The sequence below is a fragment of the Saccopteryx leptura genome, chromosome 6 (assembly GCF_036850995.1).
Source record: "Saccopteryx leptura isolate mSacLep1 chromosome 6, mSacLep1_pri_phased_curated, whole genome shotgun sequence".
NCBI lineage: Eukaryota > Metazoa > Chordata > Mammalia > Chiroptera > Emballonuridae > Saccopteryx > Saccopteryx leptura.
The window spans coordinates 17,659,894-17,804,072 of NC_089508.1; the positions used below are offsets into that span (position 1 = coordinate 17,659,894).

The 144,179-nt window shown below is 37.2% G+C and overlaps 1 pseudogene; it reads right to left on the reverse strand.

The window, feature by feature from the left end:
• Positions 1-141,778: 141,778 nt before the first annotated feature.
• On the reverse strand, positions 141,779-142,092 carry LOC136376381 (peptidyl-prolyl cis-trans isomerase A pseudogene; annotated as a pseudogene).
• Positions 142,093-144,179: the final 2,087 nt, after the last annotated feature.

Here is a 144,179-nt window from a genome sequence, read left to right on the forward strand (position 1 = left end):
GTGCCACATCATGGAAAAAGTGCTTGTAACTCATCTTCTCATTTCAACTTATTTTATCGACACCCATGTCAGAAGAAAATTTCACTCTTTTTATCTTTCAGATGCAAAATTACAGTTTCAAAGAGGTAAGTGACTTGCCCTAGATCAGATCAGATCATGAATAATACCTATACCAGAGTTTCACTCCAAACCCATGGGACTGTAAAATTATGTATTTCCCCTGCAGAGTGGTTCATACTGATGACAAAATGTTTTCTCCTTTCAGGTGTCCTGTAACATCTGCTTTTCAATCTCCTACTGATTATACTGATTTAGTCCTTCAGTATAGATTGTAAGCCCTTTTGACAATAGCCTACATGTCAGTATCATAGCTTTTCCCCACAGTTTTTACTGCAATACATGAATAATATAGTCTAGCTGCTGTTCATCTAGAGAATCTTCTCTCTTTGCCAATTTAAGAATATCCAGATACAATTTTTCTAAGGGAGACAAGTGAATATTTATTTGTTAAAAACAACTTTAGACAGAGAAATTGTACAAGAACAATTATGCATTAAGATGTCAACTAGTTTTTTAATTTAAATAGTTGGAATTAGTCATGTTAGTGCTGAAGGGAGGGCTTCATAAAATAAATACATCACATGCTAAGCTTTTAATCAGTAGATGAAAATGAATTGCTGGGGGATGTGGGAATTAAATCTGGGGATGCCAAATTCAGAACTGATATTATAGAAGGACTGATTTATGTTTCTTTTTAAGCAGAGATAATTTACAAAGCTCATTTTGGCAATAGGGGGATATCAGACCACTGGTAATGATGACAATAGTTTCAATTGACTGAATACCCCTTGTAGCTCAGAGGGTGGGGGATAGTCTTCGCCAACCAATTTTTGCTTATCCCTTAAAACAAGCCAGCAGGTTGATTTTTGAAGTTTTCATTTTACAAATGAAAATGTTTAAGATTTGAGTCTACATTTTTCTTTTCAAAATTAAGTAATTAGTAAATGATAAAGGCAGAATTTAAAACTAAGTTGGTTTGACTTAAAAATCCAAGCTCTTGCCTTGAAAATCAGTGTCGTGCTATGAATGTGAATGCTGCCTCTCTCGGTAGCACCATCTGGGTTGGAACCTCAGCTCCACTCTTCCAACCTATGTGACTTTCCAATTAATTAACAGGGCTCCAGGTTTCTTAGTTCACAAATCGGAACTGTTGGGAAGATTAAAATGAGTTAAGATATGAAAGGTACAGGCTAGCCCATAGTAACCAATAAATGCTGATGATGATCTTGATTATGAGATTGATGATTAACATAAACTATATTGTAATATTTGTATTCATTGTATTTTTGTACAAAGTTTGGACTAATTTTTATTTTTGCATTGAACAGGGCTAAGCTAAATAAGTATATGATTAATAGATGTTTGCTAAGTGAGCAATGAAATAATGTAAGAAATTTGAGAATTTTATATGTAGTTTATTCTCATTTTTCTAGACAGCCATACCCATAGCTTGGGAAGCTGCCCACAAAGTCATTTTAGGTAAAAGTCCCATGAATGCCATTATCTAATTTGTGAAGGAAACACCTCACTTTTTTTTAGGAGCATAGATACCTATTAAATTTCTACAAGAAAAAAATGCCTATGTGGTTTATTGGGTTTTATGGAGAAACTTTACCTTCAGATATTTAGAAGGAAAGTGGAGAGTAGTTTGAGGAGCTGAGATACAGAGAAGAAATAATTACTTATTAAATTTTTTTAGAAAGTTGTTTGAAAGATCTATTTGAAAAAATTTTGTTTTTATTCCTTCTTGAGCTTTGTTAATAATGTTTCTTATCATTATTTAACTTCATTAAAACAGCCAACTTCATAATTCCTCTCAAAATAAGACCTTACATTTAGTTTTGAGCATCAAAGTCATAAAAAGTATTAAGGTAAAAAACAGAACTTTTTTTTTTTTTTGCCACTTGTTTAACATTAAACACTCCCTTTTGCAGATGCTGAAGGGATTTTGTAAGAACCTCATGGACTGACCCTTGACTAATTGTAGTACTAACAGGGGAGCTCTTATAAAGTAGATAACAAATGGCCATTTGCTGGCAACGAGGACAGTTTTTCAGTATGTGTGTAGTTCTCAGTGTCATTCTCTTTTCCCTGAAGAATTCTCCATATGTCTAAATGCTGGGTAACTGGCTTACTGACAATTTTAGTGGACAAACCTAGTTTTTCTTCTCTCCCTCTATTTCTTATCTCTTTACTCCTCACCACAACCACCATCTCTCCCCCTTCCCTGCCCTTTCCAGTAATAAATACCACGAGGCCTTACTTTATCCACAGCATCATAATAGGTTTCGGGAAAACAAAGATGAGTGTCATGTAGTTCTGTCCTCAGTAGCCTTATTACCTGGACAGGAAGACAAACAACTAAACCAATAGGTAGAAGGGAAAGATTAGGATACGGTCCCTAAAAGAAGTTATCCTAGAGGCAAATGGCATTCCAGGGAGAGGCAAGAGACAGGACAAGTCAGCTTTCCTGTTGACCAAAGAGCCAGTTTATACATACTAAGAATGTGCATTCTCCTGCAAAACTGAGCAAAGTTGCTATTGCTTCATATTCCGTTTTATATTTTCATTTCTTGCTGGGCTCATGGAGTGACTAAAGTGGTATTAAATGTCATTGCAGCATGTTCTCGTCTTTCTGACCTCTGTGCTCATTGTGTTTGAACTCCACATGACTCTTGACACAGTTGATCACTACCTCCACCTCCACATACATTTATTGTTGACTTCTAGAAAGCCACACTCTCCTGTCTCCATCCTGTTTTACTTTATACCAATCATTTTTGTGGGAACCTCCTTATCCCTCTTTTATCTTTTATTTAAAAAACCCCAGAGCTCATTCTTCAGGCTTCTTTTTTCTTTTTTTCTTTTTTATTTTCGATAGTCTCTACACCCTCTTGGGCTAAAGCTTCAAGGCTAAAATTACTCTGTTATAGCTAGTCCAGACTTCTTATCTAAAATCTTTTGTTCCTTTTTTAATTTTCCTCCTCCTACTTAACACTTTGTAACATACTGAAGAGAATTTATTTTGCTTTTTTTCCTATCTCTTACTTGAATGTAACTGTTTCAGAAATAGCACTTTTTGTTAAGTATGTCCTACTTCTTCTAGGGCTTAGAATAATGCATATTTAGAGTGGGCGCTCAGTAAGGATTTTATTTCATTTTGAGACCATTGGAGAAGAGTCAGGATTCTTCAAGATGCAGAGATTTCATTCCATCCTAGTTTTATAAGTCCCGGAGCTGGAAAGATCAGCCACCTTACAAGGGCAATCAATCTAATTCATATTCACAGCTGACTCCGATTCCACAAAAAAACTTAAAAACAGAAACTTTCATTCTTTGATTTTTTTTAAGTGACTTTATTGTCTAACTAAAAGCTGCTTTGGGAAAGAGCTCCCTGTACTTGTACCAGCATTAGCTAGATTTGAGAAACTAGTCTTCTGTTTCCTTTTTGCATGTTCATTGATTTCACTTTCAGGAGTTACCATATGTCTAACCCACAATAACATTCTGAAATATGAACTAAGACAGCAGATAAGCATGCATCTCACAGTGGCAAAACTTTATTTTTTTATCCTTTATGTTGCTTGGTTACTGTGGTTGTATAATATATGAAAGATGACAATTTATAGGCAAACTTGGGATGGAATGTGTGAACATAAGTAACGCCCTCCAGTATCCTTCTAGCTCACTATTCCTCTAAGGAGTGCTGTTAACCAGGATGTAGCCCATTTGTGTACGCAATAAATAGAGCAGCCCTGACATTGGCAGTTCATAATTTAACCAGTGGGAATCCAGATTGACTCACAACTGGCAGCCAAACAGAACAGAATAGCTCTATAGGGCCAGATGTGAAAGTTGTGCTGATTTTCCTGCCTGTTTTCCTTTTTTATTTCCTTTTCTTTTTATTAGTATTATTATCATGAGTCATCAACCTGAACTCTAGAGAGAACTAGCAACTGGTTCTCGTAATCAAACATGAAAAATGTACAAAACTGATAAGATAGTCCGAAACAATCATACTCAGAATCCAGGGGCTTAAATTGCTACCTGAGAATCTCTCCCACCCACCACTAAAAGAAAAGTCAAAAGTAACAAACATTTGAATGAATAAAGAGGCACTATACTGTTGTGGTGCTATACTTTTTTGCTTTTGAATAGCAAGTCTACAAGTCTTCATAATATTATCTATACCCCTTTCTTGAAGGAAAATTATTTTTAATGCTGCATATTAAAAATGATCATAACTATATCCCACTGTTAAGTTTTATTATTATTATTTTTATTTATTTATTCATTTTAGAGGGGAGAGAGAGAGAGAGAAGGGGAGGAGGAGCAGGAAGCTTCAACTCCCATATGTGCCTTGACCGGGCAAGCCCAGGGTTTTGAACTGGCAAGCTCAGCATTCCAGGTTGATGCTTTATCCACTGCGCCACCACAAGTCGGGCTGTTGTTAAGTTTTAGAATCAGATTTTACACTAATTAACAGAGAGTTATCTTTTTTTTTTTTGTAAATAGTTAAAAAAGCAAAGCCTTAAATAATCATCATTGAAAAACTGGAAATTAATTGCTACACTATAAATAGGTATATGGAAATGGATTAAATAAAGATAGAGAAATAATTGTAATTTGTGGTTCTGTTATTTTATGTTTGCAACTCACATTAAGACTGAAACATCCCCAAATGTCTTTTTAACATTTTATCATTTTATCGTATTGTGAAGTGCATCTTTGAAACTGTTAATAATGTAACAATATGCAAAACCCTTTATTGTAGACTTTTGTTGTCTACACATGTCAATGGATCTTTAGCTTTTGTTCCATCAAGAGTAAATACTCATCAAATTGTGCTGTCTTTATTATCACTATTTTTCACTATTTCAGACATTTGAATTTTTGAGACTAGTACTTCATTCTTAAAACAGAAATCCTGAAAGCCTTTGGTTTACGATTCAATTACACTTTGGGGCTGATCCATCTAATACTTGCTTAACGTCTTGTGAGTTACTTTGATGGTCTGACATCAATTTTCTTATTTAAAAAAAAAATCTAACATCAACTGGGATGACAATTAAAACTATCCCTGTCAAGTACAACCTTGAGATAAGGAAACAAAGAACTTTCCAGAATAAAATATTTCCCATCTAGCCTCCTATTCAGGGGGAAGTTTTCATAGCAGAGTCATCCATCTTTTGGTGTTGGTTTCAACCAGAGATCTTTCCCTCACCTTCACCTCCCAGGGTAGAGTTTATCACATTTACTACCTTGTTAAACATTTCCTTCCTAGATTATATGGTTCCTAGTTCAATGTCATGGACCATTATAAATATTGAACTTGGCTTTCCAGGCTCACAAAACATGCATTAATATCGTCTATTTCAGTTAGTGGCCAAGTCTAGGGGAAAAGTAGAACTTGAATACATGGTTTCCACTATAAAAAGACATTGTCTTCTAGATACCTTCCTTTCTATGAGTTTTTCACGGAAAAATATGAAACACTATGACATTGGAAGTACACAGCGATATAAAGTATATTCTGATTTCAGAAAATTTAAAGTAAATATATATATATATTTTAAATAAAGGAATAGAGTAATCACTATTGATAAACCTTGATTAGTTATCTAATATTGGAGAGCTGTTGAAGTATTTTTGTTTTTTGGTCTTTCTTCTTTCTTTATTCCCTCACTCTGCAAATCATTTATTCTTTTACTGTAATTAAAGTCCTAATGATATTTAGGAAACAGAGCTTGACTCAAGCTCATTCCCACAATGTTTAGATATTGCAGGAAAATTAAACATGTCAAGATTTGTTGCTCTCCCTTAAACATCGTGCTCAGACATAAAGAAATCATATATGGTGAAAAATAAAAAAGGAAGATAAAATCAACTTTTAAAACCTGGAATGAATGATATCTACCTTGCAATTTGCAAACTGGTGCACACCTTGAAAAGAACATTTATGTGACCGTTGAGATTTATGATCCACTGGTACATTGAAAATAACTGGCCATGAGAATTCACAGGAAGTTACTTGCATAGCACCCACTAGGTGAGCTCATGTTATTTAAGCCATAAATCTTATTGAAAAAATTACTGAAAGCTGATGGAAAGCATTGCATTTTGAAAGAGGAGTAAAACCAAGTAGCATGAAGTTCTTCTGGAAAATCTGATGATTCCAGAGGACAGAAATGTGATTCTTTAGACTCATGTAGACAAATACATTTAAGCAAGTATTAAGAAACAGACATCGAAGACACATTTTTGTTCTCAAAGCTGATGTACAAGCCCAGGAAATTTCATCAGAAAAACATAAAGAAGTCTCAAGAGAAACAGGTTACTATGCAGTTTCTTCAAGTGAATTTTAAAGTTCCTTGACCGGCATAACTTGGAGGAAAACATCTACCTGTGCAGATAATACTTGCTATAACTCACTTCCACACTCATAAAGTGAAAGTCTTCTTTATGACAAGATTGATTGTTACTTGATTTTATTTCATGACAGGTGCAAGTGTAAATTTAGATATAGACAAAGCTACATAAATTGGTCTGTGAAAATCTTTTTTTGCTTGTTTGTTTGTTTGTTTGTTCATTGGCCCCACTGAATATCCAATTTTCCCACAGTGTATGCGTGAATAGTGCCCTGGGGATATATTTTGACCATGAATTAAATATCAATCTTTTAACATCTTGTGACGAATGACAATGGGTTGTGTTGAGCACAATAAATGTTTCTAGCCATAGCTTTAAAAATAGGTTGACTCATTCTTACAGGTGTAAAAAAAAAAAAAAAGAAAAAAGAAAAAATGAATAGATTTCCCTTACTCTGGTTAAAGTTCAAACATGCTATCTATAAAGATTCAGTCTGTAAAGGATGCTGACTCCCGAGCACAGATATTCTGTTTTAGCTAAATTTATTGTTTTTAGCTTGCTCAGGCCCACAAAAGAAATTTCCAGGAGGATGCCCCTTTCTTCATTTCAGCCCGAACTCTGGAAAGCTTATTCTTTGTACTCTTTCAGGAAGAGAGGAGAATTAGACCCATTATTCAACTCACCTCCTCCTGGTCTCAAGAACTGCGTTTTAGATGCCGCATTCCCTGTGGCAGAGCAGGTGTTAATGCTACTGCATTTTATCTTTGCAAGTTCAGTCATCACCAGGATAGAAGTAAGTTGAATATTTAAAGAACGCCTGTCCTGGCCTGTTGGCTCAGTGATAGAGCTTCGGCCTGGTATGTGGATATCCTGAGTTCGATTTCCAGTCAGGGCGCACAGAAGAAGTGACCATCTGCTTCTTGCACCCTTCCCCTCTCCCTTCTCTCTCTATCTTTCTCTTCTCCTCCCACAGCCATGGCTCAGGTTTGTTCAAGCGCATTGGTCCCAGACACTGAGGATGGCTCTCTTGGGGCTTCCATTACAGGTGCTAAAAATAGCTCAGTTGTGAGCATGGCCTCAGATGGGCAGAGTGTCGGCCTGGATGGGGTTGCCGGGTGGATCCTGGTCGGGGCACATGCGGGAGTCTGTCTCTTTATCTCCTCTCCTCTCACTTAGAAAAGAAAAAAAAGGAAAAAAAAAACCCTGACATTAGTTGTTTTCTTTTCTTTTCTTTTTTAACCATGATTAGATAGCCTTTATATTAGAAATCTAGATTTTTCCTACAGAGAATAGATTAGTAGTTACCTGAGGGAATGGGGGTTGGGAGGCTGGGTAAGAAAGGTAAAGGCATTAATTGAGAAGGACAGATTGAGTTACAAAATGGTCATGGAGAGATAAAGTACCGCATAATAATATGGTCAATGATACTGTAGTAACTATGCATGGTGCCAGGTGGGTCCTGGGACTCTCAGAGTGACCACTTTGTAAAGTGTAAGATTGTCTAATCACGATGCCGTACACCTGAAACAAATACAATAAAGTTGAATGTAAGCTATAATTGTAAAAAAAAAAAATTCAGAAAAAAAAAATCTAGATTGTCTTCTCATAAGAAAAAGTTTTAATAACTTTGAGAGCAAAGGGAAGAAGAAGTCGTGGTATGAGCTTTTAATTATGTTGCCTGAAAAGCCATCCCTCAGCCACCAGAAGGCACGCCCTTGTAAGAGGAAGTGAGCACAGCACCAGGAATGTGGCTAGAGAGCAAGGGAAGTAGTGAGCTCCCATCAAAGGGAAACCAGGAGCAACGACGCAACCTTCAGGCAGGAACACTGCGGAACCTGGGCTGTTCATGCAGAGGTGATTTTCTTCATAAAGCCTTGTATGCTTCAGATGTGAATCCTTTGCTTTAGAAATAGCCGTTGGAGTTCAAGGATCATAGGGCACAGAACTGAAATTCCCCAAAGACATTTCTTTTCATTTTTCTGTATAGAACTGCTGACTTTGACATTTCTGCTGATGAGTCAAATAAAGTGTCTATTGAGGTGATATCACAAACACTAACATTTTTTGAATAGTAAAATAACCAGAATGTATGTGTTCAAATGAGAGTTCTGCTTCCAAGGAGAAAGCTAACAAAATTTTAGTTTACTCTAGCTCTCAAGATATCTATGCCACTTCTCATATGTTATGGTTACTGCTGAATATCATCCTCAATAATGAAATTATGTTAAAATTAAAAGGACGGAGGTGTAATATATTTCCTGAAGTTGTTAGATATTGAAGATGTTTAAATAATCACACCTTTGTAGAAAATCTGGTCCTGCCCAAAATGTTCACAAAGACAGTTGGTCCACGCCAAAGTGACTTGCTATTTGGTTCCTGTCCAAAGCATTCACAGTCGATGTTTCATATAAAACATGCACTCCTATAATATTTGAATACTGGCCCAAATACAGAGCGAAACTACTGAGGGAAGAAGTTTGTTACTATTGGCAATTACAACCACAACACAACTATTATCAATAACATGATAGCATGATAGCTTTTTTTTTTTTTTTTAATAAATTCATCCTGTAAGCCCAAAGTAGTAGTAATCATTATGGGTTGTTTGAACCCATGTACATTTTCTTAAGTGTTGAGATTTTAGATAGGACTAAATTTCAAGGACCTTTCAGTGGTCCTTGAAACACACATTTTAATAGATCTGTGTTTGTGTGTGTGTTTTCAATAGACTTTATGTTTTAATAGGAAAATGCTCAGGAGCTAAAGCTAAAAGATCTAGGGGGAATTATTTGGTAGCAGCAGGGCCAAAGGCACAGAGATTTCCTGGATAAATTGTCCTGGACTATTGTTGACAAGATTCTTGTATTAGGATCTGAAGTTGAAGACATGTGTTGCCACCACATTGTGAAAGGACTGTTTATGTAATATTTCCTGACCTATAAACTGAAAATATTGCTTTTCCATCTGTACTTTGATGGAATATCTGGAGAACTTAAATGGGGAGTTGTATGGATAAATTGCTTTATAAAATAAGAGTTATATAAATATTATATATAATACATCAAAAATGTAAAAACAGTACCAACAGATTGTGGGACAAATGGTCCATAGAGATCCAACGTAGGTGTGCTAACGGCTTTATGAATGTGGGGACATTGAATTGGGAGCTGAAAGAATAACCAGGCAGGGTTGTGGAAGGGGAATAGGGAGATGGTTTAGCTGCTCTGATAATATGTGAGAAGCCTCCGAGGACCAAACGCGCTTGTTTATTTCATTGAACGTCAATCAGCAACTTGTGCAGCATGGTGCAGATCTGTCCCAGAGATTTCCCTCGCAGACACACATAAGCTTTGAAATGTTAATGTATTCCCTAGTTTATACTGTAGAATGTAATTTCCTGTAACCTTCTAACCATTTGACTCTCAGTAGGGAAGTGTGAACCTTATATACTCACTAATGGGTCAACTTTTTTCATAAAAGACCACTGAAGCACCATTTCTCCTTTACTGACAGTGTATTCAGGTTATTGTTATGGTCATTTACATATATGTATGTTGCCTAAATTAACTTGCTTTCTCCTTTAGGGAATATGTATTTGATTCCATTTTGCTATGTATCAGCTATTGAACTGTGGACAAATTGAACATTCTATGCCTCATTTTGTGTGTGTGTGTGTTTGTGAAAAATAAAAATAATGATACTTCCTTTCTTTTAAACTGTTATAAGGATTAATTGAACTAATCCTGTCTAGATCATAACCTTCACGAGGAAAAAGTTATTTCTTATTATACAGGATGGTAATTCTAATAACACTTGCTCAGAATCTACTACAGGTGATAATATGTTATACAAATGCTTTTATATGGAACTGGTTCATATGACTGTGATAATAATAAACCCAATCTCCCTAATGTAATGGAAACATATTTTGCAGACTAAGACTTTACAATGTGAGTCCTTTTTTTGTGAGTTCCTTGTGACTGGCAAGTATTTAGACTTACTGGTATTCAAATCTCAGCTGGCTCCTGTCCCCTCCCTGCCGATATAATGAAGCAGTAGATTCTGAAGGAAAGGAAGCCAGCAAGACTGAGGGATTTTGCATAGATTGTCATAACTTTTTTTACCTTTCTAACTGTGCCTTTCAAATAAAGAAACACAGGAAGATAATATAAGAGAATACTACTTAGAACATTGGGGAAAGGACGGTGTTTTCCAAGCAACACAGGAGAAGCAGAAACTCCAAAAAAAAAAAACCTCACAGGTTCATATACCTGAAAATGAAAACTTCAAATGATGAAGAGTCAGAAAGACTAAATCCAAATGACAGCCTTTATAAAATCATATACATATAGATCCCATATATGGCAAGGATATTAAACAGTGCTTCTAAATATTCCTCTGTATCAGTTTTAAAAAGGAAAAATGAACTATAGGTAATTAACAGAAGAAATTTAAAATGATTAATCAGCATATGAAAAGATGTTTAATGTCACTGTTGGACAAAAATTCAAGCTGGAGTATTGTGAAATATACCACTTATTGAATTGGTGAGAATTAAAAAGAATAATAGAAGCCAATGTTACCAGAAATGGGTTTTGACAATCTTGTCCACTTATTCTCTTTCACTGCAAGGCTAAAGATATTATATTTGCTATGATACCCAATAAAAATAGGAATGGGGTAACATAGAATATATCATTTGTGTTATTTTATTTTGAAAATAATGTTGCACTGTGATTTTTTTTTAAAGCCTCACAAAAATGTTACTTCATAATACTCTGCAGACGTAAACTGAGCAGAGAAAACATGTTACTGGGAAGAACATTTCTAACATAACTGTTTCTTTTTTTCTTTTGATTTTTCTTATTAAAAAAGACTTTACTAATATTCTAAAAATAAATACTAATGGGGCATGATAGCAAATTTTGAAGAAAAAAAAAGTATGGTCACCTCTATTTTCAGCAACCAAATAAAATTTTAACATTTTTATTTTTATCCTTTAAAATATGCATGTGTAGGTATCTTAAATAATTGAAATTGACTTGCTTCATAGCCTGCCTTTCATTCAACAATTCATTGTGAAAGTTGGATAGGTCAATATAGGTCTTCATACTTTTAATGGTTTCACAGTATCCTACTGTAGAAACATAGCATAAATTATTTATGTAACATTTTATGAATGGATATTTGATTTTGTTTCTAAGAGTAACTTGTTAAGAATAGGACCTGACAGCCTTCCCAGGAATTAAGCACTCAATTAATGACTGATATTTAAGGAAGAACAATGGAATTGATGTTAAGATATTACTTGATCAACTCTGAGATTTCTTTGACCCAAAGAGTCTATGATTCTAAGGGTACTGGGTTAAAATAGTGCCCTTAACCTTCGAACACCAAAATTCATATCCTTCTCTGAACCTAAGAATGTGATCTCATTTGAGAAATTGGGTCTTTGGTGATGTGATTATTAAAGAGGAGGCCAGAATGGGGTAAGAAGCGCCCTTAATGCATATGACTGGTAGAGGAGGAAAAACACGGAGATACAGACACAGGATGTAAGGATGGAGGCAAAGGTTAGAATGATGCAACTGTAAGCCCAGAAACACCAGGGGTTGAGGGAATGGAATGGATTCTCCCCTAGAGCCTTCAGAGAAAGCATGGCTTTGTGACACTTTGTTCTCTAGCCTAGAAATGTGAGAAAATAAATTTCTGTTGTTTTAAGCTCCCCAAGGTGTGCGAGTTTGTTATGGCAACTTTAGGAGAGTAATACACAGGGAAATTTGGTTGACTGACTGTACAACAGGTGTGGACAGATCACCATCAGAGTGTAGAAGGAGGGAATCCAGGCCCAGCTGAGGTAAGCTGCTGGAATAGAACTCCGGGCAGATTGAGACAACATGCGGTTTGAACTGTAAAATCCTGTTTGTTTGTGGGCATTAGTAATCTGTAAAACAGTGGATAACTTAAAGAGAGAGAGAGGGAAAGGAAAGAAAGAAAAAATATCAAAATCTGAGATAGGAGCTGGAGTATAGTCTCTTCATGGGCAACATTGAGTTGAAGCATCTGGGGAGTATTGTATAAGCCTTTCCTTTAGACAAGGCACTGAGATATACACTGGTGAACCAGGTGAAAAGGATAAAGAACTAGGCTCTGTTCTAAACTTTGGATAAATTCTCACATTTTCCTCCTCTTTAAATCAATTGATCATGAAGTAGGGTAGCGTTCCAGTCACTAGTGTTTTGGAACTGCATTCCATTTCCAGAACTGCATTCTGGAAATTTGTGAGCCACAGAGAGACAGAGAGGTGGGAGCTGGAACAGGTGGTACCACCCTAGAGAAGCTCCATGGACTTTACTGCTCCCATTCACAATGTGGCCTTGATACATCACTAGGCCCAATGTTATCACTCTTCCTCAGATTCCACGAGCTACCTTCCTGTCCTCCCAGGGAACATCCTTTTGCACGGAAGCTACCTTGACTTGGACTATCAGTCAGCTACTATTATATGATAAACAGCTACAGTGTCCCAGAAACAAATAACCATAAACATATTTTTACCTCAGTTATACAGGTTAGCCAGGGGTGAGCTCACCTAGACAGGGCTTGGTAGAGAGTACCTGGTGCTTCCTCATGTTTCTTTTTTTAAAAATTAAATTTATTGGGGTGATATTTGTTAATACAATTATATAGATTTCCAGTGCACAATGCACTGCACTGTGTGTTCACCAGCCCAAGTCAGGTCTCCTCCTTTACCTCCCCCCCCCTTTTCCCTCTAGTAATCACCATACTGTTGTCTATGAGGTTGTTTTCTGGTTTTGGGGTTTCTTTTTGCTAATCCCTTCACCTTTTTCACCCAGCCCCCTATTATCCTCCCCTCTGACAGCTGTCAGTCTCTCCTCTGTATTTGTGAGTCTGTTTCTATTTTGCTTGTTAGTTCATTTTGTTCATTAGATTCCACATATAAGTAAAATCATATGGTACTTGTCTTCCTCTGCCTGGCTTATTTCACTTAGCATAATTGAATCTATATTAATTAGGGATTCGTTTAGTTACGATAACAGGGAATCAACCCAACCCTTCATTCCTCTCTGTGTCTGTATCCTTTGCCATGTAACACTGTAAGGTCCTCTCACTGTGACTGGGACATGCTTTCTTCATTGGCTTAAGAAACATGAGCACCGTAAGGCAGTCCCATTTTAAATTTTTTGATCCAATTAAGGCAGTCCCACTTTTAATTTTTTAATCCAATTTAGGCAGTTCCATTTTTAATTTTTTGAGCCTTATGTTTCATGGCCCCTGCCTGAAATAAGCCAGCTAGTCTAAGCATGTTCTTCCCATGGAAAGAGAAGTCCATGAGATCAATAGAACAAGCAGGACCCCTCCCCCAAGGGGTAGGTTGGGAGCTGGCATGCACTTCCTCATGTTGTTGGCCAAAGTAAGCCCATGGGCTAATGAAAGAAGGACGTCTCATTTACCATGAGAGGACACTATGGTATTACATGGCAAAGGACACAGACACAGAAAGGAATACAACTGGGTTGGCCCCTGTTATTGCAACTAAATGGGTCCCTAATTAATATATACCCTTTCCCTTATAAATTAGGAATCATTGATGGTTTTATTTATCCAATGTCTAAAGACATCTTGAAAAAATTAAAAAAAAACACATAATGGTACAAAGAACACACCTATGTGTTTTCTGTTCCCATTATGTCTGAGACGGGTGAAGACTTGCCTTCTTCTCCACCCTACTGAAGTGAGAGGATGAATCTTGCTTTTCTTCACACTGCTTATTTTTCATAAGAGAAAAAAAAAATTGTACTGCTGGTTACTCTTAGTTCTTCCCACAATTTAGCATTTCAAACATTTGGAATTGGTTTAACTAAAAGGAAAAAAAAAAGTTTAAAAATGTTAGCTGGCAATGTTCTAACATATTGGAAAACAAACAAAACCAAGCCACCGGCCACCCATGCTGGGAGTTGCTGCCTGGGCCGATGTGATTCGTCTAAGCTCTCTTGCAGGGACTGTACGCTTTTCTTTGGAGAAATCTGAGCAGGGAACAGAAAAGATACTGTACGCTGATATCTGGTCTTTAGACACAATCTGTTCCATCTCTCCCTATATCTAGCTTTAACTTTAGGATGCTTACGATTGTTATTTTTTAAAATCATCATCAAATGTGAATAGAAAACACTAAGAGTTTGTGTTTAAGAATCAGATTGATTTTTCTTTACATTTTGGCTCTACAATTTTCTGGCTGTGTAGTTCTTTTTTTTTTTTTTTTTTTTTCATTTTTCTGAAGCTGGAAACAGGGAGAGACAGTCAGACAGACTCCCACATGCGCCCGACCGGGATCCACCCAGCACGCCCACCATGGGGCGACGCTCTGCCCACCAGGGGGCGATGCTCTGCCCATCCTGGGCGTCACCGTGTTGCGACCAGAGCCACTCTAGCGCCTGAGGCAGAGGCCACAGAGCCATCCCCAGCGCCCGGGCCATCTTTGCTCCAATGGAGCCTTGGCTGCAGGAGAGGAAGAGAGAGACAGAGAGGAAAGCGAGGCGGAGGGGTGGAGAAGCAAATGGGCGCTTCTCCTGTGTGCCCTGGCCGGGAATCGAACCCCGGTCCTCCGCACGCTAGGCCGACGCTCTACCCCTGAGCCAACCGGCCAGGGCTTGTGTAGTTCTTGATCACTTAAACTCCCTGTACTTCAGTTTGTTGAGAAGAAAAGATTATCATACGTGCTTCATCAAGTTGTTGAGAAAGTCAAGAAAACAATAGTTGCTCGGCTCCTGACACATAAGGTAAGCATTCATGAAATGGACCTGGGGGTAGTGTACACTACAGAGTCTATTAGTCAGCTTGGCTGAGCGCAATGAAGGTTCGCTTCTCATTCACATTCTGTGGTGATCAAACCCTAACTTGGGCTTTTCTAATCTTCTTTACCCTAGCACCCATCTAAAAGGAGCACAACTTCCCTTGCATGGTGACATACCTGTGGCAGAGAAAAATGAGAGATGGGGACACCAGACATACCTCTTAAAATTGTGCTCACTTTAGAATGCCCAAAGCTTGTCATGTCACTTAGTTGGCCTCCAATTAAATGAGAAGTACCCGAAATGTCCCAAAGGGACAGATCCATATTCTAGCAGACATGCCTGTTTGTGAGATGGATGATAAAGGTACGTGAGCAAGAGAGGCACAAGGAATGGGGATGGTACACGTGACATCTCTTAACTGTGCCACCAATTGTCATTACGATCACTGAACTCAGCTTTTTCATCTTGAAATGAAGTTGTTTATCGCTCTACAATTTAAATGCTTAAGTAAGTGTATTTATTATTTTTAGAAAAAGGATAGAAGTAATTTGACATATGAATGTAAGGGAAAATTTATATTTAAAAAAATTAAAGTATGTGCTGTCACAAGGGACTTTCACTGAGCCGTTTGTGCACAAGGAGTGAGCGTGAAGCACCAAACATGTCCTGGATGCCACTTTAGGTTCCTGTGATGTGTCAAATTATTAAAGAAAGAAAAACCCCTACCCTCCTGAGCTTACATCCTAGCGGTAGACATAGGAAAAAACCCCCGTAATAAATCAGTAAATAAGATAAGAAGTATAAGCAAGGCAACGGAGTTGGGGAATGGAAGAGTGGAGAGGAGCTGAAGCTGGAGATAGGAAGCAGGGCCTCTAGGGAGGTAATTAAAGCTAAATGTGGTCATAAGGTTAGAGCACTAATCTCATAGGACTGACGTCTTTCCAAGTATATGAGAGGCGGAAGAGCATCAGAGCGCACGAGGCTCATGTTCTCTCTCTCTCCCTCTCTCTCTCTCTCTCTCTCTCTCTCTCTCTCTTTCTCTCTCTCTCTGTTAGTTCTTAGTGTGTGTGTCTGTGTGTTTGTGTGTGTATTGTGTGTACAGAGAAAGGGTCATGTGAAGACCCAGGGAGGAGGTAGCCATTTACAGGAAGAAAGCCCCACCAGAACTTTGATCTCAGACTTCCTGTCTCTGGAAGTACGAGAGAATGAATTCTGGTTGTTTAAGCCACCCAGACTCTGATATGACAGCCTGAGTAGGCTAATAAACCAACCCTTAGTTTCTTTATTCTTTGACTGTACCAAAACTTCCACTGTGCCAGATATGCTATTTTACACATAGTAGGCACTCAATACATATTTGTCATTTGATCCCTGACACTTGTTTCATGTTCCATAGGACTAGGACTCAGACTCCTTAATTAGACCTCCGAAAAAGAAGGGAAAGACAAGAAAATCCAACCTTAAAAAAGAGCTACGTTTGAAGAGCTGTTACCATGTGATTAGAAAACCACTTGAACTCCCTAATAAGCCTTTAATACTAAACAGATAAAGAAACGTCATTCTAACAATGGATGAGCACTTTAAGGACAGCAGAAATGCCCCCTGTGCTTCTGCAAGATAAAAGGGGTTGTTTGAGTGGCCTCAGATTACATTTCTGCCTTCATAAGGACTATCCATCCTCTTGTCCCAGTGTGGAGGGACAGGGTCCCCGGTTGGTGAGGACCCAGGTCTGGGTGCCCCCTGCAGAGGACACACACAGACTTGGCCTGGGCTACTTCTTGATTGGGAGACCCACACGTGGCCCCTCTGATATTTACATGCCTCTTCTACTCCCTGCTGTCGCTTTACTGTGCCAGGATAAAGGAAACAGGGCACTATCATCACCTGTTTTAAGTGGAGTAAGGAAAAATTCCTAGAATGTAATATTTCTAGGTAAAGGTAAATTTTCACAGGTTTTATCAGTGATCAGAATGTTTTTTTTTATTTTATTTTTTCCCACTTCTGCCCGACTTGCCATATTATTCTTGGTAAGAAAGGGAAATAGCTGTGCTGTGAGCTGTGGTGTTTGTTGGGACTATTCTAGATGTGGAGCAATGTCTAAAACACTAGCCATGAACTTGTTTCTTTCTCTCTGGATTGGGGTTTATTGCAGTTCGTTTCTCATTCTTCCACGGTGTGTGTGTGTGTGTGTGTGTGTGTGTGTGTGTGTGTGTGTGTGTGTGTGTCTGTGTGTGTGCCTGCGCGCGCGTGCGCGTGCGTGCGTGAATGGTCACGGTTTTAATGAGGTTATGTCACCTAGGGAAGCATGTGATGTTTCCATTCTGCCGCGCGGCCACCTTTTATATCTGGGGCCTCTCATTTAGAAGGCTTAATGAGTTATTTCAATTACCTTGTCAGGCTTAAGTCGGCGACAAATAGGGGGATATATATATATATATATATATATATATATATATATATATTTTTTTTTTTAACTTCTAGGGTAAGATTCCATTTAAATGATAATAAGAAGTGCCAAAAATAATGTGTAGGGATCCACCAGAAGGGGTGATGCCCTTCCTGGCTGAATGAGTTTCCACTGGGCCGTTGTCATAACTTATCAGCCATAATCCTTGTGTAGAACAGAGCAAGGGACGCTCAGGCTGATAAGAGAACTCTGAGAAGCAGCCCCTGGGTCATGAGGTTGCCCGACATGTGCAGTTTGGGGGCTTCTTTCTGTTAGTGATTGCTGTGATCTAGCTCAGATCCATCGGTGTTTTGGCAAATGACATTGACCCCTGTCTGTTTCCACCCTTCACTCTCTCCCTAACCTCCCTTGTTTCACTGTTTAAAGATCACCTCTGCAAGGCAGCTCCAAAGACACTGTGGTTCTTTACCCTAAAAATAGGATGTCTGTTTTATATAAAATCTCTTTCCACGTAGCCTCACCCACATTTGCTTGTTTTCTTTAGCAAAAGCCAGATCTTAAAATAATTAGTCTAGGATGAGGGGAAAAGGAGGGGCAGGAATGTCAGGGTTACTTTATAGGGGAAATAAAAGAACTTGATGCTAATATTTCAGCTTTAAAATTATAAAATGAGCTAAGAAACAAAATTGTTGTATACATGATTTACCCGATCCTATCTGTCTGCTGTTTATACATGCAGTCACTTAGAAAAAAAACTTGATGCTATTTTACATATGTACACATACTGAGTGAGATATACATCTAGATGCTTAAAATGGTTGAGGTGTAACGTCACTTGTGAATGTATTTTCTCCGTTCTTTTTTTTTTTAAATGTTTATTTTGTTGATTTTAGAGAGAGGAAGGGAGAGAGCAGGAAAGAGACAGGAATATCTGTTCCTGTATGTGCCCTGACTGAGGATCGAACTGGAAACCTCTGTGCTTCCAGATGATACTCTAACCAACCGAGCTATCTGGCCAAGGCATTTTTCTCCATTTTTGAATGTTTTCAAAGAATGGCTTCAGATCCTCTGCTGCCTTTCTTTTTCTTTTTTCTTTTTTTGTATTTTTCTGAAGCTGGAAACGGGGAGAGACAGTCAGACAGACTCCCGCATGCGCCCGACCGGGATCCACCCGGCAGGCCCACCAGGGGGCGATGCTCTGCCCACCAGGGGGCGATGCTCTGTCGCGACCAGAGCCACTCTAGTGCCTGGGGCAGAGGCCATGGAGCCATCCCCAGCGCCGGGGCCATCTTTGCTCCAATGGAGCCTCGCTGCGGGAGGGGAAGAGAGAGACAGAGAGGAAGGAGAGGGGGAGGTATGTAGAAGCAGATGGGCGCTTCTCCTGTGTGCTCTGGCCGGGAATCGAACCCGGGACTTCTGCACGCCAGGCCGACGCTCTACCACTGAGCCAACCGGCCAGGGCCGATCCTCTGCTGGCTTTCTAAGAATGTCTGTTTCTTATTTTATGTGATCAATGCCTTTCGCATAACTTTTTACATAAACAAATTTTACTTATATCTTTGTAAACTTCGAAATTTTAGTTTCTAATCGATTATCCTTCCCAATGAGCTCTAAAGATTTTTTATACGTTTGTTTGTATTAGATTTTATTTATTTTTAGTAGAGAGAGAGGAGAGAGAGAGAAAGAGAGAAGGAGGGAGGAGTTAGAAGCATCAACTCCCACATGTGCCTTGACCAGGCAAGCCCGGGGTTTCAAACCAGCGACCTTAGCATTCCAGGTTGATGCTTTGTCCACTGCACCATCACAGGTCAGGCTCTAAAGATTTTCACACTGAGTCTTTTTACCTTGAGGAGAGATCGTAGGAAGCCCATTTAGAATTAGATATCAAGAAATGCTAGAGCTAGCAAGGCAGAGTTCCTTCAAACAAGGAGATTTTGTAGCACTAGGTGAGGCTGATAAAAGGTACTTTGTTTTTTTCCTTTTTGAATACAAAAGTCTTGTACCTTTGTACCAGTCATATGCCTGTGTAATTCCAAAAAAATTAAAGGAATCAAATTTCTATTGGTCTAATTTGCAGAAGAAACTGCTAGGATTAATAATTTGCAGTCATTTTTTAAATACAGCTGACACATACTGACTGTGTCTGTCACTCACCGTGGCTCAATGGCTGCAAACTTCTTTACAGTGGATGCATTTATATGTTGTACTTTCAAACATTCAAGGAAACAATATTTTTCAAAATTAATTGAAACCTCCTGGTGAAAATCATAAAAGTTTAGAGTATTGTGGGGTATAATTTGAGGCTATACTATTTGAATTCAGCAAACAAGATGAATCAGTCCCATCTAGGAGTATTTGTTCCCACCTTACTCACTCATAAATTCATTCTTATAGCTAATATATTCAATACCAGTTTTATGGAATATTGGATTAGTGACGGGCAGGCATTAAACTTGTTTGTGTTTCAAACTTGCTTCAGATGATCTGGCAAATTTCAAGACCTCATTTGGAACAAGTAAGTACACTCATCTTATAAAATCACATAACCTCAGGAATCATTGCTTTTCAAAGGCTAGTGGTACTTCTCAGCCAGACCACTGCTTTTTTTCCAGTGGCATTTGAATCTCTGTGGTTTCACTCTCAGTACCAAATGAAAACCAGAAACGTCAGAGGCCATTCCAAATCCTCCAAGTTTGCTGGTCAGGTTAGCCAAGAAATACACTGGAAGCCAAAAATTTGCATGTGGAAGGTTTACTGGAGACTGATCTCAGTTAGCAACAGCACCTGCGAAAGGAGGAGAGGGGAGCAGGTCTGGACAGAAAGAGCTCTGAGGTCAGCATTCAAAGCTGTCTGGAATCGGAACAAGGGATCTTGGTGCCTGTGCCTTTACAAAGAGGATAACCAGTCATTGGAAGCAGGCTGGCTCCAGGGAGGAGCTCCTTTGGTTTGAGATAATTCCCAGAAAAGAAGGAAGGATTCATCCAGTGTCGGTGTCATCAGTAGCTTGGGGGGAAGTAAATGAGTCAGTCCTAAGTGTGATTTGATGACACAGGTCATTATCCATTTCAGTTCCCTTTTCCCAAAACAGCAAAGTTCCCTGAGATGCCAAGCCTTTAATTTAGAAAAGCCTAATCTTAGAAATTGAGGTGAGAGAAAAATCAAGAAACAGGGAAGTATTAGGAGATACTACATTCTATTTTCATATTTTGGAAATAATCTTTTTATGAAAAAGTAAGAATCTTTCTTTCATAGAAGTATGATTCATGTGTAAAACAAGACCCAGTCTACTGATTATAGTGCAAAAAAATTCTTAAAATAAGGCAAACACAGATTTAAATCCAAACACTTTCCCAAATATGTACCCATCCAGTTGGCATGAGTATGGGTAAAAAAACCATAGGGTTAAAAGAAAGAAGAGGAAAACAGAAGACAATGAGATAGAAAAATGGGCAATATAAATAAGAAAATTTATTTGGGGAAATCTCAAAAGGCAAGAGGGATAATAGTAATAACAATAACAATGCTAAGGAAAATAATAATGGTGCCACCATCATGGGAGTGATCATTGCTCACCAGATGCAGGGCACTATGAGCTAGTCATAATAAGTTTTATGTGGATGGATGGTTTAATTCTGGCCCAATCTCTCAAGCTCTTCACCTGGGATATGCCAAAGCTGCTGAGGTCGTTCAGATGTTAAATTCCTCTGTGTGGCACTCCTCTCTTTTTCTTTTCCCTTCTCCTTTATCTCTTCTTCTTTCCCCTCCCCTCTCCTCCCCTCCCCTCCCCTCCCCTCCCTTCCCCTCCCCTCACCCCCTGTTCTCTTCCCTTCCCTTCCCTTCCCTTCTCTTCTCTCTTCACTTCTTTTAGTTCCTTTACCTAAGGTTTTTGTTTGTTTGCTGTCTTTAACTTTCTCCCTACTCTATACAGATCCAGCAACAAGGGAATCCAGAGAGTTCTAGGGTGATTAATGTTACAATGGGATTGTTTGTTCTGCATGAACTGGATTACATGAAGAGTCACAGGAAAGTACCTTAAACAATCACAGCTTATCACCTATGCCTTTGAACCAGTTAATGAACGATAGAACATTTGAATTGAGTAAGAGGTCAGAGCTGATATAATTTAATTATATCATTTTTAGATGAAAAAAAGAAAGACTCAGAGGGTTCATGTAAACAGAGAAAGGTTGAGAAGCTGAATAGTGATGGGAATGATCAAGCAGTTATTGATATAGTGATTGTTGCTATAAGGGAGTTCCTACCCCAGGGTTGATACTAGTGACCAGCTGGGAGACCTTGGGCAGCTTTCAGAAAGTATGTGTCGTCTACGGCCATACCACCCTGAACGCGCCTGATCTCATCAGAAAGTATGTGTCCATCTTTTTAGAACTGAACAAACTGAAGATTATAATAATATCTAACTAACAGAGTCGTTGGGAAGATTGAGTGAGTTAATGGTACCAAAGCACAGTTGAAAACAAATAATGAGAACACAATAACTTTTACTCTTACCATACCCTGTGTCTACCTTTCAATTCTGGTAACAGGGTTTTCCTTCCAAGAATAAAAAAGCCTGCTCTGTCCCTTTTTCTGATCAGTTTTGTAAGTTAAAAACAACTATTGATTATCTCTTTCTCCCAAAACTTTTAAAGTAATGTTGTTCTCCATCATATTAAAATATGTATGTTGATGGCTGCCTCCTTTTCTTTCTCAGATCTTTGTATCTTACACATTGTTCTCAGGTGAACCTTCCTAACATAAAGTGCTTATTGTGTATTGTGACATTTCTCTGCTAATAAAAGTTTCAGAGACACCTCTACTGCCTACAGATAATATCCACATTCTCTAGGTTAGCATTCAGGGCTGACAATCTAACCCAATCTGTCTTTCCAATCTTATTACTCATTTACCTATCTTTTTTCATTTAAAAAAATGATTGATAACATGCCATATGGCTAAGCACCAAAGATGTGCTAATAAACGGTGTCTGCTCTCCTAGAACTTTCAAACTAGTAGATGATCTAACCTTTCCCGGAAACATACAACCATTGCCTACCACCTACCTGATTTAAATTATGTGACCTCCTCTAACTGGAATGCTTTACCTTCAAATATACACATGACTAAATCTTGTAATCATGTCCACAGTACCTCTTTCAATTAAGATTTTGTAATTCTTCTTAGCTAGTAAACTCCCATTTTTAGTCTGTATGTAGCAATTAAAATATAATTACTTGTATTATAATTAATTACATGCATTTATTAGTCCTTGCTAGACTAAGATTATTAAAAACAAGGTGTGTTTTGATTGAAACATATACTCCTTACTGTCTGCCATGTTGTTCTGCAAATAGAAAAGAAAGCAACAAAGAGAAAAAGAGATTGTTGAATATTTATGTGTATGAATTGCCTCTAATAGTGAAATTGCTATTCAAAAATATCTTTTCAGGTGATGTAGTTAATGATGTAGAGAAAAGATGGTCTGGGAAATACTGATTAGTGGGCAACAAATGGAAATTTTGAGTATTTGGTGAAGAAGAACTTTGGATATACTACTTTGTTTTTGATCTCTAATAAATTTCTGTCCTAAGAATAAATATAATTTGATATTGTTATTCATATACTAAATTTACTACTTATATATTTGTAAAATGTTAATATATCAGTTTCAAAATTCACTAACATCACCAAAAGGGGCACTTTTGTTTATGAATTAAGGATAATGTCTGGGAAGACATGATCACTAGGTTGAAACAAAAAAGTGTACTATGTACACACAGTGTAGTCACCATGACTTAGAAATTAAAATGATTGTAGAATAGAAATTTGAAAACAAGCCCTGGCCAGTTAGCTCAACTGGATAGACATGACAATGTTGCAGGTTCCATCCCTGGTCAGGGCACATTTGGGAAGCAACCAAAGAGTCCACAGCTAAGTGGAACAACAAGTGAATGCTTCCTCCCTCCTCCTCTGCCTCTCTCTGTCTCTCTAAAATCTATCAATGGCTAATAATTAATAATAATAATAATAAATTTGACATTAAAAAAAAGAAATCTGAAGCCACTACTGATTAGAATTTAAAGGCAGCCAAGAATTCAATGCTACCAACTTCCTTATGAAACCATTAGTGCCACCATATGCAGTCCATAAGCCCCTTAAGTTGGCAAACAGTTAGGAAAACCTTTTAAGTTCAATACAAATCATGAAACTAGACTTATAGAGAAGAAAAATCGAGACCACATTTATATGCCTTAATTATAAACTCAACACAGGAAAATGAAATTTAGAGAAAAATGTGTAAGCAAACGTGTGATCACAACTGCAGGTAATGTATCGTAGTTCGGTTTAAGCTTGGTAGTGTTATTTTGTCCTTACATAGATCTTAGTTATTTTGAAGTTATTTTCATTTTGTCATTTCTTTCAACCAATATTCTTTTATTATCATTCTCTTACAACTCTCTCTGTACCTGTCTACCTTGTATAGTTCCTATAACCATGTAAGATACTCTTAGAAACCAAACAGGAAAAATGTCTGAGCTGCTTGAGTCTTTATTGTTTTTCTTTTCTTATCACCACTCAAGAATCGAGTAAGTACTCTTGCTTATCTTTAAAGCCAGAGCCTCGTTGGTACTACTCCACAGTTGTAAATGCAAACACTATCAGGCACTTGTCAAAGTATTTCAATCTTAGAGCAAGGAAATTGTAACGGGAAACCATTCAAAACACTGAAAAATCAAACCTTTCCTTTAAGGAGTTTCTTAAGAGGGGAAAAACACAACTTTATAGAGTTTATAATTAGATTGTATGATTACGTAACAAGCTTAAAACGCCCCCCAAATGTCCAACTTTACTAAAGGAAATAAGAAAAAAACAAAATGAATTGGCCTAAATTCCAAGAACTGTCTGAGTTTGTGCAGGGAGAAGACTTGGCTGTATTTTTAAAGCCATGTGGTAATAACATTAAAGCCTGCAATGGTGGAGGTTGGGAGGTTGGGGGAAAAGAAAACATTTGCTGTATTATGAGAGGAAACCATGCAGACTGCTGCGGACAGGAATGGGGCTAAAGGTCAGAAGGCTTCTCCAGGATTGTTTGACCTTTGAAGAGTCAATAAACTCTCAGAATAAAGGAGAGATGCAAATATGAGCCTTTGCTATCATAGCTTCCAATTCCTATCTTTCTATAGCTCAAAGGATTATTTTCAAGATTAAGAAAAATCTAGCAGGCAGAGCATTCTCCAAATTTTTGAGGCGGAATATTTATTGCCAGAGCTTTCATCATAGTGTGAAAAGTGTGTCTGGCAAGATTGAAAGAACTCCATTAAAAAAAGAAAAAAGTATGGTGAACACAGAAGTATTTCTTTTCATACAGATTTGGAGAAGTATGTTTTAATATCGCAACTGTGTAAGCTGATTTTTTTTTTAATGCAAGAATGCAGAAATTGAACAATCAAATGATGTTGTTGGGATAGCACTTATTTTTCCAGTTCATGAGAGAGCTTAATCCATTTTTAGAGATGATAAAACTGAGGATCCCTTGGGAAAGCAGCGACTAAGTGGAGGTAGCAAAACTTAAGCCTCGTTCGCTTAAGTCCAAAGAACATACTTTTTAAATATAGCATGCTGAAGAGTGGGCCAATGAAGCTATGCCTGGCTATAGAAAAACAGCCATCTGGTAGTTGGGATACTTTAGGCTGACGTGTCAGAAATTCAACTCAAACAGTGGAAAAATAGAACCGTGCAGGAATTTGGCGAGGTGGGGTGGGGTGGGGTGTGACTTGAACGTATTAGGTAAGGCTGGATCCAGGATCCTTACGGTACCATTAGGCATCACCTCTGTGTCTTTTTCACAAAGTCTGTCTGTGATTGCACTGTTATTTTTGCAGGTAAACTTTCTCTATGGCAGGTACTATGGCTTTTAACAGCCCTGGACTCCTATCTTTTATTTTTAGCACCACAAAGAAGGGAAGAAATTTATTTTTCCCCGTGTCTGCACACCACTGTGGTCCATGCTTCTCCAAATTCCAAGTATTGGCTCGAGTGGCTCAAGGGGATGTGTAAAAACCATGAGTGACAGCTGGGCCCGTTATCAAGGTATCTCAATCCATTCCATGCCATTACCCACCCTTGGAAAATAGAGTTGGGCTCTATTAAGAGATGTCCTTTGCCAGTTGGCAGAGTGGTAAAGTTTGTCAGTAGAGAGCATGGAAGAAACACGGCGGAAGAAGGAGCTATCTTTTCATTTCTGCTGTACTCGCTCAGCGGCCTCCTGCAGTGAGCAGTTTTTCCAGCACCCTGATCTTGCAACACGAGCAGCTCCTCCAGTGCCCTACTCCGTATGACTTCATCTTCTCCAGCACCTGGCTCCTCAAGGCACAGTGGGCCGCAGCACTCAGCGGCTGGCAATTTTCCTCGGCATTCCTCTTGGAAAGTTTTATAATGAAATGCTTCTGGTAAGTTGCTGTCTACGAACAGCCTTCCCTTTCTCCGGTATCCAGGAATGCAGATTTTCAGCAAATTCTACCAGTGAGCCATCACAGAGACTTCTCTGTCATCCAGTGATTAATAGTGTGACCTCCTCAACAGGGTCCTGGGTCTCAGCCCCGGAGTGGGGGTGGGGTGGGGTGAGGAAATGAATGAAACAGCATTCTTCTTTGGTCACTCTATCTCAGTATTAAGTGTGTTGGTTTTTTAGTGCTGTCATAACAGATTAACACAAACTTGTCTGAAAACAAAATAATTTTTTTCAAAGTTCTGGAGTTCAGAAGTATTGGCATAATTGACCCCTTCTGAAGGCTCTAAGAGAGAAACCATGTCAGACCTCTTTCTTAGCTTCTAGTGGTTATAGCAATCCTGGGTGTTCCTTGGCTTGTTGCTGTATCGCTCCAATCCCACCTCCATCTTCCTATTGAGTTCTCTCTGTGTATGTCTTCCCAAGGTTTTTTACAAAAGACACCAGTCAGTGAATATAGGACCCTACCAACTTCATCCATGACTTCATTTAAACTTAGCTAATAACATTTGCAAAGACCCTATTTCCAGGCAAGGTCATGTTCCGAGTTTCTTGAGCAGACGTGACTTTTTGTGGAACACTATTCAACCTAGTACACTGGGGATAGTTCTTATATAAATATATGTTATTCTCTTCTTATATATGTTATTCTTAATTTGCTGGAGTTCTGTTTACTTCCTACTAACTGATCTCTTGTGGTTCTCATACCCTGCTACAGTTAATAATTTGTTTATATTCAACTTTTCTTGTTCAAACAACTGTAGTGATTCCTGTCTTTTGATTGGACCGAGAGTACAGTCAACTTTTTCAAAGTAAATGGAATGGAGAGAGTATATTACTTAGAGGAAATAAGGATTGCTGAACAGACAAATATAGTATATGTCTACCACTGTAACATCAAGAGTCAGAGATTAGCCTTTAATTGCAAAATTTATAAACAATGACTTTGCACATAAAGGGCACTTCAATATCATCCAATAATAAATGATCTACAGTAGAATGTTCATGTCTTCTATTATTATATCTCTTTGGGGGCAGGAATCTAATTATGTTCTTTACTAATTTTTTAAATACTGAATGTCTGAAGGAGAAACATTGTTCCATTCTATTACCATTGATTTTCTAAGAAAACATCTACTAAATCTTCTAGAACCTTATTATTCCTTCCCTTTTGTATCTTTAGGTTTGGTTCATTAATTTTTATTTAAATTCACTGTTTTCAAAAACAATCAGTCTATATCTTAATTCTACATATATTCTCAGAACTTTAATTAGGACATTGTCTTGTCATAAAATCTTTGAATTAGGCTTTAGATTACTTTTGATTAATACCTTTGAAGCCTAGGATGCCTTTTTAAACATCTTTAGTAGAATGTCCATCAAGCCTCAATGTGGGTGGGCCTCATTTAATCAGTTGAAGGGCTAACTAGAATATAAGCTTAAGTAGAATAAAATTCTCTCTCTTTGCTATATTTGCACTTATTGTCCTGGAAGCCTCATTCCTACTTTTTGTTTACTTCTTCTATCAAATCTGGTACTGTCAGTACAAGTGGAGGTCGCAGATGTCCTAAGCCAGAATCCTGACCATCCCTCTGATCTTTAAAGAAAACTTTTTACTAATTTAAGGCTTAGCCATTATATCTGAAAAGTGACAAGATAATAGTTGTTTATACTTTACTCAAAACAATGACTTTCTTCAAAATAAAGTTATCAATTTTACCTCTTCTCTCTGACTTTGTTTATTTTTTATAGAATTATAACATGTGCAATAATAGGGAGTATGTCTTCTGGTGTCAGAATGCTTGATATGAATCCTATCTCTTCTATTCACTAGTTTAGTAATCTAAAGCAAATTCCTTAATTTCCCTAATCCAAGTTTCTTCATCAACAAAAGAGATTAATATTTGGAAAACCAACTGTTTCGCTTTGTTCAGGACTTAAGGGTTTTCAGAGTACATGAGACTTTCAGTGCTAAGGGCAAACCAGGGTGGTTGGTCACCAGACATAGCAACCCCCTCAATGAGCTGTTCTGAGGATTAAATGTGAATCTGTGTGTGGCCCTTAGAACAATATCAAGCACAAAATAAATACCCAGGAGATGTTATCTATTATTACCACTATCTATTATTCATCTTTCTGAAACTATTATACAGATACTCATTTTTGATAAAAGAATTGTCTTTAGAGTGCCAATGTGTAAGAAAATTATGCTTTAGGGAACTTATTTTATATTTGAACCAAGTCTCTGTTCTCAAAAACTCTTTATTAAAGTGAAAACAACTTCATAAAGAAATATCTATAATATCAAGAATGATGAAACTGCAGGAAGAGAATATAACAAAGAATGTTAGAAAGGAATTGGAAATGTGAGTGAAAATTTTCGTCAGGAGCGTGATGGCCTGAGAGGGCCTGGTGCTGCTGCTTCCGGGGGTGGCCTCGCTAGCAGCGTGCAGGGTGGGGCTGAGGGAGCAGAGAGCAGGAGGTTCTCTAAAAGCTGGTCTCTGTGCAGCGTTTCGGAAAACACAGGAGGAGGGGAAGTGGAACTCTGCGTTAGCTGACATTGTAGGGAGCTGTTAGGGGCCTGGCTAGAGGAAGGGAGAAACAGAAATAAGGCAAGATACCTTTATGGAAAGAAAAGATATTTAAGATGGAACATATCACCCATCTGTGATGTGATGAATAATTATTATTAACATTAAGGTATAGGGTATACACTTTGTCTTTACATATAGATACATACATATATATATGGTATATATATATATAGAGAGAGAGAGAGAGAGATAAATAGATATATATTTTAAATTTTTGAATTTATTCTTTAGGACATTTATTTTTAGTCATCAGATAACATGTAATCAAATATTCATAAATTATTAAATCAAATCTTTATATGTCAGAACTTTATTGATATATTTATGACACAAAAATACTAGATCCATACATTATAATAGCTTTTATTTTTTTCTTAAAATATTTGAATACCATCTTTTAAAGTAATCTCCCAAACATTTAAAAATTGTGGGAAGTCAGTTGTGTAGCTTTCATTTTACAGTAAGTGCAGTAAACACAGGTTTAGGTTACTATCTTCAAGGCTATTATCATATTTACGGGCAATTTGTCATAGTAGAAAGAGTATAGTTATCATGAGAGATGAATAGTTGATAAAATTCTGGCTCTTTGTCATTCCCACATACTATCTGTGAAACTCTGGGTCAATTAGCCTAAGCCCCAATTTACCATTTGTAAAATGGCATAATATTATAGTATGATCTACCTTACAGCTTTGTGAAGGTTAATTTAATTTATACTGACAAAAGGCTTAGTACATACAGAAACCTTATTTGTGTTTTCAACATTTTAAAAGAATTCCTGGTGGGAAAAAAACAAAACAAAACACTGAGGTGAGAATCAAAGTCACATACATTGTATTATGAGAAAAAATGACATTTTTTATTGTTGATCCTTAAACTCCTGAGGTGAAATATATAACCTCACGTGTGTCAAAGGACATAGCCATGTCCCCAACCTACAGTAGTCATCTCCATTTCACTAAGCAGACCTTAGAGTTCAGAACGCAAGGTAGAAGTTCGGTTGTGCCAAATGAGGAAAGACTGGAGAAGAGTTTCAATCAGTTCCTCTCCCTTCTGTCTGCTGTTTAAGATGATATTTGCTTGTTTTCCCTTTTGTGTAAAGGAATATGTTCCAATATTTATAATGAGCAGTCAATCAATATTTTATTATGTGTTTTGTAAATCTTATAAAATATTAGTGTATATCATTGTAAAAGCATGTCTTGAATGTTGTCAATGTCTGTTTTTTTGTTCAATTTCCAAGTAAATTTATCATTCAGTTGTCTCATCTTAAGAAGATGTAACTCATTTATTTTCTATAACTTAATTAAGATTTTTTTTTTAAATTTTGAGATTATTGTTGCCTACAGATAAAAATGACAGACTAAAGTGATACAAATGGAACATTATGGAAAAAAAAATGACTCCCATTTTCTGAAGATAAAGTAAGTTTCTTTCCACAGCTTTGGCTAGACAAATTATAACAAAATTTCATCACCTTTTATGGACACAAAGAAACCTAGCAAGATACCTAGCTGTTCAGTAACGTAGCTTTATACCTCATAAATCGTAATCTAAAACATCCACTGTTTTTAATTGCCCCATTAGATAATTAAGTTTGACTTAAGGGGAAAGTCACACCTCATGCTGGAGGAGCTCCAGCGTAGACAGGCTAAATGTCTGCATAATGAACACCTATCTTTACAGAGCTAACTGCTTTCAACACTTAAGACCGGGTTAATGGGTATTTTTATTCACTTAAAATAGGCCACACAATGACTTAAATTAGATTAATAAGGGGCTATAATTTCCTCTCATTAATTACAAATTAAGGGGAAAAAAAGCTTTTTTTTTCATATAATCATGAATTCAGTGAAAGATTGGTCAGAGAGTCTACTTCTTTTTCCATCATTAGAAAGGCAGATTTTTCCTTTTAGGATGTGTAAACAGTAAAAAATCATGGAGGCTTGCAGATTTCAATGATTTAAAGCGACAGAAATGCGGGTTTTTGCAAATGAAGTTGTACTTCATGGCGCAAACTGTAAAGAGGATATTTGTGTTTGACACAGGACTGAGGCTTGGCTGCAGAACTTCTGTGAAATCCATTGTGAAACTCTCGGCCTCGCACAACCTCTGTGATGTTAGGTGGCCTGAGTATCAAGCTCCCCAAAGGCTGACAAAAACCACATGAAAAGATGCTCTTTGTTTTGCTGTTGGGTGTTGATATTCATTTACAACACACATAAGAGTTAATCTGAGTCCTGAGGTGTGGAAAGCCTCTTGCCCCTTTCTTGGTCAACTCCTTTATTATTTTTGATGGGAGGGCCTAGGTTTACCTTGGACGCACTTCTGTGAGAATCACTGCATCAACATTGACGTCACTGCCTCAAGTAACCACTTCAAAGGGTAGGGAAGAGTTTTTTGTGTTTTTTTTGTATTTTTCTGAAGCTGGAAATGGGGAGAGACAGTCAGACAGACTCCCGCATGCGCCCGACCGGGATCCACCCGGCACGCCCACCAGGGGCGATGCTCCGCCCACCAGGGGGCAATGCTCTGCCCCTCCGGGGCGTCGCTCTGTCGCGACCAGAGCCACTCTAGCGCCTGAGGCAGAGGCCAAGGAGCCATCCCCAGCGCCCAGGCCATCCTTGCTCCAATGGAGCCTTGGCTGCGGGAGGGGAAGAGAGAGACAGAGAGGATGGAGGGGGTGGGGGTGGAGAAGCAAATGGGCGCTTCCCCTATGTGCCCTGGCCCGGAATCGAACCCGGGTTCCCCGCACAACAAGCCGACGCTCTACCGCTGAGCCAACCGGCCAGGGCCGGTGGGGAAGAGTTTAATGCCTTCCTCTCCATCCTAATGTGGAAGACGTTCCAAAGAGAGCGGTTGAAATGATAGACCTTTACATTCCTTCTACATATTAATTTGAATTTTTTTCACCACTTTTCCCCCTCATTGATTCAACAAACATATATAATATTATGTCTTTTTGATAGAAAATATTGAATCAGGAGTTCTATGAATAAACATGTGTGTGGACATGTTTGAAACAACACTATTTTCTCTGTTAGTGACACAGAACCAGTATGTGGAAAGAACTCTGTAACCATTTGTTCAATGACAGAATGCGTGGTTTAAGGGGGTAGGACATGGCAGAGCAATGGCCAACATACAAAAACTTGTGTGTTCACTTTCCTGAAGGAAATCTTGTACAACTTTACTTAATGCCCCCAGCAACCCTCCAAATTAGAAATTATTAATACTTCAGTCATGAAGGAATTAAAGTTCATTACATTGGTATGACTTATCCCAGTTCAAAAACTGAAACTGGAACCCAAGTGGTTCTGAGTAGAGAGACTCAGCCCATCTTGCCTGGTCACATTTATTCCTCAAATATTTTGGGGAAAACACATTATTTGTATACTTTAACTAGTGTATACAATAAGACTAAAATTAACTCAATATTTTTGAAACACAACAGGAAGCTTTAAGTGCATTTGGCATGAATTAGTATCCTCTAAGCTATATTCATAGATTTCTGCCATTAAATTTTAATTTCTTCTGTGATATAATTTGAGAAGCACTGATATACCTCATTGTCTCTAGTTAAAATAAAAAGTGGAAATGTATCCTCTGAGGGTTAAAACCAAGATACTTAGATCATGGGACCCAAGTGTTACATACATACACAGTTTACACTTTAAATATTAGATAGTCCTTTACTGTTTGTTTAAAGAAAGACAAGTCAGAAATCCTGGGATGTACTTCCTATTCCTCAGGACCTCAAATAGGTCCTGGCATAGGAGAGATACTGAAATTATATTATCTTGGTTTCTTCCTTCTGAACTTACTTTGGAGCCAGTAATTCCTGCGTTGTTCGGTATTTCTCCAATATTTTCCTGAACAGCATTTCCAAGTACTAGATGGCCGTGTAAGCATCAACAGAGTTCATTTATATAAATAAGACATAATACTATTCAAGTTATAATACTTAGGTGTTTTGTAACTACAGTGATGGATTATAACAATTTCTAACAGTGTTCTATAATGAGTCATTGTTCAGTGAGGAAGTCAACAGTGGAAAAAGCCATGACCACCCTTTTTTCTTGGTTTGGGAACCTCCATAAGCTCAGCAGCCCACACAAACTCATTTACTTGAATGCCAAACAATTTATATATCTTACTGCATGGTAGTCATGCTCACAAGGAACAAAACTACATTAGGAACTAGTTTGTGCAGTAGGCTGGAAAACCTCAAAATAGAAACACATTGAAATCTTTTAGCCACACAAAACCTTCTGGAATAAATTGTCTATCTGTTGAAGGAAAAAGATAAGGAACTATTTATGTTTCTACTCATGGGCACAGGTACTTTTGTGTGGGAAACGGCTCATATTCAAGTTGAGTCATGCCTAGAAAGCAAAGACTTAGATCTGTGCTGTCCAGTGTGACAGCACTAGCCACATACATCTACTGAGCAAATGTTTAAACAATAATACTTTGATATATTGGGTTAGATAAGACATGGTTTTTACTTTACCATCCTCTTTTTACTCTTTTCAAAGACACAGCTACTGAAAAATTTAAAATTGCACTTGTGGTTTACATTATCTCCAGTGGACAAGTCTAGCCTAGATTATAAAGTATGTGTGTGTCACTTGCTAAGTTAGTTGCTGAAACCATTAATGAAAGGTAGAGTTGACACTGGTTGGTTGGCTCAGTGGTAGAGCATTGACTCTGTGTCTAGATGTCCTGGGTTTGATTCCTGGTCGGGGCACACAGGAGAACTTCCCATCTGATTCTCCACCCCTCTTCCTCTCAATTCTCTTTTCTCCCTTCCTCTTGAAGACATGACTCTATTGGAACGAGTTGGCCCCAGGCACGGAAGATGGCTCCATGACCTCTGCCTCAGGCACTAACAAGAGCTCATTTGCTGAGCAATGGAGCAAGGCCTCAGATGGGCCAAGCATTATCCCCCAGTGGGCTTGCCTCGTGGATCTCAGTTGAGGTTCATGTGAGAGTGTCTCTCTGCCTCCCCTCCTCTCACTGAGTTAAAAAATAATAAATATATAAATAAATAAATAGTAGAGTCACATAATTTACTGTTCAAATTTGGAGTGTAAAAGCAGGACTACTGATAACTATGCTAGAATAATAGGCATAAATTAGGACATGGAACTTCACTCTGTTCAATGTGAGATATATATGTTTGACATTCTAGTTGTTCAGGCTGTCCCCTGCAATCAGAGGCATAGGTACATTTTATTCATAAACCAAATTTATGATAACTGCTAACTTTCCAAACCAACAGATCTAAGTGGCATCAAGATCTGATCCGTTCTCTTTGTTCACCACTGTACTCCTAACACACTGCTGAGTGAATATTTGTTAATAAATGAGTGAATAAATTGACATAAGTACTTCATATTCCAGGTATTTAATATAAGCTTTTTTTTTGTTTGTTTGTTTGTTTGTTTGTTTGTTTTGAAGCTGGAAACAGGGAGAGACAGACAGACTCCCGCATGCGCCCGACCCGGGATCCACCCGGCACGCCCACCAGGGGCTACGCTCTTCCCACCAGGGGGCGATGCTTTGCCCATCCTGGGCGTCACCATGTTGCGACCAGAGCCACTCTAGCGCCTGAGGCAGAGGCCACAGAGCCATCCCCAGCTCCCGGGCCATCTTTGCTCCAATGGAGCCTTGGCTGCGGGAGGGGAAGAGAGAGACAGAGAGGAAAGCGCGGCAGAGGGGTGGAGAAGCAAATGGGCGCTTCTCCTGTGTGCCCTGGCCGGGAATCGAACCCGGGTCCTCCACACGCTAGGCCGATGCTCTACCGCTGAGCCAACCGGCCAGGGCTAATATAAGCTTTTATTATTATATCTCTAAATTGCTTTTTTATTTAGAAAAGTTTTTTAAAGGCTTATTTTGTTTTTCAAATTAAAATGTATGATTTTAATACTGCCAAATTTCTTTCAACAACTTATTTCTTTTGAAAATTGTCCAGTTTAATTTTTTTTTTGTATTTTGGTGTTTTATTTCAAATCCCACCAAATATTAACTTTCACTTTGAAAGAATCTACACCCTATTAATTTGTGAATATAGAAACATTTGGGTTCTTTTAAATGTTTCAATATTATATATAAAATTAGCATATGACTGAAGCCTCAATTAAATTTTCAATTAAAACTTTCAAATTGTAATCACAAGTCTGCCTTGTAATTCTCACACACTAAATTCTCTTGAATGGCATATATATTTAAACGATCAAACATGAGAATTTCTTAAACTATTTTATCAACTTAATACTTTTCTTAATTAAAAAATATATTTATTTATTTATTTACTATTTATTTATTTTTGGATTTTTTTGAAGTTAGAAGCGAGGAGGCAGTCAGACAGACTTGCATATGCACCCGACCAGGATCCACCTGGCATGCCTACCATGGGGAGATACTCTGCTCATCTGTAGCGTTGCTCCATTGTGACAGGAGCCATTCTAGCATCTGAGGCAGAGGCCGTGGAGCCATCCTCAGCGCCCGGGCCAGCTTTGCTCCAGTGGAGTCTTGGCTGTATGAGGGGAAGAGAGAGATAAAGAGGAAGGAGAGGGAGGAGGGTGGGGAAGCAGATGGGCGCCTCTCCTGTGTGCCTTGGCCAGGAATCGAACCTGCGACTTCCACACGCTGGGCCGATGCTCTTCCACTGAGCCAACCCAGCCAGGGCCAAAAAAACAAATTATTGATTTCGGTGAGAGAGGAAGGAAGAGAGAGAGAGAGAGAGACAGGAACATTTGTTCCTGTATGTACCCTAACTGAGGATTGAACCAGCAACTTCTGTGTTTCGAGACAATGCTCTAACCAACCGAGCTATCCGGCCAGGGCTCAATTCAAGTTGTGTGTGTGTGTGTGTGTGTGTGTGTGTGTATGTGTGTGTGTGTGTGTGTGGCTAAGACAGAAAGAAACAGAGAGAAGGACAGATAGGAACAGACAGACAAGAAGGGAGAGAGATGAGAAGTATCAATTTTTTGTTGCAGCAGCTTAGTTGTTCATTGATTGCTTTCTCATATGTGCCTTGACTGAGGGGCCACAGCAGAGCGAGTGACCCCATGCTCAAGCCAGTGACCTTGGGCTCAAGCCTTGCTCAAACCAGATGAGCCTGCGTTCAAACTGGCGACCTAGAGGTTTCTAACCTGTGCCCTCTGCATCCATCTGAAGCACTATTTACTTACCACTGCCTGGTAAGGCTCAACTTAATTTTTATACTTGATTCTAAATCTCCCACGTTAAAGATACTACTAAGAAAATGACTGTGTTTGTGAAATATTTGGGGGAATAGTTGTGCGCACAAACTTCATGGTAACAGAGACATCAGCTGGGATGCTGCCTGCTTCTTGCGGGTTTCTTGTGAGTCAACAAGGTGACTCCTTCTACCTCACTTATTTGGTGTTGGGACCACTACCCTCATAGTTGTGCAGTTCATCCCCACCTTCATAAAATTTGTGGGGCCCAATGCGAAGTGAAAATTCATGATCCTTTTCCAAAACGTTTAAAAATTTTCAAGGCAAAGATAGCAAGAGCAGAACTTTCTACTAAGCACAGATCCCTATGAAGCAGGTGCCCTTGAATGACCGGAAAGGTTGAATGCCTTGTTCATGTCTTTGACCAGCTTTAGATGCTGAGACTTCTACCTCTGATGTTCAATTGAATTTTATATTTTATTGCCTTTTGAATCATGTGTCTTTTCAGTGAGCCAAAAAAACCCTTCATTCATGAGAGAATATTTAGTAGACCATACAATGTATCCAGAAATAAAAATGCCTTAATTTTTGCATATTTTTATTGTTTATCTTTCTCACTGTGATAACAGTTTTAATGCTCTTCTTTTCAGAAGACATCCATCCTTATTTTAGACTGTCATTGTGCTAAAACTAAAGGAAGTTATAGAAATGGTTGACCTAGTCTGGTTTTACCAGCCTCTTCATTTTTCTTCCCTCCCTGTCTCGATTCCTTCTTTGTTTTCCTTCTTGCCTTTCTGCAAATGTGTACTGCACTGATACTACCTTACAAACTTCATGGAAACCACTAAAGGAAAATTCTTACTTTCAACAGTTGACTCAAATATTCAGTTTACATAATTTTTGTTTATTTATTTTAATTATTGCTATACCGTTTCCATAAAGTACTCAATAAGCAATTTTTTTTCAAATTCCCAAAATGAATGTAGAGCATGTTTTATTCTTTCTAGATGTATAAAAGTTTATGTAAAGACTTAGACCTACAAAATATTTCAAAGATATAAGTAAATGTTTTAATGCTGTCTTCGTACATTTGCAGGACTTATTTGGGGAAGACATGGACCATCCTTTTGCATAGAGGAGAGGTGAGCATCGTGGTGTCTCTTAGTTCCAGGCAGGGAATATCCTGTGCTTTTTGGAAAGTAAGGTAGGATTTGAGAGAATCTTCACTGTTTTTTGACAATCTGCAGCAACTTGTGGAATTCTGCATAAGCCTCAGAAGTATAGGAATGGATAGTCATTTTACCAACTCCAAGGCATAAATTCATCTCAACAAATTTAGAAATTTAGAGCAGTAAACTTTAGGTGCCACCTCACAAGGTTAGTTGGGTGTTAAGACCTATTTGAAGGTTGTCTGCTTAAACACTTCAAGGTGTTCCATCAAGAAAAAGACTGGTTGTTTTATAGACAAAAACAATAAATAGCTGGAAGTCGATCACATATTTTCATTTCAAACATAATAGTCAGACTTACATTCAAATTCCAGTACTATCACCAATTAGATTCACCAGCTTTCTCTATAAGGTTTCTGTTTCTATTGACTAAAATTTAATTCCTATTTTACTATGATATTTATGAAGTGATCCCTAAGCCTTATGCAAAGTGGATTTCTCCAGGATCTTTATTAAGAACTTTTCAATCCAATCACATTCTTTCCTAGTAGATGATATGATTTGGATAGTTGACTGAACCAAATAATGGAATTAGATCTCTGTTTACCTATAATTTTTATGTTTATTATTATATTGGATGAACTTTGGCCATTAGTTTGATTTTCAAATCCTCCCACAATAAAATAATATTATGGTAGTTTTTGTAGCCTATCTAGGTTAATTCCTAATTTCTGTTAGTAATTATTATTGTCACATGTATAATTATTAGGGAAAAAAAAGGCTCACCATACCAGACAAAGTCGTGCATTAAGCTCACAATCTCTGTTCTTTATTTTCCATCTTAATCCTTATTTGATTCATTTTTGTTATTGAGCTGAGACTACATATTGTTATAAAACAAGTAAATAAAACTAGGAAAATACAATCGCTACTTAAAAGTTAATTGAACTTAAGTCTAATGCTTTACAATGCCCATATTTAACATTGAAGCTAGTACCTAAGGATCTATAGAATTAGGCATTTTCTTTATTATAATTTCATTCGAGAAATGGTGTTAAAAGATTGTCCTGAGGTGACTCAATGGATAGAATGAGACATGATCTACACATTCATTTTCTTAACCTCAATTATTTGAAAGGGTGTGTAAATTCACATGGGTAGGTTTGGTGAGAAATGGTGATCAGCGGTTTTTGCAGCTCGATGTGTTGGCCAATACTTTTCCACCAAGCTGATCTCATGTTGTTTATAAAACGTGGAGGAATTTAGATTATTTAGGTAGTATTCTGTCTCATCCTGAAACATTGGCAGGGTAACTTACATAGGTATTTCTCAATACTTTTGGACGAATGTTTTTTTTTTACCTAAATTTATATTTATATTAAAATCAATTTTGGGAAGACGTTATGCTTTCAAATATGTCATCAGGCTTAACACAGTAAGTTGAGCTCACCTGTCACAGCTTGTCGGGAATATAATTAAGTGAGATCTTGTAGCAAGAATGAAATTCATCATGTCGCCACTGGAGAAATCTATCAAAGTTTCCATTTGTTTCACTATATCCTTGTCTGATCAAATCCATTTGAATCTAAAAATTTTTAATTCCAAGGACTGACATGATGACAGGAAACAGCTGGTAAAAGGCCCCAAGATGCCTTATACTCTTTCATGTAATTACATGCAGTTTTCTAAGAACATTCAAAAGGATTACTTATAATTACAGTTTCATTATGGTATCATTGATTTTCCCCTCAGATTGGAGAGTCAAAATTTATAACATTCTTTGTACAGTTATTAATACCAAATATCTTTGTGAGAACAAATTATAAAAACATTGAAGGAAGTATAAGCCTAACTATATTATATTTATTCTTTTCTTGTATTCAGGAAGGAATTATTATGAAGCTAAGGTTACATGCATGTAAATTGAAAACTCAGGACCTGCCAACATAACACACACCCAATCAATCAAACGTATTTTTCTTTGTGCAAATGACCTCCCATGCTCTGTATTACCTCATATGATTTTTACCTCAACTATATGAGGTGACAATAGCAGGCATTTTATTTGATAAAATTGATTCTCAGTCTTTTTAAGTTATCTGTCCATTGTATTGCAAGTAAAGCCAGATTTCTAACTGTAAATTCAATTTCTTCTGCCTTTAATAAAGAATAGAAAAATGACATTTAAAAAGTCTTTATTTTATTTTTTTTAGCTAAATATTTTTTTAATTTTTAAACTAAATTTATTTAGTGGTTTTTATTAATAAAAATTATATAGATTTCAAGTGAACAAGTCTATAGTAAGCCATCTATATATTGCATTGTGTGTTTATCAGCCAAAGTCTTTACCTTTCATTACTATTTATTTGACCTTTTTACCCTTTGGTATCTCTCCTCCATCCCCCTTTTCTTCTTGTAACCACCATACTGTTGTTTGTGTCTGTGAGTTTCTTTCTGTTTGTCTTTTTAAAATTTTTACTAATTGTAATTTATTGTGTTTACATGGATTCAAGTGTCCCACTCAATGTAACACCCTCACACCCCAACCACATGCCCCCCATCCACCCTTAGCCCACCTCCCCCTAACTCTCTCCTCTCCTTCTCTCTGGGTGTTTGTCTTTCTTGTAGCAACATGTCCTTTAGTTCTCTGTATGTAGTAGATTACTGCATGTTCCTAAGAACTGGATTATATTTTTTAAAAATTGAGGTCCTGGCTGGTTGGCTCAGTGGTAGAGCATTGGCCTGGCATGTGGAAGTCCTGGGTTTGATTGCCTGACAGGGCACACAGAAGAAGCACCCACCTGCTTCTCCACTCCTTCTCTTCTCCTTTCTCTCTATCTCTTCCCCTCCTGCAGTCAAGGCTCCATTGGAGCAAAGTTGGCCAGGGTGTTGAGGATGGTTCCATAACCTCTGCCTGAGGTGCTAGAATGGCTCTGGTTGCAGCAGAGCAATGCCTCAGATGGGCAGAGCAACGCCCCCTAGTGAGCTTGCCTGGTTGATCCTGGTTAGACACATGTGGGAGTTTGTCTTTCTACCTTCCCACTTCTCACTTCAGAAAAATTTAAATAAAATAAAAATTTAAAAAAAAATTATAAAAATTGAGTGTCTCCTTGTAGCCTTCATTAAACCATAAAAAATTTATTTACAATTTATTAAGGAGGGGAATATGGGGGAAGGAGGGATACATTCGGGGTGACACTGGAATCTAGTGTAAACACAATAACTTAAATAAAAAAATAAAAATTATTAAGGAAGAAAAGACATATTATCTTATTTTAATTCAAGTTTATGTAAACTAGATATGTATGGACTAAGTAGAATAGACCTTTACTTCATTGTTATTAAATATTTTCTATTCTAATAAAGAATCAATGTTTTCTCTTTGAGCATCATTCCCTATGTTATTGGCATGGCCTTCAACAGCACATTGAACTGTATTTGTTATTAAATACATGTGGTAACTTTGGAAAAGATAAAGTTATACATATGACACCCACCTGAGTTAATAAACAAACTTTCATGTAAAAAATAAATGACAGAATTTTATAACATTTCAATTAATTTAATCTTATTAGAATAGAACCTTTTGGAAACATTAGCAATATTGTTCAAAAGCATTTGGTTGAAAGTAACACACTGACTCACGGTACCTTATGCTAAACAGACAGAAAACATTAGAATGTATGAATTTGTCTCATACAATCTTAGAGCAGAAAATATAGCTGTCAAATTTGAGGAAAAAATTGTATCTCTGGTCTTCTTTTCAGGACTGCTTTCCTTGTGCAAATTGATGACCACTTTTTCTTTGCTTTTCTGTGGACATGACTCCAGAAATTAAGATATTAATTCATTTCATGTACAGATAAGATATTAAGCAACCAGGAAAGATTGTCATTCCTGCCTCTCTTATATAATTCATGCTTTTCTGTCCATTAGTGCCACATAAATAAAGTACGTCTAATCTTTTTTTAAGCTCGAGCACTTAAACTTGTGAAGACAATTATATTTATATGTATAGATCAACTCCAACCTCTATATTTTCTGTGGCAAATGTGCCAATTTATTTTCCACTTTTTTGACATAAAATAATCTTTTGCCTTTTAAAATTTCTATTATTATTCTCAGATAATTTGGTATTATTTTAAAAATATACTATTAAGTCTAGATAGCAAATTGCATTGGATATGTAAAGCATGAGGTGACCAACAGAGAGAATATTGGTGTCATCAGCCATCTAGTCATATAAGTAAGCTACTATATCAGTTACTCTATACTTATGTTAACTTTTACCACTCATGATACCAGAGGTTTAAATTGAGTTCTCTGTTGAATAAAAACTTCACACCTTTAAATATGAGATCATCCTGAACATGGTGTTACTCTGGAGGTCCCATGCAGGACTTTATAAATTTGTTCTTCTTATATTAGAATCTGATTAATAGTCTGCAATCTTTATGAACACACACACACACACACACGTACATACATATTGACACAGTTTTATGCATCCTCATCCCAATAAATGGTAAAAATATAAGTAGGGCTGAAAATAGTCTGATAAAAAGGACATGGAATAATAAATTGTCCATGCAAGTTGATATTGACCACTTAATCAGCATTATTTGGAATATCTGTTTAAACATATTTCTCTAGCTGTTCTCACTTCTCTTGAACATCTATGAAATTATTGTGTAAAAAGTAGTAAATGAGTTTATAAAAAAGTGATAATTTATGATTATGGCATTCCCTTGCTTTAATTCTAACACTTAAAAATATGAATATATTGCCTGACCAGGCGGTGGCACAGTGGATAGAGCATCGGACTGGGATGCGGAGGACTTAGGTTCGAGACCTCAAGGTCGCCAGCTTGAGCACGGGCTCATCTGGTTTGAGCAAAGCTCACCAGCTTGGACCCAACGTCACTGGCTTCAGCAAGGGGTCACTTGGTCTGCTGTAGCCCCACGGTCAAGGCACATACGAGAAAGCAATCAATGAACAACTAAGGTGTCACAACGAAAAACTACTAATTGATGCTTCTCAACTCTCTCCATTCCTGTCTGTCTGTCCCTATCTGACTCTGTCTCTGTAATATATAATTTATTATATTATATATATATATATATGAATTTATTTGGGGATGTTTTATTCCTAGTTAAATCCTGGTTCCCAAAATTTATCTATTTTTACTAAGCTTTTTAAAATGCAGGGCTAAGCAGAGGTAGGTTTACAATAATTAATAAAATAGATTTAAAATATTGATAAATAATACTGTAAGACTAACCTGTGTTTTGTGTACTCACAACTGTAAAGTTACATTTGCCCAACCCTGTATGTCTTCTAACATTTCTGAAAAAATTAATATCATGGTCAATGCAAAGTAGTGTAGCGTCTATCTAGTTTCTGTCTTGCCAATATGATTAATATACTTGCATCTTTTTTAGCTTTCTAATACCTCCCCCATTTCCACTATCACTGAAATGTCAATATATACCCAAGACCATCTCTGCAAAATCTCCTCTCACTCTAGATTGCCATGTGAATTCACTCAGATTTGAATTAATTTAGAACATCTGGATACCTTTTACTTATTTCTCCATACATATTTTAATATATTCGCCTTAACAGTTATTTTAGCATAATGCTATACACTCCAAATATACTTATGATTGAATGCAATAAAATCATTATATTAAGTATTTAAATTTCCTTATAAGAATCTCTCAAAAGTGAATGTATCAATAAAATTTATTGATAAATTAATGGAAAAAATATGAAGTATAAGTGGAAATGTCAGTGGCATTACTTGAAGCACCTCTGTAACTATAGTATAATGTAATGTCATTACTAACATTTTAACTGTGTTAATAAGGTAAGAAGAAAATATAAGAGACAAAGAAAGACAGACATATAATAAGGTCTTACCTACTAGAACTTCTGAAATATGTTTAACCAAATAATGACTCTTTTCTCTGAAATCTACCCCATCACCGAAATAAATCTAGAGAACATTGGTAAAATATGTGACATATATTATCCTGGTTTGGTTACTTGACACCCCATTTGTATTGTGAGGCTTTTTTATTTTAGCCATAAGTGGTTCACACAGTTCTTAGCTTTTTCTGACTGACTTATTTTGCTTAGCATAATATTGTCAAGGTCTATCTATGTTGTTAGAAATGGCAGTATTCCATCTTTTCTTGTGGCTGAGTAGGGTTCCATAGTATATACGTACTATATCTTCTTTATCCAATCCTCTCTCCAAGGACACTTTGATTGTCTCTGTGTTTTGGCCACTGTGAATAATGCTAAAAGCAACTGACTGAATGAGAGATAATATTTGCAAATGACAGCTCTGACAAGGGGTTTAAATTCAAAATATGTAAAGAACTCATACAGCTCAACACCAAACAAACAAACAATACAATTTTTAAAAATGGGCAGGCTTGAACAAAAACCTCTCCCAAGAAACAGATCGTCTCTTGTTTATAAGAACTTGTGTACAATACAAATGAAACTGCATGATGGGGCAAGGTCCCAGAGAAAATTTCTATAAAATTTTTGCTCTGCATGCACTCTGAGCTTCATCAGTTCCCATCTTTCCTGAAACCTAGCTGTTCATGTTTTCCTTGAGACACTCAAATTTGTATGTGTGTTGTGTGTGTGTGTGTGTGTGTGTATGAATGTCTATCTTCGCCACTATGAGTTTTGTGTTTCCTGCAAGATAAAAAATCCTTGTCTTTGACCACCATTAACAGAAGTTTCTTCAAACCTTCTTTTTTATTTGTCTTGATTGAGCTGTTTGATGCTAAATTAAATCAATTAATAATATTTAAAAAATTTAGTGTTATTCCTTTTTTTCATTTACTTTTAGTAGTTTAATGTTAAAAGCATCAACTTTACTATATTGATAAAGAGTATCACTTAATTTTTAATTTTATTGAAAAGGGTTGGTTTTACCTGTAAGTTTGTAGAATCATGTTTATTCTGCCAGTGATGTAGACTTGTCTTTGACATGTACAGTAATAACTCATCAGTGGTAGGTTAAAATATATGCTCAATTTCTGTGCATAGAATTTTATACAATCTATTATTGACTTTATTCAGAATAAAGTTCATCAATCATTTTTTTTAAAGTTAAGAGTAGTAGAACATGAGGTAGGAAATAGAGTGGTTTTTAAAATATTTCCAGTCTGTCACTTATAGTTTAAAGTTTTATGCCTTGATTTTAATTTCTATTAATTTATGAAGTTATAATTTTAAGTGTCAAATATTGAGTTGCAAATCACAAGTATTTCCTTAACAAATAATACCTCTGCTTTAAGAATATTGGAATGTAGACCTAAAAGTACTGTGTGTTGGTTTTCTGTTTGTTTGTTTTTTGGTCCTCTAAACAGAAATTTTTATAGAGAACATTCACATGAGTATGGGTAGATAAGAAGAAAGTGTTTTGGAAAACCTGGTTAATTGCAAATTATGTATCTCTATACATAGGCTATTTTAAAAATATATTTATATTTTCCTTCTGTGTTTATGAGATTGATTAAGAATGATCTATGCTAAATGATAAATATATTCAGAGTTTGTCTGCAGGATGAAGAAAAAGACTCATTAATACACATGATATTATGCTTCTTTTGCCATGTAATGGCAGCAGATAATTAAATCAGACCAATTATATTTGTTGATTTAACATTCACAGTTTCTACTAATAAAGTATGACCCCAGAGTTCCAGGACTTGTATTAAGTTATAATTGAGCTATGGTGTGAATCGGAATCACACATTTTGAAAGGCTGGTGAGTAATGTAACTAATGAAAGAGCCAGGCTGACTACATTGCAACCATCTCAGGGAAATATTGCCATATATATATATTTTTTTTTGGCTATTGTAGTTTATATGGTAGTTTGTGTGAAGTAAGAAAACAAAGCATTATTTTTGTTAAATTACCTCTAAAATCAAAGGCTTTGTTAGTGTTCTTTAAAGACATGATGAAAAGTAAAGAGGTCAAAGAAAAAGACGATTGTTAGTAAAAGTGAAATTTTTTGCATCAACAATATTATTATGCCCTTGATATTTTCTGTAAATTGATTGTTGGATCTAGAGGCATAATTATGTTAAAGTTTGATTTTGGGGGGCAAAGCTATTTTTTCATAAACGTTGGTGTATTTTCCATTAAGTGGTATGTAGTATCTGTCGGTCTTTCTTGTAGGATGTTAAAGCCATGGATGTTCAAAACAAGGGATTTCTAATGGGGTTATCCCTTTTTCCTATTTGTGAAATACCTTCAAAATTAAGGACTTTCTCAGGTTTACTGATTGGTTATCAATTCTGCAATTTATATAGAAATGGTGGGATAAATTCTTGATTTTTTCACTTCATTTATCTGTTTAAAAATAGTTGGATTCAAAGCATTTCCCAAAGGGATTTATTACATTTGGTGTGTGGGATGTGTATCACTAAGAACTGATAGCATTTAAAGAGTTGATGGGTTTAATTCTATTGAAATTATTACATTAGGCAATCCTTAGTCAATGAGAACTGAAAGGATAAACACCCCAGTTTTGTTGCCCATAAGTGGGTACTTATGCATTAATTTACCTTTTATTGGTTTCCCTCCCTTCCTTTAGGGAACCAGAACACTCATGCCCATTGATTATGCAAGGTTGAGAATTTAAAAATCCTCCTTACCAGTTACATAGTTTGACCACAGAACGTCTTGTGGCTTGCATACATGTACTTTTTTTGCCTAGATCTTTGCCTGGCTTGAACCAGACTGCTGTCTTATGAAATCACTGACTATGAAGAATTGTCTCCTCCTTATGTGCCACCCTAAGGACCTGTGAGTTAACCCATGAGCAATAATATTGTACATTCATTTCCCATATGATACACAATTCAAAATTGTCTTTGTAGTGTCCTCCCTTGATGCTGTAAGTAATTAAAACTACATTTGCTTGTGTTATAACTGCTTCTTTTTAATTTGAAGAAAATATGTTTTTTATGCTAATCTCAATTCCTTCCCCAAATCCTTGCTTCAAAATTCTTTCCTTCATATTTGCTTTTGGGGGAATTGAAACTAAAGCAACTATATTAAAAATATATATATATTAATTAAAGATTATGTGTTAATTATTATTATACATCATCTGAACCTAAAAGAGAAGAACAAGAATTAGGTGACCACCTACCACTGGCTTAACTCATTTTCTTTTTTCAGGCGAATAAACTGAAGCCCATAGAGTTTAAACATTATGCAGGAGATCACAGAGCCAAATGCTAACAGAGAGGTCTAATTCTCCTCCTCAAGGTTGTACCACTGATCTACTTATTGGTGGGAGGATATTCTCTTATTTGACCTTACCTGTGATAAAATAAGTTTTTGCAAGAGCTTAATAGAGTTAGCTATAAAATCCATGACTTCCTAATAGAGAGAATTTTTCTGTAACATAAGGAATCTTGATGTTTGCCACTGGCTATGAACTGGGTTATAGGCTCCCAAAATTATGTTAAGAGCTTAATACCCAATGTGATTATTTGTAGAGACAGAGTTTCTAGGAGGTAACTAAGGTTAAATGAAGTCATGATGCGGGACTCGAACACGATAGGATATGGTATAAGAAGAAAATTTAAAAAAAGTGCTCTCTCTTTCTCTCTTAGTCTTTCTCTTTCTCTTTCCAAGTGAACATACAGTGGGAAGATGGCCATTTGCAAGCCAGGAAGAGAGCTCTCACCACAGCCTGACCATGCTGGCATCTCCTGAGCTTGAACTTCTAGTCTCTAGAAGAGTAATAAAATAAGTGTACGTTACTTACGCCACCAGGCTATGGTATTTTGTTGTGGCAGCCTGAGTTGACTAAAACACCGTTTCTAAACCTAGTTCATAAAACATGCCCTGCACAATTCTCCCTGTTCTGTTCTTAGAAATGATGAGTGGGAAGGAGTAGAATCCTGGAAATAGCAATTAAAGAAGAACCACATATTGACTCTAACCACCAGTTTTGGAATTGATATGATCAATTAAGTTTTGTTTACTAGTCTACTTAGAATTTGGTGGTGTATCTATGATAGCAGTCAGAGTTAGAAACCGAAATTAGCACCTTGAAGTATTAATAGTTGAGTACTACAGCAGCAAACAGCTGACACAGTGCCCGTCACAGTAATGAGGACACCCGTTTCAGAAGCTGGAGAGTTCGACAGCCATGTCATGCAGTAGCAAAGTCCTCAGGACACTGACATCTACAAAGAGATTATTCATCTACTAGTCCGTGTACTTCGGTACAGAGTCAAAAAACATCTGAGTGAGTGTGTCTTTTATTTTACTTCTGTTGTATGTCAAAGTATTAAAAGAAAATGCTGAACTGGGAATTACTGAGTGGTCATTTTGCAAACAAAGGTAAAGGGAATAGAAACAGCCTAAAATGTTAAGGCCTCAAAAGATTAAAAAAACGAATTGCTTCAAGATCCCAAACAATAGGACATAAAATTGAAAAAAAGGGAAGTTTTAACAAAAGCCCTCAAAAACTTTTCAGATTCTTCTATGTAGAAAAACTCAAATTAAATGTGTTATCTCCTGCTGTTATTTTAGGTAGTCTCCATCTACTTATATTAACCTGGGAGAGAGATTCAGAGAAACAGGAGAGTAAAGAAATTGATTAGTTTTCAGAATAATGCATACGAAAGAATCTGGGTGTAGTCATTCCCATAAGGTGCCTAGTTGAAGTCAATACTTGAAAAATATAATTTTGAGTGCTATTTCCAAAATAGCTCCATGAACCTGAATTAAAAAAACCAGTCAGTACTGTTTTCTCATTGAAACATTTTCTGGTTGCCCAGATTCCCAGTGTCAGAAAGTGAGCCATGACAGCTGCAATCGCCCACAAGGAGCATCCTCATAAATACCCACCTCAGGTGTGAGCATGTAGAAGGAAGGATGAACAAAGATGCTTTTAGAAAGTGAAGCCATCAACCACATAAAGTAAAGGATAGAAGAGCTCCTTCCAGAGAGTGAGACCTAATCTGAACTACGTCCCACCTCCAGGTCATGGGACCCTTCTGATACCTGCCTGGCACATACTCATCTTGGTACAGACTAATGGCTACTGCATATCTCTCATAATTGTGTTTTCCAAATGGGAGCATTGAACATAGTTGCCCTGCAGTCACTCTACCATTTTGTATTGTAGAGTGGGGAGGTACAGGTAATTTTCTTTTTATTCTGTTAAGTCTGGACCATGGAGAGTCACTTCTGGACTCAGTGAAGAGATGTGTGGTCACCCAGATGTCCTGGACTTTGAGCTGCTGGCAGTGACTAGGTAGAACTTTGATTTAGCTCCCTTGGGGAAAGGAGTGAGTACAGTCTAGTGTGGAAGAAGGATATATGTATTTGGTACCCAAGAGGTTCCAAAACTCGATGTCAGAGATTGAGTAAATACTCACCAAACCCATTTCCTCTTTCACCTTGACATTGAGAAAAACTACATTTTTCAGCTTTTCTTGCATGTGGTTTTAGCCACTGGAATGGATTTTAGTAAAATCTATGACTAAGCCTAGGACTTAGCCTGCCTCTTAAAAAAACTGCATGCTATTTTATAATCAATAGCTAACTTTTTTTTTTTTTTGTATTTTTCTGAAGTTGGAAACAGGGAGGCAGTCAGACAGACTCCCACATGTGCCCGACCGGGATCCACCCAGCACGCCCACCAGGGGGCGATGCTCTGCCCATCTGGGGCGTTGCTCTGTTGCAACGAGAGTCATTCTAGCGCCTGAGGCAGAGGCCATGGAGCCATCCTCAGTGCCCGGGCCAACTTTGCTCCAATGGAGCCTTGGCTGCAGGAGGGGAAGAGAGAGATAGAAAGGAAGAAGAGGAGGAGTGGTGAAGAAGCAGATGGGCACTTTTCCTGTGTGCCCTGGCCGGGAATCAAACCCAGGACTCCTGCACACCAGGCCGACACTCTACCAATGAGCCAATCGGCCAGGGCCCTTCAATCAATAGCTAACTTTAACCCCTATCTACACACCTGCTGGTACAAGAATAAAAACTCAAGATTAAGCTAAAATAAGTGCTCAAAATAAAGGATGTTCTATTTGTGTACATTTTAATTATGGTATATGAATTCAACCTAAAACATTTAGAAGTTATGAGAAACTCTGTACTAAAGAGAATAGTTTAATCCAGCAATACATTTTTTTTTTAATTTTTTAATTTATTCATTTTTAGAGAGGAGAGAGAGAGGGAGAAAGAGACAGAGAAGGAGAGAGAGGAGAGAGAGACAGAGAGAGAGAAGGGGGAGGAGCTGGAAGCATCAACTCCCATATGTGCCTTGACCAGGCAAGCCCAAGGTTTTGAACCGGTGACCGCAGCATTTCCAGGTTGACACTTTATCCACTGCGCCACCACAGGTCAGGCCAGCAATACATTTCTTAACTATCGAATTCTCTTTTCAGTATGTTTATGAACGTCTCATAGAACTGATGAGCAGTAGGAATACAATTCAGAAACTTGTTCATGGGTTAAGGGTACTCATAATTCAATTTAGGGATGGTAGTATCTCCATTGTTAGGAGAAGACTCTACATTAGTGAGCACAAGTGTCCCAAGTCCCCCATGAGCAGTACTTGTTGGTTTCCCTCCAGTCACAGTTCCTGATGCTCCACCAAACTCTAAACTCCTATACCCTAGAACTACCTGATTTGGTCACTTGCTTCCCAGAAATCTTTCCGATCAGTTTTCAACTCTACTGCTTTATCCCTTGCTTTGACTCTGATTAAACCCTGTGTTTGTCACTAGCAGACAACTAACCAATGTTGCATGATGTCTTCTCTTTGGGTAATATAGAAAAGCTGTAAGGTGAAGGTGAAGGAAGATGAGAAAGTATTTAGCCCACTCCTCAAGGCATTACGAGGCCTTTAGGTACAGGATTACACCAGAGAGATTCATAATATGTACCCAGGGTAGGATTAAACATGTATACATGCATGTATGTATGTATTTTTGTGTATGTATGTATGTGTGCATTTATATGAAAGGACACCATCATAGGCAGAACACTATCCTACCTTTTTGGGGGGTTATCTCTACTAGTTGTAGACCTGATTGTTTTGTTTATCACACAGCCTGGTCATACAAACAATATCTAATCAAACCAGTCCCTTTTGTTATTCGTTGCTCTGTGTCACATTCAGAGTTACAGATTGACAACAGGCCTACTCTAAGGCCCAGACATCTGAACTCCAACTTACCTACTCAAGTGTCTTTTTCATCTATTTCTATTATTCCTTCTTTACTACTTCATTTAAAAAAAATAACATTTTCTTTCCTCATACTTGTTAATCACTGGAAGCTCATAAAGAGATTTAAGCCCAGAAAGAAAATCTCACACTTGTACATAAATGCTTATGTTGCCTCTGAGTAATGATATTTTGCTTCTAAAGGCTAATGATGATTGATGTTCTCCCTTATTTGGAAAGGAGCAAAAGAAAGTAAAAGAAACACATTCACTCCCACCTGATGGCTCATTATCTGTTATGGGTCGGATTATGTCCCCACCCAAATTTACATGTTGAAGTCTTACCCCACAAGACCTCCGAATGTAACTGTCTTTTGAGATAAAATCTTTACAAAGGTAATTAAGTTAAAAGGAGATTAAAAGGGTGGGCCTTAATCCAAACTGACTGGTATTTTTATAAAAAGAGGAAAATTGGTGACTGATATATACACAGGGAGATCGGGGTGATGTTTCACAAGCCATGCAATGCCAGTGCTTGTCAGCAAACAAACAGAAGCTATAGGAGAGGCATGAAACCCATCTGCCTTACCGCTCATGGGAAGAACCAACCATGCCAACACTGTGATCTCAGGTTTCTAGCCTCCAGAAGTATGAGACAACAGATGTCTGTTGTGTGAGCCACACACTTTGTGGTTATGATGGAAGTCCTAGGAACTAATATACCCTCCTTCAAAGACAGACAGGAAAACATCTAATTAATGCTACATTATCAACAATACTGACTGAACAGAAACTAGGTCCCACATCCAGCTACCCAAGAATTTTGTCCAGAAGCCCTTGATCCTACATCTTACCAACACTCTGTGTTGGTTCATTCTCCCTGAGCTTTGCTTTTGTCCAGTATGACTTACTCCTCCCTGGTGGCTAAAGGTGGGGGCAAGGGTAGGGGTTAGGAGAAAATGGGGACAGGTGAGGAAATGGAGAGAGTCCTCACTGCTCCTTGTCTACAGGGAGATTACTCTCCTTGTCTATGGCTTAACTTATAGTCAACTCTTGCCAAGGCCAGAGTAGTAATTTAGAGGAAAAAAAAAAAGGTAATGAGTTTCATTTAGAGGTGTCAGTATGTAGCTCGTAGTAGAGTCTAGAAGTAAAAGGAGAGATATATGATAGAGGCATAGTCCTAGAAATGTAAAATCCTAAGATTACTTGAAAATTTATAGGAATTCTCTGTACTCATTGCGAAAGAGGGTTGAAGGCAGAACCAAATAAACTAACATTTAAGGACAAGAAGGATAATAAAATACAAATACAATCTGTCATTTCTTATCCTCTTACTAAGTACTAGATTCTATAAAGATAGCAAGAGCTAACACATTAAACACTTATTAAATTACAGTACAACTTGAAGTCCTTTTCAAATAAACATCTTTTCTAAACTAAAATTAAGCAAGTTCTATTATTGTTTCTATTTCTCTTGTAAAGAAACTGAGGGTCTGAGAGGTCACCAAGTTGGAGGTGGAGAACAGGTCTGCAAAACTACAAAATGGCTCTCTGGCTTTGAAGCCTATGTTTTAAGTGACCTCAGAGCAATGCCAATGAGTCATAGCTTTAAGTTATAACCAAAAATAGGCTGAGCACATGTAAGTTTATATATGGGACCTTCTATAGAACTCAGAAACACTTCAGGGAGATGCTCATTGATCATTCCTATTTTTCAGACTAAAACTCGAACAGGTTAAGTAAAACCTGTTTTTCATAGGTACAAACACAGAAAGTAGTAGTGTTTCAAGTACATTAAAACTGGCAGAATCCACCTACCAAGTGGTAGTGCAGTGGATAGAGTGTTGGACTGGGATGCAGAGGACCCAGGTTTGAAACTCCGAGGTCACCGGCTTGAACATGGGCTCATCTGGTTTGAGCACAGCTCACCAGCTTGAACCCAGGGTCACTGGCTTGAGCAAGGGGTCAGTCGGTCTGCTGTAGCCTCCCTAGTCAAGGCACATATGAGAAAACAATCATTGAACAATTAACGTGCCACAATGAAGAATTGATGCTTCTCATCTCTCTCCCTTCTAGTCTATCTGTCCTCTCTGTCTCTCTCTTTGTCTCTGTCACCAAAAAACAAACAAACAAACAAAAAACCTGGCAGAATCCAAATGAGTACATCTTGGGTCAATAAGAGTATTCTCTCAATGTCAATTTCTTGGTTAAGAGTAATGTATTATGATTGTGCAAAATATTATCATTTCAGAAAGCTAGGTAAAAGGCACACTACACTTCTTTGTATTATTTTTGCCATTTTTTGAGATTCTTAAATTATTTTAAAATAAAAATGATTAAGTATAATTTTTAAAAAACAATGCTCGATGCATGAGCAGACAGTGGCACAATAGATAAAGCATTGGCCTGGGATGTTGAGGACTCAGTTTCAAAACCCTGAGGTCACCGGCTTGAACGTAGGCTCACCAGCTTGAATGTGGGTTGCCAGCTAGAGTATGGGATCATTCTCATGACATCATGGTCACTGTCTTGAGCCCAAAGGTAACTGGCTTGAAGCTTAAGGTCACTGGATTGAGCATAGGGTCACTGGCTCAACTGCAGGTCTTCGGTCAAGGCATGGATGAGAAAGAATCAATGAACAACTAAGGTGCTGCAAATGTGAGTTGATGCTTATCTTTTTCTCTTCCTGTTTGCTCCTCTCTCTCCCTGTCTCTTGCAAAATTAAATAAATAAATAAATAAATAAATAAATAATAAAACAATACTTGATTGTAACTCAGATTTTTGTGGCTTTGAAAAACACACATTTACCATTCACAACACATTTCTTTTTCAAGAGGATAAGGGGCAGAAAATGGAGCAGGAGAAAGCTGAGAGAGAGAGAGAGAGAGAGAGAATAAAAAAATACAAGAAAATACATATATATCATATAGAATATTCACTGTGCTATTAGGCATTTTGAAGCATCCTTACTGTACTCACAGTGATCTTCCAAAGAGAATGGAATAAATGTTTTCATACTAAGGAAAAATTTAGGCTTAGGGAAGTTAAACCACCCAGGTCAAAACTGTCAGAGCAAGAATAATCCGTAGATGTTCCTGACTCCACACTTTTTGCCATGTCTGTCACAGAGAGCTGCCTGGCAGAACCTGCAGGAAGAACTCTGCCAGGAGCCACAAATGAAGGGACTGCAGAGTTAGTGTGCACACAGAACAGAGCCCCAGGAGTGAAGCTGCTGCCCAGGAAAGTTACACGGCTCCTGCAGGAAAAGCACCTTCATCGCATGACACAGGCGACCAGCAATTCTGCAATCGGAAAGATCAAATGGTCAAGGTGTGGGCATGGTCTTAGCACCTTTGGGCTGCTATAAAAATTATCATAACCTGGGTTACCTAAAAACAATGGGCATTTATTTCTAACAGTCCTGAGGTTTTGGAATTCCAAGAACAAGATGCCAGCATGTCGAGATGCTGATTTAAGAGCCCAATTTTTCCCTCCTAGATAGCGTTTTCTCACCAGGTTCTCACCTGATGGAAGACGTGGAGGTTTTTTCAGCCCTCTTTTATTAGGTCACTAATTCCATTCAGGAGGGAGGTACCCTTATGACCTGATCACCTCCCAAAGGCTTCATCTCCTAATAAAATTTTGAGGGATAGGGTTTCAACATATAAGTTGCCAGGTAAAGGAGGAACACAAACATACAATCTATAGCAGGAATATCAGTGTGATTCCTTTTTCAATAAGTTGGAAGGGGAAAACCAGAAAGCGGGAAGAGTTGTAGAAATGGTCGAGAGAAGACTGCAGACTGGGAAAGAAGGTGGAGAAGACTTGGATCTGTGTCTGTTCTGTCGGGAAGGAGCTTATGTAACAAAGATTTGGAACTCCCTGGAATCCAAACTGCCTAATAAGTGCGATTGCTGTCTTATATCTTTTTGCGTTCCCTCAGAGAATGCAAGCAGATATCCCCCTGCCAGGCACAGAGAGATACCAAAAATGAATACAAGAATCCGGTCTGACAGTTTTAACAGTCTTCAATGTCATCACTCAGGTCTCAATTATTACAGTCTCACTATAATCTGAAACCCTGGCTTCCTGCACAATAAGAACCTTACTCTTAAGCAGCCTGAGTGTAGACATTCAGCAATGAGGCTTTATTTCAGCGCTGATGAGACTAGACTCGGGGAGCTCTGGCAGGAGCTGTGAGATAGCTGCGTACAATCATTGACGGTTTTTGATTGCCTGCTCTTTCTTCTAGGTGGCTGTCACGGCAGATAAAATCTGTCATGCTTTTCCGGGATGTGCATCCATTTAACAGCAAAAAGACATCACCATAGGAAGCATAGTCAAGAGGCAGAACAGTTTTGAATATAGAAGAACGAAGGTTCTTGTTGTGTGTCTCCACACAGCACCCTAAATGTTGAACCATTTCCTAGGGGAGTCCTCATCTATCCTAACCCCCAGCAGTGGCTTAGAAACTTACTCCTTGAGACAAATTCAGTGTGTTTGATGGGCATGGTAACAATTTGCAGATAGAGAGATAAAAGGACCTGGAAGTCAAGTGTGGAAATGTAAGGCAGTGTATTTAGGTAAGATTTAACAGAGGGCAGTTCAGAATATCCAAACATACTTGAGTCTCTAGACCTGTAACAAAAAGCATTTTATTTGCTTTCCAATGTCTCAAATGATAACACCTTTAAAAACACCTTGGACGACAGAGACAATAGCTGGTTCAATTCAGGTGTTAAAACAAGATGGAGAAAAATTAGATAATGCTGTGTTGACAACCAGTTTATTCTGTGTTGGAATGAGAAAAATCTTGTTTACCAAAGGAGTTTGGCAGTGTTCAGTTTTTTCAAGTTTTTATCAGTCAAGGAGGATTCGGTGCAAAAAATAAATTAAATTAATGAGTCCTCACTGAAAACATGTAATATGAAAGAAGAGTATGTTTGATAAATGGGATAAGCTCAAATAAAATTAACATTTAAGTCACAAAATAGATACATGGAGAAATAGTTACGCAATCAAATATATGTCAGCAAACCTCTCTTACAATACTCTGGCTCTCTCTTTGCCCCTTCCCCCATTCTCTCTTTCTTTGATTCTTTCTGTATGTGTGAACACTTTTATGCCTATTCAAATCTCAACCAGTTCTTCAATTTCACTATTATGTAAATAAATATAGATTACATTTTATTTATATAGTTATGGATTTATTGTGTTTCCTAAAATCTAAACATTCATGGATTTTGTCAATTTTGAAAAATTATCAGCCATTATCTAAATTTTCCATTTTTTTATATTTCCTGTGTCTCTCAGTTAGAACTCTAATTAGATATATGTTATATATATATACATATATATATATATATATATTTAAATCTCTTACATGCTTATCTTTTTTAATCTCTTTGATCCTCTCTAATGTGGAACATCATAATTCCCAGTTGGATTTTCAGTTAACTAATTTTCTTTTGAGCTTTGTCACATCTCTATTCAGCAGAACCAGTTTTCTTATCAGTTTTATAATTTTCAGTGTGGACTCATTTTTGGCTGGATTTAATATGGGAATCCTGTGAAACATAGATTACAGCTTTTGGGGGGTAGGGTGATTTGCTTTTTCCAATGTTCAACTTGAGATTATAACTATTTAGGAAGATTTACCATTCTTTCACCCAGATCACAAGCTGACATAGAAATACAATTTTTCAGTGATTTCAGAGAAATAGTGCCGTAAGGAGTGATACCGATAAATCTCTCCCAAAATTTAACAAGATCTTCAACCAGAGACAGAAAAATCTATCCTTGGAGCCTCCAGAAGTTCCACACTAAACACAAAGGTATGATCGAGCGAAAAATTGACTAAATATATAATCAACCCCAAAGGAAATATCTTTCCTTTCTTCTTCCTTTCTTTCTATGAGGGTTGCACTTCAAAACCCTTAACTCTCTCTCTCTCCTTTTATTCTTTATTCTTTTTTCTTTTTTCTTCTTTTTGTCTTTTCCTCTTTCTTTTTTTCTCCCTCTATATTAGTTTCTTCTTTTCTCCTTTACTTTTCCTCTCATTCAATCCTCAATCATGAACAAATTATTTTATTTGGGACTCAAATTTTTCTTTGTGGAGCTTTAGTTGTTTTTGTTGTTGTTGTTGGTTTTTTTTTTTTTTTTTTTTTTTTTTTTGTATTTTTCCGAAGCTGGAAACGGGGAGAGACAGTCAGACAGACTCCCGCATGCGCCTGACCGGGATCCACCCAGCACGCCCACTAGGGGCCGATGCTCTGCCCCTCCGGGGCATCGCTGTATTGTGACCAGAGCCACTCTAGCGCCTGGGGCAGCGGCCAAGGAGCCATCCCCAGTGCCTGGGCCATCTTTGCTCCAATGGAGCCTTGGCTGCGTGAGTGGAAGAGAGAGACAGAGAGGAAGGAGGGGGGGGTGGAAAAGCAAATGGGCGCTTCTCCTGTGTGCCCTGGCCGAGAATCAAACCCGGGTCCCCCGCACGCCAGGCCGACGCTCTACCGCTGAGCCAACTGGCCAGGGCCAGCTTTAGGGTTTTTTTACTTGCTTTTTTAACTCACTAGCAGTGCTCCCAACCCTGGCTCTCCATTTTATCTAGTTTTTGCTACACTAAATACAATAGTAACTTTTTAATTTTTTCCCCTTTTTCCTGTTTCCCTCTAATCCCTCTCATTATATCTCTTAGTCAACCATCACCTAAAAGCAAATATTTTTATTCTTGACCCCAAATTTTTCCTTTTTTGCATTTTGTGGGTCCATACCACCATTTTTTGCCGCTTTATCACTTCTCCCCAACTCAGGGTCACCATTATAGGTAGTTTTTGTTCTATTTAGCACAATATAATTCACAGTTCACCACAAGATTTTCTCAAGAAGGAGGGGAGAGGAGAGGAGAAGGAAAAAACGGGGGGAAAATAATTTTTTTTATATTTTTTTAACTTGTTATTCTTTATTAATTCTCATTAGTACTACCAACAAAACCACCCTCAGATGCCATTAAGGAAAAGGAAATCAAATATCATGGATACAAAAGACAGAGAGGTAGCACAGATAGATGAGGAAAAGTCTATGGAGAAAAAATTTAATATATTGGAAACCTTGGAGCTAAATGACAGAGAATTTAAAAGAGCAATCCTAAAAATACTCAGAGATATACAAAAAAACACAAAAAGGCAATTTAGGGAGCTCAGAAAACAACTCAATGAACACAAAGAATATATTACCAAGAAAATTGAAACTAAAAAAACAAATCAAACAGAGATGAAAAACTCAATTCACGAGCTGAAAAACGAGGTAATAAGCTTAGCTAATAGAACAGGCCAGATAGCAGGTAGGATTAGTGAAATAGAAGACAAGTAACTTGAGACACAACAGAAAGAAGAAAGAGACTCAAAAATTTAAAAAAAAATGAGAAAGCCCTACAGGAATTGTCTAACTCCATCAAAAAGAATAACATAAGAATAATAGGTATATCAGAGGGAGAAGGAGAGAAAATGGAATGAAGAACATATTCAAACAAATAATAGATGAGAACTTCCCAAGCCTGTGGAAAGAACTAAAGCCTCAAATTCAAGAAGCAAACAGAACTCCGAGTTTTTTTAACCCCAACAAACCTACTCCAAGGCAAATCATAATGAAATTAGCACAAACCAATTTCAAAGAAAAAATTCTCAAGGCAGCCAGGGAAAATAAGAATACAATATATAGCCTGACCTATGGTGGATAAAGCATTGACCTGGAAATGCTGAGGTCACTGGTGTGAAACCCTGGGCTTGCCTGGTGAAGGCACATATGGGAGTTGATGCTTCCAGCTCCTCCCCCCTTCTCTCTCTCTCTATCTCATCTCTCTCTCTCTCTCTCTCTCTCTGTCTCTCCCTCTCCTCTCTAAAATGAATAAATAAAAAAAATTAAAAAAATAATAAATAAAAAATAAAAAAATAAAAAAATACAACATATAAAGGAAGGCCCATTAGATTATCATCAGATTTCTCAACAGAAACTCTACAAGCTAGAATTGAGTGGACCCCAATATTTAAAGTCTTAAAAGAGAGGAACTTTCAGCCAAGAATACTATACCCATCAAAGCTATACTTCAAATATGAAGGAGAAATAAAAACATTCACAGATACAGAAAAGACGAGGGAATTTATCATCAGAAAACCCCCACTCCTGGAATTACTAAAGGGGGTTTTCCAACCAGATACAAAGAACAAAACAAAACAAAACCACAAATAAAAGCTCCACCAAGGACAGAATAAAACCAAATTTAAACTGTGACAACAACAACAAAAAAGGGGGAAGGAAGAGGACGAAGATTAACAGTAGCAAAGGACGATGGAGTGCAAAAGTACTCACAAGATAGTGCACTACAATGAACAGGGTAGGAACCCTTTTCATTACTTAATGGTAACCACCCTTAAAAAAACCACCACAGAAGCACATGATTTAAAAAAAGATAGCAACAGAGGAAAGATGTATGGAATACAAACAAGGAAAAACAAAGGATAGAAAAACAAAAGAGAAGAATCAAACAAGACACAAAACTAACAGAAAGCAATCTATAAAATAGCAATAGGAAACCCACAAGTGTCAATAATTACACTAAATGTAAATGAATTAAACTCACCAATAAAAAGGCACAGAGTAGCAGAATGGATTAAAAAGAAAATCCAACTGTATGCTGCCTACAAGAAACTCATCTAAGCATCAAGGATAAAAACAAACTCAAAGTCAAAGGCTGGAAAACAATACCCCAAGCAAATAACATCCAAAAAAAAAAGCAGGCGTAGCAATACTCATATCTGGTAATGCTGACTACAAGACAGCAAAAGTACTCAGAGACAAAAATGGTCATTTCATAATGATTAAGGGGATTTTGAATCAAGAAGACATAACAATTCTTAATATATATGCACCAAAACCAGGAGAACCAAAATATATAAGACAGCTACTTATTGACCTTAAAACAAAAACTGACAAAAACACAATCATACTTGGAGACCTCAATACACTGCTGATGGCTCTAGATCAGTTATCCAAACAGAGAATCAGTAAAGATATATTGGCCTTAAACAAAACACTAGAGCACCTGGATATGATAAACATCTACAGGACATTTCATCCCAACGTGACAGAGTATACATTTTTCTCCAGTGTACATGAATCATTCTTAAGAATTGACCATATGTTGGGCTACAAAAACAGCATCAGCAAATTCAGAAAAATCGAAGTTGTACCAAGCATATTTTCTGATCATAAAGCCTTGAAACTAGAATTCAACTGCAAAAAAGAGGAAAAAAATCCCACAAATATGTGGAAACTTAACAACATACTTTTAAAAAATGAATGGGTCAAAGAAATAAGCATAGAGATCAAAAGATATATACAGACAAATGAAAATGACAATACGATATATCAGAATCTCTGGGATGCAGCAAAAGCAGTGATAAGAGGGAAGTGCATATCACTTCAGGCCTATATGAACAAACAAGAGAGAGCCCAAGTGAACCACTTAACTTCACACCTTAAGGAACTGGAAAAAGAAGAACAAAGACAACTCAAAACCAGCCGAAGAAAGGAGATAATAGAAATCAGAGCAGAAATAAATGAAATAGAGAACAGGAAAACTATAGAAAAAATTAATAGAACAAGAAGCTGTTTCTTTGAAAAGATCAACAAAATTGACAAACCTTTGCAAGACTCACCAAGGAAAATGAGAAAGGACTCATATAAACAAAATCCAAAATGAAAGAGGAGAAATCACCACAGACATCATAGATATACAAAGAATTATTGTAGAATACTACGAGAAACTATACCACCAAATTCAACAATCTAGAAGAAATGGATAAATTCCTAGAACAATACAACCTTCCTAGACTGAGTCAAGAAGAAGCAGAAAGCCTAAACAGACCAATTAGTAGGGAAGAAATAGAAAAAACTATTAAAAACCTCCCCCAAAATAAAAGTCCAGGCCCAGACCGTGATACCAGTGAATTCTATTAAGCATTCAAAGAAGACTTGGTTCCTATTCTACTCAATGTCTTACAAAAAATTGAAGAAGAAGCAATACTTCCAAACACATTTTATGAGGCCAACATAACCCTCATACCAAAACGGGCAAAGACAGCACAAAAAAAGAACACTACAACCAATATCTCTAATAAATATAGATGCTAAAATACTAAACAAAATACTAGCAAATCGAATACAACAGCATATTAAAAAAACAATACATCATGATCAAGTGGGATTCATCCCAGAATCGCAAGGATGTTTCAACATACGTAAAATGGTTAACATAATACATCATATCAACAAAACAAAGAACAAAACCACATGATCTTATTAATAGATGCAGAAAAGGCATTCGATAAAATACAAAACAATTTTATGTTTAAGACTCTCAAAAAAATGGGTATAGAAGGAAAATATCTCACCATGATAAAGGCCATATATGATAAACCATCAGCTAACATCATATTAAATGGCACAAAACTGAAGGCTTTCCCCCTTAAATCAGAAAAAAGACAGGTTTGTCCACTCTCTCCACTCTTATTTAATATGGTGCTAGAGGTTCTAGCCAGAGCAATCAGACAAGACAAAGAATAAAAGGTATCCATATTGGACAAGCAGAAGTAAAGGTATCACTTTTTGCAGATGATATAATCCTGTACATCAAAAACCCCAAAGAATCTACAAAAAGACTACTAGAAACAATTAGCCAATACAGTAAGGTCACAGGATACAAAATTAACATACAAAAGTCCATAGCCTTTCTATATGCCAACAATGAAACATTTGAGAACAAACTAAAAAAATAATCCCCTTCATGATTGCAACCAAAAAAATAAAATACCTAGGAATAAACATAACAAAGAATGTAAAGGACCTATATAATGAAAACTACAAAGCATTGTTAAGGGAAATCGAAAAAGATACAATGACTTGGAAGAATATTCCTTGTTCTTGGATAGGAAGAATAAATATAATCAAGATGGCCAAAGCAATATACAAATTTAATGCAATTCCCATCAAAATTCCAATGACATTTTTTAAAGAAATAGAACAGGGCCCTGGCCAGTTGGCTCGGCGGTAGAGCATCGGCCTAGCGTGTGGAGGACCCGGGTTCGATTCCCGGCCAGGGCACACAGGAGAAGCGCCCATTTGCTTCTCCACCCCTCCGCCGCGCTTTCCTCTCTGTCTCTCTCTTCCCCTCCCGCAGCCAAGGCTCCATTGGAGCAAAGATGGCCCGGGCGCTGGGGATGGCTCTGTGGCTTCTGCCTCAGGCGCTAGAGTGGCTCTGGTCGCAACATGGCGACGCCCAGGATGGGCAGAGCGTCGCCCCCTGGTGGGTGTGCCGGGTGGATCCCGGTCGGGCGCATGCGGGAGTCTGTCTGACTGTCTCTCCCTGTTTCCAGCTTCAGAAAAAAGAAAAAAAAAAGTAATGGAACAAAAAATCATCATATTTATATGGAACTACAAAAAACCCCAAATAGCCAAAGCAATCTTAAAGAAAAAAGAATGAAGCTGGGGGCATTACAATACCTGACTTCAAACTATATTGTAGAGCCACAAGAATCAAAACAGCATGGTATTGGCAGAAAAATAGACACTCAGACCAATGGAACAGAATAGAAAGTCCAGAAATAAAACCACATATATATGGTCAAATAATTTTTGATAAAGGGGCCAAGAACACACAATGGAGGAAAGAAAGCCTCTTCAACAAATGGTGCTGGGAAAACTGGAAAGCCACATGCAAAAGAATGAAACTCAACTACAGTTTGTCCCCTTGTACTTAAATTAATTCAAAATGAATCAAAGACCTAAATATAAGACCTGAAACAATAAAGTACATAGAAGAAGACATAGGTTCTAAACTCATGGACCTTGGTTTTAAAGAGCATTTTATGAATTTGACTCCAAAGGCAAGGGAAGTGAAGGCAAAAATAAATGAATGGGACTAAATCAGACTGAGAAATTTTTGCTCAGCAAGAGAAACTGACAACAAAATAAACAGACAGCCAACTAAATGGGAAATGATATTTTCAAACAACAGCTCAGATAAGGGCCTAATATCCAATTATACAAAGAACTCATAAAACTCAACAACAAACAAACAATCCAATAAAAACATGGGGAGAGAACATGAACAGACACTTCTCCCAGGAAGAAATACAAATGACCAACAGATATATGAAAAGATGCTCATCTTCATTAGTTATTAGAGAAATGCAAATCAAAACTGCAATGAGATACCACCTCACACCTGTTAGATTAGCTATTATTAACAAGACAGGTAATAGCAAATGCTGGAGAGGCTGTGGAGAAAAAGGAGCCCTCATTCACTGTTGGTGAGAATGTAAAGTAGTACAACCATTATGGAAGAAAGTATGGTGGTTCCTCAAAAAACTGAAAATAGAACAACCTTATGACCCAGCAATCCCTCTACTGGGTATATACCCCCAAAACTCAGAAACATTGATACGTAAAGACATGTGCAGCCCATGTTCATTGCAGTATTGTTCACAGTGGCCAGGGCATGGAAACAACCAAAAAGCCCTTCAACAGAAGACTGGATAAAGAAGATGTGGCACATATACACTATAGAATACTACTCAGTCATAAGAAATGATGACATTGGATTATTTAGAACAAAATGATGGGATCTTGATAACATTATACAGAGTGAAATAAGTAAATCAGAAAAAAACAAGAACTGCATTATTCCATACATAGGTGAGACACAAAGACAAGACTAAGAGACATTGACAAGAGTGTGGTGGTTATGGTGGGGGGGAGGGAGAGGGAAAGGGGAGCGGGAGGGGCTCAAAGAAAACTAGATAGAAGGTGATGGAGGACAATCTGACTGTGGGTGATGGATATGCAACATAATTGATCGACAAGATAACCTGGACGTGTTTTCTTTGAACATATGTACCCTAATTTATTGATGTCACCCTAGTAAAATTAATAAAAAAAATTTTTAAAAAAGAAATACAATTTTTATTCAATGTATCATTTTTTTCACATATAAGAGACAGTTTTGTAAATTACTCTTTTCCTGATTGTGTAGTCCTACAAGGGCCCCAGTTTTCTGTGTGTGGTTGGTGGAGAGCTGCAGAATATGAGAGCCGACTTTATATATTTGTATGATCTAAGGCTCTTATATTCTACCCTGTACATGAACCTTGAAACCCAAGACCCAGCTATTGATATCAATGAACACCATCAGAAAAATCCATAACTTCAAACCCTGGACATAAGATATATTTTTCTGGTCTTTATTTTTTGCCAAAGTGAGCATTTAAAAAATTTTAAAGATTTCATGTATGGTTTGAAAAAAATTTTTTACTTGCTGTGAACCTTTTAAAACAGCTCTAAAATGTGTTTATTAAAAAAAAAAGATGTATATGTATTATCCAGAATATCTGTATGTGTGTATATATTATGAAATTTGCTATGGAATGTTATTTCTCAGAAGTATTAGTTGGAGATATTACCAGTAATGGAAGTTTTTCAAATGTTTTGGAGAATAAAACAAATGGAATGTTCAGATAAGATAAAAAGGAGGTACTTTAAAGAAACTAGAATGAATAAGTCTATTAACTTTTCTTCAACAAAAAATAACAAATATTTGTTTGAGTTTTAAACTAAAAATTCATATATATTTTAAATATTGGATGATTTGTTTATATCAGAATTGCATTAAATAATTATTGAAATTTTTTCTAATGATCAAAATATTTATCTACATTAGCCCTGGCCAGTGGAGCAGCACGTAGAGCATCAGCCCGGTGTATGGACATCCTGGGTTCGATTCTTGGCCAGGGCACACAAGAGAAACAATCATCTGCTTATCTCCCTTTTCTCTCCTTTTTCCCTCCCATAGCCAGTGGCTTGATTGGTTTGAACTTGGCTCCAGGTGCTGAGATTAACTCAGTTGGTCAGAACGTTTCAGCTTCAGGCACTAAAAATAGCTCAATAATTCCAGCATCAGTGCCAAACGAGTTGCCAGGTACATGTGCTCAATTGGGGCTCATGAAGGAATCTATCTCACTATCTCCCTTCCTCTTACTTAACAAAACATATATATTTATCTACATTAAATAATTTTCAACATTCATATGTTTCTATTGATGAAGTATTTTTAAAAGTTTTTGTGTCTATAGTAGGTTCCTACACTAATTTTTATCATTACTTTGTGTAAATCATACCAGTTTAGGTTCAAAAAAGCATCACCTTTTAACCTCACAACACCCAGCCTGACTCAAGAAGATTTCAGAAGAAACAAATCAAATATAAAGCTTTTTTTAAGGTTCTTTCCAAAGTCTTTTGTAAATTATTCTCCTCCAAATCTCAGAGTATGTGATATTCCTTATATGTTCTCCTTTAACTTATTTATTTATCTATTTATTAATTTACAAAATTTTACTATTTGCTATGGATCAGGAAATGCTCAAACTCCCAGAAGAGACAGTTGGAAGATTTCACTCACGGAAGCAAATGGATTTTGAACTCACAGTGGAATGTTTTATACTACATATGGAAGCATTTATAGATGGTTAACCACTGTGTTGGTACTTTACCAATTACCTTACATGACTGAGTTCAGAGTAGGGTTTTCTTTCTCGTAAGACGATGTTATATTCTGTGTATTTGTCATATTGGGATAAGTTTAAAAGTTATTTGCAGAGCCACCTAACTCCTACAGATGTTGCCTGTTCATTACTACAACTATTGTGTTAAATCAGTTAGTTTCCAGTCATGTGTTTGCTCTTCAGTAGCCCTTTCTCCCTTCCTTCTTGGTCGCCCTCATAGCATCATTTACTCCAACGCTGAAGATATAAATTCTGTAGCAAGCTGTTTGGACTCAAATTCTGCCTCCTCCACCCCACCATGTTACTTAATTCTTTGTGTATCAGTTTATATTCTGAGTAGGATAAAAGTATTCTCTAGCACACCGGGTTGGTGCAAGGCGTTAATAGATCCCAAGTCTGGAATGTAGTAAAAATTAAACAAAAGGTAACTGTTATTAACACAATCTTGCTCTATTTAATTTTTGTGACTGTCTGTCCCATTTGGAATTTGAATTTGGGGTCCCTAATTTTAGGACTATAAAATTTTTTAAGAGACATGACACTTGGGAAAAGAGAAGATGGTTAAATTACATCGATGACAATAAAAGCTGTAAATTGCATAGTCTGAATGCACAAAAGAGGGTCTTTTACTTCCTTCTTGAGAAATCATGTCATGATCAGTTCACATGGCAGGAGCACACACTTAAAGTATGTGAGAGAATATTCTAGGCCCAGGAAACATATAAAATTAGAAGAAAATGGCTTAATAACCCAAGAATTTTTTTTTTCCTTCAGAAATCAGGTCTTGGATACCTTCTAAATGCTGGACTTTGGCATCTAGAAGCTGAATCAGAAAAAGTAAATGGGAATTAGAAAGGACCTCTACCATTTAAGAATTACAGTACAGGGCAGAGATGGATCAATTTATGAATGAGGAATCACAGATGGAAAGGTCAAGCAGAGCAGTAAGGGAGTACTCGGGAGTAATGAGGAGAAGACTGATCTTAGAAACTTCTTGATGGGAGGCGATAGAAGATCTAGGTCTTCAGCATTAGGTAAGAATTCTACATAGGTAGAAAATGTGGTGAAGGGTTGACTGAAGGTAATCTGAACAGAGAAAACAGCTTTTGAAAAAGTTTCAGAATTATAAAAACTGTGGTTCTAAAATGGCAGTACATATGCAAACTTTGTGAATCCAAGATAACTTCTTAAATTTGTATAAGGCTGATTTAGACATTATTAGTCATTTTCATACCTTAATCTTTTTATAGAAAAAGTCTTCATAATAGCCTGTCATGGTGAGAGATAGTATTGTCCCGTGGTACAGATAAGAATAGTAAGGTTCAAGCAGTTGCTCAAAATGTTTTGTATTATTAATAAATGGTAAAAAAAGAAATGATTTATATTTGTTATGAGAAATACAGGAAATGGATAATATGTGAACAGGTTTATTTGACCTAAATTAAGTGTCATGTAAATAAAGTTAGGGAAGAACATGAAAGTTTATCTCCTGTGAAATCAATGTCAAGATCATTTGCTTAATGTGTAAGAGATGATCTGAACAGCCAATCAATTTCTCTATTTCTAGTGTCTTCTGGACCTACCATCTCAATCTTCCCCCAAAATCTCTGGACCTTGATAGAATACTCACTCTGTTTGAAACCCAGTATTTAAGTGAAGGAGATGCCATCCACACCAAATGCATATAGTTTTATAAGTTCCTTTTAAGTCAAACTAATGGAAGTTCATATTATCTTAAGAAGGCTGAATAAACTTTCTTTTCCATCCTCTATTCCTTATATATCTAAATGCAATATGTATTTTAATTTTTTCTTGAAGCAAAAAAATGTTTAAAAATAAAGGTTAGAAATGTTTTCATTATGTTAAAATTATCCACTGTACTTAACATATGTGAAGACAATGAAAAAAATAGATTAAATCCACTTTAATTCAAGTACAATATATTAAAAACATTTTTAAAACATTTGGAAAAGTGGTTGGCTTTGGATAAGCTTTCCCCCCCCTGGTATCTACTAAAACAGAACTCTGTCTTAATTCTTTTTCTCACGTATTATTTTATGTACTTACAGGAAATCTCTGTTAACTTAAATGAATTTGACAAATGGATTTAGCAGATGAACAGATGTATTTAAAATATAACAGATGGGCCTTCATTTTCTTAGGTGAGATGATCTGTATCCATTTTATCAAGTTACAATGAGGCTGGAATATGAGGCTTAAATGTTACACAAAGAATTAGAAAATATTGATAGTATCATGCCATAGATTAAATGGACCCTTACCTATTATTAAAGTTGAAATATATATTTGGAGTATTTGAAAACTTTTCTTTTCTTGGTAAGAATCATATTTAATGGAAAAGCATAAGCATGTTTCCAAAGCACTTGATATTGTCAAAATAGCTTATAAATTATCAGCATATAAGATTCTTTTGTGTAACCTTCTTTAAAGATGTGTGACCTCTGTGGTGGCTGGGATGAAAATATTTAGAGGCATAAAATTAAGGAGATGTAGTCATTAGAAACTGCAGGTCAATATGGCTAAGTGGCTTGATCAGTTCTATAATCCAGGTTTGGTTCCATGACTTCTTTAGAGTGTTGGCCCCTTTCTTAATAGCAGTAAGATTAGTTCTAGTTAAGATGATTGTAAGTAATTCAGAAATTAATGGTACCTATTGAACTTTGCTTATCATACTTATAATGCTAGAATACTAGTTTCCTTTTATTCCCTCTCATCTCCAAACATTGTTGGTCAAAATGTGAGATTAATAGATTCCCTGATCATTAAACCTTAATGAGCTTGTTTTCTATTTTCTTTTTTTTTGTATTTTTCTGAAGCTGGAAATGGGGAGAGACAGTCAGACAGACTCCCGCATGCGCCCGACCGGGATCCACCCGGCACGCCCACCAGGGGCGACGCTCTGCCCACCAGGGGGCGATGCTCTGCCCCTCCGGGGCGTCGCTCTGCCGTGACCAGAGCCACTCTAGCGCCTGGGGCAGAGGCCAAGGAGCCATCCCCAGCGCCCAGGCCATCCTTGCTCCAATGGAGCCTTGGCTGCGGGAGGGGAAGAGAGAGACAGAGAGGAAGGAGGGGGTGGGGATAGAGAAGCAAATGGGCGCTTCTCCTATGTGCCCTGGCTGGGAATCGAACCTGGGTCCCCCGCACGCCAGGCCGACGCTCTACCGCTGAACCAACCGGCCAGGGCCTATTTTCTTTTTATTTTAAGAAATTTTGTTTTCTCTTTAAAGAATAATTTCACTACCTAAAATATAATATTAATTTAAACACTTAAATCTTAATTGCCAAAGTGTGTCAAGTACTAGTAAAATATGCAAGATTTGAAGATTTGCCACTGTACCATTTTTCACCATTTATGTTTAATTTACAATTAAAATACTTAAAGTATTTAAAGATTATGAATAGGATAGTTTTCACCAACATTATAAATAAAATATACTGCTCACAAAAACTAGGGGATATTTTTAAATGAATATGAAGCGATAAAAAAAAAATTTTGATTTTTTTTTTTTATTAAACAAGAATATCAAAAAAGCAAATGACAAATCAAAGAAAGATGTTCATTATGAAAATGAGATGTTCATTATCAAAACCAACTCTTGCTTCATCGGTGCAAATGCAGTGTACAAAAGGCTGAAAGTCCTGGAGTATCTTCACATTCCCTGATCCCCTAATTTTTGGGAGCAGAATATTTAAAATCCATTAAATATTTGCCTATCACTGCTTATATAACTTTACTGTCTATATCAAAACCTCACTTTGGAGGATTTGTTGGCTGACCTTTGCAGGAGGTAAAATATTACTAGATATTGCAACAAACAAACAAGAGATCTTGATACCGTCACAAAAATATTTTTTATTATTTGTTACTGTGAAGTAGAATCAGATTTCAACCTTTGTTGGTGAAAGTGTCAAAGTCACATTATGGAAAGAAATGTTCGGACATTAGTAATAAAGATCTCAATTCAATAATATATATTCCTACAACACAAAAAAAGGAGAATTAGAAAAAATAAGATCACAATAAACAGAATAAAGAAATGATAAAGACTATATCTCTCAGCAGTTGCACTTCTATGTATTTATATCAGAGAAATGAATACTTATATTCATATAAGAATCTATAAAGAACAGCCCTCTTGGGGTTTATTCCTCAGTCTTCTGAAAGCACCGAAATGTCCTTCAATAGGTGGATGGTTACATTGTGGTATATTGATACTGTGAGATACCTGTCATCTATAAAAGGGAATGGCCTATTGATACATACAACTTGGATTCATCTCCAGGAAATTATGTCAAGTGAAAAACACCACTGCTAAAAATGTTACATACTGTATGAATCTATTTATAAAATACTCTTAAAAATAACATGATTTATAAATGGAAAACAGATTAGTGGGTACTATTGTTTAAAAAAAAAATTGGGAGAGGACAGGTAGGTGTGTTATAACAGGGCAACACAAAGAATTCCTGATATTATAGAACTATATGGTAGTCACTTGAATCTACACTCGTGATAAACTGCATACACCTAATTGCACACACAAACACATACACACATAGATATTACAATAGATGGAAAACTGTTGAAATCTGAAAAATATTGGTAGATTATATTATCAGTATTTCTCTTGTCATATGACAAGGTAGTCTTTCAATATATTACCATTGGGAGAAACAGTCAAATGCTTAAGGAATCTCCTTGCATTGTCTCTTACAACTGGTGTGTGCCTACCCGTGGAAGATGGTAGATGGGAGGGATTATTGGGGCCACCTTTGGAAACAATCTATGCCCCAAGGTGTAAAGTTTATGAAAAGTTCAAAGTTGCCATAGTCATTCATGTTTAGCGGAGACTGTTGTACAATGGTGATTTAGGCATCTCCCCTCTTGAGACTCCATGGGATACTTTCATGGGTCAAGTGGAGCAATGTCCTCATATTCTTTCTATTTTTCTATTGTTTTGAGAAATTTTAAATTTATGTTTAAGATGACAATAATGCTTTCTGGATAAATAATAATTTAAACAACTAAAATCCAAGTCTTAAAGTGTGCCAAGATTTGTCAACACAGGAAGCTCAGATATCTGACACAAAACCATTTCTGACCATCTGTGCTTAATCTGGGATTAAGACATTTAATTTTAAAATATGGATAGAGTTCTCACTAATCCATTGAATGGGAATTGTGTCCTATTGAAGAGAATGCCATCATTTGCCAGTATTTAATTTTAAGAAAGACAGGAGAAAGCAATCTTACTATGCCAGAGTAGCTGCAGACTTCAACCATTTCAGTGAAGAGCAAATAGTCTCCCATACAACATACATCATGGACAAGTTTAGATCTAGTATCATTCTGTATCTTCTGCCTTTGTAAGATAATTTGTAAAAAAAATGTATTTACTGTACTTATAATTGGACAGTAGTAGCCTGATTTTCCCTAGAAATATCTCTAATGTGACAGGCACAATTTGAATCCCAGAAAATAGGAATGACCAGGCAAAGGTCCCGAGTTATTACTACTATGTTCTACAGCAGTGATTTTCAACATTTTTTATCTCATGGCACACAGAGACTAATTACTAAAACTAAATTATATTAAGTACTAAACTAAATATAAAAATATATTTTTTGGCCTGACCTGTGGTGGTGCAGTGGATAAAGCACTGACCTGGAACACTGAGGTCGCAGGTTTGAAACCCTGCACTTGTCTGGTCAAGGCACATATGGGAGTTTAGTTTTGAGTCATTTAAACGGGCCAGCTATTGTTGTGTTGGCTGTTGTCATTTCTTATTTGACGATCTAGGGAAAAATAGATGAGTGCTCTTGACTAAGTAGTCAGGTATTGCATGTTTCAAAAATTTTCACTGCACACTGATTGAAAATTGCTGCTCTAGAGCTATATAGCATATAAGGAAGTTCACTAGAAAATCATCTCCATTATACTTTAAACAAACTATAAACCTAGAAATAAGAATTATTAAATTTTAATATATTAAGTCACTAAAAAAGCTGTTAACTTGCTAATAAGATAAATAAACTTGATTTTATCAAATAAAGAGAGCAGCTAACTGGACTTTTACATGCTCGTAAATGTCTCTGAACTTTTGCCAGGATTTTATGCAAGAGAAATATTCTATTTATAAGGCCCATAGTCAAATTTGTGTTCCCATTTTGAGCCTTAGAAATCTAATATTTGTATTTCCAGTGTTCAAATATAATTACATGAGTGAGTGTTTTAATAATCTTTTTTCATTAAAAACAAATATGGGGTGTTTACATAATCTAAAACTAAAACAAATCATAACCAAAATTAATAGATGAAAATGGTGATAATTGTATAAAGTTCTAATAAATACTAATCATAGAAATGTCTTAGCACCTATAAAAATTACATTTATTGAAAATCAAGGAGACAGGAAACATTTCACCAGTCCAAGAAGAGACTCTCAAACATTTAAGTCAACAGAAAAATTAATATATATCTAGTTTAAATGTCTGACAACTTGCATTAAATCATAAGATTTGGATTTAAAAATAAAATTCCACCTGGTAAAACAAACTGGTAGCACTAGAATTTAACTTTTCCTCCAAAGACAATTCTGTCTCTAATTTATGATGCTACAGTGAAATGTACACAAATGTAAATACCTACCCATGTGAAAAACAAAACAGCCAACATTCTGTTCATGCCCATATTTTCAATATGCACTTCACGGAATTCAATTTCAGTTCTATCCAGTAAATGAATTTCTCTTCCCAAAGCTATCTCATTTCACATATGTCTCCAGATTTTATTATCAGGACTATCCCAAGAGATAAGCTAAGTGGTCACATATTTAATATAACTTGAGATCTGATATTGAAAGATACTTTTCTTTTTTTCAAAATGAATCCTCCATCTGCCTTCCAGAATCTGTACAATTGCATTATTTCAGGTGTATCCTTTACTTACTGTCTTTGTGTTTCAAAAATCACTATTCAAATGCAATTAACACCAATGGGGATTTGGAATAATAATATTACTATATCTCTTTAGGTTAGTGTCTACATTGCAGAATTTGGAATGCCCAAAATCTTTGAAACATTTTTAAAAGTTTATATTTGGGCATTAAATGCATAAAACTGTTAGATATATGAGGTGTACTTAAAAGAGTCTTAACTTTATTTAAGACTTTTGTGTAGCTTTCTTAGTCCTTACAGATAAATAAATGAGTATAATTAGATTACTTGAATATTATATTAGTATACTTAATTGGATATATGCATAAAATTTTGTACCACATAAATAGGGCATTGAAGCAGTGTATCAGTCAGCTACTGATAACTAACAATCAGTCAAAAATCTTTGTGTCATATAAAAATAAACATGCCTTTCTTATGTGTCTTCAGATCACTTGGTACCATTGTGTTAGTCTCAGCTCTATTCATTTCATGCATCTGGAGGTTGGTTGAGACTCGGTAAATTTAGGATGAGCTTGATTGAACTTAGAATCTTGAGTCACATCTGTCTGACATGTATCTCACTCTCTTTGGACCCACAGAGTAGCCAGCATGCCTTCTTGGGGCAATGGTAGCAGAACCAGAGTCAAGTGGAAAACATAATGTTTGTTAAGACTTAATGTGGGAAGTGGCTCTCTCTGATTTCTACTTACATTCTGTGGACCCAATCATACAATGCTAAGTCCATATTCAAGAGGAAGGGTATGCATATTCTAAACAGTTTACGCCAAAGCCAGTCACAGGAGCCAATCTAACATCAATAGAAAAATAAACTACAATGGGAATAAGAATTAGAGATAGGAGGAGTGAATATTTTTGAACATCTCTATACTGCAAGTGCCATTTTAAAGAATCCATAGAGTAGTCAAAATAAAATAATTATGAACTTTGCAACAAAGTCAACCTTAACAAATAACCCCCAAAAGAAACTTAACAGGTCACCTTTTTCTGACCACAAAATGCGATGACAAGATAGGATTCATTAAAATGATAACCAAAAAGTTCAGATCTACAAAGACTCCATAACTGATTACCTTTGGAAAGAGGGGGAAAGAGACTATTTCAGAGAATCACTAGATTTCCGGCAAGATTTTGGGTGGCCAAAGCATTTGATTTGTTCAGATTGGAGAAAAAACAAACAAACAAACAAACAAAAAAACAAAAAAAACCCCACACCTTCTTCAATTAGAGTTAAACTCCAACCATTAACTATGTAGAAACTCTAACTGAGCTGCCTAAAAACACAATGAGTTGTTGGGAACATTGAGTTTTATCTGCACAGGAGGGGCCTTGCAATGTTGTTTCAAATGGTAAATTGCAGGGCTGTGATCAAGTGTCATTGGTTTACAACAAACTAAAACAGACACAGTGGTATTTCCTTGAAGTTAAATTTATTCAATTCCAAGGACTGACGTTTATGAGATTTGATTCTTTCTATATTAAATTGTTAAAATACCACTTCTATTTTAATAAAATATTTGTGAGTCTGGGTGCAATACTTTTTTGAACTTTTATCAATTGCTATAAAAATTTACTTGTTCTTGAAATCCAAAAGTCTGAAAGCATTCATAGAGAATTTTTAGTACTTTGGTGTTGAGCTCGTGGGAAAGAAAAGAACAGATTGATTTTGCTTGATTTTGGATCCTTGGTGTCTTTTGTTATACTGCTCGCAAAAATTAGGGGATATTTCAAAATGAATATGAAGTGATAAAATATCCCTTAATTTTTTTGAGATGTTTATTTGGAATGAAAGAAATGAGAGCACACCATGCTGTAGACAGAGCCTGCTTAGAAGCTTAGCACATCTGTTTGTCCCTCCCCTTGGGAACAGCTGTTTTACCTATTGCAGTCTCCTGGCAGTTAGGTGTGGTCAGAGACGGTGCTAGCACCAGAGTGTGGTGGGACTGATGTTTGACACGTCCTGAACTGGCACTTGAAGTTCTCTCCTGCAAGAGCACTTAGAGCTCCATTTCTTCCTGCCTTTGTTGACCAGATGTGGACAATTTACTTTCACACTTTACTTCTTGGTTACAAATGGGGCAGAGTCACATGAGTCAGTCACAATATACCTATATTCTGGAAAGCACTAGGATGAAGATATTGGCTCTTCTACTGATTAAGGAACCCTCTGGTTACAAGACAAAGGATATTAAATCTTAGTGTAGGTTGATGGAGACTTGCTAATGATATATTCAGCGTCTCAGAACTGTAGCCATAGTGGGAGGAATGACAAGACAGGGTGACAATTTCTCTTTCTCTGGTCTCTGCTCTTAACAGCAGATTAACATGAAATTCTTCTTAAAGAAAAGAGTCAAATGTAATGTAAAAATATGACGCTAGTTATTTCTTTGTCTCATAATTTTGAAGAAATGTATTGAGGATTGTAATAAATTTTTAAAAAACTAAATTTAATTAATTACTACAGGTAATATGTCTACATAACTGAAAACTCTAAGTAGAAAAGATAGCTTAATGATTTATTTTCAGCAAAAGGTTTTAGACTCAATTAAAAAATATCTATACCCTTGAGATGCTATGCTGAACAAATGTATAGAGTCCTCAGAGTAACTTCCCTGAGTTTATGTACTAATTGCATTCCATAGTTGTGTGGATTTTTACTTTTGTAAAAATTGTGCTAGATTTTTACTTTTCTCTCTCTCTCTTTATCCCTCTTTCTTTTTCTTTCTTTTACTTTCAGATATAGAAGGTCATTCCCCTGTTTCATAGCTTATCAAAGTTGGCTCAGTGGAAGCATTTGTGAAAAATCACACCTGCTAAAACACTGAATATCATTTATCAAAGAATATCTGTTCTTCTTCTTACAAGCTTTTTTTTTGTATGTGATTGGATCGTTATAATAGTTGAGGCATTTGATCAAATTGTTATATTCACCCTTTCTCAACTGATTTACCAACTTGATGTCCCTTATTTTCAGGCTGAAAGATTTTCTTTTCATTTTCATCAGATTCTAAATACTCTCATCACTTACCTATCAAGAGAATCTCGTTTTGAATGCAGTACATAAGCTGTTTAGAGAAAATTTCTGAAAGATTTTATATCCCAGTATTCAGGAGTAAAAGATTCACAAATTTCTTGTCTGGCAGATGATCAGTTAATGGTGCTGAAAAGAATAGCCTGATAAACTGGGCACTTTTGAATGATGTCTTAGTGGCTCCAAAGAATAAATCTATGGCATGGGCCATGGCTGAAATGCACACGCTGTGCGTGACATTTTCCTATCCACATCAGAAGCTTATAGTAACTATAATAGCTATCATTTATTAAGGGTCTGTCATTTATTTCTAAGTCATCTCTAACTATCTGTAAATATTTTCTCTTTCACATGGTATGAATTGTCATTCTTGGTTTATAGATGATAATATGAATGATAAAGGAATGTCCTCAAGGTTATAGAGACAGTAATATGTTTGGCCAGAATTCAAACTTAATTTCTTCCCCTTTTTTCATACAATCATGGAGACTATCTGACAAAATCAAGCAATGATAAGATGTCCAAAGTCCATAGTTGAAGCAGCACTGTTGTTTATTTGACTATACATAGACTTCTTTCATAGAACCATGTGCAAAGTATATTTTTCTTTTAAAAAGCTTCAATTACCACATATTGTGGGTTTAAGTCAAACTGGCATATAAAGTGACCTGCATTTTACTGTATAAACATTTAGGTTTGCATTTAATGTATAGGTTTACTCCTTCGGCTGCTTCTCTAAGCAGCGGCAGCCCTGGGGCAGACAGAGATCCGGAGCCTCCAGCTGACTCCCAGTAAGGTCTTCCTTAGCTGTTAACAGGAGCCCCAAAAGGTGGGTGTAAGGACGGGACTGAAGGCTTAACCCTCTTTAAGTAAAATTCTTTGTACCATAAAACTCTAAACATGAAAAACCTTTGAAGATAACCTTATCCAATTCCCTCACTTTGGAAAGAAAATTCAAGACTACATACAGGGCTCAAGATGACATTTTAAATTCGTAGCAAATCTTGGGTCACTCAATTCCTACGGCAATGTTGTTTCCATTCTCCATTGAAATGTGGGCTAGCTGGCTACTGAGAAAAAGGCTTATTATTTTTATCAAAATTATTTTAGTTTGCCACTTGTGTATTATAACTGGTAAGAGTCCTATGAGCTAGGAAAGACAGAGACTGCAACTCTTTGCACAATGAACAGCTTGATCTGAGTATGTGTGTTTTATTTCTTATTTTTATCACAATTTTTGGCATATTTCATTCAATGAATCATGTTCATCCTTGCTGATGGCATTTGAGTGTACGGTTCTTAAGAAATCTTGAGATAGCATCACTCAGAAACTTGTGCAGGAGTTGAATTCTTACAGGATGTTCCTCTTCGTGGTGTGCCAATGATAAAGGTGATTTTAAGGCAGGAATTGTTGGCCGGTTGAACATTACAGAGCCAGTGCAAACTTCAGTAACGCTACATCCTGTGGGGTCTGAGTGGGCACATTTGTTAAGCTGAACAAATGATCCAAAAATTTAATTTCACAATGTTTGTTTTTTTTCCAGATAAAGACAGACAACACCCCCCACCAACACCACCACCACCACACCCACACAACCTCACATAGAGCTTGTGAGGATTAATAATAAAATATGTCAGGTCAAATAATTGTAAAGGTATTCTCTACAGTGATGAACTCTATCTTGCAAGTTACTTCCAGTGCTTTTCTTCACACTGAGATCTCCCCTGGATCAAACCTTATATCCCTAAAAATGGATAAAAGTTGATTTTACCTTTGCTTTTTATCATGAACAGAACAATTCTCATAATGATTTTTTTAAGCTGCCCTTTTGCATCGACAAGTAGTATAAAACCTAAACAAAAAACAAACAAAAAACCCAAAAACCTCAGAAAGAAAGGACAAAAAGAAGGCTACATCTTAAAGGAGCTTTAGGAGAACTCACTGACATTGTGGATCATTTTTCCCTTCTAGTGAGACGCAAAGGGAGAAATATTGAATGGAAGAACGGCAGCCAGCGCAGCCTCTCCCGGAACTGTTAGTGTCAGCAAAGGAAACTGACAAAGGCGTCCAGATGAAAGATTGAGCAATAATTTCTCTGTGTTAATGGACCTTTATTTGTGGTTTTTACGCCCATGTTTGTTAACAGTAATTGCCTCTCCTTTACTGTTTATTTTTAATGAGCTCCTTAAAAACGGAGCACTAACTACTGGAGGATTTATTCTCATTTTGTTTACCATAGAGAGAACAGTGGACCAAATAGAACTTCAGATCCTTAAAGGGAAAGCTAAAAGTGTGTATCAGAAAAAGAAAGAAAAATAAAACAAATGGATAACTTTGAAAGTATGTGCATTTTTTTTTTTTTAATGGAAAAGTAATCAATGCACTGCACTATTTGTGAGCTGGGTTTAGCTGATCTGTGGAGATTCAGCCCAATATAACTATTTTCTTTTTCTGTGTAGTAATTAGAGTCTTGGTTTTAGGGTGTCCATGGAAGAATACAAAATAGATTGTTTTTAGTGCAAAATGATTTGCACTTTCTCCTGTATTATATAATATTCAAGATCTTTCTCCTTTGCTACCTTATATTAATAACTCCCTGATGTCATGAATTATCCAAGAATTATCACAGTCATATGTGTGTCATCAGTACTTGTACACACTTTATAAATAATACCTAAGTACTCGATATTTATTTATTCAGTGAATAACTGGCTACTGTTAGCTTCTAGACTGGGTAAGTAGAATGACTGCAGTCCCCAACTCAGTGAAGCATATTTGATAGAGTGTGTCTCAAACATAAGCAGTTAAATTTATGCTGCATATATTCATAACCTAGAAAGCAAGTGTTTATCTGTATACGGATATATTCGTTTCTTAGGGCTGTTTTAACAAATTACCAAAAACTGGTTGGTTTAAAACAACAGGAATTTATTCTCTCCACATTCTGGAGGCCCGAGTCTGGAGTCAAAGTGTCATCAGGGTCCTATTCGCTCCGGAGGCTCAAGGGAAGAATGTTTCCTTGCCTCTTTGTAGCTTTCAGTGTCTGCCGGCTATCCCTGCGTTCTTAGGCTGGAAACTGCATCTCTCCAGTGTCCTCCTCTGTTTTCACATGTCCACTCTTCCTCTTTAAGTGCCCTGGTGTCTCTGTTTCTCTTTATAAGAGCACTAAGCATTGGCTAAGGATCCGTATTAACCTAGTATGATGAAAATTTAGCGTGTACAGCACGATGACTTGGTATAAATATACATTGTAATAGAATTTCTACAGTTGAATTAACATACCCATTATCTCATATTTTTAATTTTTATATTTTTCTTTATGAAAAAAAATATTTTAAATTCTACTTTCTTAGCAAATGTCAATTTTACAATATAATATTAACTGTAATCACCATGCTATACAGTAGCCCTCAGATATTATTTACTTTATAACTGAAACTTTGTACACTTTTACCAAGCTCTCTGTATTTCCCCTAACTCCCAGTCTCTGGAAGCCAGTCTTCTACTGTTTCTATAAATTTGACTTTTTAAAAAATATATTCCATATATAAATGACCCTAAGAAGTGTTTGTCTCTCTGTGTTTATTCTACTTAGCATAATGCCCTTCAAGTTCATCCATTTTATTGCAGATGACAAGATTTCCTTCTCTTTTTGCGGTTTAATAGTCCTTCTCTTGGCTACTGTGAATAACACTAACCAGCAGTGGGGCAAAGAGACATCTCTTCAAGGTTTCACTTCCTTTGTACAGGATGAGGCAGAAGTAAGTTTACAGCTGTCTGTATGGCATATAATACAGTAATTAATACATAAGAATATAAGAATACACTCTGTGTTTCATGGACACGCAACTGTAAACCTCCTTTTGTCACCACAGTGTATATAAACTCAAAAGTGGGACTTCTGAATGATACGGTAGCTCTACTTTCATTCTGAGGAACCTCCATACTGTCTTCCACAGAGGCTGCACCAGCACATAGTCTCACCAACAGAGGACAAGGGTTCCCTTCTCTCCACATCCTCAACAGCATTTATCACTTATCTTTTTGATATGAAACATCTAGCAATTGTAAGGTGGCATTTCATTGTGTTTGTTTATTTTTAGCAAGAGAGAGAGAGAGAGAGGGACAGACAGACAGGAAGGTAGAGAGATGAGAAGCATCATTTCTTTGTTGCTACTTAGTTATTCACTGATTGCTTTCTCATATGTGCCTTGACCGAGGGGTGTGGGGTTATAGCAAAGCAAGTGATCCCTTGCTTAAGCCAGCGACCTTTGGGCTTAAGCCAGTGACCATGTAGTCATGTTTATGATTCCACGCTCAAGCCAATGCCCCTACACTCAAGATGGTGAGCCTGCGCTCAAGCCAGCAACCTTGGGGTTTTGCATCTGAGTCCTCTGTTTCCCAGTCTGATGCTCTATCCTCTGTGACACTGCCTAGTCAGGCTTATTGTAATTTTAATTTATATTTTCCATGAATGGTGATATTGAGCAACTTTTCATGTACCTGTATGGCTTCTTTGAATATGCCTATTCAGGTCATTTGCTTATTTTTAATTAGGTCATTTGTGTTTTTTGCTATGGAGTTATATGAGTTCCTATATTTTGCACACTAGCCCCTTATGAGATAGGTGGTTTGCAAATTGTTTTTTTTTTTTGTTCAAAGATTACCTTTTCATTTCACTGATGGTTTCACCAGCTGTGAAGAGGCTTTTTATTCCACATTGTCTCAGATCTTAATTTTTTTTTTGTGTCCTTTGCTTCTAATATGAAACACAAAAAGAAAATCTTTGCAAGACCAATGCCGGGGAGCTGTTACCTTCTAAATTTTAGAGTCTTATGTTCAAGTCTTTAATCCATTTTGAGTTGATCTTTGTGTATGGTCTAAGATCAGAGTTCAGTTTCATTCTTTCTCATGTGGAGAGACTATTGAAAAGATTATTCTTATCTTACTCTATATTTTTGGTTTCTTGGTACAAAATTAATGATTGGTACCTGTTTTTATGCCAACACTGTAATGTTTCAGTATCTATAGTTTTGTCATAGTTAAAAAAAATTTTTTTCTGTATTTTTCTGAAGCCAGAAACGGGGAGAGACAGTCAGACAGACTCCCGCATGTGCCCGACCGGGATCCACATGGCACACCCACCAGGGGGCGATGCTCTGCCCCTCCAGGGAGTCGATCTGTTGCGACCAGAGCCACTCTAGCGCCTGGGGCATAGGCCGAGGAACCATCCCCAGCGCCCGGGCCATCTTTGCTCCAGTGGAGCCTCGGCTGCGGGAGGGGAAGAGAGAGACAGAGAGGAAGGAAAGGGAGAGGGGTGGAGAAGCAGATGGGCGCTTCTCCTGTGTGCCCTGGCCGGGAATCGAACCCAGGACTTCTGCACACCAGGCCGACGCTCTATCACTGAGCCAACCGGCCAGGGCCAATTTTGTCATAGTTTTAAATCAGAAAGTGTTATGCCTTTCTGATAGGTTTTCTTTGTCAAGATTGTATTGGTTATTTGGGGTACAACAGAGTATGTTGACTAATTGTTTATAGACTTTCTGTTTGGATAATGCACTTTTCTAACAGAGTCATACCAAAAGACATGGTACATAAAGTAAAAAATAATGATAAAAACTTTAAAAAAAGAGAATATTTGCTGTGGTGGTTTAGAGTGAGGAGGTGAAACACTGAGTTCTGACTTACTGTGAGCTAACGGGCACAGTTTGTAAAAAAAACACCAGGAGAAGGATGGACTGACTCTCTTTCAGGGAGCCCTCTGTGGGTACAGTTTCCTACAATCAGATTTGTAATAAGAATTGTGAATTAGAGCATTTCAGGCTCAGAGCAGGGACAGGTACCAAACAGACATGCGACTAGAGAATGGCATTAAATTTTTCAGAAAGTAACGCTTTAGTCACAATAGCAGCAATGATAACACCAGTCATTTTCTGAGGAATTGCTTTGTGTGCTGTTCTAAACATGGTCCATCCATCATATCACTTAATCCTTACAACCCTTTAAAAGACATAATATTAATTTCTCCATCTTTTCTGAAGATCAAATGAAGCACAGAGAAGTGACGTTAGTTGATAACATGCTTCTTAGTGAGTGATAGGAAAACATATTGAAATTAAGCGGTCTAACACTCTGGCCCATGATTTTTACCCTATGTGTGTCTTAGATGCATTAGAAAAACAGCAATATTTTCATACTTTCTGGATTGTGGAACACCCAGTAAAGCCTTCTTTAAATAAGTAGTGTAACGTTGAGGGCAGGATGTTGTCCAGCCACACAAGTGACTGCTCTAGATAATTAAGTGAGCTTAAATTTATTCTGTCAACTTCATTTATCAAATATTTATTTTGTGACTGATATTTGTTTGGTCCTCAGAAAACAGAGCTTTCTAAGCTTAATTTCAATGTAACCATGTGGTTTAGGAGACCACCATTCTTCTTAGCCCCATCCCCTTACTAAGAACTAAAGGACACTCTCCATTTAGGGTCTCACTGAAAACTAGACAGCAAAGAAAGGCATAGAAGTAGTGCAGATAACACAAAATCATTAAAATTATGTGCAGGAATTTGAATTTAAACTGGATATCAAATATCAGCTTTTTAAAAATAATAAATGAATTATAGGTTTGACTGAATATTGCATGTTGGGTTAAAAATTGATTTTATTTTTCTATAGAAATCATATTTCTTTCTAACCCCACCCTTCCTTCAAACAATATTGATTGGAAAAATCCAAGATCAAATTAGTGGTCGGGATTCAAATAGTTAATGTATTTGACTCAGAATATATCAAGAATCAAAAATGGTTTTTTTTTGCAAATGACTCATCGAGAAAAATAGTGTGATTTAATAAATGTGTCTCCCTGTTTAAGTGAAAGCATTTGAGCCAAAATTAGCAGCATATTTTGTTCTTTTTCCACATCTTCGATTAAAATAAACCGCATGCGAGATAACTTTCACTTGTCTGATTTAATTGCTTTGGGGGAGATGCACCAGTGTAAAGCCAACTGGCTGGAAGGGACAAGAGTGAAGAGATAAGAGAGAAAGCATTATATAAGCTTGGGGGTAACAATGGCACAGTAAACAACTTGCAGTCCCAAGGAGACTTTGAGATACATTCTTAACCATGCAACTTCCTTTTAAACTAAGCAACTAAAAATGAATATACACCCATTATGTTCTTAATGCAAATAAGTTCATTAACATCAACTGTGTTGCCAGCAACAACTTTTTCTTAGAAAACTAAATGTCTAGATTATGAAGATATTATTCTCTGAAACCGAGGGAGGGAAGGAAAATTGGTGCTATTTTAATTTGTTTGCTTTCTTTGCATCTATAAATGGAGTTTTCTGTGTGTGTGCGCGCACACTTAATTACTTTAATAAGTTGGAGGGAAAGAGGTATTGGAAGAGGTCCTCTGCAAATTTAGTTAGCCCAGAAGGAATTGTCTGACCACTTGACTAGGAAGAGGGAAAATGTTTAATTGAAAAATCTTCATTGAATGCCTTCCATGATGAGCCAGACCCTATACAATTATCTAGATACACAAAGATAAAAGAGAATAGTTGTCCTCAAGAAACTCAATCGGAACAAGTAACTATGTAGGCAGACTGAAAACACTCAAGAATAGCTTACATGCCCTGGCCGTTTGGCTCAGCGGTAGAGCATCGGCCTGGCGTGTGGGGGACCCGGGTTCGATTCCCGGCCAGGGCACATAGGAGAAGCGCCCATTTGCTTCTCCCCCCCCCTCCTTCCTCTCTGTCTCTCTCTTCCCCTCCCGCAGCCAAGGCTCCATTGGAGCAAGGATGGCCTGGGCGCTGGGGATGGCTCCTTGGCCTCTGCCCCAGGCGCTAGAGTGGCTCTGGTCGCGCAGAGCGACGCCCCGGAGGGGCAGAGCATCGCCCCCTGGTGGGCAGAGCGTCGCCCCTGGTGGGCGTGCCAGATGGATCCCGGTCGGGCGCATGCGGGAGTCTGTCTGACTGTCTCTCCCCATTTCCAGCTTCAGAAAAATACAAAAAAAAAAAAAGAATAGCTTACATGGTATTGAGTAGCTATGGAAAAATGTAACAACGTATGGTAAGATAAAAGGTTGAAAAACAGATTGAAGCCAATTTCTAGAGTAATATAATTGTAAATTTGAGAAGTTAATTATCTCTTCTCTTCTCTCTCTCCCCCTCTCTGACTCCATAGTCAAAATTATAACAAGGTCAAAAAACTACATTAAAAGATTTATCCATTTACTTTTCTTATATTTCATCTGTATATATTTTGTCTATGCTATGTCTCCCAAAATTTTATATGTTGAAAACATAATTTTCAATTTGATGGCACTTTGTGGTGGAACTTTTGAGAGGTGATTAGGTCACGAAGGTAGAAGTGCCATGAATGAGATTAATGTCCTTATAAAAGAGGCCCTTTTTCACCATGTCGGGTAACAGCGAAAAGATGGCCTTCTAAGAAGTGGGCCCTCCTGAGATACTCAATCTGCCAAGGCTGGGATCTTGAACTTCCCAGCCTCCAGAACTCTGAGAAATAAGTGTGCGTTGTTTATAAGTCTTCCAGTTTATAGTATTTTTATCATAGCAGCCTGAACAGAACAAGGCAGTCTGAAATTGGATAGAGGGAAAGAATTTTTATAAAGATTGTGAAACAGATAAATTCATTACGATGTGCATTCATTATAAACATTGATTTCGATCATTTGATTGTAGGGGAAAGGGCACATTTTCAAATGTGTTTTTGTTTTTCTGATCTTTAGAAGCGTTTCCAGGCTTGCCATCTTCTCCTCTCGTTAATTTTATTTTAGGGTTTGAGAGAGAAAATCCTGAACTGTGAGTGGTAATGAGAAATGTGTCCCATGCAGAAGTGGTCCGTGGGGAAGCGGGCTTCTGTGGCTGACATAAGTTTAATTAGTGGCGGATGAGTCAACAGAGGGTGGACCGATGGCTGTGATGTGTTCGTAAACACGGACACATTGGCAGTCTGTCTTCCTTGAGCAAGAAGCCAGCCCTGAGAGTTTTCTTTCCACAGCACTATTTGAATGTGTAAAAACACCACACCAAACTTGTGTAACAATCACAGCCCTGCAAGTTTCTCCATTCCCCTTTTAATTTTCAGATTGAGTCCCAAGTTAAACAACGTGGGCCAGTTACCAGGCACACCCTGCAGTGACAGAGGCTGGACCAGGGAACTATGCTTAATTTCTCAAGCTACTTGAATGGAAGAACTAGTTTTATGAGCTTTTATGTTTGTTTCTTTGTTTGAATCTACAATATGTTGAAAACCAAAACTTTTGCAAAAACCCTATAAAATGAAATGGAAGATATGCAAAATATAAGCCTTCAACATATTTTCATTTTGTCTAGAAGCTGTACAGGTTTCTAAATGTTTCCAATTCCCATTCTTGCAGAATGGCTCCAGTCACAGGCCCACACTTGGGAGTATCACAGGCTTAGATAATTCTGAAAACTATCAGAAAACCTAGGGGTAAACAATACTATTTAAAAAATAAAGCTATGCATAACCCTATTTAGTAAAAGATGACCATTGTTTCTCTGCATTAACCCAAGTTGCTTTGTGAATTATCTAAAAGCTGAGAATTTGTCCTTTAGGCATTAAAGCAGTGGTTGTAGTTAGGATTCAGAACGTAAAAAGCTGTTTGCATGTGCATATTTGTACGTGTGTATGCATGTGTATGCACTCACGCTCAGAACTATGTCAAAATCTTCATGATATTTTCAAAAATAGCATCTAAAGAAACATACTCTGAAATGTTGGCAATTACACCTCATTGCTTTCAAATTTATATTTGTAAAATTTACAAATATAAAATGGACTCCATCATGAGGGTTTAACTAGTGGTATTACCTCAACTTCAGAGATATTTTTGTCTTTTGCCTTTTTCAGCAACAAGCCCTTTCTACTTTTGTCAAGTTTGCATTTCTTACTGATTGATGAAGAAGCTGATAGTCCCTTCCATCTCATTTCTCCCTCCTTTCAAAACAATAAGACTCCTGAATGTTTTCTGAACAACTGCCTATTTTGAGTAAAACTCTATTCATAATTGTCCCTTGCTCTCAAATATAATCTTGAGACTAACTGTAGCCAATGGGGATTGAGCAGAAGTGGTGGGGCGGGTTCTAGAAGTCATACTTAAAAGAGACCTGGCAATCATATTTTGCTCTATTTTCTTCATTGACTCTAATTTCTGGCTGGAATAAGGAATCTCATCCATCCTAGGTTTCCTTGTGATTCTGGAAGTAGGAATCACATAAGGTAGAACCAAGAGATACATGGAGCAAGGGTCCCTAATATCCAAAAGACCATCTCATCCCCTTCCCCATTTCAGACAGATTTCCTCTGAAACGACTGACCTGGAGAGAACACCCACTCTTGCCTTGTTTAAATCAGAGAAGACTCAGGACCAAACTTTATCCTAACTGATAAGAGGGGTAACAATTTGGAAGCATATTACAAGAACATTTCTGGGCTTTCCAACGTGCTAGCCACTAGCCATATGTGACTCTTCAAATTTAAGTTAACATTTAAAATGCAGTTCTTCAGTCACTCGAGTACATTTTATGATTTCCATAGCAATGCAGCTGGTGGCTGTTCTATTGAACAGGTAGAAATTGTAGCTATTTCCCTCATCATGGTCATTTCTTTAGACAGCACTGATCTGTAGGGCAAGACTGAGCTTCATCCTCTTTGCAAATAAATAGATATTTGTTAAAACTTTTTTTCTCTGTATCTTTACAATTATTCCATTTCAGATCATCCAAATAAATCAAATAAGTATGTGAGAAAAATAAAATATCAATATATATAGTAAATTTGGAGATAATTGAATGTTTGAGAACAATTAGAAGAATCACAGGCGGTTCCTGGGAAGAGTGGGTATAAATTTCAAGAATAATTCCAGGGCTTAGAATAAATAATTCTGAGTTCTTCCACCCAGCCCTCTCCCCACAAAATTTTCACACTGATTTATTTCAGGTGAAAGGAGACATCCAAGATGCCTACAGGGAAAAGAAGGGATTGGAGAGGTAAAGACACAGAATTAAAATATGTATCTTGTTCAGCTCTTGGTAGTGAAATACAGTTGTAAAAGGGAACTGCATTTCAGATGTTTTGGGGATAGTGGGAGATATAAGAAAAGAACTGATTTCCTTTGTATTTCTCTTTCCTTTCCATACATTTTTTTTTATATTTGAAGTCACATACCTAATGTCCTATACAGTGCTTTGAGTACCTGAGTATTACACCATAACTGAGACATATTTTCCTTTACTCAAGAGTGTGAGAAAGACATCCTCACCATCAGAAAACATGGTGCAATACAGAAAGTTTAGAAATTTATTGTTAAAAGTTATCCACTTGTTACATTTTTATTTTCATTCTTTTTCCCCATAAAAAAATGTCCAGACCTCTTTTTCTTTCTTCATATTGAATAGATTTGTTATTCTAATTATACAAGTATATCCCTTCCCATGAGGTCTGAGTTGAAATTATTTTTTCCAAACCATTTTAGTACATTTTGCTATGTAATGTAAATTATGAGAATTAAAGACTGATTTCTTTGGAAACAAAGTTATTTCCCATTCTTTCCTCTTAATTGCAAGAACAAGCACACTGGATCTCACTCATATGGGAACATATTAGAAACTTACTTATGTGTTACAGGCTCTGTAGTGAAACTCAGTATATAAAAAAATTCCATACAAAGGCATGTATTTGTGACTCAAGAGTTCACACTATTTTTTTTGCTGCAAGTCCTTTTCGTGAGCAAGGATTAATATTTAAATTATCTCTGTGTGCTATCTATTGCTATATCTCAGCACTAAGCCAGAATAAACCAAGGTTTTCAGCCTAGAAAGTTATCAGTTGTGACTTACCAGAGATGTGATGGAAGGAACACAGGACTGAGAAGACTTGAGTTCAACTCCTGGCTCCTGTTAACTCTGGAATATGGTTAAGTTCATTAGCCTTCCTGAGGCTCCACAAAATGCAGCCTGTATTATTTCTCTCTTACTGGTATCTTGGAAATGAAGTGGCAAAATGGATGGACTATTTTTGTTTTTGGCTGCTCAGGCAGACATAATAAAATGCACCAAACAACAGATGTTTACTTTTTCATAGTTTTGGAGGCTGCAAGCCCAAGACCATGGTGCTAGCATGGTCAGGCTCTGGGGAGAGCTCCCTTCCAGGTTCACAGATGACATCTTCACTCTGTGCGCTCACGTGGCCTCTTCTATGGAAAGATAAAGTTTAGTTGCAGGCAGTGTATCTTCTTTTTGCATGCCTGACCCCTGAGATATCCAGCTTCTGATAGAATGATGATTTTGTGTTTGGTACTTGAAAGATATGCAGCCTCTTATTCACTTTGTGGTCCACCTATTTAGGGGTCAAGGACCCCTAAACTCAAAAGGTGAGTTCCAACCACCATATCTTATGTAAATGGTTTTGTTTCATTTATTTTTTTGCTATTGTCATTTGTTTGATTTTCACTATTTAATGTTTTAAAATACTTCAGGTAACTGGTGTATAGGATCAACTATAACTCGAAAGTAGCAACATTTATAATTTGGTACTGGTCCTGACCTTATTTGTATGACCTAGGGAAATTCCTATATTTCCCTTTGCCTCGGTTTCCCTTGTGGCATTGAGTTATTGGATTGAATTTCCAACCTGAAGCTAAATCTATTGATCATACCACACAATGATGACTACAAAAGGAATTCTCTCCAATGACAAGTATTTACAAACTATTAGCTCACACATCTAAAATCTATGTCAAAAATTATTTAATGAGCTCCTCATCAGTGGACAATGCTATTTATCTTCACAGATTCCTTAAGACTTGATCCCTCTTTCCTCTTTTAACAAGCTGGAACTCGCTAGAGAACTGCTTGACTTGCCTTCAGGATGCTAAGGGAAAAACAAAACAAAACTCAAAAGTCCTGATTTATTGGGCTGCTAGATAAAATCTGGCTTCTTCTGAATTTTTGAATTCATATTCATGGGCTGCACATCTTCAATATGTTAAAGAACAAAGGAAAATGTCAGATGATTTGTCGTGTGTTTTTGTACCCTACCCAGTTATGCAACGTCTAACTCAGCCTCCAGAAAAACAAAGCAGTGAGTCTCTGTGTTCATTCTTTGTTCCCACTGAGGGAGTCATATTTTTAAAAGTAACCATTTTAAATTTATCTCTTCCATTCCATCCCTTGTAAATGTACTGTTGCTTCTACCAAGAATTTAGGAACGTTCTCTCTTATCAGACTTCCTCTCTAAACACACATTGCAAAGAATTGCTAATTTCATCTTTTTTTCTGTTTAGTTTCATTTCTTCCTTCTTGGGATTTTTGTTTAAAAAAGCTTTTAACAGTCTTCGGTTGCATATGGTGCATATGCTGATGGAATGGGCAAACCAGCTAGAATAAAACAAGAATAAAAATAAACCACATGGAGCTCAACTCCAAACTTTTTGGGAGGTCCTCCGTGGTGCTGCTTTTTTTTTGTACACGTCAATTATTGCTGTTCAGAAACCAGGAATGGAATCCTCTCAAATACCTAAATATAGTAAGAAAGATGGCATTGTTCTCCCAATCAAAGAGTCTAACTCGACCTGTGAGTTCTGGAAAGTTCTTCATTTTATGAGATTTGCAGTTTCTTTTAATGAACAAAAACCTGAAGCAAAAGATAATAATTACTGCATGGGATTTGTCAAAGGATGAACTTGACAATGTCTTTGTGACATTATGTTATAAAAAGATAGATATTAAACACATAGCAAAGAGCAAAGTTCCCCAAACCAAATATTTAAATCTTAGCTTCTCAAGAAGCCACAAAAGTAAAATAGATTTTTCTATTGAAATCCCCTTGGCATTGTCTTCCTGCTGAATGTTTTCAAAACACACCGAACAGTTTATATCCTCAGGGATCACTTTTCTCTAGTTGCTCTGTATGTTTACACATGTTCAACTACTCATTGCACTGACTATTATAAGAGAAAATTCATACCACACATCCAGGTTAGGATTCACGTGACTTACCAGACTGGTTGAAGATGTGAATACAGAGCACGTTAGTGTCTGCATGATTTTTCAGTCGGTAAAGCGAGAGGAGAGGAAAAGCACAAAAGAAATGAGAGAACTTATGCTGAGCAGCTGCAGTTGGAGATCTCACAACATCTCTGCTCTTTGCTTCTTAAATGGGAATCAATCAGGAAATTCATCAAAAAATATCAGGTATGCACAAGACAGGGAGGAAACCCAAACTGGACCGTGCTTTATGGAGTTTATAATCATGTTGGTGTGATAAGAAGTTAAATAACACACGTGTTACCTATGGGAGGGAAGTCTTCCTGTTTGCCACTACTTTCCTGTCAATCATGGATGTGATAGAGGCTTCAAAGGGGAGCTGAGACATTATCTTTCAGGGAAGGGACTTGAATTTTAAGAGGATGAAGGGACTGAGGAGGCTGGGCCAGGCTCTGAGAACTGTGTGAATAAATGAGAAAGAATACAAGATACATGCAGGATATGGGAAGAAGATGACTTTCAGTTGAGTTGTGATTTATCTAGGATAAGCTTTGCAAACTCAGATGCCTTATGGAGCAAAAGTGTTAAAGAAAGTTGGGGAATACTTTTTTAAAAGCACTCACATTAAAAAAAAATGCTTATCAAACAAGTAGCAATATTTTTTATTTCCAAAAAGAAAAGAAATATCTCCTTCCCTTTTGCATTTTTCTCTTTTTTGCACAAAGAGAAAGTGATAATATTATTTTCTCTTTGTGCAAAATAATGGGCACAAAGTAATAATATTTTTCCTGTAAAAAGTAAAGCAAAAATGTAGGCACATGAGCAAACCTTCATTGATGGCTCGACCTTCAATTGGGGGACCCTGGAAAGCAAAGAGGACCCACATGGTTGAGCTCCTGCTCTGTCTGTGAGGACGGCTGCTACTCAGCTCTGACTAGTGTGTGATCTTAGGAGGAAAAGATTCCATGAGGCTTAGATCTTGGCCTTTCCAGAGAAACTCGCCTCTGAGTTTTAGTGTAAAAAAAGCTCTCCATAACGTTATTGCTGGTTTAATCTTTTCTGAACACTGTGAAAGCCACGCAGTGCATATCTACAAATACGAATGCCTTCATCAGCCCACAGGGTGCAACGTTTGAGAGTGAAGAGAAGGGTGCCCTAGGTCTGCAAGGAAAATAACTTTTAGGAAATGCATGGAATTAGGCTTTAGGTTGCAGTATGTGGTTTCAGATCTAGGCTCCTCCAACAGAGCCCAGATTTGATTCATTCGGTAAATGCTAAATCCATCCTATTTGCATAACATGTTCTCTAAAGCATTTGCAATTGGAACCGGTTTTGTATTTGAGAGAGAAAGAGGAATGTATTCCACCCAGCTGATGTTTCCTTCTGTGATGAGCTGCTCTCTCAGGGGGTTGACAAACACCCCTTCTGGCCTTTCAGCATTTTTTTTTTTTCATGTGCCGAGGAGGTGCCAGGAGAATAGATCACTTTTATTGCAGCATGCAATATTTTGATAATAAACTTTTAAACTCTATTTATTGGACCACACAAACAAAACTGTTACTTTCTTGGCTAACGTCTTATACTTTATCTGATGGGAGAGATAGGGTGATGTCAGCAAGAAATTTTAAAGAGCATTTGAAAGGATACTTGTATGAAAGGAGTAATCAAATCACTTAGTGTTAATATTCTCCTGTGTTCCTGCTGTTAGAATATTGAATGATGCTGTCTCCACCCATCTTATACATAAGCATGTTGTTTCATTTTATTTGTGGTGAGCTCTAAATAATTGTTTACTTGGCTTAAAAAAAAAACAGAATATACTGCCTGAGCAGAAACTATCTGATAATTGCAGGAGATTTCACAGGACAGAAAGAAGAGGAAAAGAAAACTTTAATGTTGAAATATTTGAAGCTGACCAACAATGACTAGATAATTTATGAGCTGTTGGCCTCATTTAAATATACTGGTAGATCTGACAAATGGGAAGTACATTTTAATGCTAGATGGGAGGTAAAATGCACATAATGTTTCATTATTTCCCAATATAGTTTCACCTTTACTATATAGATAATTTGATCTATAATAAATAAAATAGCACTGTGAAACCTGGTACAAATCTGGTGGGTAGGTGGGTGTGTGCGTGCGTGTGCGGGTGTGCACGCATGTGTGTAGAAAGAATAGTTCGGGAATTATTATTCATGTCTCACAAATGTGGCCATTTAGCTGAGTGTGAGTGAAGTACTTATACTTTCTCAACTAGTTGTTAACAGAACTGAGCCTCCCGGCTTCCTAGCTACAGTTGTATCTATCACAGTAATAAATATATTTGCTTCTCCAGTATCTGTTTTCTGAATCTCCCATTGTGTATCTGCCAGGGTTTTTTGTTTGTTTGTTTTTGTTTTTTTTTTTAAGGGGGGAGGAGCAGGAAGTATCAACTACCATATCTGCCTTGACCAGGCAAGCCCAGGGTTTTTTTGTTTGTTTATTGTTTTGTTTTTTAATTTTATTTATTTATTATTTTTTTACAGAAACAGAGAGTGAGTCAGAGAGAGGGATAGACAGGGACAGACAGACAGGAACGGAGAGAGATGAGAAGCATCAATCATCAGTTTTTTGTTGCGACACCTTAGTTGTTTATTGATTGCTTTCTCATATGTGCCTTGACTGCAGGCCTTCAGCAGACCGAGTAACCCCTTGCTGGAGCCAGCGACCTTGGGTTCAAGCTGGTGGGCCTTTGCTCAAACCAGATGAGCCTGTGCTCAAGCTGGTGACCTCGGGGTGTCCAACCTGGGTCCTCTGCATCCCAGTCCGATGCTCTATCCACTGTGCCACTGCCTAGTCAGGCTCTGCCAGTGGTTTGAGTGAAGTTATCCTCCTTCTCCCATTGATCTGAACTAGTCTTTAGAAAGAGATGCCCATTTCAAAATGTATGGGTTTAAGGTAGACACAGAGAACTTAAGTTAAGCCTAGGGTTTTTGTCTTGCAATTGCAGGGAGAAACAAATTTGCTTTCATTCACAAAGTATAAATGAGCAAATGAGAATGCATCTGGGCCTGCAAGCTGCTTGAAGACATCTTGAAGTCCCAGGTGTAGTGCACTGACCTCCTGAAGCCTGGGAAGAAATTGACATTTAGAACAGGCAACACACACATTAAAGCTACTGAAGCAAGCCTTGAATGGCTTCTTTTTTAAATGTACTCTATAGGTTAAGAACATAAATTCCTTTTGTTACTGAAACCAATGTTGCCGTAGCTTCTATTATTCATCACTAAAAGTAGCCCGAGTCATACCCAACAAACACTACCTCGACGGACATCACCCTCTCTTTGTCTAAAGAAAAGCTTTAGGGATCTTTACAAGCATCGCAGGTAACTTTTATCAGGCTATTCTCATATTTTGGAAACCTTGATGCAGAGGAAAGAAGCATGCACATATGGAAATTTGGGGAGGGATTCTAAGTGAAAGAAGTGGGTTTGGGTCCAGGTAGCAGATTACGTGGAACATGAAATTAGAAACAGAGAGATGGCCCTGGCCGGTTGGCTCAGCGTTAGAGCGTCGGCCTGGCGTGCGGGGGACCCGGGTTCGATTCCCGGCCAGGGCACATAGGAGAAGCGCCCATTTGCTTCTCCAACCCACCCCCTCCTTCCTCTCTGTCTCTCTCTTCCCCTCCCGCAGCCAAGGCTCCATTGGAGCAAAGATGGCCCGGGCGCTGGGGATGGCTCCTTAGCCTCTGCCCCAGGCGCTAGAGTGGCTCTGGTCGCGGCAGAGCGATGCCCCGGAGGGTCAGAGCATCGCCCCCTGGTGGGCAGAGCGTTGCCCCTGGTGGGCGTGCCGGGTGGATCCCGGTGGGGCGCATGCGGGAGTCTGTCTGTCTCCCTGTTTCCAGCTTCAGAAAAATACAAAAAAAAAAAAAAGAAAGAAAGAAACAGAGAGATGCTGTTTGCTGTTTCCCAGAGCCCAGTACTCCTCTGGCTCCAGGAGTGGGAGCTTCCTGAGCGATGAGAGACCGTGCCCTCAGGGCACAGACACTGGCCAGCTTTGGGAGCATACTCAGCCAAGACCAAGGTTGAGCTCCTACAAGTCACTTTGAGCGCGTTGCCATTAGCTTAAGAAGGTGAGCAGCTGGCAGATTAATGAAAAGTACATTAGCCTGACAGGTGGTGGCGCAGTGGACAGAGCGTCGGACTGGGATGTGGAGGACCCAGGTTTGAGACCCCGAGGTCCACAGCTTGATGTGGATTCATTTGGTTTGAGCAAAGCTTCCCAGCTTGGGCCAAAGGTCACTGGCTTGACAAGGGGTTACTCTATCTACTGGGACCCACCGGTCAAGGCACATATGAGAAATAAATCAATGAACAACTAAAGTGGCACAATGAAAAATTGATGCTTCTCATTGCTCTCCCTTCCTGTCTCTCTGTCCTTATCTATCCCTCTCTTTGACTCTCTCTCTGTCTCTGTCGAAAAAAAAGAAAAGAAAAGAAAAGCACATCAAAGCTATGACATTGGAAAGCAGACATACGTGTTTATAAACATTTGTATGTGTGTGAATCTTTTGTTGGGAGTTGCCAAGACCTGTGAAAGACCTGAGATTTTGCCTTCCTTATTAGCTAACAAGTTTTATGTTATGTTATGGCACAGTTTTATGAATTTTTGCAAATGGCCTGAGACTTCTTTGCAAGTGGCCTGAAACACAACCTCTGCCAGGCCAACACTAACAGACATAAGATGTTGATAACATGTACTCTTAATATGATATGATGGAAATGGTGCTTTACTTCCAAGGACTTTCTCCCAATAACCCATGACCCCAGCCTTTCCATCATGCAAAAAATGAGAAAAATTCTAAGGGAGAGGCATCCTGCTAAACATTTAGCTAGTACTTCTTGAAACACTCAAAACCATCAAAACAAGGAAAGTCTGAGAAACTTGTATAGCCACAAAGAAGGTAAGTAGACATGACCCTTGGCTGTAATGTGGTCCTAAATGGGACCTTGGAACAAGGAAAGAAAATTAATTTAAAACTAAAGAAATCTCAATAAATGATAAACTTCAGTTGATAATAATGTATTAATAGTATTTATTTAATGAAAATGAATGTATCATACTAATGTAAGATGTTAATGATTCGGGAAACTGGATGTGGGGTATATGAGAAGTATTTGTACTAACTTCTCAATTTTTCTGTAAATTTCAATCTATTCTAAGAATAAATTTTATTTTTTTTAAAAATTATGATCCTTCCTATGCCCCAGGAATAAAATTCCTGGGTTTATAACCAACAAAAATGTGTACATATATAGATATTTACTTACTGCATGTAAAACAGTGCTTATAGAATTCCTATTTTTGTCAGTTCCCAAATAGAAATAGCTCAAAAGTTTTTCATTTTATAATAAATACACACTGAGTGTATTCACACTGATTTTCTACACAGCAGTAAGAATAGATAAAGTACAACCACATGCAGCAATGCAGATAAACTTGACACACACAGTGCAAAGGAAACGCTTTAGAAAAAGCATGTTTACTATGATTCTACTTGCATTAACTTGAAATAAGCACAAGTTTCCTACAGTGACGTAAGGTGGGAGAGTGGGCAGCCTCCGGGTAAGTGACTGAGAGAGGGTGTGGAACATCTTGGGACTGGGAGTGCTGGCTGTGTTTTTTCTCTTTACTGAGGGCTGGTTCTGAGAATGTTAAATTTATGAACATTCATCACTATACTCTCATGACTTGTGCACTTTTATATACATGGTATATTGTTTTTTAAGTGAGAGGCAGGGTGGTAGAGAGACAGACTTCCACATGCTTCCCGAACGGAATCCACCCAGCAAGCCCACTAGGAGGTGATGCTCTGCCCATCTGGGACAGCTGCTCTATTGCTCAGCAACCAAGCTTTTTTAGCACCAGAAATGAGGCCATGTAACCATCCTCAGTTCCCGGGACCAGCTTACTCATTTGAGTCATGGCAGCAAGAGGGGAAGAGGGGTAGAAAGCAAGAGAGAAAGAAAGAGAGAGAAAGGATAGAGAAGCAGATAGTGCTTCTTCTGTGTGTCCTGTCCAAGAATCAAACTCAAGATTCTAGACACAGAGCAGATGCTCTACTGCTGAGCCAACTAGGCACAACCTATTTATGGTATATTTCAATGAATTAAAAAAAAATTTTTGGTATCACACTGAAAGGCTGTATCAGCATGGTTACATTACACACATGAATAGATAGATGTTCTGGAATGAGACACTTTTAAACAATTGATATTGACATACCATATTTCCACATATGTAAGATGCTCTCATGTATAAGACACACCTTAATTTTGGGGCTCAAAATTTGAAAAGAAATTTATTACATAAAGTTACTGAACTCAAGTCTTATTCATCATAAAAGTCATACAACTCCTCATCGCTGTCAAAATTCCCATCCACTAGTTTGTCCTCATCTGTGTCTGATGACAAATCACTGTCTTCAACAAGGAGACCAAAAACAAGCACGAAGAAGTGGGAAATGCAGGTAAAAAAAAATCTACAGCCACTGTATAAGACGCACCCAGATATTTGACCCCACATTTTTCAAAAAAGGGTGTGTCTTATACACGGGGAAATACGGTAGTTCTCCCAAGACGTGTTTCAGTCAAAGGGTCCAGATCAAGAGAGAATGAAAGAAGGGAACCTTAAGAATACTGTAGAGTATGCTGTTCTGTCTTTTGAAGTGAATTCTTAACTTTAGCTTTAATTCCTTGAAATGAGGGATGGAATGTGACAGCAAACAGAGTAAGAGGACAGGAAGTGACAAGTGGTTATATTTATTGGTAAATGGTTGAACGAGGTTAGGGAAAATGACTGTGCTGCCTCATTCTTCTAAAGGGAATGCCAGATCATAGTGGAGCCGCTTCTCATAAGTGCCCGATGGTCCTCTTGTAGCAACAACCAAATGGTGGGCCGTCATCATTCAGTCCATGTGCCTTCTTTAGCATACAGGTAATAAATGGACAAGTATCATGATTATATAACATCTAGTGTTAACCAGTGCTTATTCCAAAAGTTGATCTAAAACCTGAACTCTCAAGCCAGATCACCTGGTTCCACTACTTATTAGTTATGTAACCTTAGGTATGTAATGTAAGCATGTAATAATATTAATAACTTTATAATAGTGTGGTTATGAAGATTAAATGAACGCTCTTTATGTGTTAACAGTGATCATATATTAAGTCATGCAAATTAATTCACTCATTCATAGAACAAACATACAAAGAAGTCATTTTTACCACCATTTTATAACAATGGAAACTGAGACCTAGAGTTCTTAAATGACTGTCTAAGGTCACACAGCTTGTAGATGGTGGGACAGAATTCCATGTTCAAATGTGTGTCCTTCATTCTCACCAGTCCCTGTCCAGGCTCCCAGACCTCATAAAAATGCTTTAAATTATCAAGATAGTTTCTTTCATCAGGGATAGAGTTCAGTCTTTTATATTTTAGAGAACTCTGTAATTACCATTAGGTTGCTCTTTTTAGAACACATTTGCCATTATTTTAAGGAAGATCTACATGTTCGTTCATCAAATCTTTTATTCAGGTGAATTAAATGTACTTTTTTTTCATCTTTATCCCTTTGTGTTGATAAAACCAATACTCATTATCCACAGTATAAAAGGCTCTTTATTATGTGAAAAAGCAATCATTAATCGTACAGGAGATAACAACTAAATCTAAAATTTCACATATTCAAGAGCTAATTAAGGGACCTTGGGCCCTGCGACTTCATTCTGCACAGATGATCTCTGACTTCCCTATATCTCCTTATAAAATTTTTCCAAATAATTAGTCACCTTATAATATTTACCCATGGCAAATCTTGCAAGTTCATCAACTGCATATTTATAAAATACATGCTGACATTTGGGTAAGTTAGCTTTGAAAATATGGTGAGTCTATTCCTGCAGCCTTTTAATCTAGTTCTATTATACATTTGAGACTTTAAAGAGCAGAGTGAAATTGAAATTTTTTCATTTATTAGTTTTGAAAAATAAATCCTGGCACTGGTTGGTTTACTCAATTGTAGAGTGTTGGGCCACCAGGTAGATTCTGGTTCAAATCCTGGCCAGGGCACACAGGAGAAGCACTCATCTACTTCTCTACCCTTCCCTTCTCACTTCTCTCTCTCTCTCTCTCTCTCTCTCTTTCTCTCTTCCTCCCCTCCTGAAGCCATGGCTCAATTGGACTGAATTGGCCCTGGATATTGAGGATGGCTCCATGGCCTCACTTCAGACACTAAAATAGTTTGGTTGCTGAGCAATGGACAATGGCCCCAGATGGGCAGAGCATCACCCCCTAGTGGACTTTCTGGGTAGATCCCAGTAAGGGCACATGTGGGAGTCTGTCTCTGCCTCCCCTCTTCTCACTAAAAAAATCCTCTTGTGAATTTCATTCATGGAGAAATGGAAGTTAAAATTGCAAAATGCCATAGACAAAGCTAATTTCTAAATTTTCACAAGCTCAGAGTTTGACTCAAGAGTTTTAGCAAAAATTTACCTGAATACAAGAGTTTTCACTATTATCCTTTTGTCATAAGCACTGAAACTTTGACCATTTAAAAAATTATTTTGTATTATATGAGTACATGCTGCATTGTGGTATCAAGATACCAGTTTTCTTTTGTTTGTTTTGTTATTGAACTTCATCAGATATTTTATTGCTTTCATTGCCTTAATAGTATAATATGGAAGTAACTTTAACCAGTGACTTCTTATTTCAAAGTTTTAAATTACTATTGTTACTTATATATAAAAGCTTGTAATATTTATTATAAATCCTGAAATTCTAAAGTCAGGAAGGCTGCTCAGTAATGTTACATACGAAAATGTCAAGGATCCAGATTATTAACATCCCATGCTTTCCTGAGACCCAAGAAGAGCTAGACTTAAGAATAGTAAAGAATCAGAGATCTTACTAAAACTGGAAAACAGTTTTGAATGAGCACACATAATCTTTGATTAGATTAACATTCTCTCTCCCATTTCAACTAATCTCAAAGATATTAAATAAACTCTCTGGAGGAAAATGATGCCATTCTGAAATTCTACAATGTAACTCCTGTAATGTCTGGTCTGCAGTAAAAAATTATTAGGCATAGCAATAAATAAGATCAAGAAAAAGAGGAAATAAACATGATCTGGTTATTGGAGTAATCATATATGAACTTAAAAAATCTTAGTAATATGTTCATAATATGGGCAACATGATAAATAACTTTTCTTCAGATAATTAAAATCAGTGAGGCCCTGGATGGATAGCTCAGTTGGTTAGAACATCATCCCAATACACCAAAGTTATGGGTTCCATCCCTGATAGGGTACATACAAGAATCAACCATGCATGAATGAGTGGAACACAGATTGATGCTTTTCTCTCTCTCTGTCTCTCTCACGCTTTCTCTCTTTTTGTCTTCCTAAAAAATCAATAAAATAAATAAAAATATTTAAAAAATAAAATAAACTTAGTGAAAAATAATCTAATAAAATAATTTAAATTTAAATTTATTATTATTTTTTTTACAGAGACAGAGAGAGAGAGTCAGAGAGAGGGCTAGACAGAGACAGACAGACAGAAACAGAGAGATGAGAAGCATCAATCATTAGTTTTTCGTTGTGCATTGCAACACCTTAATTGCTCATTGATTGCCTTCTCATACGTGCCTTGACCGCAGGCCTTCAGCAGACCGAGTAACCCCTTGCTCGAGCCACCGACCTTGGGCTCAAGCTGGTGAGCTTTTGCTCAAACCAGATGAGCCCTCGCTCAAGCTGGCGACCTCAGGGTCTCGAACCTGGGTCCTCCGCATCCCAGTCCGACGCTCTATCCACTGCGCCACCGCCCGGTCAGGCGAAATTTAAATTTAATAGATAAATTCAACCATCATCTGCAGAGGTGATTAGACAATTGGCAGATGAGCTGGCTGAAAATATAAGGCATGGAGAAGAAAATAAAATAAAATAAAATATAGAAATTTGTAAAAGGATATAAGAGACATGTAGGTTTGGTGAAAGAGTGTATTTGCAATCTCAGAAGTGTTGGGGACAAAGAGGCAGACAGAGTATTGAAAAAGCAAAAGACCAGAATTTCCTAAAAGTGAAGAAAGATATTAAATAATATAAAAAGCACTTCAGAGCTAAAACAGGTTAAATATGAAAGCAAATCACATCTAACTTCATTAAAGTAATATTGCTTATTTCCAATGTCAAGGACAAAGTAATACAAAGAGCTGGAGAAGATGCATGGCTTCAGGTCAACAGCAGTATGACACCTGACATTTTAATGGTATGAAAGCTGGAAACAGGTGGAATAATATTTTTTAATCTTTAAGGAAATAAAATGACTAAAGTGGTTACAAAATAAAGACATAAACTGAATGAGTTGGTCACCAGTAGACCCACACAAAAGCAGATACTGAAAGAAATTTTTCAAGCAGAAGAAAAATAATCTCAGAGAGAAAAGTAGAAATATAAGGAGGAATAAAAGGTGATTATAAGGCTAATAGTGTGCACATATATAAAAGAATAGATTGTATAATACAGCAACAATAGCAATACTAATCATAATTATAATAATCATGAGGTGGTGAAGGAGGATATGTTATGAGCTGTAATAGTTACGAAAAGGCAAGATAACTGATAAAAGGTACGAGGAATAAAAGAGAGAAATAAGACTTTCATTGTTTACAAACGACATTATTGTTTATGAGGCAAATTCAAGATAACCTACAAATCGGATTTTAGACTTAAGTTAATACAATAAGTATTTTTAAATGAAGTCAATATACAATAATTAATTTTAGTCCATACACCAGGAACTAAAAATTAGAAACTAATACTTTAAAAGAAGAAGCATGAGGTCCTTGGGTATCTGATAGTTTATGGTCTAAGCAGGCAATGGTTCCTTAACTTTTATGTGAAGAGTCACCTGGCTTGTTAAATGCCAACTATTTGCCCCTACCACTAGAGTTTCTGACTTGGTGTGTCTAAGGTGGGGCTTCCAAAATTTGCATTGCCATATCATCTTGATGATGCTGGTCTAAGGACCAACGTTGAGAACCACTGCACTAAATAAAACTTCTTTCTCAGTACTCAGTATATATTTCTGAAACCCATTTTATAACTTTAATATTTTTTCTTTTCACACAATTTCTATATTTTATGTTAATCTTTTATTTTGATCATGAACATCAATTTAAGTCAAGAAGCTACTATAATACCATTCTAGTTGTGTGAGATTTATCAATTAATCAAATAAATAACAAAGAAACAAAAAAAATTTTTGTTCACAAAAGGAGCTTTTTATTAGCATTGATAGTGAAAAATGTCAAAAGCATGTTTTGTGATGAATTTGAGAAACTTTCCCAAGACAGATTTTTATTTATTTATTAATTATTATTTTTAGTTTTTATTTTATTTTTTGTTATAGCCATCTGTGTGTGTGTGTGTGTGTGTCTGTGTGTGTGTGACAGAGAGAGAGAGAGAGAGAGGAACAGATAGGGACAGACATCCAAGAAGGGAGAGAGATGAGAAGCATCAATCCTTCATTGCAGCATCTTAATTGTTCATTAATTGCTTTCTCATATGTGCCTTGACCAGGGAGCTACAGCAGAACGAATGACCCCTTGCTTAAGTCTGTGACCTTGAGCTCAAGCTGGTGAGCCTTGCTCAGTCCAGATGAGCCCACGGTCAAGCCGGTGACCTTGGGGTTTCGAACCTGGGTTCTCCATGTCAGAGTCCGATGCTCTATCCACTAAGCCATCGTCTGGTTAGGCAATTATAGCAATCTTATGTCACACACCTCACTCCTTATCAAATCATAAGGTTTTTTATAAAAAGAGAGTCTGGGTGAAAAAGGTAAAGGAATTAAGGGAAAAAAAGAAAACCTCAGACAGACAACAGTATGGTGATGACCAGAGAGTAAGGAGGTGGGAGGAGGTAGGAGACAGTAATGGGGGATAATGAGGATAGAAGAAGACAGCAGTAAAGGTGGTGAGCACACAATACAACATACAGATGGTGTATTATAGAACTGTACACCTGAAACCTATATAATTTGATTAACCAATGTCACCCTAATAAATTCAATAAAAATTTAAAAAATAAATTAAAAAGAAAGATACACATTACAGTTAAATAATTGTTTTCTGTCTTGAAAAAATATACAATTAAGATTGTATAACACATTTGTTCATTATTTCTTTGAATTCAAGGATACTTGAATACCATGTTTTTTTGTTTGTTTTTCCATAAACATTTAGCAGTGCCAGAGAAAAAGCTCAGTTTTACTACTTCATATAAAATAATTACCCAGGTCTGCAATTTCATAGGCTTTTCCTGGTACTTAATATTAAGCATATTAAGAAAAAAAAACCCTACATAAACCAATATGGAAAATATATGGTTAGAAATTTCACTACTGCTTTATTAAAATATTAGATTAAACAGTAACTGCTGTATTTGTCTCTAACATGGTTAAAGCCAAGGAGATCAAGAACATGTTTTTAATGTTTTGTTCAAGCACTCTTTACTATTTTTATTTTCACACCTATGTAAACAAATTTCTATACTCTTGCATACATATATAGTTTATAAAGTATTGCACTAAGTCCATTATAAAATATAACTCAAACTATTTTTGGAGTATTAATCATCTAGACAGATTTTTAAAACTTTGTTAGATATTCTTTATTAAATCATTGATGCATTCATTCATACTACTGTAGAATCATAAGTTAGTAATATATTAGAAATGCCTAAAAATTGTTTTGTTTTTTTTTGTTTTTTTTTACCAAGTGGTTGATGGAGGGAATAAAATCAGAACAATTAGTGGCACAGTGTAAGAATTGAAAAGTAAATTGTACTGGGGACATGAAATCCTTTACATAGTTTTGCTAAGGAGGTCGAACTATAACAGTAAAATTTGAGAATCTGAGTGCATATCTCCACTCTACTACTGTTTAATAACCAAGTGACCTTAGGCACTTCCTGTAACACCTCAGACTGTTAAGTTCTTTATCGGAAAAATGAGTTTAATAACTACACTGCAAAAGTTTGCTTTGGCTTAAATCAAGCAAAAATTCTTAGCTCAATTCTTCACATAGATAAGTATGTAATTAATATTAAGTACTATAGATATTGATGCATATTAATTACAGACAGCTAAATCTGTTGACACAGTGAGAAAATAGGGAATGAAAAATAGGCAGAAACAAAGGCAAAACAAAGCACAGTGAAGTGTTTTTAACTGATGTGCAATACACCACGAGTTTAGAGAAATTGCGGTTTTAGAAACAAATACAGTGTGTCCATAAAGTCATGGTGCACATTTGACCAGTCACAGGAAAGCAACAAAAGACAATAGAAATGTGAAATCTGCACCAAATAAAAGGAAAACTCTCCCAGTTTCATACCTATTCAGTGCAGTTTGATGTGGGTTCATGAACAGATTTTTTAGGGCTCCTTAGGTAACTATCCCGTATAGCGTCTACAGACTCGTCACTGACTGATGGCCTACCAGAATGGGGTTTCTCCACCAAACTACCGGTTTCCTTCAACTGCTTATCCCAGCAAGTAATGTTATTCCTATGTGGTGGCACTTCGTTATAAATGTGCTGATATTTACGTTGCACTTTGGTCACGGATTCGAATTTAGAGAGCCACAGAGCACACTGAACTTTCCTCTGTACCGTCCACATTTTGACTGGCATGGCTGTGGGCTGCTACGCTGTAACATGGTGTTATGTCATCATCTGCACATGAGCACATGCTGCCACATCATCCTACAGAAACTGGGAGGGTTTTCCTTTTATTTGGTGCAGATTTCACATTTCTATCGTCTTTTGTTGCTTTCCTGTGACCGGTCAAAAGTGCACCATGACTTTAGGGATGCACTGTATATTGAGGAATTATTGCCTCCCCTGTCTCCTTTGTGCATACATCTATTTGCATATCAATATACTTAAGAAATTTTGCAGAATCTTTTCAAACATCTCTCAGTCTTCTCAAAGCTTGCTAAATGTGGATCTCATACAATGACAATTATGTCCTATGGAACTTTTGTTTTGCAAAGCATGCTGGGAAATGCTGGTCCCATGCCTACCATCACATTCCTCAGGTCAGGTGCTAGTAGTGGGGGGAAAGAAAGACAAGTTGGAGTCAAGAGGGGTTCCAGATGAAATGCATAGACATTTTACAAGCTGGAGGACCATCACAACCAAGGTCGTAAGCCTTACCTGAATGATTCTTTGATCTGAACAGCAATGGCAGTTTAAAAAACTGTAAGCACTAAAGAACAGAAGATTTTATAAGCCATGACATGTGTCTGATATGGTGAGAAATGACAGTATCAGCACATTCCACCTGGGTAATTGCTTGCCATTGTGCATGTTTCCAGAAAATTGGGCCCTTTGCTCCTAATTTAAACATCCATTTTTGCCTAATTATGTTGTGTATTTGTATTTCATATCATCTTTGTTAAAACGTGGAAATCCAGCTGGTGACCTAGCAGGAAGTCTCTTGAAGTCATAACTCTTAATTACCTTTCCTGAAGCCGAGTGGTTTGAATTGAGAGGTAGGCAGAGTGGTTTATAGGAAGGATGTTAGAAAACACACACACACACACACACACACACACACACATGCCTTTGAGTTTTGATCTGTGAGACTTTGCTAAGTGTTTTATAACAATCAGTAGCACAGGCTTTAACCTCTGATAGAGCTGGGTTCAAATAGAAGCACTAATGTTAACTAGCTTGTGTAACTTTGACAAGTCATTCTTCAATTTTTCTGTGCCTCTGTTTGCTCAATACTAAAATGGAAAAACAACAATACCTAAATCCATAGGACTGGAGAAAAGAGAAAATGAGAAAGTATGAGTAAAGCACTTCACAGAGCTTCTGAAGTCACTCAATAAAGAGTAACTTTATTTTTATAATTGTATTTATTATTATCATTATTATTTCCTGTGTATAGTAAGAAGTAAGTATTGTTGCCAAAAATTATGAGTGTATGTGATAAACAGTATTCATTAATAATATTTAAATTATTATTAATTTCTCTTCTATAAATCGTTTATAATGTCATGTTTTCTAGCTTCATTAATAACATCAGTGCCTCAGTTTTTTTGTTTCATATATAATGCTAAAAATATTGCATTTCTTTTTAGTGCGCTAACCACATTTAAAAAACTGCACAAAGCTTCAGAGATTTTAAGTGGTCAATACATATTACACTGGGCAACAAAATATTTGTTGCATCCACAAAAATACTTGTTCTTACCTAATTTGAGTGTGCTGATCTCAAATACGATATTAGTTTTTTTTCTGTAAGCTACAGTTTTTTTACAATTCAAGATTGTAGGTTTTAATCTTATTGTAAAATTTTCAACATTTAGTTTAACATAATGAAGTAGAATGTCTTCTTGGGCATCATCTTTGTGAAAATATAATAATTTATATAATGCAGTAAATACACTAAAAGATGATTGCATCAGAATTTGTCTACAATTTTGAAATAGAACATATTAAAACACTTATTTTAATCAGAAAATTTGTGCAAAACTTATTTAAATTCTATTCAGGCAAAAATTTGCATTTGTACCTCTTGTGTTTGTGTACTTGTTGAGGACAATCTTGTTTGATGCTCCAGCAGTAGTCTGCCATCATTTAGAGCTGTCAAGAAATAGCCGCAATTCTGTTGGACTGTAAGTGGTAATACCTAGCTGGCTGAGAAGACTACAGATATCGTGACAGTAAACAAAGTGTTTATCTTCAGAAAAAATGTCCACAAAAATGTGTTCACTCTTCCTGAAATGGGATACTTTAGCTGACCAGTGAAGTACATTCTTTTCTTGAAGTCTGGAGGCTAATAACTCAGTTGCTTTCTTTGATAGGCCCAAATCTCTTACTAAGTCATTCAATTTGGCTTGGCTAAACTACTGAGGGGTTAATGACTGCTTGGCATGAGAATAAGACCCTTCAAAGTCTACAACCATTTCCTCATGCATCTTATCAAAATATACTTGATCATTGTGTTCACTTTCTTTGTCCTTAGAAGAAATAAAACCATTGAAAACTGGAACCGGGAGTGTCTCAGAGTCTGGGATAGGTCGTATTGTTGAAGGAATATTAGAATATGTGATCATATGCCATTTTTTCTTGCCAATTCCCTTTGTATGGATCAGACAGAAATAACAGTCACTGCTGTAGTCCTTAGGTTCACGTCAAACCATGGGAATACCAAAAGGCATTCTTTTGCGTTTTCTTTTTGTCCAGTCACAAAGCATTTTCTCACAATTACGACACACAACATGAGGAACCCAATTCTTGTCTTGATCGCCAAGGGGAACTTGAAAATAAGCAATATATGTACGTGTCAGAAATCATGAAATATTGCACCTTTGATGTTGAAGTGTGTAACAGCCAAATATATAACAGAAGATGTCAGGACTATTCTTACATTTATGCTTATTCGAAGAAGCCATTATTCAATCTTAAAAAAAATAAGAGAGTGTTTTTATCAGATAATAATTTTTTACATTCAAAAACAACTACTATTATGTAAAAGTGATGTTTGTAAAACATTAATTGCCTTGTGGTTATGTTCAATCCAAGAGTTGTTGCCCTTTAACTCCAATTTAAAAACCAATGCATGCCATTAACTGTCACAAAAAAATTAAAATTGCATGAAAATTAAAGCAGGCATTAAAAAACAGATTTCATATTTGGAATCAGCAATGCAGAAATATATAGAAACAGTTCTAAAACTTCATGCAACAGAAAAAGAAAAAAAATTGTTCCCCAGTGTAAATAAACCACCAAAATGAAAATAATATGTCAGAAACACAATCAACTATTTCATGATTATCAAAAATTAATAAACTTCAGCAGTGATGCAAAAGCACCCAAAGATACTTTATGAATCCAAAAATCAAGGCTGACAAATATGTATGTTTTATGATGGAATTCAAATGATGTAAGTGTGGGCAACTCTGAATTGTATGTCCTATCCCATCTTTTTTTTGTTTGGTTGTTTTTTTTGTATTTTTCTGAAGCTGTAAACGGGGAAGCAGTCAGACTTCCGTATGTGCCCGACCGGGATCCACCCGGCATGCCCACCAGGGGGTGATGCTCTGCCCATCTGGGGCGTCGCTCTGTTGCAACCAGAGCCATTCTAGTGCCTGAGGCAGAGGCCATAGAGCCATCCTCAGTGCCCAAGCCATCTTTGTTCCAATGGAGCCTTGGCTGCAAGAGGGGAAGAAAGAGACAGAGAGGAAGGAGAGGGGGAGGAGTGGAGAAACAGATGGGTGCTTCTCCTGTGTGCCCTGTCTTGGTATTGAACCCAGGACTCCTGCACACCAGGTCGACGCTCTACCACTGAGCCAACCAGCCAGGGCCTGTTTTATCCCATCTAACAGAAGGGCTGGTCATGTCACTGACAATTACTTCATTTGCTTCCTTTAACACAAATGCAATAACAGTTGCTATTGCTTGACTTTAGTCCGTTGGCCAAGAATTAGGATAATAATTGCATACATTACGCTGACATTTCACAAGATTCCATAGAATAACTTCCATTTTTCCCTATTTACAGCAGAGAAAACTGAGGGAAAACAAAAGTGGAAAATGTCTCAATCCAGCATTTCTTTCCCTACCTTTCTGCTAGTGAAAGAAGATGCATCACCAGCCACAAGAGCATTTGGGGATTTAGGTGGGGTTAGTTATAGCCCCTTTCCATCTTCGTAGAATTTTTTCAGGGTATGGCCTCTATCTCCAGCTGGATCAGTCATTCCCTTAGATTTCTCTGGCTTAAGTTACTGAGGTATAGTTTTTTTCCCCACATTTCTGGTTGCGAATTCTATACTTGTACATATGAAGCGATTCACAGAATATTTCTTCTGCATAGAAAATGCCTTTCTGTATTAAAAGAGTGAATTCCACACAAAGAGAGAAAAGAGAGAAGCGAACAGTGTGTGAAGTCTTGGGATTGAGTCGTTTCCTGATCCAGTCTCGCTTCTGCCTTTCTGTGTTCTTGTCATGTCACCCAACATTTTTATTTTCTTTATTTCCTTTGTGAGCCCATTAAAATTAGATTTCTTTACATTTTAATTAGAAGAATTCTTTCTCTTTAAGTCAAAGAGGTTAAATATCTTGTCCAAAATTACATGGCTGGTTTGTCATAGAAGCTGCAGTCAAACCCAGGTCATTCAACACAAAAGCCCACTTCTTGACCACTAGAAATTTTATCATCATTTGACAAAAATACCCAACAATCAGTGTGAACAAGATAAATATCTTTGACAGACCCTTGGTCATGTCTCAGTGATCTAATATGGCAACAAGGGACAAAATGAAGCCCTAAACTCCCAAAATGCAAAAACACTTTCTCATGAAGGCCTTTTAAAACAAGTTAAATAGATTTGTTTGAATAATTAGCCCAATCAAGCATCATTTCCCAAAGCAGGTCATTAGTTGTGATGATAACACAGAGATATGTTGACGCAGTCTTAAATTCTGTTTTTAGTATGTTCTCCTAGACTGGGGATGTCTGTGAATGTGCAGGAGTAAACAGTGAACACAGGGCAGAGGAAAATAAGGCAACCAGCTGCAGTCTCTCTGAGCCATTGAAAATGATGTACTAGCAACTCAGTGGAGAAGTTAATGATGTCGATGAACCAATGAAAGTAATCAACCTGTACTATTTTGTGAAGAACGTCTTTTCTAGAGTAGAACTCATAGATAACGAATTGTGAATATTAACACCTAGATGTTTAACTTTTCTTGATAGTTTGGCTTTGAATGTTACTTGTATTACTAAGTCTATTAGTTCACATAAACAATGAGTCTCAATCCTGACCATCCTGCCGGAGCCTCAAATGGATGCTATTTGGTGAGTTAAAACCATCATTTTTTTTTTCAGTTGCCAAGAGCACAGGCAGTCTGTGGTGTGGTGGCTGGAGTTGACTTTATCCTCACGGAATAGTTGTTATGATTTCCCACACTATCCTAGAAGGCTCACGGCTGCCAGAATATTTCATGGGGCTCTCTTAAACATCACCCAACATGAGCTAATATTTCATTTTAACTGCAGTTCTGGGAAACACAAATGGAGATGTTGGGTTGGAAATATACGAGGTGCACTGGACAAGGATTGTTTTGATTTTGAATGCAGAGGATCTCAAGGAAATATGTACTCCTCCGAAACTGTTTCCGTATGTTTCTTGATCCACAGCTTTCACTACACGAGACGTGGTGTTATCTTGATTAATGCCTTCGTTGTAAATGCATGATGAATGGGACTCTCCAATCTGTTCAGGCCCTTTCTCACTGTAACAAGATCAAAGCAAGTATATTTCATTCTGCTATGAATGTATTTTCTTCAGAGTGTTTAATGCAGAAAGATGACCCATTTGTATAACAGCTCTACTTTTAGAAATGCCTAGAAAAGAAGACAAAAAATATTTTCTAATGTAAAGGTGTCTTCTGTAAGAGATAATAGTGATATATTTTTTCACTTAACATAAAGGGTTACAAAAGTAATAGTGTCTCTTCCTTCCTATTATTTGCTGATGTCAAAGTTTGGAAAACAAAGGAAAGGTGATATTTACCAGTCATGACAAACAAAATTTAATCTAAATTTTGTTCTTTTTGTGTTTTGAAAAAAAAAATTACTGTGTATTTAATTATGTTAAAAAATTTCCATATTTTTCTATTAAAAACAGTTTTCCATTGAACACCTTATGTACCTGTTTATCTGTAAATTAAATTCTTAATAATAGAAATGCTGAGCCAAAGAGAATATATAATTTAGACATTTTGTATCATTATCTTGAACTAACTCTTAAAAAGTTGTTCTAATTTGTATGTTTGGCTCCATGTTTTAAGAAATGACTTTGTCAAATACATAATATTATTGAAAAAAAATTTCTTGGGTTTTTTTATTATGAGATTGTTTTGAGCATCTTCTACATTTGTTTTAGAAAATTTGCATTTCTTTGCCTTATTTCCTTTATTAATGATTGATTGATTTTAGAGAAAAAGAAAGAAAGAAAGAGAGAGAAGCACTCATTTGTTGTACTACTGTAGTTGTACAGTCACTGGTTGCTTTCTGTATGTGCCTTGACCAGGGATCCAACCTGCAACCTGGTGTTTCAGGAGGATGCTCTAGTCCAGTGACTTTCAACTGCTGGTCTTCTCTGTGCCAGACCATGAAAGGTAACCACTCTGGCACCCTGACTTTGTCATACAGCATCAGGGTGGTTAACTCTTTTGCTCACCAGAACTAAATTAATGGTGAACCAGCATCGGTTCATGTACCAGTAGTTGAAAAACACTGCTAAACCAATTGAGCTAATCAGCCGGGTTTATATCATTTACTTATTTATTAAGTGAAAGGTGGGGAGGTAGACAGACAGACTTCAGCATGCATCCCAACCAGGATCCACCCAGCAATTCCCCTACCAGGTGATGTTCTACCCATCTGCGAATGCTGCTCTGTTGCTCAACCATCAAGTTATTTTAGCACCTGAGGCAAGGACATGTAGCCATCCTCAGTGCCAGAGGCCAAGTTTTGCTTGAACCATTAGAGCCACGGCTGCAGGAGGGGAAGAGAGAAAGAGAGAGAGGAAAAAAAGATACAGAGAAGAGAGAGGGGGAGCAGTGAAGAAGCAGATGGTTGCTTCTCCTGTGTGCCTTGACCAGGAATCAAACCCGGGATTTCCACACTCCTGGCCCATACTCTACTGCTGAGACAACTGGCCACGACTGTTGTTTTATGTCTTAATTCTTTCTTTTTGCATATTTTTCTTGGATTTACTATTTTTAATGATTTGAAAACTATATTTATAATAAGAAAATTATATTCTTATGCCTTTAATGCAACATGATTTTTAAAATCAATTATTTAACTAATTAGTTAATTTTTTTCAATTATCTTTTGGTATTTTAAAGGGAATTTTTATATAACCACACAAAAACTATATTTATTAAATTTAATCAGTTGCATTCTTTTGAGCCTTTTTTCTTTTAGAAGGTTTATCTTAATAAATTATTACTAAAAATGATCTATTATTTTCTATGAATAGCTTCATTTTTATATGAAGATTTTTGATTCACAAAATATTAATTTCTACATAAGAAAGGCAGAATAAGAAGTGAGTTTAATTTTTTTTCCCTGATGGATAACATGCCTGTCAACATCATTTATTTTATTCATTGGAGAATTGAGGCATTAAAATGAGGAAAATTATTTAGGTAACCTGAGCTTCAGTTATCTTCTCAACAAAATTATTGTAATGTGTCTTCACTGGATAACATTGACTAGCTAAGAAATTGTCAATATGAACACAACCAATAACCATCAAACTTTCAAGCTTTGTTAATTTTGAATCAACTTTTTCAACACATCAAGATTTTTGTATGATGTGCTATTAAATTCCTAAGACATAAATGTATTGCGGTAAAATCTTTATTTCTACTTAAGTCAAAAAATTTTCATAGGCAGCCTGACCTGTGGTGGCGCAGTGGATAAAGTGTTGACCTGGAACACTGAGTTCACCGGTTCAAAACCCTGGGCTTGCCTGGTCAAGGCACATATGGGAGTTGATGCTTCTTGCTCCTCCCCCTTTCTCTCTCTCTCTCTCTCTCCTCTCTAAAATGAATAAATAAATAAAGAAAGAACACTTTAAAAAATTTTCCATAGGCAAATTTTACTGTTATCCAAAGATGGTTATCTAAGTGATGATTATTGATATACTGATAACAGCAGTCATAAGAAACTACAATGATGTTATTGATCTATCTCATGTTTGAAATGGACCTGAACTTCATTCTTAAGTGATGAAAAATTATTTTCTTTCACTCATTTTGTCTTGTGACACCATGCTTTGCAACTGAAAGCCAGAGAACAGTTAATTTTAGTTGATTGAATTAACATGGCTGGATTTATTGAATCAATCCTTCACTGTAACATAGAAAGTTGCTATATACCCCCAATAGTAATTTAGTCCAATATCTTGGGATCAGACACCAGGTCCTGATTTTATTATAATTCTATTTTAATGAATAATAGCCAGCAATAGACCATTATAAATTGTCTTCAATTTGATTTGTACATTAGTATATTTAGGTTTAAAATTTGTGAAATGCAGCAAATTTAAAATTCATAAAGCACCTAGTGCTGACTGCCAAAAAGAAACATATTCTTTGCAACATCCTAGGGGAGTTGAGATAAGAAATTCTACAAAACTGAATAAGCAGAGAGCCCATAGGGACCCAAGTTACTTGTAATCAGTATTGTGTGAGTGTACAGTATTGAAGGGCATAAATAAAATGTGATGGAAATAGAAAGGAGAGAGAAAGACTCTGTTTCCATGGGGACATATAAGGCATTGTGATAATATCCTCACAACAGTTTTATAACTTTTGTCAAAATCCATTTTTAAAGTAGAAGATTAGAGTTGAATTTTGTTATAAAAATGGTTATGTTACCTCTCAGTCATTTTTTAACATAGATGATAGATTAAAAGTTAAAAGGTTCTAATATTAAATATAAAACCATACCTTTAGAATTGTAAACTAGGCATGAGACGGGACATACAAACCATTGCTTTGGTCTTACAACATGAAAGTTTAATAAGGGTGTTATAAGCTGAATTATGTTCCTCCAAAATTCTCATGTTGAAGTCTTCACACTCAGAATGTGATCCAGGATGCGATTATATTTGGGGGCAGGGCTTTTAATGAGGTAATTAAGGGAAAATTAGATCATTTGAGTGGGTCTTAATCCAATATGGCTGGTGTTCTTCTAAGATAGTGGGGATTAGGACATAGACACGTACATGGGAAAGACAAGATGAAGACGTGGGAAGACAGCCACCTACAAAACAAGGAGAGAGACCTCAGTAGAAATCAACCCTGTTGACACCTTAATCTCACACTTTGTACTTTGTTATGTGATAGCCATAGCAACCTATTTCAATGGGATTCATACATGCTTTTTTTTTCATAACCTTTATTTTAACACTCAAGGTAATATATTCTAATAGCTCTTTTAAGTTCTCATTTGCTTCTTATGAAAATTCTATACTGTATGCATTATTAGTACAAATGTTATGAGGAAAATAAAGTTAGGAGAGTTTAATTAGAAAAAAAAGAGCATTCAATTAGGTATAGTCACACAGCTTAAATAAGTATGTCACTGAGCCAAAGATTAAAACTAGATATTCCTCACTCCAAACATTTCTTTTAATCATTATACTATATTCATACATGCATTTATTTGACAAAAGATTTCCTATGAGCTGTTCAAATGGTGAAATAACTGTCAAAGTTTTGATGTAAAACAAGATATGAGCATTTCTGTTGATTGAAGTTGACTTCCGTCATATTTAGCATCCAAATGGTGATAAACTAGGGAAAAAAAACATGTTAGGACTGGAACTTACTTAAGAAACAGTTTGGGTTAGTAAATTAATTATATAATGTACTTAATAAATTTTTATTAAGCACCTGTTTGGCATACTGTGTTAGCTAAACCTAGTCACAGTAGTGAATTCACAGAATTTAGAGTCTGATGGTAGAAAATGAAAAAAAAATTAAAATGTCAACTACAAAATTACCAATGTTTTGAGTGCACAGAAAGATGAAGGAATTTAAATATGGCTTCCAGCCCAGACTTTAAAGAAGAATTTTTATGAAGAAGAAGAGAACCTCAATACAATGAAGGGAAGTGTGAAAACGAAGATGGATTTGTCGAGAGAAATAAGAGGAAAATATGGGCTTAAATTTCTAGTTGTACCCCATTTCTTAACAGGCTTTGAATTTTTATAGAAGAAATAATACATGTATGTTCAGTTTATACAGATGAGAGTCTTTCTTGCTAATGTCAAGTATAATATTTTATATATTTTTAAAAATATTGTATAAGAATTCCAAAACTTTAGCCAAGTCCTGTGCCCATATTTTAAGCTTTTCTTATAAATACTTATTTTTCTGAAGCTACTAATCCTCAATCTTATTCATTTCTGAAGGCTACCTTAACAAACTACCATAAACTGAGTGGCTTAAAATAACTGAAATGTATTCTCTCATGGTTCCAGAGTCTATGGCCGAAATTAAGGTGTTACAGAGTTGTTTCCCCTAGAAGCTGAGAAAAAATCTCTCCCAGTCTTTTCTCCGAGCTTCTGATGGTTGTTGGCAATTCTTCTTGTGTGTCTCTTTGATCATAGATGTATCACTCCAATCTTTGCCTCTGTCTTCATAAGGCATTCTTCCCTATACCTCCTCCCTGCTTCCTATGAAAGACACCAGTCACATTAAACTCAGACCCACCCTAATGACCTCATCTTAATTTGGTTAAATGTACAGAAATCTTATTTCCCAGCAAGTTCATATTCACAGGTACTGAAATTAGAACTTGAACATATCTTTTGGGGGAACACAATTCAACTTAAAATACATGCCCTTACAAAAAGTATCATCTTTGGCATCCATGATGCTTATATAAGTAATTGATAGCCAAAATTATGCTGTATAACAAAGAGCTTCAAAAATCTCATTAACATGCAATAAAAAACATTTCTTTTTGCCTATGAATTTAGAGGTTTACAGGCTGATTCTGTTGATCTGAACTAAAGTCTATGATCTCACTTTCATACAAAATCCTATAGTCAACTGAATGTGGACTAGAAGTGTTTGTTGATCTTGGCTGGATTCTCTCTCATGTCTGATATTGACTGGGATATCTGAGCTGGTTTGTTTCAGCTCCACAAGTGTTGTCACTGTCGTTAAGCAGGCTCAGTTAAGAAGCAAGGGAGGAAGTTGAAGCACACACATGTTTGTTCAGATCTCTTCTTGTGTCAAAGTTTTATTGCCCCAATTGGCAAAACAAGTCATATGGCCAAGACCAAAGTCAGTGTAGGAGAATATCACCAAAAGATATAAAGAGACAGGAAAACACTGAGGCCATTAATTCAACTAATTTGCTATAGACTTGTTATTTTCCTTCTCCTCTGACTACTCTTTCGATCACATATTAAAAATTACTCTTTTACATATAAGTGTCCCCTAGGGCCATCTTTTCATTCTCCTCAGAGTTGTTTTGGATACAGTATGTAACCTAATGTATAATTTTTAGATTTTTCTTTTTTATTTCATTCTTTGTACATTAAATAAACTTTTACTTTAACACTTAAAAATTTTTCCTCATAATCCATTGTATACACTTTCATTAAATACCTTAACTCAATATTTTTTTTTCATTTTGACACTTTTTTTTCTAAAGTAACTACAACAAAATGATTTCCCATTACTGACTTTAACACTTAAACCCCCTGGCTTTTCACTAGCTTGGTTTCACTTATTTGTTAATGTTCTATTAGAATTAGAGCTCTCTAAGGGCAAGACTTTGTCTTTATTACATTGCAAGTGAGTAGAACACTGTCGTGCTGAGCAAGGTATAGGGCTCAATATACATTTTGAACAAAACCAAGTTTATGCCTGACCATGTGGTGGCACAGTGGATACAGAGTCAGACTGGGATGCAGAGGACTCAGGTTCAAAATCCTGAGTTTGCCGGCTTGAGCGCGGTCTGACGAGCTTGAGTGTGGGGTCGCTGGCTTGAGTGTGGGGTTGCTGACTTGAGTGTGGGATCATAGACATGACCCCATGGTTGCTGGCTTGAGTCCAAGGTCACTGGTTTGAGCCCAAGGTCACTGGCTTGAGCAAGGGGTCATTTGCTCTGCTGTAGCCCTGCCCCCCATCAAGGCACATATGAGAAAGCAATCAATGAACAGCTAAAGGAGCTGCAATGAAGAATTGATGCTTCTCATTACTATCTCCATTCCTGCCTGTCTGTCCCTATCTGTCCCTCTCTCTGATTCTCTCTGTCTCTGGCCCCAAAAGTTAAAATGAAAAAAAAAAAAAAAAGAACAGGTTTATTCACTCCTTTGTTTTCTAATTAAAATGATACCTTCTCCTTCATTCCTGTCTTGACTTTAGCCTATGTTGTTATACCATCTCTTTCCAATTGTAAAATACTTTTTTAAAGGTTACAAAAAAAGAAAGATGCCTCTTTTCTCAGCAAGCTCATAGTATTTCAGTGGGAACCATGTAAGTAAGTGATTATAATAATATATAGTCACTGCCATTACAGAAATTTATTCAAAACTATTGGATCTGACCTGTGGTGGTGCCGTGAATAAAACATCAACCTGGAATACTTAGGTCACCAAGTTCGAAACCCTGGGCTTGCCTAGTCAAGGCATATATGAGAGTTGATGCTTCCTGCTCTTCTTGCTTCTTTCTCTCTCTCTTTCTCTCTCACACTCTTCTCTCTCTATAAAGGATTAAATAAAATCTAAAAAGAAAAAACTATGGGAGTCTAAAAAGGGACATAAATGAGCAAGTTTTCTTGAAGAATGAAGGAGAGTGGAATTCTTCAAGCCGTGAAGAGGAGCACAACAGTGAAGGAATGGAGTAATATGGCCGTAGAGGAAGCAACAAACAGAATGTTACTGAAGTGTCAAGTTCAAGTCACTGAATAGTAATATATAGATTGATGCGGAAGGCAGAAAGCATGAACCATATCTTGGAGAGTCTTTATGTTAAAGAAATTGAAATTGGTAAGTTCCATAATGCTTTAAAACAGTTTTAAGCAAGAGACTAATAAATCTAAATTCACCTTTCCAAACCTCGAACAGAAAGTATTCAATAAATAAAACTCAGGACCCAGTAATCTCACCACATGGCAATTATAACTCGCAAGCATAGTCTCATTCTCTGACTCTTCCCTTTAAACATGGTAGTTAATCTGAGAAACTTTGCTCTGCTAATACGGTGTGTGTAAAGTCATGTGCACTTTTGACCGGTCACAGGAAAGCAACAAAAGATGATAGAAATGTGAAATCTGCACCAAATAAAAAGAAAACCTTCCCTGTTTCTGTAGGATGATGTGGCAGCATGTGCGCATGCACAGATGATGATGTAACACCATGTATACAGCAGAGCAGCTCACAGCCATGCCAGTAGAGATATGGACGGTACAGAGGAAAGTTCAGTGTGTTCTGTGGCTCGGTAAATTGGAATCCGTGACCAAAGTGCAATGTAAATATCGGCACATTTATAATGAAGCGCCACCACATAGGAATAACATTACTTGGTGGGATAAGCTGTTGAAGGAAACTGGCAGTTTGGTGGAGAAACCCTGTTCTGGTAGGCTATCAGTCAGTGATGAGTCTATAGAGGTTATACAGGATAGCTACCTAACGAGCCCTAAAAAAAATCTGTTCATGAGCCCACATTGAACTGCACTGAATAGGTATGAAACTGGGAGAGTTTTCCTTTTATTTGGTGCAGATTTCACATTTCTATCGTCTTTTGTTGCTTTCCTGTGACCGGTCAAAACTGCACCATGACTTTACGGACACACTGTAGAGTACTGGCTTATTGACTGAGTCAGTTAGCTTTGTTCTCTTTTTCTCTAGATGTTTTTAAATGCTGTTCTCTACAGACAAACTATTATGAAAGGGTCTAACAATAGCAAGTCTTTCTAGTAATATGGCAAAAATATGGAAGATATATACTTTCTGGACAAATGCTACCTTTCGTGAGTAATATTTGTCAAGACCATTTGTGGTATATAGATAATAAAAGAACTCTGTTATTTTTAAGACCACAAATTGAAAAAAATAAAATTAAATAAATGAAAATGCTTTTGTCTAAGAATTGACTAATAGATAAAGTATTCTCAGAAGAATTAGAGTTATTTTTACTTTTATTTGAAGCATGTAAAAATATGAGACATGACATTTGAACTCAGCCATAAGTACAGGTTAGAAGAGTATCAGAAAAGAAAAAGCAGAATTTATGGAACAAGTATAGATCTATTTGAAAAGCTAGATTAGTTTTCACATGCTTATTCATGAAATGTTATTGTCTGCCTAACTACTCCATTATGTGTTAATAATAAAATAACCCATATGTGCAAAATGGATGTGTCACACCAAGAGAAAATGTTTCAAATGCCAAGTAAATGCCACAACAAATGTATAAAAAATACTTCACTGATGGTTTCACTTTGCAAAAATCTTTTGAAGATTTTTTTTTTCTCATTCTTTTGGAGCACAGAAAGGAACGGTTCTGTTCTTCACAGAAGGATCTTGTTTTGGTACAGTTTTACATCCATTCAGTTCATGTTTAACTAGAAACTTAAGATAATATGCCTTGTAATTTTTTAAAATGAGTGTTTAAAAACATGTGGGGCTTTGAGACTGATTCTCAGAACAGCATGGTTTTGAGAAAAACTTGACAGATAGTGTCAAGTCATTTCTTATACTTTAAGCTCTTCCTTTTTTAATCTTTATTGTTTAAAATAAAGTTTTAGAAGATTGAATAGCACTTTTGTTTCTTTGATCCAACGCTTTTACCTCTCGGCAAATATTCATTTATCAATTTCTCCCTGTTTGTGCCTCAGAGAGACACCAATTTGCATACTTCAATAATATATCTGATGGCAATGCTTATTATCTTTTGAAGCAATCTCTTCTCATGAAATTCCTCCTTTGCTTATGTAAAGCCAGTAGGGTCTCTTAACATTTTATTTCATTTTATTATTAATTTTTAAAATTAAATTTAGTGGGCTGCCATTGATCCATAGGAACAGGGGTTTCAAGTGTACAGTTCTATAGCATTTGAACTATTCATTACGTTGTGTGTTCATCACCCAAAGCCAGATCATTTTCTGTCACCATATATTTGGCCCTCTTTACTCCCTTTATCCCATCTCTCTCTCTTTGGTAACCACTTCACTTTTGTTTCTGTTCATGAGTCTCAGTTTTATATCCCACTAATGTGTGAAATCATATAGTTCTTAGCTTTTTCTGATTTGCTTAGCATAATATTCTCAAGGTCCATCCATGTTGTCACAGATGGCAACGTCTTATCATTTCTTATGGCTGAGTGGTATTCCACTGTATGTATGTAGCACATCTTCTTTATCCAAGCGTCTATCAAGGGACACTTTAGTTATTTATGTGTCTTGGTCACCGTGAATAACGCATGCAATGAACACAGGGGTCTTTGCATACAACTGTTTTCAACATTTTCAGTTTGATAACCAGTAGAGGGATTACTGGGTCACACTTAATTTAATCTTAATTTTTTGAGGACCCACCATTCTATCTTCTCTAATATTTTAGAATATTTTTAATACTCTATAATTTATTTGGTTCCCTCAAAGTGTCAACTAGTTCATTTTTTCTTAATATTTTATCAGATGTTCTTTCACATTCACTTTGCCAACTTTGAAAATGACAAGCATTTCAGTTTGACTATGTTGTCATGACTAGCAGCCTCATGTTTTTCTTTATTGTTCTGAGCATCTTTTTGTTTTCATGACCAACCAAAATGATGCTGTGCAAGTAGGATCCCTGTGTAATCACCATCTCTGTGGAGTCGTCAGCAATAGCAGTCTGCTCTCCATGATCTATACCCACACTGCAACTATGTAACACTAGTTTCCACAAAGGTAATCATCAACATTTTCTCACTCACGCCATACTGAAGGTACAGTTTGCTTTGTAGCAAAATGGTTTCTGGTGCAATGTTTTAAGAAATCTGGAGGATTGCAGTGCAGTCCAGGGCTCAGTTATACCTGTTTGATTTCCTGGCAACTTTACTTTCCTCCTTTAGCAGTGTGGTGTGATGGTCAAGAACATAGGTTAAGCTGAGGCAGACCTTCATTTTGATGTTACCTCTCTCACTTGCTGCCTGAATGATTTTAACTACCTAATTTTTCTAAGATGAAGAAGATAATTGTGAATATGTCTATTTTTAGCAAATCTGAACTAAATTAATGCAGACAAAACTTCTAAATTATTTTCAGCCTGACAAAATGGTGGTGCCGTGGATAGAGCATCGGACTGGGACATGGAGGGCCCAGGTTCGAAACCCCAAGGTCACCAGCTTGAGTGCAGGCTCATCTGGCTTGAGCAAGACTCACCAGCTTGAGTCCAAGGTCGCTGGCTCAAGCAAAGGATCACTTGTTTGCTGTAGCCACCCCCCCCCCGGGCAAGGCATATATGAAAAAGTAATGAAAAACTGATACTTCTCATCTCTCTCCCTTCCAGTCTGTCTGTCCCTACCTGTCCCTCTCTCTGTCTCTGTCACAAAACAATACAAAATAAAACAAAACAAAACACTTCTAAATTACTTACAAATGAGAACTTTTTGAATATTTAAAAATTAAAAAAAATTATTGAAGATATCAAAGAAAATCAAGGTGACTCAAGAGGCAAAGATTCAGGAGAAGAAGGCTGGGCAGTGAGCTATGGCCTGAATGAGGGGTCCTCTTTTACTGGTGACATTTCTGATTCTGCAGAGTTGCCTGATGGGTAGAAAAGTTGAGTAGTTCTATTGGAAATCTCTTAAGACAAAATAGACAAAATTATTGTTTAGAGCCCACCAAGGTTAGAAAGAGCCTGATTAATCCCTACTTATTGTTTGTTGATTTATTTATGATAGGCAGGTGGGAGGTCATATGTCATTATGGTTTTAATTTGCATCTCTCTGATGATTAGTGACATTTGACATATTTCCATATGTCTGTTGGCCATCTGTATGCCCTCTTTGGAGAAGTGTTTATTCAGATTTTTGCTCATTTTTTAATTGAGTTGATGGGTTTTTTTTTTCCTTTTGGTGTTCAATTGTGTAAGTCTTTCATATATGTTGAATATTAACCCCTTATCAGATATATCATTTCAGAATATGTTCTTCCATTTAGTAGATTCTCTTTCATTTTGGGAATATATCTGAAGAAACCTGAAACACAAATTTGAAAGAATATATGCAGCCCTATCTTCATTGCAGCTTTATTTATGATAGCCAAGAGCTGGAAACAGCCCGAGTGTCCATCAGTAGATGAGTGGATGAAAAAGCTCTAGTACATTTACACAATGGAATACTATTCAGCTGTAAAAAAGAAGGAAATCTTACCTTTTGTGACAACATGGATGGACCTGGACAGTATTATGCTGAGTGAAATGACAATCAGAGAAAGATAAACACCATATAATCTCACTTGATGTGGAATCTAATGAACAAAATAATTTAACAAACAGAATACAAGCAGAAACACATATACATAGAACAGACTGACAGCTGTCAGAGGAAAGGGGATTAGTGGAGGGTGGGAAAAAGGTGAAGGGATTAAGCCAAAAAAAATACACACACATACACACAACACACACATAGACATGGACAACAGTATGGTGGCAACAAAGGGACAAGGAGTTGGAGGGAGGTGGAAGAGTGTGAAGAGGGGGTAAATGGGGACAGAAGGAGACTTTGGTGGTCAGCAACATGCAGTGTGCAGATGATGTTTTGTTGAGTTGTGCATTGAAACCAGTATGATTTATTTAACCAATGTCATCCCAATAAAATCATTTAAAAATTTACCTGGGAAACAAAACAAGTAAGGTACAAAACTAAGTAAAACATAGAGTTAGAGATTTATAATACCTTCATTATTTAATAGGTTAAAACTAACAAGTCATACCTGACCAGGTGGCGGTGCAGTAGATAGAGAATCAGATTGGGGCCCCCGAGGTCACTGGTTTAAATGAGGCTCATCTGGCTTGAGTGTGGTCTCACCAGTTTGAGCACAGGGTAGTTAGCTTGAACATGGGATCACAGACATGACCCCATGGCCCCATGGTTGCTGGTGTGAGCCTAAAGATCGCTGGCTTGAAGCCCAAGGTCGATGGCTTGAGCCCAAGATTGCTGGCTTTAGCAAGGGGTCACTCTGTTCGATGTAGCCCTCTGGTCAAGGCAATATGAGAAAGCAGTCAATGAACAATTAAGATGCTGTAATGAGGAAGTGTCTCTCCCTTCCTGTCTGTCCCTATCTGTCCCTCTCTCTGTCTCTGTCACAAAAAATAAACACAAAACTAACAAGTCATATTTATTTTCGGTAAAATAAACATGCATTGTAGCCTTTACATTGACCCTTAAAATAATAACAGAGTAGTATAAAACTACTAATCTAATAATGTTGGCAATTAAATCATCATCATCATCTACTCAATTAATTTGAAAGCAGATAATAAATAAAAGGAAAAGGTACAGGTAAGTAATAAAAATAAAAATAGATGTAAATTAATATATATGTAACACATATTTGCCTTGAAATGTGTCAAGTCTTGTCAGAGAAAGAAAAATCAATTAACAAACAAAATAAAAATATATACATAAAATATAAAAAATACATCAACAAAAATAGAAATGTGCTGTTTTTTAGGATATGTTATAATTTGACAGTACAGACAATGACTTGCTTATTGGCCAGGAAAGAGTGAGTTTTCTATACTGAGAGAGTACCTGGGAAAGATTCTAGGTGAGACTTCCCCAAGGAACTGTGAGAAAACCCTAAGAACTGAACGCACCCACCAGCAAAGTAGCAGCCTCAGGTCTGTAGCCAAAGGAACTGGCAAAAACCACAGGAGCTTGGAAGAGAATCTCAAGCATTAGAAAGGAACCACAGCCTGGTTGACATGTGGATTTCAGCATTACGAGATTTTATGCAGAGAACTCTGCTCTAATTTCTAAATGTTAATTGCTGGAACAAAATATGTTTTTTTTTAAATATAAAATCTTATTAGTTAAGTTCTGATTAACTGATTTGATTTGTCACTTCTTCAGAAAAGAGTACGTGGTATATCAAAATAGGATTACTGGCCCTGGCTGGCTGGTTCAGTGGTAGAGCGTCGGCCTGGTGTGCAGGGGTCCCGGATTCTATTCCCAGCCAGGGCACACAGAAGAAGCGCCCATCTGCTTCTCCAATCCTCCCCCTCTCCTTCCTCTCTGTCTCTCTCTTCCCCTCCCGCAGCCAAGGCTCCACTGGAGCGAAGTTTGCCCTGGCACTGAGGATGGCTCTATGGCCTCTGCCTCAGGCGCTAGAATGGCTCTAGTCATAACAGAGCAATGCCCCAAGATGGGCAGAGCATCGCCTCCTGGTGGCATGCCGGGTGGATCCCAGTTGGACGCATGCGGGAGTCTGTCTGACTGCCTCCCCGTTTCCAGCTTTGGAAAAATACAAAAAAATAAAAAATAAGATTACTGGCATCTACTTTGGACACGGGATTGTCATTGTCATCAAGAACAGGAGGTGGTCAATGAACATCAAATCGCAATTAAATAGTGAGACCATTTCCTAAAGGAATTTAGAGGACAGTGGACATTACTTGGTCATTGATTCCAAGAAAATTGAGGACAGCTGAGCTATTAATTGGGCCTGGAAGCCTCACCTCAGGGTATGACAGTTATCTGGGCTTGGTTTCTCTATTCAGTATTAGCATTCCAATTTTCTCAAACCTGAAAAGAACAGAAATTAATAGTTTGAAAAGAATATAAACCTATTAAGAGATAAGAGATACTGACTTCAATATGACGTCACCCTGAAAAGATTTGTTTGTAACCACTAATTGTGAATGACTAAGTCCTCTCTTTAGTATCACTACTGCAGAAGAGCTCTCTCTGGAGAAGTGATTCTTTCTTGCATTCTCAACTGTTTTTCTTCCCTCGAGAGTTTTATTCTGCTCTTCTCAAGTTATTCTGTAATCTTGTCTAGAAATATTTCTGTCCTGAGGATAGTGAGCACATCATTTCAGGAATGAAATGAACATATATTGATAACTAGCTAAGAGCTGAACATTGCTTTAGAAACTTGACATCATAGTTACATTAACTCAGAAATATCTTTATTGTTATTGTCCTAGCAGAAAGTTATTTGAACATTTACTGTGCATTTCAAAACTTTGTTTAAATTCTCAAAGTAATCACAAGTCAGGCAGTTCACACACACACACACATTCATTCATTCATTTCTACAGTCAGAGAAACTCAAAAAGAGTAAGTGTCTTGAAAGAGACACAGAGGCGATCAGAAGAGCATCTAGGTACAAGCCAAGTTGGTGACACTAAGAATATTGACTTCACCAAGGTATTCATTTTATCTATTAAGTTCTGTCTTGTTCTGTGTCTTTGTGTGTGTGTGTGTGTGTGTGTGTGTGTGCGCGCGCGCGCGCACGTGCACACGTGTATGTAACCAGAATTCCTGAGTTCGAAACTTTGGTTTACTTTTTATCAGTAGTATGACTTTGGCCCCTTAAGGTTTCTTATTGAGTTTATTCATCTGTCCAGCAAGGACACTAATGATGCCTACCTCATAGAGCTTGTGAAGATCAACATATAAAAACACTAGGGACAGACTCCAGCAGGTGGTAAATGTTATAAAAGAAGTGATATTATGATTTTTCAACCAGGCTATTACAAATAAGCTCTAACAATCAGATATTCTGCTTCAGTTTCTTCTTTATCCATTTCCTTCTAGCAGTATCCTTCTTACCACCTTCATGGGTATGTGGATGGGTACTAATAGTCTGACTCCTAGTGCCCAGTGAAAGCAAGATAGATATGAGCAGGACTTACTCCACTGTCAGCCAATGAGATGCCAAGTTATGACTGGGGAATACCGCCACTTCAAGAAACTGTAAACGTACAAGAGCCTTTGTTTTTCTCATGTGAGGCAAATTGACACCGTTCTCTTAGTTAAAATGGATTGTCTTTGGGGAGTATAACAGAGCAGGCAAGAGCCACAACTCAAACACTTGCAGGGTATCAAGTGAGTATCAGGCAGTTACAAAAATGAGTCAAGTGAGCAGGGTGTTGAAGAGTCCATGGCCCATGGTTCATGGCAGTTTCCGAGCAAGTCTCCTGAACTCAGTGTAACAAGGACTCTAGGTTATTTTCCACAAATCAGCAAAGACTCACATTTATTTCAGAAGCACTTCCATGGTTTTTCCAGAGACTATTCTGAGTACTTTATACATATTAATTTCCTTAATCTTTATAACAACTTTGTGTAATATCTACTAGTAATAGTTTCATTTTATAGATAAGGAAATGGAGGCAAAGAGGTTCCATACCTAGTCCAAGGTCATTTACCAAAAAAGTAAGTGGTCCAGTGTTCTATCACAACCTATGCAGGTGTCATTAGTACTCATGTTTATAACCATAGTGACTATAGTAATTCAGAATTGCCCAAACTTGAGTTGAGCATTTTAAACACCAAAAAGCAGAGGTTGTTTTAAAGGACAATTCCTTAAACTCAACAGAAAACAGTATTTTTTTTTATTCTTCGTTTCAACAGATAGGGAAACTAAGATTCAGACAGAATAAGCATCCTTCTCAGGGTCTTAAGACATCTTAATATTTAAAGTGCCACACCAGCTCTTTACTGAATTTAAGATCCTCCATTGCTCTGTTAATCTTCATTATACTTTAATTTAGCATCATGAGAAAATGATCAAGTTTCAGTAGAAAATGAGTAAATTATAATTTTTTTTATTTTTTTTAAAAAATTAAACCTAAAACCTACTGCCTTTTTTTTTTTTGTGGCAGAGACAGAGAGAGTCAGAGAGAGGGACAGATAGGGACAGACAGGCAGGAACAGAGAGAGATGAGAAACATCAATTCCTTGTTGCAGCTCCTTAGTTGTTCATTGACTGATTTCTCATATGTACCTTGACCAAGGGCCTACAGGAGATCGAGTGACCCTTTGCTCAAGCCAGCGACGTTGGGCTCTAGTTGGTGACCTTTGCTCAAACCAGATGAGCCCGTGCTCAGGCTGGCGACCTCAGGGTCTCGAACCTGGGTCCTCCACATCCCAGTCCGACGCTCTATCCACTGTGCCACCGCCTGGCAAGACCTACTGCCTTTTGGTCTCACTTTAGAATGGTTTCTTGATCTTATGGTTCTTTGAAAGCAGCCCAATTCCTGACAAATCCCCAGACTCCTCATCAGTGACCTCTTGTTATTAAGGCAGTTGCCATTTTTCTAGCTTGCTATGTCCTACATACAGCAAGTTGTTTTACCATGGTCCTATGGACAAAAGACCAAGTGGAAGTGCTACAACCGAGATAGGTCTTTAAATACTATGACTGCAATGTCATATTTGTAGTGTGACACTCTGCAGTCTCTTCCTGGGGTCATGTATTATCTGTTCCTGGGAGAGGAGGCTGATTCACTGTGACAGCAGACAATTTAGAGCCTTGTGAGTCTCTGCAATCTTTCACACATCTCCTGTTGGTTTCCCCAAAGGAGCTTTGCCAATTACCATGTCTGGCAGGTTTGTGACTTAAGCACTCAGCTAGCTGGTAAAAGACACTCAGGCAGGGCAGCCAGCATTGGAATGGCTGATTCCGCAGGTTAGCTAGGGCGACTCAGGGAGCGTGTGGAGGAAAGCGGCTCTAGGGAGTGATAAAGTCATTTCTCTGAACCAAGGCTAGATTGTCTTAGGGAATTTATGATTTTTTATTGCAACATATCCTAAATTTATATAGACAACCATACTTCGTGGGTCACCCTTTCCACATTGTTTTCACCTCGTGTCATGGAAAGATTAAGGCAGGCACAGTGATATCTCGGTCTTATTATGTAGTAAATAGCTGTGTGGTCTTAGACATGTTATTAACATCACGCAGGATTTACTTTTCTCCAGTAAAATAAGGATGAGTATGAGGGTAGAGAGAGATACTGAAAGCGAGAAGCCAGCTTTCAGGGGCTAATAGCTCTGTGTTTAGATTTAGATAAACATAGTTTTGAATCCTGACTCTGCTATGTCATCTTGGGCAGTTAACATTTTTCAGCTACATTTCCCACATTTAAAAAAACAGAGGTCTTATCTCTGGGAAAGTTATTGTGAAACTGAAGAGAAATAATGCCTTTCAAATACCTAGTAAATTACCAGGCACATAGAGAATCACAATACCAATGTTTGTTGATAATTAGATCATAGCCAACAACACCCCACTATTCTTACCGTTAATAGTACAGTTCTAGCCTGACCAGGTGGTGGCGCAGTGAATAGAGTGTCAGACTGGGATGTGGAAGGACCCAGGTTCGAGACCCCGAGGTTGCCGGCTTGAGCGCGGGCTCATCTGGCTTGAGCCAAAAAAAGCTCACCAGCTTGGACCCAGGGTCGCTGGCTCGAGCAAGGGGTTACTGCTCGGTCTGCTGAAGGCCCACGGTCAGGGCATGTATGGGAAAGCAATCAATGAACAACTAAGGAGTCCCAACGAAAAACTGATGATTGATGCTTCTCATCTCTCTCCGTTCCTGTCTGTCTGTCCCTATCTATCCCTCTCTCTGACTCTCTCTCTCTGTCCCTGTAAAAATAAATAAATAAAAATTTAAAAAAAAATTTAAAAAAATAAAAGAAAAAAAATAGTACAGTTCTACTCAGGAAAATCTTTTCAAGGGATAAATTTATATTATTAACCAGTTCCCTGGTACCATGATCTTTGCTGTCAAATCTGAATAATTTAAACTGTTGAGAATAGTACAGAAAAAAAGAAGACATCATATGAAATAAAAGGGAAAAAATGGAACTGAAGCATCCTGGTTATGTGTGAAATATTAAGGAGAACAGAGAAGTGAAGAAGGAAGCAGAAAGGCACGCAAATGAGCAGAAAGTCTAGAGCAGGGGTCCCCAAACTTTTTACACAGGGGGCCAGTTCACTGTCCCTCAGACCATTGGAGGGCCGGACTATAAAAAAAAACTATGAACAAATTCCTATGCACACTGCACATATCTTATTTTAAAGTAAAAAAACAAAACGAGAACAAATACAATATTTAAAATAAAGAACAAGTAAATTTAAATCAACAAACTGACCAATATTTCAATGGGAACTATGCTCCTCTCACTGACCACCAATGAAAGAGGTACCCTTCCAGAAGTGCCGCGGGGGCCGGATAAATGGCCTAAGGGGGCTGCATGTGGCCCGCGGGCCGTAGTTTGGGGACCCCTGGTCTAGAGGAAGGATCAGAATTACCTGGATGTTGAGATGAAACTGTAGCATTTGTCAAGTGCTCTGTTTTGTTTTCGTTTCTGTTTCTAAGAAAGAGGACTTTTAGTCTTCCACTGGAGTTGCAAAGGCTGAATACATTGTAGTTGTTAAAAAAAAAAAAAAAACACTAGCAAATTGTCCAATTTGCAGAAATGGATCAGACTCAGGGAAATGGATAGAGATCATGGGAGGGGTCAGGGTAGGGGTTCCAGTTTGAAAGGAATCAGAAGTAACAGGAAAATTTGCTCAGCAAGATGAGAGGAAGTGTATCAGGGAACTAACAAGTTAACTTCACTCATAAGAATATGCTTAGGATCTGAGAGAACAATCAGTAGATGTCAGACTGAATTTAAAAATCTCAGGTTGCTTTATTGTCAGCTCTTCTTTGACCTCTCCTTTTAGAACTATCGCCTAAAAATGTCATGCTACCATAAAGCGGAGGAATTGATGGACTGTAAAAAGAGCTGTGGGCTGGCCGTGTAATCATAATTTCTCTTGCTGTCATTTTTCCCCCTAAATTAAGTGATTTTGACCTTGGATAAATTGCTTATCCCCTCTGAATATAAGTGTCTTTATCCATAAAATTGGAAATGTTATACTTTCTATACAAGGCTTTTTCTGAGATTCCAATTAAGTGACACATGTAGTAGTACCCTTCAGCCAGGACCTTTGTACATCCTATAAGCTCAATAGATCAATATTTTTTTGAATTAAGGAAAATAAGTTTGATACAGTCAAGTTAGGGTAGGTCCTAGAAGCTTATTTCTTTATGTAGCAATTTGCCTATCCATGGCCACTACTGCATCAACTCTTTTTGCTTTCCTATGACCTTTGAGTACCAAATTTGTACTAACTGCCAAATTGAGAACTAGTCTATCTAACAGCATATGAGTATTGAACGTGAGTAAGTAGGCATAAATTAGGAGCCATGGCCACCAAGATGAAACAGGCAGAATACTTGCTCTCAAGTGCTGAAAATGACATGACAACGAGCAACTGGAACACATACACACAAACACACAACAACATAAAGATACACACAAATAGGATGGGCATCTTTCAGTATAGTGGCTTTTGGCATGTAACAGGTAGAATCATTACTTGAACATTTGAATCATTATTTGAACATATATTTGTGTGTGTGTGTGTGTGTGTGTATGTGTGTGTGTGTGTGTGTGTGTGTGTCTACTGGTATCATTAAATCTTGGAGCTTTTCCACCCTGGGAGAGACTGGCAGTTACTGGATAAAACCTTAAATGCTTGATTTTTATAAGTATATTATATACTCTGTCAGTTTTAATTTTCACTTATCATAAAATAACATTTATCAAACCTTAAATGTCTTTTCTTGTCATTTTAAGGGGAAAATTCTGTATTAAACACATTATTTAACTATAACGAGTTTTAAAATATGAGCAAATGACTGGAAATAATTTTATGATTGAACAGGTACTTCTTGCAATAAATGGTTATCTACTACGGAGTTTTAAGTCTCCCATAGATGAGTTTGTAAATTGTACAGTTATAGTTAATTAGCTACTGTATATTTTAAATGCTGCCCCCAGAGCTCTTGTTAAATTTGCTTTTGTAGCATTAATTATGATTCAATGGGACTTTTAACAAATTTAAATTCTGAGTGAATCAAAGGAGAATTATTCCCTAGAACACTATTGTTGAGCCTACCAAATGATCACAAGATGTGGTATTATTCTTATTATTTCTGGTGGATTAAATGTGTTTTTTCCCCAAATGTCATGTAACAAGGAACTGATGTTCTTACAAATACACTGCAGTTTCTGAGAGACATTGGTCTAGGTAATGCATTCCAAAGGTCATAGCATGTTGGGCATCATCAGGAAGGAAGATCGATATCAAAATCAAACAGAAATACTAGTGTTCAATTGTGTGAAATCATGGTTTTATATGGAAAAGGCCCTAAACTCAGGCTCTTATTTTTTATTATTTTTTATTTTTTTGTATTTTTCTGAAATTGGAAACGGGGAGGCAGTCAGACAGACTCCCGCACTCTCCTGACCGGGATCCACCCAGCATGCCCACCAGGGGGCCATGCTCTGCCCATCTGGGGTGTCACTCTGTTGTAACCAGAGCCTTTCTAGTGCCTGAGGCAGAGGCCATAGAGCCATCCTCAGTGCCCGGGCCAACTTTGCTCCAGTGGAGCATTGGCTGCGGGAGGGGAAAAGAGAGACAGAGAGGAAGGAGAGGTGGAGGGGTGGAGAAGCAGATGGGCACCTCTCTTCTGTGTCCTGGTGGGGAATCAAACCCGGGACTCCTGCACGCCAGGCTGACGTTCTACCATTGAGCCGACTGGCCAGGGCAGAGCTCTTATTTTTGGTAGTAAAATATTTCTGAGAAAGTAGATTTGTTTCTGAGGCTCTGTTTGTACTTTTATAAAAAGTAGGTAATTAAATCAGTTTTTGTTACTACACATAATGTGTGCATGTGTGTGTGCATGTGTGTGTGTGAATAAGTACAAAGGAGTCTGTACCAGGAGTAGATCTTGTGTCCAACTCCATAGATACCCCCAAATCTAGGCTCCACTATGTATCCTGGTCCTTAGAGTTTCCCTGGCCCTCCTCAAGGTGGAATTATTCTATATATTTTCTGGATGTTCTTCCCCTTGCGGTGGTGTGGCGATTACCTGCGAATTTAATGAGCATGCTTAAATCTTAATATGAGTAACTATTTCTAAGTTCACTTTAGACCTCCATAGATATAAAATAATCTTCCCTGTAAATATGGCCAGTGGAGCTTTTCAGACCTCCCACGTTTCCTAAAGGCATAGTCCAATGAGACTAACTCTGGACCACATATACATGCCTGAGAGCTGCACCGCAGACAGGAAATAATGGAGCTAGAAATAACCCAGAGAATATCTCAACTGAATTAATGTCTCTGTAATAGTTTTGTATGCTAGAACCAGCAGGGAAGCTTACTAAAAGCAGACTCCTGGGGTTCTTTACAGATAGTCTGATTCAGGGGGAGGTAGTTTTAGGAATCTACAATTTTCACAAGCATTTAAGGTAACTCTGATATGTGGAGAAGACTAACAATGTTAGTGAAACAATTTTAGGTAAATAGTCATAGACATGCTACCAATGAAGTGGGCTACTGGCAGAGAGGAAGACGGGGAGGTGGCCATAGCGAATACCTTCATATGACATGAGGTGGCTTTTAGTGATACTCTAATATTTGTTTTCATTAAACTTCTAGAAAAAATAAAAATGAAATATTGGTCTTCAGTTTCCTTCATGTTACACTTTCTCTTTTCACCCTACATCTTCTCATCCACCTTTCTCATTAGACAGGGAGGGTGAAAGTACTCCCTGCACACTATTGAAATTCACCTTCTCAAGGCCCAATGTCAGAATTGTCTCTCTGGGATGGATTTCAGATCCCCTGCTCTTTCGTACAACGTTGGCTCTGCATTGCCTGGTCTCACTGGCAGAACTATGAAAGGATTTGTAAGGATTGAATCCAGTCCTTAATATAAATGTCCCTCTGCTTTACTCAGAGCAAAAATATTATAATCCAAAATCCAACTTCATTTACACTGAACATAATTACTTTAGACTTAGCCATTCCTAAGGTATTTGTATTTAAACTGGAGTTTCTTCATTCATTTTAATTATCTCATAGTTGGTAACAAGTACTAAATCTTTTTTTTGTTTTTTTTTGAGTAATCTTTCACCTGCTTCTCCTAACTGCAGCTATGTATGAAGAACAATGAATCAACTGAAGGGGAATTGCTTACTCATGTGACAGTGAACACTGGCCTATGTACTAACCCACAGCAGGACAGAAATAATGGACTACTTTTAAGTCCCTTAAGTGACAAATACAGGAGAATGTAAGAGGTAACAAAAATGTAAGACTTTAGAGTCAGAAAACATCACGTGATATTTTACATCAAAACCCAGTAGTATTATGTCCATAAGCACAGTCTTGACCTCACACAGTCTTGTTTTCCAAATAAAATAAAATAAAGTAGAGATTATGCATACTCTGCAACATTGTTGTGGCATATAAACTGTCTTTATTCAGTTCATGTTAACTTTCATTCCTTTTCTTCCTATTTTATGTAGAAGGCAGGATGTCTAACACCCTACCTAGAATAGTAAAGGCTAAATGTAAGGATAAACTTTCATAAAGAAAAACAGTTCTTAACCAATAATCAATCTGTATTTCTTTTAGTTTTGTTTCTAAATTTTACAGATGTACCTTTATTTTTTTTTCCATAGGCAGCTTGACAAGGAACTCAAATAGAACTTATTTTTCTCCACGTCTCTATGTCTTTCTGGTCACTTAATCCCCTTACATCAAATATGAATCTCTCTCCAGATGGTGTAGCAGAACCAATCTCTCAGTATTAACCCGGTTCTCTTTTTGGAATCATTGCAAGGGCATCCGTTGGACAATATTGATGGTGGCCAGGCCTGAAAGGCCCAGGTGAGTGATGAGGCTGTGGTTACAGATCAGAGGCTGTGCTGTCAGGAGAAACAGACCCCTGCTGACACCACAGGAGCCTTCTGCATTCGGTTTTGGAAATGCCAAGGGTGTCATTTTCTTATGTTAAGGACTACTAACTTTTATTTCAAATTCTAGCAGTAATAAAATGCATTTGAAAGTTAAGAGTAACCACGAAAGTCGTGTTTTGGGTATCTTTGTTTCTTTTATTGTACTTTTCTGCTCACATGCAGTCAGTCAATCACCCCTTGAGCCCCAAAGGCTACAAACTACAAAAGAATGACTTCATTGCTGAAGTTCTTTTTCTATTTCTACTAACATAGAAATACTTAGGGAGGGTATAGGTAAAGAGACACATGGATACCTCTTCTGTGCACCATGCTAAGCACTGTGAATAAACTCAGCCATCTCCAGGAGTTGCCTGAAAATTGATGGAGAGAGAGTATAAACAAAGAATTATGACATAATATGTTTGGTGTTACAGTTGAGATATTGGGTGACAGGAAAACTTCACTCATTAAACAAGTTTTGAGAAAGTTCTAAAGAGTGATTAGGGGTTTTCCATCTTAAGAAAAGAGACCCATCACTGAAGAAAAAGTATGTGTGCATCGGAATGAAAAAAATAAATGGAAGATTTAGAAAAGTGGAATAAATTAGCTATCTATCCCAGAATAAAGAATGAAACTATGTAGAGTGAAGTTGGGAGGTGAGACACAGACAATGATGGCAGAAAGGATTCTCAGTGAAGAACACTTTATAGCCTACTATGAAATTTGTGTATTTCTAGTACACACACACAAAAAATTAAAGCATAGCAGTTATAAGAACAGACTTTGTAACATAAAGGGTAACTTTAACAGCAATATGGAAAGTTTAGGATATTAGAAGAAGGGAGAGATACCAAGCATGAGGGTTTTTAGTAGGGTATGAGTTAGATGATGAAGGTTTAAACCAGTGGTTCTCAACTGAGAGAGATTCCCCATCTACCCCTCTTCACCACCTTCTCACACATGGGAACATCTGTTAATGTTGGAAGACATTTTTCTTGTCATAACAAAAGAGTTGACACCAACGTCTTGTGAGCAGAGGCCAGGAATGCTACAACATACAAGAAAAGAAAACCCCTTGTGACAAAGAGTCATCTAGTCCAAAAGGTCAATAGTGCTGAGCTCGAGAAAGCTTGGTCCAGACAAAGGTTATGACAGTAGAAATAAATGGACCTTGAAGAATAATTTTGAAGTAGCTTCAAGATAGATATAGAATTTAAGGGGAAAAAAGAATCAGAGACCTGTAAAATGTGTCAAAATAGGTAGTTAGATATCCTTAATTACACTACTTTATGAATATCATAAAATAAGAAAAATTATTATCTGGTTAGGGTTTCCAATTATCTGTTATCCAGAAGAGATTAGAGGTTAACAAGAGATTTTAGAGTCACTAGCTTTTGAGTTATAGCTGACAGCATGGAAGGGATGAAATAATTGAGGAAGAGTGAAAGGTTTATAATCAGAGATGTGCGTCAGAATCCCGTGGCCTCACTCTGGGATAGTCCAACTTGGTAGATTGAAAATAGGTCCTAAAGATACGACTCTTATGTATGCTTTTTTAAAGGATACGCAATGCAAATTTTAATGGCTTTTTATGCGGCTGGAAGAAATAGTGTTGAGGGAACAAAGGAAAACAATCTTCTGTGGTGATATCTATTTTCGTAGTATTCAGTTGGGATTTATGGAGATATTCTACAAAATTACAAAACACAAAGAAATGAGATTTTCTAAATATCTAAAGCAACATTAAATAATATGCCTATACATATTTTGAGTTGCTGGCATAACAGAGAATCTATTCCAAGTGACTTTAAAATATAGTAATATATCCATTTTTAATGCACTGAGCTGTGCTCCTCTATCCCACTCCCCCCCCCCCCAATTTTTACATTGACTCTCCAACTCACAGCATGACGGTAGTTGGAGATGGGGCTTTTGGGAGATGATTAGACTTAGACGAGGTCACAAGGGTAGGGTCCTTGTGGCAGTATTAGTGCTTAATGAGAAGAGGAAGAGACACCAGAGCTCTCTACATGGACCCACAAGTGAGGTGACTGTGAGACAGGAAGGCGGCACTCACCAGTGCCTACAGCCTGATCTTGGACATCCCAGCCTTCAGAACTGTGAGAAAATAAATCCTTGTTGTTTGAACCACCTACTCTTAGTATTTTCCTATAGTCGCTTGAGTCGAATAAGAAGACACTATGCGTCTTATAGGATTGTTGTTTTTAGTAGTCATATCCATGGTGGAAGTGGTGGTAATGTTATTCTGAGATGGTTATATGTGCACGTTGAATTAATAGAAATGCATAATTATTCAAATCTTTGAAAAATGAGAGCTCTGGAAATGTAAAAAATGTGAGATATAGATATCATTTATGTGGTTAAGTAAAATTCTGTATCAGTCATAATGTATTTTTAAAATTACGTACTTTCTGACTACTGAAAATACCTAAAGTGTCAGAGGTTATTAGCATCACCAGCAGTAGACTGTGGTCTCTCAATATCGTTTCCCAGGAAAGGAACCAAGATCCCGGGAGATATGGCTAAACCCAAATGTGTCTCTTGGCTCCTTTTTTTTTTTTTTTTATAAAGATAAATAGAAAACAAATCCAGCATCTTAGTTGTTACCATAGAAAGATGCAAGCACATTAATTCATTATTTCGTAAACTGGTAAGAAAGAGAAAAGGGCCCCTGATCAAACATTTAGCCTTATCTTTTCTATATATAGTATATGCTATCCCAGAGTAAGAAATTGGTTGAAAGAAGGAGATTTTTTCAAGGTAATTAGACAAGCTAATAGATAAAGAAGGGATGTTAGAATAATTGCATCACTTAGTAACTCTTATTGACATAATGAATTTAGGTAACTAATAATCAGTACTTACGGCTAACATCACAAAAGAGCCGCCAAACATAGCATGACTGCTCCTTCCGAAAAACTCAAACCTGAAATTGATCAAGCTTCTAGATGTATTTTCAAAGTAAATACAAAATAAGACATTGAGAACTCTCGATGGTGAGAAACAGAAGAAAACAGTATCTTTAACAAATAAATAAGGAAAAGAAGGAGAGAGATTTTTAAAAAGAAACAAGATATATATGTATATCAACCATCAAATGGAATACATCACCCTTATTTTAATTCTGATACAATCAAACAAGATTTAAAATAACAGTTTATTAACATATACAGTTACAAGGAATTACTGTTAAGTATAGGTGAAATAACGACAGTTATATTTCAAAATATTCATTTTCTAAAACATTCACTGATACAGTATCTTGTCTGGATGAAATGATGAATGGTCTGAGAATTGCTACAAGTGAATCTGAGGAATTGGGACATGAACGGTGGGGGGGTGGGGGGGTGAGATGAAACAAGTTGGCCATGAATTGAAAATTTTTGAAACAACGTGATGGTGGAAGGGCTGATTTCCCCCTTCATATATTGTATATGTTTGAAAAAAGTGTTAAGCTCTATAAGCTATAAAAAACCAGGTCACTTCTGATGGAACATAAGAATAAAAAGAAACGAGGTAAGACTCCTAAGACGAGAGGCCTAGATTTGGAGAGTGTGCAGTGGGAAGGTGGACAGCAACAGCTCACTCTCAGGGAGAAAAGGCAACCTGATCTTTGGTACACGTGCAGGAGGCCTGGAGCCAGTTCTAGAACTCTACAGTTCCAGCTGCTGTACTTCTCCCGAGTTGAAAATGGTCTCATCCAGAGGACTTTATTATCTATCCATTGGATCATCAAAGAAATATTCTGTGTGTATATAAATATAGGTACATAAGCATGCACACATATTGGTAATTATTTATATTGCTTTTATTTGATTCATATGGTTCTTACAGGTCCCCCTGGAGCATTGTTATATACTTACTTTGTAAACCTTCTCATATCTTCCCTCACTACACTGCCTGAATTCCACCAATGCATACAGCACTACATATTAAATAAGTGCTCAACGGCTGGGCCGAATTAAACTGGGTGGGATTGGAGCGTAACTGAGATATATATAGGAAAAAAACTCAGCCCCTGGGTTTGGGATGATAAGAAGGGTGGAGAGATCTATTTGGAGCCCAGGAACTTTTAAAAGGTGGCAGAGCTTTCATCCAATTTCCAGCCTCTTCTTTTCATAGCTTTATTCAATTTTCAAAGAATTTTATCTTGGCCAAACATTGTTGGACATATCACAAAGGATCGCCTTAATGAGACAAGAATTCACAACAGAAAAGCCTGTCAGATTCATGTAGAAGGGAAGGGGTGTGTGAAGGTTATGCTGTTAGGGTCTGAAACATAAAGGCATGTATGCACCTCAATCCCTACTTCAGACCAACTAGTGATATCACTCATTTTCTGTCCCCCAAACTCACCTCCGCACCCTCCCAGCATGTCTCAGATTATGTCTAGACATCTAAAATAGCCACTCTAGGAAAAGTCCCTTTCCTGAGGAGGGCCTCTTTAATGGTCACTGTGAACACTATTCAGTGTGCCCTGACCCCTCCTCTTTTTAAAAACGGTACGATCAAATTTGGGGAAAAGGGACAAAGAGCAGAAACATCTTGGTGATTTGTGACCCGGCGAGAGAAATTTTGCTCGTCAATTTATTGTTTTGTTTTTAACCTCTAAGAAATTTAGGGCTAACTCTGCAACAAGTTAGATTCCTGTCCCAGCCTCAGTTTCCAAATTGGTTAGTACAAACGTAATTGTTGATCAACCTTATAAGACTATGAAATATTTTAATAATTGCTTGAAGTAAGTTAACATTGAACCCTATGGCAGTGCTAACCAGAAAAGTAAAACATGAATTGTTAATGCTGCCAATTGATTCGGTTGGCCTATTTTTCAATTTCTTAGTGCTGGAGTCTCTGATCCCCATTGTGTCATAAATATTTACAGCTTCAGGCTTCCCTGTGCCCATTATCCTATGTGGTGTGTTCTGAGTTAGGATGTAAGCCCCTACTCCCCTGGAAACAAATGAAAACCTGTACATTGCATAAGTTTATGCCTTTCAGGACCTAGGAATCTATTTAAACACACATTGAATACTGGATGCCTCAATAGAGTTGTCTTGAATTACCTCAAAATAAATGAGCCATTCAGAAAACTCTAGATTGTTCTACGGGGCATTCAAGCCTATGGTGTAACAGTCACCTCATGTGATGGGGACATCATGTGAGCTGGGACAAATAGTTTACAAAGCCCAGACAGGTTAAGAGTTGTCAGAGCCTGAATGTGCCTATTGTACTTCTGTAATTGCCACTTAGTATTTGATTTAATGAAAGCTTAGAAGTAAAGCATGCATCTATAGACGTGGCTGTTATGCTAATTTTTACTATGCCCTTCTCTGTCTCCCCAAACTACATTTAGAAACCTCTGTTTTCTATTATGGAACCACTTTTACTCTCCCTGCTTTCTGCATACATTCCCAAATGTCTCAATGGCCTCATTAAAGACAGCTACTGTAAATTATAGGGTCTCTGGTTAACTAGCTTGGCCTGTCTCAATCTAAAGATGCAAATTCTATTGTATAAACTGGACAAAATACTCCTGCCTTTCAAACGTGTTAGGCTATCCAATCTTTTTACAGAAGACTGTTTCTTGGTGAAATTTGTTAACTATTTTCAATTATGTGTGTGTTGGAGAGCGCCTCCGTGTCCATATTTAAAACACCTTGTTATATTCTCTCAAGTCTGAGCTAGGAAAAACTGCTTTATTTCTTTTATAAAACACACATTGATAATAATAAAATCAGAGAGTCTGGTAAGAGCTGGTTTCCTCACATTCAGCCCTTCAAGTTATACAAGCTTCTGCAGGTAATGGTAGTGGAAAATAATCATTGGAAACATCCTATGGGAACTGAAATTCCAAAGCAGGGGCTAATTAGCCATCATTAGAGTATTACCTATTGCTCTACTGCTAACTCTCTCTTGGACAGATTCCAAAACTCAAAGATCTAGGATTCAGATTCAGTCTTTTATTAATATTTACAGTGATTTTCAGTCCATGCAACAGTTAGAAGTTAACTGCTTTCCTCCTTGATTGCAAAGCCACATTGCTCCATGTATTTGTGCATGTAATTCAATGAAGGCAAAGAAAAAAAGAAAAAAAAAGTAAAAACTGTCTTTGTAATCCATGCCAAGCACCTTTTGAGTGTTGTAATACCAATTTAAACCTCCTGTCATTTGTTTTCTTGTTCTAACTGGGACTAGCAGCCAGAAGTGATGAAAATATACAAGATATATTATTCTGGTTTCCAGTGTGATTGTGGATACTACAGAAATAACAAGAGAGATAGGCTTTGCCGACCACAGGCTCTGATGAATATCAAAGCATTAGGACTTTCTCGGAGATTTTCAAATCCCTAGATCATCATTTGAACTCCTACCAAATCACTTCAAATCCTGGGAAAGGCAATATTGAAGGAGGGTAAGCATTCTGAATGTAGCCAATAACTTCAACTGGAGCAATTCAAGCGTCTGTAAGACCAACAGCTGCTAAAGGCAGCTCATTAGCAAAAGGAAAAAACTAAAAAATTGAAAAAAGTGATGAAAGAGAGATACTTTTTTTGTTGTTGGAACAGGTAGAAGTGGGTTTAATAATAGCTAAGATGGACAGCTGTCTTCCTTTATAATTTGTGAGAACTTTGAAAGCATCAGGGCATGAGAAATGGCTTAAAGTCCTGGGGTTGGGAAGAGGACAGGCTCATGCATAGAGCCGACATCCCTGGAAGAGTTCGCTCCCATGACATTTGTTCCCAGTGCATTAGTTTATTAAATCTTATTCAAGGCAAACTTAATTTTGGAATGAGGGAACATATTTTGAACACATAAATAGTAGTTGAAGAAAGAGAGAAAGATCCAGAAGACTTGGTGGATGACCGCTAACAGAACATAAAGAACAGGCTTGATTAAGATATTTAGAAGCCAAGAAAATAAAAAGATTATGACACCTCTGTCATCTATAATTCAGAATAAAATAATAAAACTCTTCCATATATCCAGTTAAATCCAAAGGCCAACAGTATTTTGTTTCCTATGTGAACCAATTCACTGATCCTGCAATATTGTGTCCTTTGTATTTGCTTTGCCTGCCCATTGAGTCCCCCACACCAACAGGAAAGAGAGGGCTTTGCTAGAAGAACTGTACTAAAAGGGGTCAAGGGCAGGTTCTACATATTTTCTGCTTTATAATTTTGTCAATTGACTGACTATTTAATTTCAGGTAAAACTAAGAATACCATCCTATATTCTCTATGTCCTAGTGGAAAGGAGACTGAAGGTTGGGAAAGAAATTGTGCAAAACAAGCAGATGTTTTTTGTTTCTGTTTGCCTCTGTAACTGATGTGAGAGGAATCAGTTAATTTTCAGCCTGAGTTTCCCCATTATTTTATATTATAAATATGCCATTTGTTGGGCCCTGGATTGTAGGAATATTAGGCATTCATGGATAGATAGTGAGGGGAGCAGAAGAGTTTGACTACTGAGTACCTCTGGTTAGAAAAGATACAGCCTTACCTCTTCTGCACCTTTAATGCCAAAACATTCTTAGGCATCAGAACCCCTTAAAGGACTCTGAGTCTGTTGAATCAGAATTCCCTTGAAAAGAGTTTTGCTTATGTCTTATTTATTTCATTCCTCGAAGGATTCTTCTGTTTCTAACCTGGTACTTTCCTGGGGCCTGACAGTTGCTAGCCACTGTTCTGCACTCCATTATTTGTTACGGGCCTTTTATGTCTCATGCCATAAATCATATTCCCAAGAGCACTTTCAGCAACTCTTGGACTCCATTCTTTCATTTCTTTTAAATTCTCATTTCCTCATGCCCTCTGCCTGTCTTAGGGATCTAATTCCCAGCCCACATACATTTTCTAGTGCTCTCAAGTACGTTTTATAACAGATACTTGATATGAGTTAGTTGACAGAAGGCATGGGATCTCCCCCTCCTTCTGTAGCCTCACGAATGCCCCTCTGGTTAAGCAACTCATCCCAGAGGGCTACTGGTACCAAATTTTATACAGAAGGTCAAATATCTTGTCAGACAATCATAAGCTAGGCATACCTACTTATGAGAATCATAGCGGAACCATAAAAATAAAACATTGAGTGAGGAAACCTAGGTTCCAGTTTAGGCTTTTATTTTGATTTGTTGAATAACTCAGCCAAGTCATTTACATCTCTCTAAACTTAAGTTTCTTTGTTGGCCACTTGAGACTTTTATTATCTGCTTTATCTACATCTAAGGGTGGCCTCAAGGGTCAAATTAGTCAAAAGTGATACACAGTTGCGAGATATTATTATTAATCCAAGAAACAAATTCTAAGATCCACTTTTTTTAAAAAAATTTTAAAGTCTTTTTTTTTTTTTTTAGGTCTTACACCCTTTTTTTAATTTTTAGTGATCTCTCTCCGGTGTGGAGATTGTGAAGAATCCGGTGTCCCTGACAATTTTTTCTTGTCTTGAAATTTAAGTTATAGAAATGAAAGAATGCACAATTTCTACTTGTTGCTTCTTGTAGTAGTTTCCTAAAGCCATTATAACAAGGTAACACAAACAGGTGGATTAAAATAAACAAATGTATTCTCTCCCACTTCGGAAAGTCAGAAGACTGAAATCTAGGTGTTGGCCAGACCTGGTTCTCACTGAAATTTCTTGTTTGAGGTGTCATTGAGCCTCCTTGGTGGCCTTTAGTTTGTGGAATCCTACCTGTAATCTCTGCCTTTGTTTTCTCATGATCATCTTTTCTCTGTATGTATCAGCATCCAAATTTCCTTCCTTGTATAAGAACACTGGTGTGTACAGAATTTACCAGTCACTGTATTAGAACCCACCATAACCTCATCTTAACTTGATTATATCAGCAAAAACTCAATTTTCAAATAAGTCATAATATTTACAATTTTTTGAGTTGACATAATTTTGGAGGAGAACACCTTTCAACTAAATAACGTCCTTACAGATTGTTTATTTCTCCTTTTTCTTGGACCTCCTTTATATCCAATTTTTCCAAGAAAAACTTTGAATTTCTTTTTAGAACATGTAAAACTTAGAAAGTGTCTCACCTCTCATAACATCTTATTATAAAAATAACTTGAATATAGGGGGGGAGATTGGGATCCGAGAGTTTAAATCTCCTTGGAGAACAGATTAGTTTAATTTTGAGTGAGGATATAGAAAGGAAGGCTGTGAAACTGAGACAAGCAAGTCAAAATGTAGCTTAGGACACTTAGTCCATAAAGACTAAGTTATACTTTCTAGCTAGGTTAAAAATCTTTGAATAAAGGTCATGATCCAAAACATAATTATAAGGTTATCTGGTAAATGTTATACTTGTGGAAAGCAATGCTAAGTTAACTTATAAAGAAATAAATCTATTTCTCAATAAAACAGTTTTTAATGGTACTAATAGATCTTGATAATTACTTCTAGTTTAGTATTTTGCGTATGAGTAGAACAAAAGTCCTAATTTCTGGGAGAAAGTCAATGGAAAGAGAGAAATTATGAATAAAGAACTTAGTATTTGCCTGACCACGGGGTGGCACAGTGGATGGAGCATCGAAATGGGATGCCAAAGACCCAGGTTCGAGACCCTGAGGTCGCCAGCTTGAGCGCAGGCTCATCTGGCTTGAGCAAAAAGCTCATCAGCTTGGACCCAAGGTCGCTGGCTCGAGCAAGGGGTTACTCAGTCTGCTGAAGGCCCGTGGTCAAGGCACATATGAGAAAGCAATCAATGAACAACTAAGGTGTCGCAAAAAAAGGCTGATGATTGATGCCACTTATCTCTCTGCCTTCCTGTCTGTCCGTCCCTATCTATCCCTCTCTCTGACTCTCTGTCCCTGTAAAAAAAAAAATGAACTTAATATTTAAATATCACAACATTTCATAAAGCATTAATTGGGTACAAGATAAGTATTTAAACATGGTCATTAAAATGAGTCTGAATTTATTATGCTTTTTTTTCTTGTCTCATTCATCAATAAATTCAGAGCTAAGTTTAATTATGCTATTTCAAAGACAATATAATAAACAGAATTAATTAATACATTGAAGTTATTCTCCTTGTCCATAAGTGCTTTTTGTTTATTTAGTTTTTATGTCATAATCATAAACTTAACTCTGCAATCTAGCTAGACTTAAATGGGGTAAGGAAAATACGAAACCCAATGAACTGCAAAGAGAGCAAGAAGATTATGGACCACTCTAAGCAGATAGGGGTAAAGGGGTGCTCTTCTTAATTACAGAAGGAATGGTCTGGTGATTAAGATAAACACAAGTCAAATTTATTAAAGTTGCCCACAGTCAACATTGGTGGTCTTCTTGCTGGTCTTAACATTCCTGGACCCAAAGTACCCCATGGCTCTTACAATATCCATTCTGTCTTTTACCTCCTGAAGACCATATCATTGCCATCCAACCACTTAGTCTTGGCAGTGCAGATAAAAAACTGGGAACCATTTGTGTTCATTTCAGCATTTGCCATGGACAAGATGTTAGGACCTGTATGTGTCAGGATGAAATTCTCACCATCAAACTTCTACGCATAGACGCACATGAAGCCTGTGCTTTTATGGCATGTGAAGTCACCACCCTGGAACATAAATCCTGGAATAATTCTGTGAAAGAAGAAACCTTCATAACCAAATCCTTTCTCCCCTGTGTTCAGACCATGAACGTTTTCTGCTGTTTTTGGAACTTTGTCTGCAAACACTTCAGAAGAGACATGGTCCAAAGGTTCACAGTGGTGGCATCTGCAAGGCCACCTTCTCTATAGTTTTTCAATTTCTACAATATAACATATGTGTGGCATATGTGTATTTTCCTATTTTATTGTCAAATAAACTAAACTATGCAGATTAAGTTTATGGTAGAAAGTATAGGGTTAATGAGCTATAGGAAATTGATTATCTGAAATAAAGATAATTTCATGTTTCAAAACAATAGGAATAAACACATAAAGAAGCAACCACACAAAAAATAGTACCCATTAGCAGGAATGTAGCTTAAACAAGTTTGCCACATGCCCTTTCCTGATAGGTTTTACTGGAGTGTTATTTGTGGGAAATGCCTTCAACAATATTTTAGTCATTAAACAAATGTCTGTTCAGCATTTTCAATGTGCTGAACACCATGAATTGTGCTGAGAGGAAAAACAGACCATTTATGACCTTGTGTAACTTGCATCGCAATTGGATTGAAAGTCGTAGTAGTCAAAAAAAACTTTTTTTTAATATTCACACAATATTTATTGAAACCTTAATGAGGCTTTACGCCCTATGCTAGACACTGAGAGGCAACAGTGAGCAAAACATAAAAAGGCGATTCCTGACCTGGTAGTCTGGTGGTTTATCCTGAATTTAATCACATAAATCTCATCATTTATCTGCAGTGATCAACACTTTAAAAAACTGTAGTGTTAAAGTCACTTAACATAGAGATCCCATCTCTTTCTGTGAACGTCAGCAAGATGAAGTTTGAGTCAGGATGATCTGCATTAAGATCTTGAGTGGGATATTATGGATGCTGGATTTCTGTCCAGGGAAAGTACTTGCTTTCTTGGAACCCTAAGAAAAAGAATGCGGCAGGAATGAGGGATGAGAGATGAGGATAGAGGGATCAGCAGGGTCAGACAAAGGAGACCCTTGAAGGTCTCTTTAAGATTTTGATTTTTATCTTAAAATCCCCTGGATGCCATTAAACACTTAGGCAGAAGAGTTTGAGAGTCCAATTTGCATTTTAAAATCCATCGCTGGCTGCATCAAAGATGAAAGAATGGATCGGAAAGAAGCAAGACTGAAGGCAAGTACAGTGTGGAGGCTATTATATGTTGCACATTTCATATACATGCAGTGCATACGCTGTTGCATAAGATTGTAACATAAAGAGCAAGGGTGACTGGTGATATAGCAAGACTATTAACAAGGCATGTTGAACCACAGAGCAGAAACAAATGACCCAGTTCAATGCATGTGGAGCATGGCTTCAGAAATACAGTGTGTCCGTAAAGTCATGGTGCACTTTTGACCAGTCACAGGAAAGCAACAAAAGATGATAGAAATGTGAAATCTGCACCAAATAAAAGGAAAACCCTCCCAGTTTCTGTAGGATGATGTAGCAGCATGTGCGGATGCGCAGATGATGACGTAACATTGTGTATACAGCAGAGCAGTCCACGGCCATGCCAGTCGAGATGTGGATGGTACAGAGGAAAGTTCAGTGTGTTCTGCGGCTCGCTAAATTCGAATCCGTGACCAAAGTACAACGTGAATGTTGGCGCATTTATAACAAAGTGCCACCACATAGGAATAACATTACTTGGTGGGATAAGTTGAAGGAAACCGGCAGTTTGGTGGAGAAACCCCGTTCTGGTAGGCCATCAGTCAGTGACGAGTCTGTAGAGGCTATATGGGATAGCTGCCTAAAGAGCCCTAAAAACTCTGTGCGTGAGCCCACATTGAACTGCACTGAATAGGTATGAAACTGGGAGAGTTTTCCTTTTATTTGGTGCAGATTTCACATTTCTATCGCCTTTTGTTGCTTTCCTGTGACTGGTCAAAAGTACACCATGACTTTACGGACACACTGTATGTCCAAGAACAGTTTCCAAAGGCAAGTGAGACTCTCATTGCTCCTGCAAATTCCTGAGCACTATCACGTTGTATCATCTACAAAGATTTAAAGGAGGAG